The following is a 144,179-nucleotide window of genomic DNA, read 5'->3' on the forward strand; positions in this document are numbered from 1 at the left end:
TATTAGGGGTAGAGGGTATCGATTTTTGATCGTTACTGTGTTTAGGCCTCGATAGTCAATGCAGGGTCTTAGGGTACCATCCTTTTTGGCAACAAAAAAGAACCCTGCTCCTGATTTCCGGATGAATCCTTTTTCTAGATTTTCTGCAACATACTCAGACATGGCCTGGGTCTCTGGGATAGACAGAGGGTAGGTACGACCCCTGGGTAGAGCTGCTCCGGGAACAAGGTCAATGGCACAGTCAAAGGACCTGTGAGGAGGAAGCACCTCAGCTGACTTTTTACAGAACACATCCCGGAAATCGCTATATGCAGCGGGAAGGGCAGAGGATACTGAGGTGGTAGCCACGGGAAGTCTCCCCTTAGGGGCAACCTTGAGTAGGCAGGAAGAGAAACAGGAGGGACCCCAAGCCAGGATCTGCCCAGAAGTCCAGTCAATGTGTGGAGAGTGGAGCTGCAACCAAGGAAGCCCCAATACGATAGGGGTTGAGGCCTTAGGAAGGATAAGAAAGGATATCCACTCCTGGTTGAGTAGCCCTACCGACATCTTAACAGGAGGGGTCTGGAAGCGGATAGGCCCCCCTGGAAGAACAGTGCCATCAATCGCCGAGACCACCAATGGAGTGGTGAGGGGTAAAAGGGTAAGGTTCATGGAAGATGCAGTTCTCCAGTCCATAAAGTTGTCAGCGGCTCCCGAATCCAGATAAGCCAAGGCCGAGTGGGAGGAAACACCAACATGAAGAAACACCAAAAGAAGGAGATGAGAAGATGACTTTTCTGGGTCCACTACTCCACCTTCCAGATGTATTACCCGAGCTTTTCCTGGACGAAATGAGCATGTGTCACGAAAATGACCTTTTCCCCCACAGCAGAGACACAGGCCCAGAGTTCTGCGCCTAGCACGTTCCTCGGGGGATGGCCTGGTCTGGCCCAGCTGTATGGGTTCCTTAGTTGGCAGGAGATGCTCCACAGGATGAAAAGAGGGGAGCTCGGGCTGACTAAGGACCGAGGAGTGCTGGCGTCGCTTTTCTAAGGTCCTTTCCTGAAAACGAATATCTATCTGGTTACACAGGGAGATAACTTCGACCAGATCAGTGGGGATGGTTCTTCCTGCTAATTCGTCCTTCACTCTATCAGAAAGGCCATGCAGAAAGGTTGCGACTAAGGCCTCATTGTTCCAGTTCAGCTCAGCCGTCAGTATGCGGAAACGAAGAGCATACTGTCCCATAGAAGCAGACTCTTGGTGGAGACATAAGAAGGCGCTGGCCGCTGAAGAGACACGACCTGGTTCCTCAAAGATATTCCGGAAGAGTTTCAGGAAATTAGAGAGGCTGGAAACCACTGGGTCTTTCCTCTCCCACATAGGGGCAGCCCAAGCTAAAGCCTCGCCAGACAGGAGAGAAATAATATAGGCTACCTTTGCCCGATCAGACTTGAAGTTTTGGGGTTGGAGTTCGAAATGAATAGTACACTGGCTAAGGAACCCTTTGCAGGCCTTGGAATCCCCAAAGTAACGGGACGGAGCTGGTAAGTGCAAAGGGTTAGCGGCTGCGACTGTAAGCGGAGCTGATACGGCAGCCGATTGCGGTTGTGGAACCGGGGAGCCTAAGGAGGCTTGAAGTTGTTCAAAGCGGGAAGCCAGATCCTGAAGGAATCGCATCACCTGGGTCTGATTAGATTCCTGGGTCTCGAGTCTGTGGACTATGCCCTGCAGCTGATCATCGGCAAGTAGCAGCACATCAGACGGGTCCATGGCCGTGCAAACTATCAGGTCACCTGTATCCAGGTGACAGATGCACCCCGTTGGGGTCAGGAGTGCACCGCTATGATAGTGGACCCTAAGGCTGACTGCTGCAGATGGAACTCGGGGTGGTTCAGGAAGGCAGGTCGCCTGGAGCACCAACACGGATCCCACAGTGAGTTAGAGCATAGATTCCCCAGGGCACGGAGTCTAAGAGCCACTTGGTGTTCACCAGAGCCTTTAGTGGTGAGGATGGACTGGGCTGCAACTGGCTCCAGGTCGCGGCCCCCAGGGTCTCCCAGCTTACGCTCACGGTAGGCTACAGGAGGATGGAGAGGAAACAGCAGCCCAGGACAGCAAGGAATAGTAAGGTGGTAGCCAAATGTCGGGGCGACTAGCAGGCAAGGATAACAGAGAACACGCCAAAAGTCAGGGTCACAGGCAAACAGGGATAGTCGAGAACGCGCCAAAGGTCAGGGTCACAAGCAGACAGGAATAGTCGGGAACATGCCAAGATCGGTAACAGAGACAGAGACAAACTTAGAGCACACGGCAAACAGGAAGCCAAACACACAATATTGCACGGCAAGGCAGGCTTGGAGAATACGGTGTTAAATAGTGGTTCCTGTTGAGGTTAGGGTGGAGCCACACAGAGGGAAGATTACTTAAGCATGCAGGTGTGAGAGTACAAACCTCAAGGCTGATACGCAGACCAGGTAAGAGACAGACGGGTTATGAATGTATTACTGCAAGGTCATGACAAAATGTTGATATCACAATGTATGACCACAAGGATGACACTTTATCAAAGCCTAAATGTAAACCACTGGGTGCTTCTTCTGCTGCTGGTGAGTTGTATAAAGACAAAGATGAGGTGGTGGTGGTGGTGTAGGAGAACCACTGACCGCAAGCATGTACATATTTGATTCCTTTCCCTTGTGACTGTACAACAGACAAAAAAAAAAAAAAAAGAGTAATTTGTTTGTACTGTGATAACATACTGTATGAAATTGTTTCAAATACAGAAAAATCAGTTTGAGTTGTAAAAATATTGGGGTTATGGCCAGTCAAGCCCTAAGTATTTATCTCTGTATCTTCTGCCTACAAAGGGTAATTTGTCTTCATTTTGATTCAGTTTTTGGAAGCAGAACTGTCACCATGCTAGGGAGGGTCAACCTTTTCTGTTATATCTATTATCACATTAGCAGAAAGTTACCAATTTCCCCAAAAATTGCAGTTGTCAGTGTAAAGGGTGGTGAGGGGAAACCTTCACATGGGGACACCTGTTCCACCGAATACTTTTGCAAGGTACTTTCTTGTTATTTCCACAATGCTCACATTACTATCTCTGTGGCAGCTCATAATTGAAATGTCAGTTGTTTATTGATATCTCTGTGTCCAGGTTGGGAAGATTCACCCTGTATTTGGGCTGTTTACCATTATCACCAAAAGTAAGATCAAATCCACAAGAGGAATAGCGGGGACCTTCAGAAATTGGAACACTAATTCTTGCAATCTTGGTGGCTACCTGGAATTTCCCCTCACTTTCTGTGGTGGCTATGGAACTGAAATTGAAGGGGAATCTCTCAAATTGGAGATTGGTGACAAAACTGCTGGCTTATCTTACCCTGATCTTCATGTAAAAGGAGAAATATGTGTTTTGTCTTTTGTTATATCTCAAGTACATTGCAAATCCCACTAGCTAAATGTATGTAGCTTACATGCTGCCATTTTGGCTAACATTTTTTAAATGTCAGTAAAAATGTGTCTCTGTCAGTAATTTGTTTGTGTCGTGTGAGTACTTTTCACTTCTGGAGGTTGACAACCCTAGTCAGGGGGTGCATACATATCAACATATCATCTCCTGTGCTTGGGAATAATTGCTAAATTTCCTTCCATATTAAAATTAACCAATGAGCCTTTGACATTTTAAACCTCTGTGTACGTAAATGCTTATTGTTGAAAACTGCTAATTATTCATCCTCCAGAAAAGAGGAGAGAGACAACCCTGGCTACACAAACTGACTTGGGGCTTACACAAGGCAAGCATCTCTCTATGACTCCCAAAGACAGTGCCAGCAACCAATCACCAAGCACCAGTGTTGCCACTTGGGAGGAAGTGGAGTAAGCCACATGCCCCCATACCTGGAAGTATAAGGTATTAGTGTTCACTTTCTGTAGTGAAAGGAAGGGTGGCAATCAAGGAGAATATGAATATGATCAGGTGGGGAGTGGGCAGTTAAGATAACTATTTACTCTTCTGGGGAAAAACACAGGTTCACATTTGCTTATGAAAACGGAAACCACAATCATTATTAGAATTTTGTTTGTTTGGAGAAAATATGTCCATCCTTTTCCTTTGATTTTTTTTTTATTGCTACACTAAAAAATCTATTTAACCCATTTACTACTAGAACATTGACTGAACATTCAAAAATCATTTTTTTTACGAAAAAACACTTTGGGTTTAGTATGGGCAAATTTCAGAGGCAGGTTTGTAAGGAGAGGAGAACTTTGACAAAAAGGTTACTGGGGGGTTTGTTCAAAAATCTTAATCTGAATATTGAAGTGCCATACTAAATAGTTTAAGTCCGATATGAGGTTTATTTCAAATATTAAATGGGTAAAACTGCTGACTCGGTTGAATTGATGATAGGCAACTCCTATCCTCATATTGATTAGTGGTTCCAAATTAATAATAACTACTGCAGTAGGGAACAGACACAAAAGATACGCTCAGCATCTTTCCAAATTACTGTTCTGCTTTATTATGACGCAATTGAAGGTTTTTATGCACATGATTACGTAGGTATCACATTAATATTACAATTGTACGTTTATGGTAACAAGGGGCGTTACATAGGCAGGCTTATTCTAATCAGGACTCAAAAGAATGTAAACATTTACTGAAAACATTATTAGTGCCATGTGCACAGTGAGGGCAGTGTGCAATACATACAAAATACAATACAATTATATACAGAACTTACAAATTTCCATTACAGTCTACCCTCTTTTGATCAATATTTTGATCACTAACCATACCTGCTATCACCTTTAACCTGGAACCTCCACACGCTTAGGTGGAGGTAGTCCTGGCCAAAGAGGCAAAAAAACTCTATTGTGGAGAAAATAATAGCTGAGCAACTTTTTCATTACCAAATGACTTTTCATTGTGAAAAACAAATGATTGATAAGACATATTTACAGAGTACTGGCTGTACACTCCTGTGGTCAGAATGGCCTTCTAGCTGAATTGTTGGCATGCTGACTTATCAGCATATGTAAACACAGACAATTCTACATGAAATGGAAGACGTACAAAAGACAAATATGACTTCAACATGGCTAAACTATTTTTCAAATATATATATCCCTTACAATTAAAGTAATTGAATCAAAAAGTACCCTAGACTGTGATCACAAGAGGGAAACAAATCAAACAGAGATTTCTTTAATTTAGTCATTTTTGCAGTGTCTGGTGTGGATCCAGGTGACTTTTCCTTCAAGTTTTGCAAAAACTGTACATGAAATAGATGCTGTATTGAGTCTCCAAACATTTCCTTATATATAAATGTCTCTTAAAAATCCATAAGTCACCTGGCTTTAGTTTTAGATCCTTCCAAACTTTTAGGATCTGGAATTGGGGAGAAAACACATAAATGAGTTTGTCAAAAACCTTAAAAGATCAGCAACATTCTCTATGAGATCCGAATGAAGGACTTCAGCTGCTGAGACAAAATATAAGCAAGTGAGTAACACACTCCCAAACCAAATCCCATAGGGAGAGAGTCCAACATTCCCCTTAGGGGCTTCATAAAATATAAGAAAACATTCAGGCAAAAGTTTTCTAGTTTCTTACTCTACTTTGTCCGCTACATTGTAGACAGTAGGGGGTGTAAAAATAAAACCTCAAAACTTCTAGTAAGGACTCTCCTATAAAAATGATTTCCTCTGTTACTCTCTGTACTTTCTGGCACTCTGTACTTACAAACTACTTCTGATAACACTTTTTACTGTGGCCTTTGCAGTAGCATTTGCCACTGGACATCCAAAAAACATGTCCATACAGACAAAATGCATACTCGTAAGATCCTAACTTGGGCATCTGGATATATCTTTTATGTAATCTCTGGGAGGGATGTTCAGCTTTTGGTAACACCTTTGGTAACAGGTAAAACAAGAAGTGGTATGTTATAAAAACAACTGTGGAGAACCCTGGCTCTATCCCATGCTCATTTACTAAGGCAGCCATAACTGCTTGTGACTGATGACACGGTCCATGTGTCAAGCTGAAGGGAAAAGAGTGGCTGGCAGACATAAATGATCACCTTTTCCAAAGTCCTGTTTCATAAGAAGTTGCCCCCCTGTGGACCACTTGTTCTTCTCGTTCTGGGGTCCTTAAAGTTGAATTATTAATCCCAGCTATACTGGGCCAGAACTAGGGTGGAATCTGTGAGTTGCACAGACCCATCAAGTGTCCGGGGCTGTAAATGCAGCATCCTTAGTCACCTGGTCTGCTTCCATGTGTGAAAGTTAATATGGCTACCTCAGCAAGAACCTGGAAGGCTGAAAACAGCCGATCAAATTAACTTAGCATGCTTTATTGGTTTACCTGCCGAAGTAAAAACAAACTTCTGGCCCTTTAAATGGAACCAAAAGCTCTCTATATCTCGACTATCTATACAAATATACACTCTTTTTACAGCTCACAGGCTTTGCTAAAACATGGAGCTCTGTTTCTTGAGCTGGGGAAAAAGGATCCAATGACTTTGAATACAGAGTATCCTTCTGGGTGATAAACTGCATCCTCAAATCTACAAAAAATTAAATATCTGGGTCTTCAGGGAGTGTGTCCCGCACTGGGCTCACAGCAGCTGATTCCTACACCATCAATTTAACACATGTGTCTTTTCCTTTCTTTTGAATAAATGTACGCATTTTTCATTGTTAGATTTGTACATAAACAAACTCATATTTTAAACCTTTCATTAAACAAACATTTAGTTAGCTGTATATTTGCTGCGCAGAATGTCGGACCATTAAAAATTAAATGTTTGACCAAAACAATATCTAACTTTGTCTAATAGCACCTTTGCATAAAAGCTACAGCTCTGATATATTGGGGTGAACCCTTCATTACTGGGTCCAGCTTGCATAAATATATTACAATGTCTTGTTTTCTATCACGCTATTTGTGTAAGAACTCCAGTCTCATGTTTCAAAAGACAACTTTTTCCTGGCAATATTATAATAAATGATAACAATGCCCTGCAGTCATGGAGAGATGCCCATAAATCCAAAATATTCTTTTGCTTATACCACTGTACTTACAAGAAAAAGGGGCACATCATTTCACAATCCACACATTCTGCTTTGGATTTCAAAAATAAAAATAAATAAAAACAAAAGGACCAAGAATCTGTATGATGGACCAGAAAGCATCAAAAACTATAAAACAACTGGCTGCAGGTGACATCTATCCTAACAGGGTGTGTGGACTTGATGTGATGGGTTATGTTATATTTAAATTTTATTTATAACAACTCTCACATCATGGACTGACATCAAGTTATTATCAAGAACCTTGAAATTTCATTTTTGTAGAAAAACTTCTTATGTATCCCATCCATCTTGGCTTTGTTAAATATTATGTCAGCTGTATTCCAAATAACAACCTCATCTTAATCTTTTTTTTCTCTCAATAAGGGCTTATTGAATAAATGTAAAATTACAAAATTGTTATCTTAATCTAAACTAATCTCATTCATTACAAATTTCCCCATTAACCTCGACTTCATTTCCAACCAAAGGTTGTCTAAACCAGTTTCAATATATCTATATTATTAATAAAATTGTTAAACTCATATTAGAAATTAATACTCATTATTACTTAATTTTTTACTTAATTTTCCTTTTTTAAATGCACTGTTTCCACTATCAAAGGATATTCAATTTGTGTAATACACGGTTAAATGTAACCTTCATTTTACCATGTTTGGAAAACAGATTCAAAATAATTGTGATCACATTGTTTACCATTAGATTCGTTAACCCGGCACATTTTTTTATAAATGTTTTGTCTAAAAAACAGAAATTGGCATGATGTCTTTCCAGCTTATCACTGACCACATTCTTTCAGGAAAGCACAAAGGAGGGGGTCACATCTGCGTACATGACACACACAAGCAATAGAACTAAAGGTCCCAGCATTCGCACACACATACACCAATATCTCTCTAAAATTGCTTACATTTTTCCCATTTGTGCACAACACATGCATATCATTCTCTCAATTTCTTTTAACTCTTTAATATTTCCCTGCCTAAATTCTGCTTTCCTTATTTTGTTTAAATAACTTTTATATCTAGCTTCTATGATTCTATGATCAGATGGGGATCCACAGTGCTCATCCCATCTTCCCTCTCTGACAACATATAAAGTATTCTGTTTTACCTCTCATTTCTCTGTTTCTGACTTTAATAGTTGTAGTGCCTGACCCCAAATTCATCCCACAACTTAACATGAAAATGTCCCTTTCTGTCTAGTGTTAATGTCACCCTTCATCCATCCTGCTCACATAGATAGCTGTTTCTCTAGCTGTTTACTCTGCATGATTCTTAGTCCCTGTGGACCTTGGTAACCCAGTTACCCATTGTGGATCCCTGTCCACTCTAACCATTAATCTAGGGGCTCAGTATAGGCGGAACCGCACCTTTGGTTCATATATAGCGCTCCTCTTGCGCTGGGCATTTTTGAAGGTCTCTTACCCTTCATTCCCTTACTTAATTTAATGCCCATAATGACTGGCCAGTCTTCTCTCTTCTCTACTTGTGCCTATACCCTCTTGCCTCTAAACTACTTTATCTAGCAGATTTACTACATATACCTGTGAACAGCACTATTCTTCCCTTTCTTATCTATAACACTCCGATGGACAATAGACAGGGACAACATAACATATAACCACCAATCAATACAGTTCGATTAAGGGGAGTAAAATAGGTACCCTTTGTCCCGAAAATGCCTTACCGATCAAGGAAGTCTGATAACTCAAATGTAAGCAAAAGGCTTACCTCAGCCGGCTGATTATCAGAAATTCCCGGATCGTCTCAAGCTCCTCGTTTCGGATACTCAGGGTCACCTGGAATCCCCTCCTAAGGCAAAGCTCGCCATGCTGACTCGGTTGAATTGATGATAGGCAACTCCTATCCTCATATTGATTAGTGGTTCCAAATTAATAATAACTACTGCAGTAGGGAACAGACACAAAAGATACGCTCAGCATCTTTCCAAATTACTGTTCTGCTTTATTATGACGCAATTGAAGGTTTTTATGCACATGATTACGTAGGTATCACATTAATATTACAATTGTACGTTTATGGTAACAAGGGGCGTTACATAGGCAGGCTTATTCTAATCAGGACTCAAAAGAATGTAAATATTTACTGAAAACATTATTAGTGCCATGTGCACAGTGAGGGCAGTGTGCAATACATACAAAATACAATACAATTATATACAGAACTTACAAATTTCCATTACACAGCCAACACATTTTAGGAGTCCAACATCAGCCCCTTCACCAAAGCTTAGCAAAATATAGGGTTGACAGTCTGGTGACTCAGACATAACTAATGAATTAAGTTGTGTTGCAGCGTGAACAAACACATATGAAGGCCCTATTCACACCTGAGCGTAGCGTTTTCAGGCAGCAAGTTGCATGATTTTACAGCGATTTTGCTGCAATTTTTGCCACGGTTTTCACTGCGTATTTGCAGCGATGTTGACGTGTTTTTGCCGCAATTTTGTACAGGTCAAAAGGTCACCAATGTAAAAAGCAGAAAAACGCCCAAATCTGCCTAAAAAAAGTTCCAGAACTTGTTTTAGCTTCAGGCGTTTTGGAGCTTCTGGCTTCAGGCGTTTTAGAGAGGAGATGTGAACCATCTCCATAGAGAATAATTGATTTTTTTTCCCTTCAGTGTTTTGTAGCTTCAGTCTTCAAGCTACAAAATGCTCAGGTGTGAATGGGGCCTAATCCATCAGTACCTAATTAACCTTGAAAAAACTTCATCTTGGACATGCTTGGCTTGCAGAAGCTGCCTACTTACTAATCAAATGTCCTACAGGGAATACACCAACATAACAATGACATTAATTTGAAAACCATCACCCACTTCCAGCCCCAGGTTTCTCCATCTACCTTTAAAAACAAAAAAATCCACGAGATTTACACAACTTTGACTGAGGATTAACAACATTTGAAATTCATAAGACTTGGGTGAAAGCTATTTGCATCTTGTGTGAAAACATTTATAAACAAATTCCTAAGAGTAGTTATTCATGTCTATTTTTGCTATCAAGTAAACATGATTGCGTATTCAATTCAGGTTTAAATAAGATAATGAAACATTTTGGAAAAAATATACAGCTTAGAAGCCCAGCACTTGAGGCCAATATGGCAAATATCTCCACAGCCACCATGTATTTCCCTTTAGTGCTCAGATAGGCCGGGATCATGGAAATCCAGACACTGCAGAAAACCAGCATGCTAAAGGTGATGTATGTGGCCTCATTAAAACTGTCCGGTAATGTCCTCACCATGAAAGCCAGAACAAAACTCATAGCTGCCAGAAACCCCATATAACCCAACACAGAGTAGAACCCGATAATGGACCCTTCATTACACTGAATAATGATCTTGTCCTGATAAGAGTGAGTGTCCATTTCCTTAAAAGGGTGAGAAGAAGACAACCAACTAATACATATTATTACTTGAATGGATGAACACACTGATACTATAGAATTGGCCAGTTTGCTTCCAAGCCATTTCCTCCAGTAGCTGCCAGGTTTGGTGGCTTTGAAAGCAATATAAACCATGATTGTTTTAGCAAAAAGAGAGGAGACAGCTATGGAGAAGATGACTCCAAATGTCATGACACGCAATATACAGGTTATATCCAGTGGTTGACCAAGGAACAAGAACACACAGAGGAAGCTCAACAAAATGGAGACAAGAAGAACAAAACTCAGATTTCTGTTATTAGCTTTGACGATTGGGGTGTTCAGATAGGAAACAAAAATCCCCTTTATTAAAACAGTCACAATGCAGAGTACAGCAGAAACTGTTAGGAATACTTTAGAAATGCCATCAGTGTAGGAAAGGAATTCAAGGTGTTTTGGAATACACCGATCTTTCTTCTCATTGGGCCATTCTTCCTCTGGACAATTCATACAGTTCTCACTGTCTGCCAAGAGTAATACATATAACACAGATTAATTTTTATTCTAATTAATTAAACAGTCATTTTCGGAAGAGCAATGGGGATGTAATTTCTACATATACAGCACACCCCTGAAGGAGCTACTGAGTGAATAAGCCCCCTGTGACTAATCTGGTGTATGGACTATTCATATTATCAATTTAACCACTCTGCCACACTCCTGACAATGAGTTAGAAGACACCAAATTGAGTTGAATCTATAATTATATTACCACCAACCACTCAGATCAGCTTAACCGCTTGCCGACTGCCTCATGTAGGAGTATGGTGGCACAGTGGCTCTGCTGCACTGGATAAAGTTATTAGATATGTAATCCAGCACTTCCAGGTAGGGGCTGTGTGAGCATGTGACAGCCACGCCGGCTATTCAGTCATTAGTCACAGCACAAGCCGATCAGTGGGTCCCGGGCAATGGATGACTGTTGGCACCTGCTGATCGGTGAATAAGATGACAGGACAGAGCTCTCTGACTGTAAGCAATACAGAGCTCTGTCCTGTCAGTGGGGATATGCCAGTTTTTGTTTCTCTGCAAAGCAGGAAATAAAAACCGTCACATCCTTTAGTAAAAGCATCTCACAGTGAATGTACAAGCTCTGTTAGGCACACATTTAACCCTATGATCGCCCTATATGTTAATCCCTTCCCAGCCAGTGTCATTAGTACAGTGTTGGTGTACATTTTTAGCACTGTATTAGTGTTATGGTTCCCACAAAGTGTCAGTTAGTGTCTGACTGTCCCTCATACTATCACAGTCCTGCTATAAGTTGCTGATCACCACCATTACTAGTATTACAAGTTTTAAAAAAATTGCAGTATATATACTATTATTTTAGACGCTATAATGTACTTGCAAACCGATCAATATATGCTTATTGGGATTTTTTATCAAAAATATGTAGCAGAATACATATTGGTCTAAATTTAAGAAGAAATGTTATTTTTTTCATTTTTTTATTTGATGTGTTTTATGGCAGAAAGTTAAAAATTATGTTATTATATATATATATATATGACAGATTCCCAGAGAATGAGGGAGAAACCAGTTTCGTTTTTGACAGCTTGGTTGGAGCCCTTTTGGTGGTGCACAATTGCAATTGGAGCTCAATGATCCTTGCCTACTTAAAGTCAGTAAATGTAGAAGAGGTAACTGGAGGGGTTTAACTCAAAGAAGAGCTCAAATCAGTCACACATATGTTTGGGGTGGGAGGGGAAATTAGCAGAGGAGTAGTATTGTAGGAAGAAGTGGAGCCTTTGGATGTTAAGACAATAGCTTTGAGAATGATCTGGATGGATACCCAAAGGGTGGTAGGTAGGGCAATAATGAACTGGAGTGTCAGTGTCTGCTATACAGTACAAGGATGGGGGTAAACAACCCTCTTAAAAAACTGTAGGTACAGACAGTGGAAGGGCCCCTCATATACTAACGTGATGACTCCAGAGAACCCACTTGGATCCTTCTGGAACAACTGGGGCAGACTGGTGATCTAGTTTTGTGTCTATGGGACACCGAGGATGGGCTGGCGATCCTGCTCTGTGTTCCTTGAATGCTGGGGATAGACTGGTGGTTCCCGTGTCTCTGGTACAGCTGAGGTTGGACTGGCAACTCTGCTCTGTGTTTCTGGAACAGCTGAGGATAGACTAGTGATTTCACTCAAGTGTCTATGGAATAGGTTGTGCTGGCAGACAGCTGTTAACGGACTCAGCACTCTGTCCCAAAAATACTTCCCTGGTCTGGTGCCAAGTGCCCTGGATCTTCTCAAAAGTTTTCTCTTCCACTCCTCCACAGTTGTGGGGAGCTGTTGTTTTTTCCTCAACTAAGAGCAGTTCCACCTAACGGTGACAGAACTACACATCCCATAATCCACCTGTTCTGCATGGACATTCTGGGACTTTCTGTCCCATGACAGCTTTGTGTAGGTTAGTTAGTTTTTACTTGCAGAGTCTTACATTAACATTTACTGGTGTTTTTCAGTACTGAGTTTGGTTCTCCTTGTTGATTATATAGGGTAAAACAGTTATTTTCCTTGCACCATAACAACCAATAATGCTCTAGGGCAGTAGGTATGGTGTTGTTATTTTCTATGATGTTGGCAGCCAGCCTTCCCGCAAAAATGGCTCCTCCAGACCTGCTCCACTTCCCGCTTTCTACCACACTGCTGGAGGGCTTTGATGTGAAGAGGGGACTGTGTGATTAGGAGGAACTGTGTGCTGGGGAAATGTGTGATGGGGAGCTCTGTGATTTGGGGGGCTTTGTGATGGGTGGACTCTGATGTGATGAGAAGACTAATTGATGGGGGGAATCTGGTATATAATGGGGGTTTTGAAACTTAGGGAAGACTCTGATGTATAGGGGTGCCTCTGACGTGATGGGGGAGATATGATGTGAAGAGGGCTTTTTGATGTGAAATTAATTAATCAAGGTGATTGACTGCAACATCACAGGCTCAGGTTCCCCATTGATAAGCAACATATGCATTTTTTACATATTAGATTGGGGTACCTTGCAATTTTGCATACTTTTAAACAAGGGTGCCATGTCTGCAAAATGTTGAGAAACACTGGGCCAAATGTATTCTCCTGAGGCTGCCCAGTTGTCCACCAACAAGAGGAGAGTCTGCATAGGACCCATAAAGATTAACTGCATATACTTCCCCTTTCTTTAATTTTACATTTTTTAAAGATATTTTTATTGATTATAAAGACAAACTTACATACAGACATAAAGAAAACTGAATAAGGTGGTTATTACAACCAAAGAGTAATAACGCTAACAGGTTGACCCTTGAGTAAGAGTCAGAGGGCTGGCCATCCATCTGCCCCAAATTGTTTGGAATGTTTTAGCTCTCTTGCGGGTCTCAAATGTAAGTTTATATAGTGGTAGAGAGTCATTAATTAGTTTCAACCATGTGGCTCTTGTTGGAGATTGTGATCTCTTCCATGATAATAGTATGGACTTCCTTGCATAAAAGTATAAGATGCAGAGTAGATTCTTAGCATAAGTGGGAATAGACAGGTCACCAAACATGCCTAGAAGGCAGTTCTTGGGATTCAGGATATAGGGCAGGCCCAGTGCGGAGGAAATAAATGAACCAATATCTGTCCAAACATGGGGCAGGCCTAGAAGCAGTGTATGAAGTCAGCAGTTTGGCAACATCCTCTAAAACATTCTGCAGAGGGGGAAAACCCCATTTTATACAAATTGGCAGGTGTAAGGTGAGAATGATGAAAAATTACATAGTTACATAGTTACATAGTTACATAGTAGGTGAGGTTGAAAAAAGACACAAGTCCATCAAGTCCAACCTATGTGTGTGTGATTATGTGTCAGTATTACATTGTATATCCCTGTATGTTGCAGTCATTCAGGTGATTATCTAATAGTTTCTTGAAGCTATCAATGCTCCCCGCTGAGACCACCGCTTGTGGAAGGGAATTCCACATCCTTGCCGCTCTTACAGTAAAGAACCCTCTACGTAGTTTAAGGTCAAACCTCTTTTCTTCTAATTGTAACGAGTCTTATTAAACTCTCTTCTGCGAAAAAGTTTTATCCCTATTGTGGGGTCACCAGTACAGTATTTGTAAATTGAAATCATATCCCCTCTCAAGCGTCTCTTCTCCAGAGAGAATAAGTTCAGTGCTCGCAACCTTTCCTCATAACTAAGATCCTCCAGACCCTTTATTAGCTTTGTTGCCCTTCTTTGTACTCGCTCCATTTCCAGTACATCCTTCCTGAGGACTGGTGCCCAGAACTGGACAGCATACTCCAGGTGCGGCCGGACCAGAGCCTTGTAGAGTGGGAGAATTATCGTTTTATCTCTGGCGTTGATCCCCCTTTTAATGCATGCCAATATTCTGTTTGCTTTGTTAGCAGCAGCTTGGCATTGCATGCCATTGCTGAGCCTATCATCTACTAGGACCCCCAGGTCCTTTTCCATCCTAGATTCCCCCAGAGGTTTTCCCCCGTGTATAGATTGCATTCATATTTTTGCCACCCAAATGCATTATTTTACATTTTTCTACATTGAACCTCATTTGCCATGTAGTCGCCCACCCCATTAATTTGTTCAGGTCTTTTTGCAAGGTTTCCACATCCTGCGGAGAAGTTATTGCTCTGCTTAGCTTAGTATCGTCTGCAAATACAGAGATTGAACTGTTTATCCCATCCTCCAGATTGTTTATGAACAAATTAAATAGGATTGGTCCCAGCACAGAACCCTGGGGAACCCCACTACCCACCCCTGGCCATTCTGAGTACTCCCCATTTATCACCACCCTCTGAACTCGCCCTTGTAGCCAGTTTTCAATACATGTACTCACCCTATGGTCCATGCCAACGGACCTTATTTTGTACAGTAAACGTTTATGGGGAACTGTGTCAAATGCTTTTGCAAAATCCAGATACACCACGTCTACGGGCCTTCCTTTATCTAGATGGCAACTCACCTCCTCATAGAAGGTTAATAGATTGGTTTGGCAAGAACGATTCTTCATGAATCCATGCTGATTACTGCTAATGATACCGTTCTTATTACTAAAATCTTGTATATAGTCCCTTATCATCCCCTCCAAGAGTTTACATACTATGGATGTTAGGCTAACTGGTCTGTAATTCCCAGGGATGTATTTTGGGCCTTTTTTAAATATTGGTGCTACATTGGCTTTTCTCCAATCAGCTGGTACCATTCCAGTCAGTAGACTATCTGTAAAAATTAGGAACAACGGTTTGGCAATCACTTGACTAAGTTCCCTAAGTACCCTCGGATGCAAGCCATCTGGTCCCAGTGATTTATTAATGTTAAGTTTCTCAAGTCTAATTTTAATTCTGTCCTCTGTTAACCATGAAGGTGCTTCCTGTGTTGTGTCATGAGGATAAACACTGCAGTTTTGGTTACTGAATTTTAAGCTGAATAATGCGGTCTCTAGAGGATATATTGTAACTGGGGATTTACCCCTTTCTTTAATTTAGGTAGATATCTTTGAGAAATTCGCTATAACTTTAAGTTACTAGATTATCTTGTTATTAACAGATTAAATTTATCATTATTATAATACCCACATATTTAATGTGGAGTGGAGTGGACTATCTCATCTATCTCCCGTAGCCCCCATCCAGACAGTTGGAATTTTGCACATAGGAGTGGTGTTAATGATTTTATTATACTGGCTGTGGCTTATTACAAGGTTATACATGTAAACTTTTCCATCATATTAAATTAATATTTTTCATCTTCATGTTTTTTTTCTATTAATGAATTGTGTGATTGTACAAATACTGTGCTCTCACGAAGAAGTAGATTCTTGGTTCATAAAACTTGTTGAGAATTTATTGTATTCCCTTCATTGATCCATGCAGTAATATTATATATTGAGGTAAAAAATTATAGTACAGATTATAGCAATGGTCATTGTTTTTGAATAATAGGGTATACATGGAGGCAGGTTTGCCAACCGTTAGTAAATTTACTGAAAGTTTGTAAAAATCTGCGATTTTTTTACAACTGCCAGTAAATATCAGGGGCTGATAATTTCATGCTGTGTTGACTTTTTAAGTGTAAATCAAGCAAATTACTTTGTTAAAGGAAAGAAAGAAGAAAAATTGCAGCTCAAAAGCTCCAGACCTGTTGAAGACACCCACCCCATACGATCTTGCAGGTGCTGGCTCTGCTCAAATTAGGAAGGAAAAATCCTAGACAGCCACACATCACTGAAGGCATCTTTATTGAAAGATTAAAATCCAAAAACAGTCATATTTTATGCATAGAAAACAGGGAAGAACAGCTAACATGTTTCACATCACAACAGATGCTTAGTCATAGCTGTGACCTATGAATACACATATGTTGTGATGTGAACCGTGACTCGGTTAAATTGATGATAGGCAACTCCTATCCTCATATTGATTAGTGGTTCCAAATTAATAATATCTACTGCAGTAGGGAACAGACACAAAAGATACGCTCAGCATCTTTCCAAATTACTGTTCTGCTTTATTATGACGCAATTGAAGGTTTTTATGCACATGATTACGTAGGTATCACATTAATATTACAATTGTACGTTTATGGTAACAAGGGGAGTTACATAGGCAGGCTTATTCTAATCAGGACTCAAAAGAATGTAAACATTTACTGAAAACATTATTAGTGCCGTGTGCACAGTGAGGGCAATGTGCAATACATACAAAATAGAATACAATTATATACAGAACTTACAAATTTCCATTACAGTCTCCCCTCTTTTGATCAATATTTTGATCACTAACCATACCTGCTATCACCTTTAACCTGGAACCTCCACATGCTTAGGTGGAGATAGTCCTGGCCAAAGAGGCAAAAAAACTCCATTGTGGAGAAAATAATAGCTGAGCAACTTTTTCATTACAAAATGACTTTTCATTGTGAAGAACAAATGATTGATAAGACATAATTACAGAGTACTGGCTGTACACTCCTGTGGCCAGAATGGCCTTCTAGCTTAATTGTTGGCATGCTGACTTATCAGCATATGTAAACACAGACAATTCTACATAAAATGGAAGACGTACAAAAGACAAATATGACTTCAACATGGCTAAACTATTTTTCAAATATATATATCCCTTACAATTAAAGTAACTGAATCAAAAACTACCCTAGACTGTGATCACAAGAGGGAAACAAATCAAACACAGAGATTTCTTTAATTAAGTCATTTTTGCAGTGTCTGGTGTGGATCCAGGTGACTTTTCCTTCAAGTTTTGCAAAAACTGTACATGAAATAGATGCTGTATTGAGTCTCCAAACATTTCCTTATATATAAATGTCTCTTAACAATCCAAAAGTCACCTGGCTTTAGTTTTAGATCCTTCCAAACTTTTAGGATCTGGAATTAGGGAGAAAACACATAAATGAGTTTGTAAAAAACCTTAAAAGATCAGCAACATTCTCCGTGAGATCCGAATGGAGGACTTCAGCTGCTGAGACAAAATATAAGCAAGTGAGTAACACACTCCCAAACCAAATCCCATAGGGAGAGAGTCCAATATCCCCCTTAGGGGCTTCATAAAATTTAAGAAAACATTCAGGCAAAAGTTTTCTAGTTTCTTACTCTACTTTGTCCGCTATATTGTAGACAGTAAGGGGTGTAAAAATAAAACCTCAAAACTTCTAGTAAGGACTCTCCTATAAAAAATTATTTCCTCTGTTACTCTCTGTACTCCCTGGCACTCTGTACTTACAAACTACTTCTGATAACACTTTTTACTGTGGCCTTTGCAGTAGCATTTGCCACTGGACATCCAAAAAACATGTCCATACAGACAAAATGCATACTCGTAAGATCCTAACTTGGGCATCTGGATATATCTTTTTATAATCTCTGGGAGGGATGTTCAGCTTTTGGTAACACCTTTGGTAACAGGTAAAACAAGAAGTGGTATGTTATAAAAACAACTGTGGAGAACCCTGGCTCTATCCCATGCTCATTTACTAAGGCAGCCATAACTGCTTGTGACTGATGACACGGTCCATGTGTCAAGCTGAAGGGAAAAGAGTGGCTGGCAGACATAAATGATCACCTTTTCCAAAGTCCTGTTTCATAAGAAGTTGCCCCCTGTGGACCACTTGTTCTTCTCGTTCTGGGGTCCTTAAAGTTGAATTATTAATCCCAGCTATACTGGGCCAGAACTAGGGTGGAATCTGTGAGTTGCACAGACCCATCAAGTGTCCGGGGCTGTAAATGCAGCATCCTTAGAGTCACCTGGTCTACTTCCATGTGTGAAAGTTAATATGGCTACCTCAGCAAGAACCTGGAAGGCTGAAAACAGCCGATCAAATTAACTTGGCATGCTTGGTTGGTTTACCTGCCGAAGTAAAAACAAACTTCTGGCCCTTTAAATGGAACCAAAAGCTCTCTATATCTCGACTATCTATATAAATATACACTCTTTTTATAGCTCACAGGCTTTGCTAAAACATGGAGCTCTGCTTCTTGAGCTGGGGAAAAAGGATCCAATGACTTTGAATACAGAGTATCCTTCTGGGTGATAAACTACATACTCAAATCTACAAAAAATGTAATATTTGGGTCTTCAGGGAGTGTGTCCTGCACTGGACTCACAGCAGCTGATTCCTATGTCATCAATTTAACACATGCGTCTTTTCCTTTCTTTTGAATAAATGTACGCATTTTTCATTGTTAGATTTGTACATAAACAAACTCATATTTTAAACCTTTCATTAGACAAACATTTAGTTAGCTGTATATTTGCTGCACAGAATGTCGGACCATTGACCAAAACAATATCTAACTTTGTCTAATAGCACCTTTGCATAAAAGCTACAGCTCTGATATATCGGGGTGAACCCTTCATTACTGGGTCCAGCTTGCATAAATATATTACAATGTCTTGTTTTCTATCACACTATTTGTGTAAGAACTCCAGTTTCATGTTTCAAAAGACAACTTTTTCCTGGCAATATTATAATAAATGATAACAATACCCTGCGGTCGTGGAGAGATGCCCATAAATCCAAAATATTCTTCTGCTTATACCACAGTACTTACAAGAAAAAGGGGCACATCATTTCACAATCCACACATTCTGCTTTGGATTTCAAAAATAAAAATAAATAAAAACAAAAGGACCAAGAATCTGTATGATGGACCAGAAAGCATCAAAAACTATAAAACAACTGGCTGCAGGCGGCATCTATCCTAACAGGGTGTGTGGACTTGATGTGATGGGTCTGTTATATTTAAATTTTATTTATTATTACTCTTACATCATGGACCGCACATCAAGTTTTCATCAAAAACCTTAAAATTTCATTTTTGTAGAAAAACTTCTAATGTATTCCATCCATCTTGGCTTTGTTAAATATTATGGCAGCTTTATTCCAAATAACAACCTCATCTTAATCTTTTTTTCTCTCAATAAGGGCTTATTGAATAAATGTAAAATTACAAAATTGTTATCTTAATCTAAACTAATCTCATTCATTACAAATTTCCCCATTAACCTTGACTTCATTTCCAACCAAAGGTTGTCTAAACCAGTTTCAATATATCTATATTATTAATAAAATTGTTAAACTCATATTAGAAATTAATACTCATTATTACTTAATTTTACTTAATTTCCCTTTTTTAAATGCACTGTTTCCACTATCAAAGGATATTCAATTTGTGTAATACACGGTTAAATGTAACCTTCATTTTACCATGTTTGGAAAACAGATTCAAAATAATTGTGATCACATTGTTTACCATTAGATTCGTTAACCCGGCACATTTTGTTATAAATGTTTTGTCTAAAAAACTGGAATTGGCATGATGTCCTTCCAGCTTATCACTAACCTCTCATCCCAGCCACATTTCTTTCATGAGAGCACAAAGGAGGGGGTCACATCTGCGTACATGACACACACAAGCAATAGAACTAAAGGTCCCAGCATTCGCACACACATACACCAATATCTCTCTAAAATCGCTTACATTTTTCCCATTTGTACACAACACATGCATATCATTCTCTGAATTTCTTTTAACTCTTTAATATTTCCCTGCCTAAATTCTACTTTCTTTATTTTTGTTCAGATATCTTTTATATCTAGCTTCTATGATCAGATGGGCAGCCAGAGTACTCATCCCATCTTCTCTCTCTGACAACATATAAAGTATTCTGTTTTACCTCTCATTTCTCTGTTTCTGACTCTAATAGTTGTAGTGCCTGACCCCGAATTCATCCCACAACTTAACATGAAAATGTCCCTTTCTGTCTAGTGTTAATGTCACCCTTGATCCATCCTGCTCACATAGATAACTGTTTCTTTAGCTATTTACTCTGCACGATTCTTAGTCCCTGTGGACCTTGGTAACCCAGTTACCCAATGTGGATCCCTGTCCACTCTAACCATTAATCTAGGGGCTCAGTATAGGCAGAACCGCACCTTTGGTTCATATATAGCGCTCCTCTTGCGCTGGGCATTTTTGAGGGTCTCTTACCCTTCATTCCCTTACTTAATTTAATGCCCATAATGACTGGCCAGTCTTCTCTCTCTTCTCTACTTGTGCCTATACTCTCTTGCCTCTAAACTACTTTATCTAGCAGATGTACTACATATACCTGTGAACAGTACTATTCTTCCCTTTCTTATCTATAACACTCCGATGGACAATAGACAGGGACAACATAACATATAACCACCAATCAATACAGTTCGATTAAGGGGAGTAAAATAGGTACCCTTTGTCCCGAAAATGCCTTACCGATCAAGGAAGTCTGATAATTCAAATGTAAGCAAAAGGCTTACCTCAGCCGTCTGATTATCAGAAATTCCCAGATCGTCTCAAGCTCCTCGTTCGGATACTCAGGGTCACCTGGAATCCCCTCCTAAGGCAAAGCTCGCCATGCTGACTCGGTTGAATTGATGATAGGCAACTCCTATCCTCATATTGATTAGTGGTTCCAAATTAATAATATCTACTGCAGTAGGGAACAGACACAAAAGATACGCTCAGCATCTTTCCAAATTACTGTTCTGCTTTATTATGACGCAATTGAAGGTTTTTATGCACATGATTACGTAGGTATCACATTAATATTACAATTGTACGTTTATGGTAACAAGGGGAGTTACATAGGCAGGCTTATTCTAATCAGGACTCAAAAGAATGTAAACATTTACTGAAAACATTATTAGTGCCGTGTGCACAGTGAGGGCAATGTGCAATACATACAAAATAGAATACAATTATATACAGAACTTACAAATTTCCATTACAACCGCGTTAGTGTTCTTCCTTGTTTTCTATGCATAAGATATGACTGTTTTTGGATATTAATCTTTCAATAGAGATGCCTTCAGCGGTGTGCGGCCGTCCAGGATTTTTCCTTCCTTACTTTGTTATAGGTGTTGTCAGTGTTAATATAATATGTTTATACTGTTCAAATATTCACTGTGTTAATTTTCAGTAGGAGTTCTGTAATTTCTCAGGTTGCCAGTAAAAAATGTGCTCCACCAGTACATTTTTTTGTTTTTGTCAGTAACAAATTCTGCGGGAGGTTGGCAACCCTGCATGGAGGTATCATAGAATATAGAACTTTAACATACATCAGTCTTTTTACAGGGTTTTATTATGATCTGATAATACAATTTTAGCAGTGACACTTGTTTGTACCTGTAAAGTCCCATGTGTTTTTATTTTTTTTATTTTTACACAATATACCAAGAATGTTGGTACACTGCACGAGGGAAAGTCTATGGAATCCATGCAAAATTAATTTCTTTGTAATCCCAAAAAATACACTGGGGGGTATTTACTAAAACAGTATCAGGTGAGGCTCTGCAGAGAAATCAATCAGCTTCTAGGTTTTATTGTTTAACCACTTGCCGACCAGCCGCCGTTGTTATGCAGCGGAAGGACAGCTGTCCTGCGCGCATCGCTGTACCTGTATGGCAACTCGCGGAGACGCATAACCAAACAAGAAGACTCGCTGCTCCAGGTGAAGTTTGAAAGCCTGATGATCTGGACAGGTGCCCGCCTCGGCTAACCTCTGCATGTAGTCAATAAAAGAAGAAATGGCCGCACTCTGTACTCGATCAAAATTCTTTTATTCAGAACATCCCAAAGTGTTGACAGAAAGCTAGTAGATGCATTTCACACATTCCAAATGCGCTTAATCATTACACAGAAAGAGCAGCATAGATCTCCTTATAAAGCCCCACCTAGTTGTATAGCAGGTGATACTAATCATTAAATTGCATGCTTCCTGTTATGTGATACACATAGAAACTAAGAAAACAGAAAAACCTACAGCAAAGCACACACAACCTACAGCAAAGCACACACAACCTACAGCAAAGTACACACGTTTGTATGTATCGCATCGCATATAGAGTAGTGTAAAGTAGAACAATCATATATAATGAAAAGATGTTTTTTAAAAATGTATACATATATTAGTGAATAGAGATAACATACTCAAGAACACACAGCATAAAACCATTGTAATCACCATATTGGATTAAAACAAGTCAGTGTAACCCATCATATATCATCCCTTAACAGAAGTATGCATGCACGCATCACACACACACACATATAAATATATATATATATATGTATATGTATATATGTGCAATCGCACATGCACACACCTGTAGAATATCTCCCTCCATCATAAAAACATTAATCAACATATATTACTATATATGGTACATAACTCCAGGGAGATAATTCAAAAATATTCTCCAAACCCCCTAAAGGAACAACGGAGAAAGGGTGGGCAATAGAGGGCAGAGTAAGGAGAGAAAAGACAAAAAAGACAAAGAGACAAAAAAGATAGAGCAGTAAGAGATATGAGGCTATATTAAAATTATCAATGAATATGTATCACTCTACATATAGTCAGTAAAAACCGACATATATCAACCCATATCTCTTTATGCTCATTCAACACCAAACATGGTAAGACACATAAAGAGGACTGGGTGGAGGGAAAGACAAGCGCAGTAAATATAAGGCCAAATTGTCAACCATCAACTCTATATATATATTATATCTATACCTGCAGAGTATGCAAATGCACATTCCTATGTTCCTATGTGTATGTAGTACATGTCTTAGACGGATCCCAAAAAATAAGAATGAAAATATGAAATAATGAAAAAATTATGAAAAATATTTTTTTGAAAAAAAAAATATATGTGAAAAAATATATAACAACAAAAATAAATAAAGCAGGATGAATAAATCATTATATGGTTATTTTTGAGTATTAATGTTAATACTTTGTCGGAGAGAGTGTATTCATCACATAATTAGTCATAATAATGGGTCACATCCCACTCAAAAGTTAACCCATGTGAGATACAAGTCTAGAGCTGGAATATCCAGAACACTTCTCTACGACAAAGTAAATAAAATATGTCACCCACTCTGGGTGGAACCCTGACCTTCTCAATGATTTGTATACGCATGGCTGTAATATTGCCATTATGGCATAAATTAAAATGTTTAGCCACATTTGTTGATAGATTTTTCGTTACGCTATACAGGTGCTCATAAAAATGATCACGTAGACATCTAGTTGTTCTACCAACATACTGAATGTGGCATGAATCGCAAGTTAACAAATAGACAACATAGCTAGTGTTACAATTATAGACACTCAATATTTTATATTCCTTATGTGTCATTGATGAGAAGAACTGGTCACCACCAGTGATATGGCCTCAACATGGACATCCCGTTACACCGCACCTAACGTTTCCCTTAAAATGCAGCCATGTGGCCGACTTAGTAGTCTTTTTATTGAAGAAACTATGGGACAAGGTACGACTCATAATAGGGGCTCTGCGGGACACTATGTTGATTCCCCCCGTAGAATATTGGCACAAGTTTCATCCGCATATAGAACAGGAAGATGTTTAGTGATTATATCTCCAATTTCTCTAAATTCATTGCTATACGGAGTAGATAAAGTCATTCTATCCGGATGACAATCCCTAGTCCGCAATTTCCTCCTGATAAGATCCCCCAGTTCTGGCAATAGTCAGAGCCCTATCAATCATCCACCTTGGATATCCTCTCTCCAAAAAACGTTGGAACAGGGATGCGGCCTCCTGTCCAAAATCCAGTTTATCTCTACAGATTCTTCTCACTCATATAAACTGTGCCACGGGTATACCTTTAATTGTGTGTTTGGGATGTCCTGATTGGGCTACCAAAACAGAATTACCTGACAGAGACTTTCTATATAGAGTTGTGCTGACTCTCATGTTCAGTCCCTTCAGGAGTACATCTAAAAAATGTATTTCATCATTATGAACTTCACCAGTAAAGGTGAGATTATTGTTATTACAATTGAGGTACTCCAAGAAGGGAATGAACATGGATGTCCCATCTTCCATGATGAACAAGAGGTCATCTATGAATATCAGGTAAAACCCAATAGAAGACCTAAAGGGGTTCTCCCCTCCAAAGATGCGGGACCGCTCCCACCAACCCATGTACAGGTTGGCTAATGAGGGCGGACATTTGGCCCCTATCGCTGCCCCGCACCTCTGTAGGTAGAACACACCATCAAATGAAAAATAGTTATGGGACAGTAGATATTCCAAGACTTCCATAATGAATTCTCTTTGTTCAGTTGGTAGATTCGTGAATGTCTCTAAGAAAAAAGACACAGACACAACAGCGAGGTCATGAGGAATTGATGAATATAAACTCACCACGTCATATGTGACCCACGAGTACTCATTTTTCCACTGAAAATCCTCCATGTCCTCAAGATGATTTGTGTCTTTTAAATTTCCAGGGAGTTGCTGAACCAAAGACTGTAATTGCCTATCCAGCCACTGCCATAGTTTCTCATTGAGGGAATTAATGCCTGATATAATAGGACACCCTAGCAAGGGATCTAGTCCCTCATGGGTTTTAGGGAGATGGTAAAATGTAGGAATGATAGGATTTTCTGGTAATATTTTGGTGGTTTCCTTTTGATTAAATATACCTACTTTAACTCCTCTATTGACAAGTCCTGCCAACACTGATCTAAACTGTTTAGTTGGATCCCCTCTAACAGGCACAGTTGTGGGCGGCGTGCTCTCGCCCCCGCTGCTCGCTGCGGCAGCGTGCCCGCGGGTCGGGCAGACCCAAAGTCAGTGTCATTTATACATTGATCAGTGCACTGATCAATGTAATAATGTCACTGGTCCCCAAAAAGTGTCATTTCGGGTCAGATTTGTCCGCCGCAATGTCGCAGTCCCAGTAAAAATTGCAGATCGCTGCCAATACTAGTAAAAACAATAAAATAAAAAAGTCCCTAAATCTATCCCATAGTTTATAGATGCGATAACTTTTGCGCAAACCAATCAATATACGCCTATTGCAATTTTTTTTACCAAAAATATGTAGAAGAATATATATCAGCCTAAGCTAATGAATAAAAAATGTTTATATTTTTTTTGGATATGTATTATAGCAAAAAGTAAAAAGCATTTTTTTTTTTTAATTGTCGCTCTTTGTTTTATAGGGCAAAAAATAAAAATGGCAGAGGTGATCAAATACCACCAAAAGAAAGCTCTATTTGTGGGAAAAAAGGACATAAATTTTGATGGCTACAGCGTCGCACGACCGCGCAGTTGTCAGTTAAAGTGATGCAGTGCCGTATTGCAAAAAAAATGGCCTAGTCATTAAGGGGGCAATTCCTTAAGTGGTTAAGCTTAATGAACAAGCTGAGGTTACAATCTAATTAGTTTATATGTGCAGCTGCACCAGATTATGTTTGAAAAAAGGGGGTAACTAATGCGCAAACCTATACTACACCATAAAATATAAATGAGTAGCTGCCAACATGAAAGGTATTCTCACAAAGAATGACGAACAAAAAAGTATGTGGTGCTGACTCAACTAAATAGAATATAAATGATTAAGGTATGATATATGAATCTATAAGTGCAATATACAAACTATAGAATAGCACTTCCGTGGTTGTGCTAAAACTGAATTATGAATAATATAGTCCAAAATAATCTCCAATATTCGAAACAATGTAAATGATCACATGGCAATAATAACTTTCAACCTGCAAGAATGATGTTTCACAACATCACATACAGCTTAAAGGCATCTCTCAAGCATTTAGTCCCTATGTCCCCAGTTACAGTGCCCAGCCACCCATGCCCTTTTTGACAACATATTAGCCTATTAACCTACAAAATAGGCAGAATGTAGTATCAAGAATGACCCCCCTAGACTTCAGTGAGATCAAATAATAAGTTCAAGTGTATGGAATTCACAGATTCACCCCTGTAAATCAAATGCTGCAAAATGCATTAGAAGCCCTGATTGGCTGAAGCAGTGAAGGCTTTGCCCAATCAGGGCACATAGCACTGTTATAGATATGATTGGACACCTCATGATGACTCTCTCCAATCATGGCTCATTACTCATAGACCCACCCCACACTATAAAAGGTTCCTTCCCAGTGCAGCCATTTGCAGTGTGATATTGAAATGGAGAGAGATAGAACAGGGCTCTGTTCATTGCTATTAGTGAGTTAGTGTGCTATAGTGTGCCATTGTGATTCTATTATGAGTGTAAAGTATCAGTGTAGTGTGAATGTAGTGATAGTGCAGTGTAAGTGTAGTGTGACCATTCATTTTTAATGTAGTGTCAGTTTAGTGCGTCAGTGCAGTTTGACTGCAGTATATTAAATTGTGTTAGTGCACTTTTACTGCAGAATTTTGAAGTGTGTTAGTGCAGTTTTACTGCAGTATATTGAAGTGAGTTAGTGCACATTTACTGCAGAATATTGAAGTGTGTTAGTGCAGTTTTACTGCAGTATTTTGAAGTGCGTTAGTGCACTTTTACTGCAATGTATTGTAGCGCGTCAGTGCGGTTTTACTGAAGTATATTGTAGTGTGTCAGTGGAGTGTGTCTGTGTAGTGAGTACGCAAGTTAAAGTGCACCAAACACCACTTTCAATTGATTAAAGTGCATTCAAGTACACATTTCCCTGTCTCTATTACATTTTGGTAATAAGTCCCTCCCATCATGTCTGGGAGGCCAACAAGGAGAGGCAGATGTTCCCATGGCATTGTGAGGGGGCCAGTAGCATCTGTGTCCACAGGCAAAGTTGGACCTGGTCCATCCTCAGGCAGTTTAGTTTAGTGATGTTGCCCATGCTATCCAGCCACAGCATGCAAAGGAGGTGGTGGACTGGCTTACTAAGCCCTCCTCATCCTCTATCACCCAAGCAGAGACTAATGCGCAATCCACCAAAGCTTCCAGAGTGGCTTATTCGGGCTTCTTGTCCACAGCTAGTCCAGCTATAGCCCCAGCATCATGCATGGACGAGTCAGCTGAGTTATTTGAAACACTTTCTCTTTGATTATGCACTCCATTTCTTGATTCTGATGTTGGTTCTGAGGTTGAGGAAGGCAGGAACATGAGCCTACAGAGAGGGGAAAACACTGGTAAACAACAAATTGGCAGTCATGTTCCCCCAGCCGCAGCATATTGCCAAGTTGGCTCCAGTGATTATGAGGATGAAGGGGATAATGATGATGAAGTCACTGACATGACTTGGGTGCTGGATAGAGGAGAGGAGGAAAGTGAGGGTGTGGCACAACCCCAAAGAAGCAGGATGTCCTCAAGAGCAGCCATCATGGAAGAGTAGAGAGCAGCCACCCTACTTCATCACATTGTGGAGCTGTTATCTCCTGGCCCACTTGCCACAGCTCAGCTGTCTGGGCCTTTTTTAGCACATGTGCAGCCGATCACACTGTTGCAATTTGCAATCTTTGCCTCAAGCAAATCAAGTGTGGCAAAAACACCAGTCATTTGGGTACCACATACTTGACAAGGCATTTAACCTCCCACCACTCAACCGGTTGGCAAGAGCACCTGAAAGTAGACATGCACATTACGTTTCGTTCCAAATTGAAATTCGGATGAATTTTTCATTCTTCTGAAATTCAGATGCATCCGAAATACCGAATTACAATAGTAATGAATTTAAACGAATCCGAAATAACGATTCGATCAAAAAAAAGCGGACAAAATTAGAATCAAATTCAAAAACAAATTTGAATCTAATTCGAAAACAATTCGAAAACAAATTTGCATCTAATTCAAAAACAATTTGAAAACAAATTTGAATGGAATTAAAAAAAAATAGAAATCGATTTTCTAAAAAAGAATACTATAAAATAGAATATACAATAATAAAGCAATAGAATAAAAAGAAAGGAATATTAAAAACTAGAATATAATTTAAAAGAGTATAATAAAATAGAATATGACCGTCTTCCGAAATTCAAATTTCGAATAGAATAAATTTGAATTTGAAAATAGATTAGAAAAGGATGCAAAACAATGGAAACTAAAATAATAGAAAAGAATAGAATAAAAAAAAATAGAACAGAATAGAATAAAACATGAAATATATTATATTTTATTCTATTCTGTTCTAATGTTTTTCACTTCTATTCTTTTCTATTCTATTCTAATCATTTCTATTCGAATTTTAATTCATTCTATACAAAATTCAAATTTCGGACGAAAATTATATATATAACCATTTTTCGAAATTTTGTATAGAATGAAATCGAATTCTAATAGAAAAGATTAGAATAGATTTGTTTCCTAGTCGAATGCGAAACAAAATTCAACCGAATTTGAAAATTTCAATCAAAAACCATTTTCCGTCATTTGAATTTCGTATAGAGTAAAATTGAATTTGTATAGAAGGATTAGAATAGAACAGGAAATAAAAGAACAGAATAGCATAGAAAAACAATAGAAAATAACATAAAAAATATTTTATATATATATATATATATATATATATATATATATATATATATATATATATATATATATATATATATATATATATATATATATATATACAGTGGGGATGGAAAGTATTCAGACCCCCTTAAATTTTTCACTCTTTGTTATATTGCAGCCATTTGCTAAAATCATTTAAGTTCATTTTTTTTCCTCATTAATGTACACACAGCACCCTATATTGGCAGGAAAACACAGAATTGTTGACATTTTTGAAGATTTATTAAAAAAAGAAAAACTGAAATATCACATGGTCCTAAGTATTCAGACCTTTTGCTGTGACACTCATATATTTAACTCAGGTGCTGTCCATTTCTTCTGATCATCCTTGAGATGGTTCTACACCTTCATTTGAGTCCAGCTGTGTTTGATTATACTGATTGGACTTGATTAGGAAAGCCACACACCTGTCTATATAAGACCTTACAGCTCACAGTGCATGTCAGAGCAAATGAGAATCATGAGGTCAAAGGAACTTCCTGAAGAGCTCAGAGACAGAATTGTGGCAAGGCACAGATCTGGCCAAGGTGACAAAAAAATTTCTGCTGCACTTAAGGTTCCTAAAGAGCACAGTGGCCTCCATAATCCTTAAATGGAAGACGCTTGGGACGACCAGAACCCTTCCTAGAGCTGGCCGTCCAGCCAAACTGAGCTATCGGGGGAGAAGAGCCTTGGTGAGAGAGGTAAAGAAGAACCCAAAGATCACTGTGTCTGTGCTCCAGAGATGCAGTCGGGAGATGGGAGAAAATTGTAGAAAGTCAAACATCACTGCAGCCCTCCACCAGTCGGGGCTTTATGGCAGAGTGACCCAACAGAAGCCTCTCCTCAGTGCAAGACACATGAAAGCCTGCATGAAGTTTGCTAAAAAAAACCTGAAGGACTCCAAGATGGTGAGAAATAAGATTCTCTGGTCTGATGAGACCAAGATAGAACTTTTTGGCCTTAATTCTAAGCGGTATGTGAGGAGAAAACTAGGTACTGCTCATCACTTGTCCAATACAGTCCCAACAGTGAAGCACGATGGTGGCAGCATCATGCTATGGGGGTGTTTTTCAGCTGCAGGGACGGGACGACTGGTTGCAATCGAGGGAAAGATGAATGCGGCCAAGTACAGGGATATCCTGGAAGAAAACATTCTCCAGAGTGCTCAGGACCTCAGACTGGGCCGAAGGTTTACCTTCCAACAAGACAATGACCCTAAGCACACAGCTAAAATCACAAAGGAGTGGCTTCACAACAACTCCGTGACTGTTCTTGAATGGCCCAGCCAGAGCCCTGACTTAAACCCAATTGAGCATCTCTGGAGAGACCTAAAAATGGCTGTCCATCAATGTTTACCATCCAACCTGACAGAACTAGAGAGGATCTGCAAGGAGGAATGGCAGAGGATCCCCAAATCCAGGTGTGAAAAACTTGTTGCATCTTTCCCGAAAAGACTCATGGCTGTATTAGTTAAAAGGGGCTTCTACTAAATACTGAGCAAAGGGTCTGAATACTTAGAACCATGTGGTATTTCAGTTTTTCTTAAATAAATAATAAATACATTAATAATAATAATAATAAATTAAATAATTTTCTTAATAAATCTGCAGAAATGTCAACAACTCTGTGTTTTTCTGTCAATATGGGGTGCTGTGTATACATTAATGTGGAAAAAAAAATAACTTAAATGATTTTAGCAAATGGCTGCAATATAACAAAGAGTGAAAAATTTAAGGGGGTCTGAATACTTTCCGTCGTCCCCACTGTATATATATATATATATATATATATATATATATATATATATATATATATATATATATATATATAACCATCTTCTGATATTCAAATTTCGTATAGAATGAATTTGAATAGAAAAGATCAGAATAGAATAGAAAAACAATAGAACAGAATAGAATAAAACATAATATATATATTATATTTTTTTCTGTTCTGTTCTATTGTTTTTCTATTCTATTCTATTCTTTTTCTATTTTATTCTAATCTTTTCTATTCAAATTCAGATTTATTCTATACGAAATTCGAAAGATGGTTTTATATATATATTTCCTGGACCTCCCCATGTCAGCCTACTATGGGTCAGATCCGCACCCTCTGACCCCTCCAGGACCACCTCTTTTCTAGCCCATAAAAGGGCGGCTGTCTGCCCACACCAGTGTTCTTTTTTCGTCCTCGCTCCGAATGCCTTTTAAAGTTTTTTTTTTCTTCTCTGCTCCATCCATCCTGTCGGGTTCAGCCTCTCCCGATTCAGAAGACCCCCCCCCCCCATATAGGCTGTAAATCTCCTGAGGAGGTGGTTTCCTGTGGTGCTGGGATTGTATGGTACAGTATATATGACTGTGTATTACTGGCAAAGGTCACTGGCAGTATAAATGACTGTATATACCTTCGTTAGGCAGGTGCTGACACTCTCTCCTTCCATGTTTTTGTGTGTTCAGGTACTGGTTTGGCTCGCTGGGATTTGTAGTTCACAGCCTCCACATGTACTCCTTTCAGGAAGCTCAGAGTTGAGCAGGTGAGGTCAGAGGTAGCTTCCTCTTTGGGTTACCTAGCAAACACCAGAATGCTCACTGCTGATTTGGGGAAGCCTCTGTCCTCTAGGCTGATCTCAGCCTCCATCTGGTCAATCTGCTACTCTGCTCTGCTCTGGTAAGCCTCCTTCCATGTTTCTCATTACTTTCTGCTGTGTTACTTGTCCGTCAGAGTATTTTTATTATCCTGTACCTTCTAGGACTGGGGAATTTTGCCTGCCTGCCTAGCTGCCTTAAGCACTGAAGATATGGATGGAGAGGTTTATTTTAATTGTATCTATTTATTTATTTTTGTTTTGAAAAAAAAAAAAAAAAATTGTTGTTTATTTATTTTTTAAAAGAGAGCACATCCTCTGTGTTTTACAGAGAGAAGGGCCCACTACGAGATAAATTCCCGCAAAGAGGTTCCAAATCAGCATTCCAGCCTCAAAAGAGTAAAGAAGGGACTAGACCTGACAAATCACAGTGTCACATGCAGCTGGATAGATGCCTGTTGTCACAGCATTCCAGATCTCCCTCGCTCTTACCTCACTTTAGTCGCTCGGACCCAAGAGAGGTCAAGACATCAGACGGCTCAGTACAATGCTGCGAAAGCATGCCAGGTTAAATCCTACATTAAGCATGCAGTCAAGGAAGGGTTAAAGAGTGTTTCAAGGACTCCTGCTCATCCTGCTGTATCTTCATCATCTGCAGATTCAGATCTTGTGTTTTCAGTGTGTTTTAACTCCATCTGAGGCTGAAATGGTCTCAGAATCGCATACCATATATACTCGAGTATAAGTCGAGTTTTTCAGCACATTTTTTTTGTGCTGAAAGTGCCCCCTTCGACTTATGCTGGAGTCAAGCACTTTTCTGCAGCAAAAAATTTCATTTTATGAACCGAGTTTGGGGCACCGTATCTCAAGGCCACTTGGTGCTAGGAACCCCAAGATTGGATATGTTGTGGTACCAGTTCCACTGGGTTTGCACACAAAATTTAGAGTTCCTAGCACCAAGCGTCCACAATCGGCTCGGAAAATATGATTCTCTGCTGCAGAAAAGTGCTTGACATTTTCTGAACCGAATTTTGGGTCCTGTATCTCAGGGCCACTTGGTGATAGGAACCCCAAATTTGGTATGCAAACCCAGTGGAACTGGTACCATAACATATCCAATGCTGGGGTTCCTAGCACCAAGTGGCCCCGAGATACGGGGCCCCAAATAGGTTCCCGAAAATGTAATTCTCTGCTGCAGAAAAGTACTTGACATTTTTTTTTAACCTATTTTTGCTAGAAACCCCAGCTTTAGATATTTTATGGTGCTAGTTCCACTGGGTTTGCACACCAAATTTGGGGTTGCTAGCACTAAGTGGCCCCGAGATACGGGGCCCCAAGGTCGGTCAACTGTGTCCATCTGCAGCAATGTCATTTCGGGACCCTATGGGTTCAGAGACCCCAAATTTTGGCTGCAGCTAGGGGGCATCTAGGAACCCTTAACTACCAAGTTTGAAGTTTGGGGGACCTATGGCTGCAAATGGGCACAGTGAGGCATGTAAATGGGCATAGTGAGGCTGCAAATGTGCATTGTTGACCCTCTTTTCCACTTGGAGTAGCTGTGCATTTCTCACCCTCATCTTATACTCGGGTCAATAAGTTTTTCTAATTTTTTTGTGGTAAATTAGGGCCTCGACTTATACTCGGATCGACTTATACTCGAGTATATACGGTACGTTTGATTTTTGCACTGGTTCCCCCTTTGGTGGAGGCTGTTAAGGAAAGAATCATCGCCTCCAAAGAAACAGCAAAGATACTACCCGTATTTAAAGAAATTGTTACCCTCCTTCCCATTTCATTTCTGAAATTAAAAAAGTAATTGACGAAAGGGGGGGGGGGGGGCCTGAGAAGAAGCTCAATGTGCATAATGGAGTATCGAAGCTGTACCCCTTGGGACACTACGCCTAAGGTGGATGTATTCAGTCTCTTTTAGGGATCCTATGGATCGCAAAATAGATGCAGACCTAAAAAGGTTTTAAAGTTTGGACAGCAGCTTGTAGATCGGCGGTCACACTCACTCCTGTGGCAGTAGCACTTGGGCTGGGTTCGCACCTGTGCATTTTTTGGTGTTTTTTGCGTTTTGCAGATTTGCGTTCTGTGTGCGGTTCTGCGGAATCCGCTGGGAGTGCTTGGGTGTGAATCCAGCCTTAGAGTGTGGGTAGCGGAGCTGGTGGATGGATGTTTGCATGAAAGTCTGGGAAGTGGCAGTTCTTCTCCTTTGCAGACTGATGAAGAGTTGTGGCTGAAATGGCTGTCGACCAGGTCAAGATGACAGCAAGATAATGGCTCATTCCGTCACAGCCCGCAGAGCCTTATGGTTGAAGCATTGGTCAGCCGATAAGGCTTCTCAGCACAGTCTGTGTACGGTTCCATTTGATGGGAAGCTACGCTTCAGGAAGACTTAGAATCAGCAATTCAGCGGGTTTCTGGCGGCAGATCTGGCCTAATCCAGCAGAAGAGAAAAAGACACAGCAGCCCTTTCGGTTTAACAAGAGATCCAAAGAAGGATTCAGAGAGGCCAGGGCTTACAGACAGTTTTTCAGACAGTGGAGGGGAGCTGGTTCAACCTTCCAGAAACCTTCCAAGCCCAGGGCCAACAAAGATCCTGGGGCTGTTTCCACTGCTGCGTCCCCAGAGTTACTCAATTTACACTGCGACTTTGCTGTGTGATTTGTGATGTGATGTAATTCGACCTGTGAAAACCATGTGAGAACAAATCGCACAGATGTCGGAACAAAGTAGTGCAAAAACCTTTTTTTGGAGTCGATGCGACTTAAGTCGCACCAATTAGAACGGGGACTATTGAAATACATGGGTTTTGACTTGTCATGTGACTTCGCATGTGTCAGGTCGCACAACAACTCGCAGTAGTGGAGACAGAGCCTAAGGCTTCAAATAAGTCCTTCTGAAGCTGTCTCCGCTTAACCCTCTCAAGTAGGAACAAGACTAGCCCAATTCAGGGTGGGTTTGGGCGAACAAATTACATGATGCCTGGATTGTAGCCGTCATTCGATCACATTATCGTCCCGAGTTCAGAACAAGGCCCCCTCAGACCTTGTTCATAGAAACTGGACTTCCTATGGATTTGGAAAGGAGGCAATGTTTGCAAGGATATATAGGGGAGCTGTTGGAAGCAAGGGTCATCCTTCTGGTTCCCCCTCTGTTTTTTGTCCCAGAGGCTTCAGGGGGTTTCGGACCAGTTTTTGACCTCAAAGTCCTGAATTCTTACAAGAAGGTTCCACCATTCAAAATTGAGTCATTGGAAACGATCGTTTCGGTTGTGGAGTCAGGAGACTGGATGGTTTCCATCGATCTGGTGGATGCGTATCTTCATGTCTCCATAGACGCATCTCACCATCGCTTTCTCAGGCCTTCCGTGGAAGGCTCTCATTTTCATTTTTAATCTCTCCCATTTGGTCTCTGCACGACTCCGAGAATGTTTTTAAAGCTACTGTCTGCTGCCGTTGCGACTCTCAGGGTCAAGGGAGTGCAAATATTTCATTATCTAGATGACATGCTACTTCTGGGTCCGTCAAATGAGCTCCTGCTAGTTCATGTGAATTCACCTGCAAAACACTAACTCGTTTCGGTTGGTTGATCAACTTTCGGAAGAGCCAGATGCATCTGACCCAAATGTTGGAGTATTAAGGAGTACAATTCAACACGGATCGGGGTCGTGTTTCTCTTCCTCAGAGGAAGGTCCAGAGGATCCAGTCTCAGACAAAGCAGTGATGGTCAGGCCTTCTGGTGAAGATGCTGAAGGAATCCATGCAGTATCTGGGGGTTTTATCAGCAACAGTTCCAGTAGTCCCGTGGGTCAGGTGGCGCAGAAGGAGGTTTCAATGCAACTTTCTTCTTCAGTGGGATCATCTGCCAATTCTGCTGTTTTTCTGTCAATATGGGGTGCTGTGTGTACATTAATGAGGAAAAAAAATAACTTAAATGGTTTTAGCAAATGGCTGCAATATAACAAAGAGTGAAAATTTTAAGTTGGTCTGAATACTTTCCGTCCCCACTGTGTGTGTTTAATATATATATATATATATATATATATATATATATATATATATATATATATATATATATATATATACATACACACACACCCTGTTTCCCTGAAAATAAGACCTAGCGTGATTGTCGGTGCTGGCTGCAATATAAACCCTTCCCCCCAAATAAGCCCTAGTTAAAGTCCTTGTAGGTCTTATTTTCAGGGTAGGGCTTATTTTCAGGGAAACAGGGTAGGGCTTATTTGGGGGGGTAGGGCTTATATTGCAGCCATCACTGACAATCACGCTAGATCTTATTTTCGGGGAAACAGGGTATATAGATACGTTGATATATAGATGTGTATATATATATATTCTTTTCTGTTCTGTTCTATTGTTTTTCTTTGCTACTTACTGCTTACTGCAGTGGAAAAAAAATACAGTTACTGCCACCCTTGAGTTATTTTGAGGGGACAGCAAATTTACACTGTTATATAAGCTGTACACTCACTACTTTACATTGTAGCAAACTGTCATTTCTTCAGTGTTGTCACATGAAAAGATAAAATATTTACAAAAATGTGAGGGGTGTACTCACTTTTGTGAGATATATTTGCAGGGGGCACTTTTGAAAATGGGGCTTTTTCTCAAAGTGTGGCTATTTCTATAAGTGGGAGCACTTCTGACTCTGCACTCATCATCTGAATGTCTCATCTGAATATGTCTTCTATCATTCCACAGGTACGTGTTGCTGAAACATCTCCAGGGCCGGACTGGAAAAACCAGCCCTGGAAAAATGTCATACCAGACCCATAGCATTATCATACCAGCCCAACAACATAACATCATTATTTTCTTGTTCATGAAAGGGAAAACCATGAAACCATGCACATTTGAAGAGTGTATTATATATAGAGAAGACAGATATGAAATCACATAGGGCTTTATATATATATATATATATATATATATATATATATACACTTACTTACATACATAGTAGGTGAGGTTGAAAAAAGACACAAGTCCATCAAGTCCAACCTATGTGTGTGATTATGTGTCAGTATTACATTACATATCCCTGTATGTTGCGGTCATTCAGGTGATTATCTAATAGTTTCTTGAAGCTATCAATGCTCCCCGCTGAGACCACCGCCTGTGGAAGGGAATTCCACATCCTTAATGAATGGGAACTAGTGCGCAAAACCACAATGTGGGCAAGAAAATCTTGAACCTGACGGTAAACCACCCGATGGAGAGCCGCCAACATAGACAGGTCCACTCAGTTCCCCAAAATACAATTAAATAAAAGATATGTGGCGCTATTCCATCAATCAGTAGTACCACTCGAAATATAAAATGTAATGGGCCGATCAAACCCCACCTTCTACAGTAAATATCCGGAGAAAGTACCCAATAAATATTAGCATACCAAGTGAATAAAAAATGGTGGAGATACAATTCTAAGGTATGGGAAAATTTAAAATCTATCAATATACTATCAAGTGCTTAATCAACAATACCAGTTTCCCCTCGTTAAGTAAAAACAAAATATTTTTCTATGTGGATCTGTGAAAAATTAAAACTAACTTCTCAAATAAGATGCTCAAAACCAAAGTGCATGTGATAATGATGAATCAGTGCCTTACAAACAAATCAATACCTCATACATATTCACTGTAAATGAAATAAATAAATATATGGATATAAATATGACCCTTAATCGTGAGTTTGCATTCACAAATATTAAAGTGACAAAATAGTGCAAAGATGTTCAGCATAAAATGTGCAATAATTGATACATGGCCAAATGCAAATTTCAATCGTGCCATAAAATTATAATAAATAAGTAATAAAAATAATAAATTAATAGGGCAGCCAATCCCACCACAGGGATGCTGTCCCAAACAGTGACAATAGTGTAGTAAAGTCCAAAAAAGTGCAGTAGTGGTAGGTGTTTTCCACAGCAAAGTCTTTACACACAGTGCTAAACCAATGTGCAGTGATTTTTTCTTTTTTCTATGCACGTTTTAGTGCATCTCCCAAGTGTTTCCCCCAGCCTCTCACCTCCAGAAGCGGCCCCCAATGGGCCAAGTAGAGCGGATGGATAATAACTAGGAAAGGGTGTGTTCCCTGCAGCATGTCTTTAAGCATCAAATGAGTCTGTCTCTCATCCCCAGCTTCCAGCGCTTTCAGCGGTCCCAGCAATTTAATCAAGAACAGAGGAGAGGTCTCATGGTGTAGTATTTAAAACATTTATTTGAAAAAAACGTAATAACTTACATTAAAATAAGCAGCAAATGGTAGATGTAAGCAAAGCTTCCGGGTTCGGCCGCCCCCGTGAAGCGTCGGCACCTGACTCCTCCTACCCTGACGCGTTGCGTCACAGCACGTGACTTTATCAAAGGGATCCCTTCCTCAATTATAAAGTAGCGTTGAGGAAGGGCTTGCTCCCCCAAAACACGTCCCTTGATCCCCCCTGATGGCAGATAGCACATGTTGACATTCGTAAATTGGTGTGCATCTTCCAAATTTGGCTTTTCCAGGGGTGATTTCCCCCCATCTGAACGCTATATCAAACCCAGTTCCTAAATACTGATGTCTGATATAGCCTTCAGGTTTTACCTAATGTGAACTTTGTAAGTTCAAGTTTTTTGGCTTTCTTGTTGGTTTTACACAGGCCTGTTTTATCTGAAATGGACATTTCGATTTTTGATAATGCTACTGCAAACATTGTTATACAACAAACATGTTGGTTTGTTTTAAAAACCTTTGGGAAATGCACATGTGATTGTGCAGGTATAAAAAAGTGCCTTACATAAGAATGTGTGGATTATTGTATCAACACTACAACACTTTTGGGGTGATGTAATTGCTGTTTTCTGCAAAAATGGGGGTTATTTCCTAAGGGCAAATACACTTTGCACTACAAGTGCAGGTTCAGTGCAGTTGCAAGTGCACTTGTAGTTAAATGTGTTTTTGCATTTAGGAAGTACCAGCCAACACTGTTTTTTATAAGGTTACCCAATCACGACATTTTCTGCACTCAACACATTTCTGTCAGGGTCAGCTAAAACAAACACAAGCAGTAAATGTCCACAAAGAATTTCTTTTGGTTGTTTTTTATTTGAAAAAGGTGTCACAGATTGTCTGGCATATTGATAGCCCCCCTACCCGCAAAGAACTCCAGGTAGCGTAACCGGACATCACGGGCATTCAGGGAGGGCAAAGCCAGGACGGCCACTTTCAAGCGCCGTCAGTGTTGATGGATTAGGGATTCCGGCCTCAGGCCCAACTGAGCCAGCATAGTTGGCTGAATGTTTTCTTAAAAAATTATGGAGAACACAGCAGGCAAGTATTATATGGTTCAATTTATACTCCGCCATATGGATGGGTGTCAGAAATAATCAGAACCGGCTGGCCAGGATTCCAAATGTGTTCTCCACCACTCTTCGGGCTCTGGCCAGCCGGTAATTAAAAACCCTCTGTTCCGGGGTGAGGGTCCTCATCGGGAATGGCCGCATCAGGTGGTCCCCCAGCGCAAATGCTTCTTCAGCAACGAACACAAATGGGAGACCTTCAACATTGTCCTCTGGAGGTGGCAAGTCCAAGCTGCCATTCTGGAGACGCCTGTAGAACTCCGTCTGGGTGATCACTCCACCATCGGACATCCGGCCATTCTTCCCCACGTCCACATACAAGAACTCGTAATTAGCCGACACCACCGCCAACATCACTATACTATTAAACCCCTTGTAATTATAATAGTACGACCCCGAGTTGGGTGGTGGGATGATGTGGACGTGTTTCCCATCAATTGCCCCTCCGCAGTTAGGAAAGTCCCACCGCTGGGCAAAGTGGGAGGCCACAGTCTGCCATTCCTGTGGCGTTGAAGGAAACTGTTGAGGAAAAAACAATAAACATTACTATTTTTTTCACAGAAACATGGCAAGCAGATTAGACACAAACATTATGGGGCAACCTCCAGATAGCATCTACTAAGGGGAATTTAACAACAACAAAGTATAAGGTACACCTATCATATTCCCCCCTCCCCCCCTCTCATGGGCCATTTCTAACATTATAGGGGGGGGACTCTTGGACAGGTAACCCTCTTCACTTCATTGAGAGATGAATGACTAAATACAGGGTATTACTTGGAACAGCCCCTCCTTAGTTACACTATTGGCAGACCACTGGACAGGTAAGAAGTGTCATAATGCAAAGATATAAATACACACTGTACACATTTGAGGACATTTGAACATTCTGCTATTACCTATCAAGATAATAATAGGATACAAAAACTTTAAACAGTACCATTGGAAAGTATACAGGCAGGCCCTTGCACTACATGCTTTGGGGAATTCATCCATAAATGTGACCAGTAAAGAGATGGGTATAGTGTGTATGGGTTTGGCAAAGTCAGCAGATAGATGATTGAGGATAGAGAATTGTGATCAGCTGACTTAGCAGTTTGGGGGAGGGAGGGTTACAAAAAATTTGGGGACACCACAAAAAAAAGCCTCTGGCACTCTGCCTGAATTTAAATCAAAAATAACATTTCCAAACATTTTAGGGGGTGTTTGGGGTAAAGCACTACTATGGAGCTGATAAAATACATTGTTAAGTGACTACATGAGGTGAATATAGGCCAGGAAAGACCATGCTGGAGAGGTTATTGAAGGGCAAATATGTATGAAGGACATAAAATAATAATTACCTAAAAATCCAGCATGCATGAGAACAAAGGGGACATTCACAGCATATTACAATCATGGTAATTAAGGAATGAGGGAAGAAATACAATATATTATCAAACATTCAATACAATAAAATGTGATATAAAAGGATAAAAATCTTACCTTCATATACTCCTTCTGCAGGACCTGAATGATGGCAGAACAGGTCTTTGGGATAATGATCCCCAGAGCCTGGGGGGAGATGCCTGTCGAGAACTTGAGGTCCTGCAGGCTTCTCCCTGTGGCCAAATACCGCAAGGTAGCGACCAACCTCTGCTCCAGAGTGATGGCTTGCCTCATGCAGGTATCCTGCCTGCTAATATAGGGGGTCAGCGAAGCCAACAAACGGTGAAATACGGGGTCCGTCATCCTGAGAAAGTTCCTGAAATCATCAGGATTATTCTCACGGATCTCACGGAGCAAAGGCATATGACAGAACTGGTCACGCTGAAGCAACCAATTCTTGGTCCATGAACTCCTCCCCACCCTGTTCATGGACTGGACTTGTGTCAAGGTCAGGACCCCAACACCAAGCCCCCGCACAGCACGAACTCTACGAGGAGTACGCATACGAAACATGGCTAGAAAACGGTCGGCTGCTCAGAACGAAGTAACAGAACGCACTGAAGAACAGCAAGGCCTGTGTAGAGCGACCTGAAAAACAGCAACGAGCGGGCAAGATCGCACAGAAAACTCTGATACGAACTGACTGCACGCACTGAAGAGCAGCTACAAACCCACAAGCACAAACTGAACGGCAGAAAATGATCTGAAAGCCACGAGTCTGAAAAAGCGCGAATCGTATCTCACCAAACTTTTACTAACACGAGATTAGCAAGAGGAGCCCAAAGGGTGCCGTGCTTGGTTCTGAACCGGCCTTTTCTAGTCTCGTCGTACATGGTGTACGTCACCGCGTTCTTAGCGATCGGAAATTCCGACAACTTTGTGCGACCGTGTGTAGGCAAAACAAGTTTGAGCCAACATCCGTCGGAAAAAATCCTAGGATTTTGTTGTCGGACTGTCCGAACAAAGTCCGACCGTGTGTACGGGGCATAACAGTAAAGAACCCTCTACGTAGTTTAAGGTTAAACCTCTTTTCTTCTAATTGTAATGAGTGGCCACGAGTCTTATTAAAATCTCTTCTGCGAAAAAGTTTTATCCCTATTGTGGGGTCACCAGTACAGTATTTGTAAATTGAAATCATATCCCCTCTCAAGCGTCTCTTCTCCAGAGAGAATAAGTTCAGTGCTCGCAACCTTTCCTCATAACTAAGATCCTCCAGACCCTTTATTAGCTTTGTTGCCCTTCTTTGTACTCGCTCCATTTCCAGTACGTCCCTCCTGAGGACTGGTGCCCAGAACTGGACAGCATACTCCAGGTGCGGCCGGACCAGAGTCTTGTAGAGCGGGAGAATTATCGTTTTATCTCTGCATTTGATCCCTCTTTTAATGCATGCCAATATTCTGTTTGCTTTATTAGCAGCAGCTTGGCATTGCATCATCTACTAGGACCCCCAGGTCCTTTTCCATCCTAGATTCCCCCAGAGGTTCTCCCCCCAGTGTATAGATTGCATTCATATTTTTGCCACCCAAATGCATTATTTTACATTTTTCTACATTGAACCTCATTTGCCATGTAGTCGCCCACGCCATTAATTTGTTCAGGTCTTTTTGCAAGATTTCCACATCCTGCGGAGAAGTTATTGCCCTGCTTAGCTTAGTATTGTCTGCAAATACAGAGATTGAACTGTTTATCCCATCCTCCAGGTCGTTTATGATACATACATACATACATACATACATACATACATACATACATATAAAAAAGGAAATTCCAGTTAAAAGTGGTCAATCATCAAGGGAACTCTGGGAACTTGAGTGGACGGGGGATTCTAATGACCAGAGACCACCTTCTGCAAAAAGAATACACTTAGGCTGCTTTCACACTGAGTCACTTTACAGGTGCTATAGCACTAAAAATAGTGCCTGTATAGTGCCTGTAAAGAGCCTCTCCTCTCACTCCAATGTGAAAGCTCGAGTGCTTTCATACTGAAGCTGTGCGCTGATAGAACGGTAAAAAACGTCCTGCAAGCCGCATCTTTGCAGCGCTGTATACACCGCTCCTAAAGCGCCCCTGCCCATTGAAATCAATGGGCAGCGCTGCTAAACTGCCAGCAAAGCGGCGCTTTGCGGGCGATTTTAACCCTTTTTCAGCTGCTAGCAGGGGTTAAAAGTACGCTGCTAGCGACCGAAAAAAGACCGTTGATGCCCCCAATGCCTTGGTGTGAAAGCAGCCTAAGGTAAGGAGGTGGGTTACTGATATAAGGGGGAAACCTTTATATCAGTGTCCCTTTACATTATTGTATTCACTCCCCCCTTACATCAGTGACCCTCCTCAGACTTACCTGGCAGTGCTGACACTGACCTCCTCTCAGGTACACCTTGCAGGGATCAGTCATCTCAAGCTTGGTGGCTCTGGTTTTATCCCATAGTCTCCTTTCCACAGTCCACACACATCTGACCTCTACAATGACCCCCATCCCAGCGACACTCCCACTCTTAACTTCTCTCCAGACTCCCTCACAGACTGCAGACATGATATAAGACAAGAGATTGTCAGAGGTTGCGGACATGATTCAAGAGATGGTCAGAGACTGTGCGACCATGATTCAAGAGATGGTCAAAGACTGCAGACATGATACAAGAGATAGTCAGAGATTGTGTAGACATGATATAAGAGATGGTCAGATACTGCAGACATGATACAAGAGATCAATGCAGTCTCACCAGTGCCCATCAAATGCAGCCTACCATTGTGCCCATAATTGCAGCCTCACTGTGCCCATAATTGCAGCCTCACTGTGCACATAATTGCAGCCTGACTGTGCCCATAATTGCAGCCTGACTGTGCCCATAATTGCAGCTTGACTGTGCCCATAATCACAGCCTCACTATCCCCATAATCACAGCCTCACTGTGCCAATAATCGCAGCCTCACTGTGCCCATAATCGCAGCCAGACCAGGCCCATAATCGAAGCCTCATTTTGCCCATAATTGCAGCCTGACTGTGCCCATAATCGCAGCCTGACTCAGTCTCACTGTGCACAAAATCGCAGCCTGACTCAGCCTGACTGTGCCCATAATCGCAGCCTGACTGTGCCCATAATCGCAGCCTGACTGTGCTCATAATGGCAGCCTGACTGTGCCCATAATGGCAGCCTGACTGTGCCCATAATGGCAGCCTGACTGTGCCCATAATGGCAGCCTGACTGTGCCCATAATGACAGCCTGACTGCGCATAATTGCAGCCTGACTGTGCCCATAATCGAAGCCTGACTCAGCCTTACTGTGCCTATAATCGAAGCCTGACTCAGCCTTACTGTGCCCATAATCACAGCCTGACTCAGCCTCATTGTGCCCATAATCACAGCCTCACTGTGCCTATAAATGCAGACTCATCATTGCCCTGGATCACACACACAGCGGGCACCTCCCACTGTGTGGCATGGTCGGAGCTGGGTCTGTGTGTTGTCAGAGGTGCTGTTAAAAGGTCCTGCCCCCCTAGACCGGCTCATGTGATAGGTGGAACACAGATGCAATCTACTATCACACAAGCCAGTCTAGGGGGGCTGGACCTTGTAACAGCGCCGCCAACAACACAGACCCAGCTCCGACCGTGACAGCGCTCCCGCAGCCTGCAGCCAGAGATCAAAACAGCCCCAGGGCTGGCAGCTTACCGGGAAATTTCCTGGTATCCCGGTAGGCCACATCTCCACCCAAAAACTGAAACACTGCTATTTGCTTTTGCTTATGTCTATTTAATAATGCTGGTACGTGTTGCTGAAAAATCTCCAGCCTGACTGTGCCCATAATTGCAGCCCCACTGTGCCCATAATCACAGCCTCATTGTGCCCATAATGGCAGCCTGACTGTGCGCATAATGGCAGCCTGACTGTGCGCATAATGGCAGCCTGACTGTGCGCATAATGGCAGCCTGACTGTGCCCATAATGGCAGCCTGACTGTGCCTATAATCACAGCCTCACTGTGCCTATAATCACAGCCTCACTGTGCCCATAATCACAGCCAGAGTCTGCCCATAATCAAAGCCTCACTTTGCCCATAATTGCAGCCTCACTTTGCCCATAATTGCAGCCTGACTGTGCCCATAATTGCAGCCTGACTGTGCCCATAATTGCAGCCTGACTGTGCCCATAATCGAAGCCTGACTCAGCCTCACTGTGCCCATAATCGAAGCCTGACTCAGCCTCACTGTGCCCATAATGGCAGCCTGACTCAGCCTCACTGTGCCCATAATGGCAGCCTGACTCAGCCTCACTGTGCCCACAATCACAGCCTCACTGTGCCTATAAATGCAGACTCATCATTGCCCTGGATCACACAAACAGCGGGCACCTCCCGCTGTGTGTCATGGTCAGAGCTGTGTCTGTGTGTTGTCGGAGGCGCTGTTAAAAGGCCCTGCCCCCCTAGACCAGCTCATGTGATAGGTGGAACACAAATGCAATCTACTATCACACAAGCCGGTCTAGGGGGGTGGGACCTTGTAACAGCACCGCCAACAACACACAGACCCAGCTCTGACCGTGACAGCGCTCCTGCAGCCTGCAGCCAGAGATCAAAGTGGCCCCAGGGCGGGCAGCGTACCGGGAAATTTCCCGGTATCCCGGTAGGCCAGTTTGGCCCTGATCATCTCCGCCCAAAAACTGAAACACAGCTATCTGCTTTTGCTTATGTCTATTTAATAATGCTGGTACGTGTTGCTGAAACATCTCCACCCAAAAACTGAAACACTGCTATCTGCTTTTGCTTATGTCTATTTAATAATGCTGGTATGTTATTTTTGCTTAACCATCTGTAGACCTGTCCACATGACAATGCTTTATTATCTCCCTTGTCTTACCAAACATTATGGCCCTTTAACTTTAGTGCCCTCTTGCTAGTCTGTTTCTGAAGTAAAAATTTTGCCCTGTTAACCAGCCAACCTTTATTACCTACCGATAATTGAAATGCACCCATCCCCATCCCTATCAGTATAAATATAAGCATCTTTTGGGAGAAGCATTTGCAGTGGGCACATTTGCAAATGGGGCTCTTTCTCAAAGTGGGGCTATTTCTATAAGTGGGATCACTTCTGACTCTGCACTTCAGCGAATGGACAAAGCAAATGAACACAAGAAAATACTTTGAAAAACACCACACAAACATCAGGTGACCTTGTTTACACCTTTTGCTGATTCTCCTTGTAACATGCACTCTTGACCACTCCTTTTGACAGCTCTGTCCTCTATCCTTAAAATATCTCTCCTTCACCCTTCTTCTCCCCCCCCACAGCATATATATATATCACCATCACTTCTGTCCTCCTTATTACTGAACCTAACAAATCCTGCTAATTCTAAATCCACTCACACAAAAAATATCCAGGACCCTGGGCCATGTCCCTTCATATAATCCCACTCTCATATTACCCCCTTCACCCTCCTGCTTCTTCTAACCTCTGGAGATATATGCCCAAACTCCGGGCCTCCATCATTTAACTGTACCCCATGCACCATCACCCTGCACCCTCTGGCAGCAGCCGCAATCAACACAATTTAGTTCCCATTTCTATTATTTCCAAGACCAGACTCCCTTTCTCTTGTGCCCTTTGGAATTCCCGCTCTGTCTGTAACAAACTCACCTCTCTCCATGACCTCTTCATTGCTAACTCATTACCGAAACCTGGCTTCATGAATCCGACACTGCTTTTTTTGCTGCCCTATCCCATGGTGGTCTTCTCTGGACTCACTCCCCCAGATCCAGTGGACGTAAGGGAGGAGGTGTCGGAATCCTTCTAGCCCCACATAGCACCTTTCAGGTACTTCAATCACCTCCCTCTCTGTCACTCTCTCCTCTTTCGAAGCACACTGTATGCGCCTCTTCACTCCAGTTTCTCTAAGGATAGCTGTGATCTACAGGCCCCCTGGACCAGTATCAACCTTGATGACTTCTCTGCCTGGCTACCCTACTTTCTTTCTTCTGAAATCCCCACAATCATTCTGGGTGACTTCAACATCCCCATTAATACTAACACTCCTGCCACTTCCAAACTTCTCAGCCTAACCTCCTCCTTTGACCTGAAGCAGTGGATACTTGTTCCTACTCACTCTGAAGGCAATATCCTTGACCTCGTTTTCTCTCACCTTTGCACTCCATGCAACCTCTCTAACTATCCACTCTCTCTCTCTGATCACTACTTTTATTAATTTTACTCTCTCCCTCTCCTCCACCTCCTCTCCCTCCAACCACCTAAAAGTTACCCGCAGAAACCTACGTCATCTCAAGCCTTCTCTTCTCTACTCTGCTACCGACAACCTCTACGACAAAATCTCACCCCTATCCTGCACCAACCTAGCCACTTCTGTCTATGATGCTTCACTTCTAGCCTCACTGACCTCACTGCCCCCCCCTTACTACACAAAGAATCAGGCCCGACCCCTTCAACCTTGGAAAACAGATGATACTAGAAGTCTGAAAAAACAGTCGTACTCATGAGCGCCTGTGGCGTAAGACTAAGTCTCAGAAAGATTTCAACCAATATAAATCCGCCCTCCAAAAATACAATTCCAGCCTCCTCACTGCTAAGCAGACCTATTTTCTCACTCTCATTAGTAATTTAGCATCCCATCCCCGTCAACACTTCTCTACCTTCAACTCTCTACTTCGTCCTCCACTGCCTCCACCGGCCAACTCACTCACTGCCCAGGAGATCACCAATAACTTCAAAACAGAAGATTGATACAATTCACATGGATCTCTCGTGAATTGTATCAATCATCTGGATCCTGTTCCCTCACACATGCTGCATTCACCCCCTAGCTCTATGTTATACTCTCTAACCCACAATTTTAATCTCTCCTTCTCTTCTGGCATCTTCCCCAACTCTCTAAAACATGCACTTGTCAGACCCATACTTAAAAAGCCCTCACTGGACCCATCCAATCTTAACAACCTATGCCCCATCTCCTTGCTCCCCTTCTTATCCAAACTCCTTGAACGTCTTGTCTACAACCGAATGAGCGTCCACCTTGCTGATAATAGCCTTCTTGATCCCCTTCAGTCTGTATTTCGTCTTCAACACTCCACAGAAATTGCTCCCCTAAAACTAACAAATGAGCTACTAATGGCCAAAACCAATCAACACTATTCTGTACTCCTACTCCTGCCTTTGATACGGTTGACCACCCCCTGCTCCTCAAAAAACTCCATGCCTTTGGTCTCCGTGACTGTACTCTTCCTACTTATCCAACCGCACCTTTAGCATTTCTTACAACTCTACTTCCTCCTCTCCTCTTCCTTTTTCTGTTGGGGTCCCCCAAGGTTCCGTTCTTGGACCTCTCCTATTTTCAATCTACACCTTCTCCCTGGGTCAGCTTCAATACCACCTCTACGCTGATGACACCCAAATCTATATCTCTACCCCTCAGCTCACTCCCTTTGTCTTCTCACGTATAACTAATTTACTATCAGATATATCAGTCTGAATGTCACACCACTTCCTCAAACTCAATCTATCCCAAACTGAACTTAGAATTTTTCCTCCCCCATATGCCCCTTTCCCTTCCCCTGATCTCTCTGTCAAAATCGATGGCACAACTATAAGCCCATCCCCGCATGCCAAGGTTCTAGGTGTAGTCCTGGACTCTGAACTCTCCTTTAAGCATGTAGTAAGTAGTGAAGATAGGATGGGGCTTTAATGAAGCCATGGCCTGGTAAGGCCATGTATTTCCATCCCAGGAGACTTTAAATGAAACCATGGCCTGGTCATGTGTTTCCATCCCCATTCAATTCCAAAAGAGGGGAGCAAAGGGGAAAGGGGGATATTGGGACTTTATATGAAGCACGTGGTAGCAAAGGAATGAATTGGTGAATAAATAGGAATTTTATTGATTACATTTATAATAACATAAAATGCTGGTATCAATAGTAAGCAAGGTAATTGCAAAACAAGGTAATTGCAAAACATGGTAATGTGCAAACATGATAATAACATTAGTGTCACAAAGTAGAATCACAATAAAAATCCAGGGTTCACCAAGACATGATTAGATAAAAACGTAAGCAAATTGATGCCTGCAAGACCAAGGGCCTCTTACACCTGTTGGGATAGTAGATAATAACTTTAAAAACTGGGTATGTTGATAGGAACACGGCATTCGGTAACGCGTTCGTGGCCTTTGAACCACTCATCAGGAGCAAAGCATGTGATAAATCTATGATAGAGAAATTGTATGTAAATAATCAAAAATAAATTTGAATTAATGAAGGGCATGAACAGGGGTGGGGTAAAGCATCATGTCCAATCACTGTCCAAATCTTACTGCCTCAACCTCCGCAACATCTCCAAAATATGCCCCTTTCTACCCAATGACACAACAAAGCTCTTAATTCACTCACTGGTCATCTCTAGCCTCGATTACTGCAGCTCCCTTCTCATTGGCTTAATTCTACATAGTCTATCACCTCTTTAATCCATCATGAATGCTGCTGCCAGACTCATCCACCTAACCAATCGCTCTGTATCTGCTACCCCCTCTTTGTCAATCCCTCCACTGGCTTCCGCTCATCCAACAAATTAAATTCAAAATACTAACAACTACTTACAAAGCCATCCACAATTTAGCCCCCAGCTACATCACTAGTCTAGTCCTATAAATACCAACCTACTCGTTCTCTTCGTTCCTCTCAAGACCTTCTGCTCTCTAGCTCCCTCGTCACCTCCTCCCATGCTTGCCTCCAGGACTTTTCCAAAGTCTCTCCAATCCTATGGAATGACTTACCTCAATCTGTCCCATTATCTTCTACTCTATTAGCTTTTAGATGATCCCTGAAAACCCGACTCTTCAGAGAAGCCTACCCTACCCACACCTTACAACTGTATTTTCATTTTCTCCATCAGCTCACCCCCCCGCAGTTATTACCTTTTGTTTCACTTGACCCTCCCTTCTAGATTGTAAGCTCTAAAGAGATTTGTATTGTAAGTGTACTGTCTGCCCTCATGTTGTAAAGCGCTGCGCAAACTGTTGGCGCTATATAAATCCTGTATATATACACATATACAGTATAATATATATATATATATATATATATATAAACAGGATATACATGTTCAGTCTAATATATATATTTTATATATATATATATATGTATATAGTGGGGACAGAAAATTTTTCACTCTTTGTTATATTGCAGCCATTTGCTAAAATCATTTAACTTCATTTTTTTCCTCATTAATGTACACACAGCACCCCATATTGACAGAAAAACAGAGAATTGTTGACATTTTTGCAGAATTATTAAAAAAGAAAAACTGAAATATCACATGGTCCTAAATATTCAGACCCTTTGCTGTGAAACTCATATATTTAACTCAGGTGCTGTCCATTTCTTCTGATCGTCCTTGAGATGGTTCTACGCTTTCATTTGAGTCCAGCTGTGTTTGATTATACTGATTGGACTTGATTAGGAAAGCCACACACCTGTCTATATAAGACCTTACAGCTCACAGTGCATGTCAGAGCAAATGAGAATCATGAGGTCAAAGGAACTGCCTGAGGAGCTCAGAGAATTGTGGCAAGGCACAGATATGGCTAAAGTTAAAAAAAAATTGTGCTGCACTTAAGGTTCCTAAGAGCACAGTGGCTTCCATAATCCTTAAATGAAAGATGTTTGGTACAACCAGAACCCTTCGTAGAGCTGGCCATCCGGCAAACTGAGCTATCGGGGGAGATAAGCCTTGGTGAGAGAGGTAAAGAAGAACCCAAAGATCACTGTGGCTGAGCTCCAGAGATGCAGTCGGGAGATGGGAGAAAGTTGTAGAAAGTCAAACATCACTGCAGCCCTCCACCAGTTGGGGCTTTATGGCAGAGTGGCCCGATGGAAGCCTCTCCTCCGTGCAAGACACATGAAAGCCCGCATGGAGATTGCTAAAAAACACCTGAAGGACTCCAAGATGGTGAGAAATAAGATTCTCTGGTCTGATGAGACCAAGATAGAACTTTTTGGCCTTAATTCTAAGCGGTATGTGTGGAGAAAACCAGGTACTGCTCATCACCTGTCCAATAAAGTCCCAATAGTGAAGCATGGCAGCATCATCCTGTGGGGGTGTTTTTCAGCTGCAGGGACAGGACGACTGGTTGCAATCGAGGGAAAGATGAATGTAGCCAAGTACAGGGATATCCTGGAAGAAAACATTCTCCAGAGTGCGCAGGACCTCAGACTGGGCCGAAGGTTTACATTCCAACAAGACATTGACCCTAAGCACACAGCTAAAGTAACGAAGGAGTGGCTTCACAACAACTCTGTGACTGTTCTTGAATGGCCCAGCCAGAGCCCTGACTTAAACCCAATTGAGCATCTCTGGAGAGACCTAAAAATGGCTGTCCACCAACGTTTACACTCCAGCCTGACAGAACTGGAGAGGATCTGCAAGGAGGAATGGCAGAGGATCCCCAAATCCAGGTGTGAAAAACTTGTTGCATCTTTCCCAAAAAGACTCATGGCTGTATTAGATCAAAAGGGGCTTCTACTAAATACTGAGCAAAGGGTCTGAATACTTAGGACCATGTGATATTTCAGTTTTTTTCTTTTTTAATAAATCTGCAAAAATGTCAACAATTCCGTGTTTTTCTATCAATATGGGGTGCTGTGTGCACATTAATGAGGAAAAAAAATAACTTAAACGATTTTAGCAAATGGCTGCAATATAACAAAGAGTGAAAAATTTAAGGGGGTCTGAATACTTTCCATCTCCACTGTGTGTATGTATGTATGTATGTATGTATATGTATGTGTATATATATATATATATATATATATATATATATATATATATATATATATATATATATATATATATATATATATATATATATATGTTACAGCTTTTGCACATCTGTGAATTTCATGTTAAAGTTAAAAACAATTAAAATAAAAAACAGTATATGCGTATATATACTGTATATACAGTATGTATATAAAAATATAAGGTATACCAGTCATATTGGATATCTGCCCTTCTGAACATGGGGCACAGTCATAGCAGCAAGAGTGGATTGAAGATCCTGGCTTTTTTCTGTATCCGGGCAAACAAGAGTCCACACACCGAGACTCCAGCTTCTAAAAGGAAGTGAAAATAATTTAATTTACTTGTGTGAAATAACATTGGAGATGAAATAAGAGTGTGTTGAAAACTGTTACTGTATCTCCTTATCTGTGACTTCCATTGCATATTATTTCTATTTTTCAGTAGGGATCTCTTTTTTGATGATGTTCGTGGCGTGTTACCTGTGGTTGCCTTACATCTGAGTATCTACTCACCGTCCAGTGTTCCAGCACCTTCCTCTTTGAGGAGACCACCACTAATCCCATGTTTATGGACTCTAGTCCCACACTATACCACATTTTTCACATTAGACATTTTTGTCCATATTTTTCTGTATATCTTTTACTGTGTTCATTTAACAACAATTATTTTTTCATACTTATTTTGCACATATATACATATGTTTTATTCATGTTCCTAGTCCATACTGGGGACTTTTGTGCTGCACTTTATTATTTGTATATTAGTATTTGACTTGGTTTGTTTGTGTGTCAGCTGCTGTTTATTTAACCTGTATTCATATTTTTCACATATTGTTTCACTTGTTTTGAGGGCCAGCGCAGCACTTTCTTTATCACTGCAATAATAAACTATGAAAAATGTTTTTTTATTTTGTTTTTTTTTTTCAAAAATTTTTTTTTTTTGTTTAGCAAAAAATAAAAAAAACAGTGGTGATTAAATACCACCAAAAGAAAGCTCTAGCGGTATGAAAAAAAGATAACATCTTCATATCGGTGCAGTGTAGCATGACCACGCAATTGTCATTCAAAATGTGACAGCGCTGAAAGCTGAAAAATGGCCTGGGCAGGAAGGGGATAAAAGTGTCTAGTAGGCAAGTGGTTAATTTCTGTGTTATTTATATTTATATGTGAAGGGCAGATAAGGCTAATATAATATTTGAAGCAATAAAGTTCATGGGTAACATTATGAAATGTCATTGAATGACTATTGTTACACATCTGGTGAGAAATCTGTTCATTCGGCGGCCAATGTCACGAAAAGTGAGAGCCACATGTTCTCCTCCTCACCGTATTATTGCCTTGATTCCATGTTATTTTGTTGGGGTCAATGTGAAGTTGGTCTTCTTCTTTACCCCATGGTGTGTACAAACCAACATCAGTATCACTTGTTCTAAAGCGGCGCAAAGACATCTTCCAATTTACTATTCGGTAGTGGAAAGGAATTTCACCATTTTCATCAAATAAGGTCATTCTGTCTGTCGTCTTATATGGATTTTTTATTTGTTTCACATATTTATGCAGCTGGAGGACAGAAAAACCTCAAACAAGTTAAAACTGAAGTTTAAGCAATTTATATGTTGATTTCCCTTGTTTCTCCATCTACCTTTATCAACAAAATATGCAGTGTGTGTATATATGTATGTATGTGTGTGTGTGTGTGTGTGTGTATGTGTGTGTGTGTGTGTGTGTGTGTGTGTGTGTGTGTGTGTGTGTGTGTGTGTGTGTGTGTGTATATATATATATATATATATATATATATATATATATATATATATATATATATATATATATATATATATATATATATATAATTATTTATTTATTTATTTTTTCTATAAACCTTTTCTGTTTCTATTACGTATTAGACATGTGCAATTCGTTTAGTTCCAAATTTGTTTTTTAACAAATTTAGAGAACCTCATTATTTTGGAAATATCAGAATTTCCGAATTTCTGAATTTCCGAATTTTTCAAGATATTCGGAAATTCGGAAATTTGAAATTCCAGAAATTCAGAATTTCGGAAATTCGGAAATTTGAAATTCGAAATTCGAAAATTCGAAATTTTGGAAGTTCGGAGTTTTGGAAATGCGATAATTTGAATTTTCAAATTTTGCAAATTTGGAATTCAAAAATCCAGAAATTTGAAAATTTGCATATCTAAAAATAAGAATGAAAATCCAAAGATTCAAAAGAACAAAAATCTGAAAAAAAGATCAAAAATCCAAAAATTTAAAAAAAACAGAAAACTAATAATAACATATAATATATAATGAACTATTACTAACTATTAAATTATAGGTATTGGAATTTCCTTTTAAATTTGGCTGTTCCGAATTTATAATGAATGCCATATCTGCCATATGGAACGTAACTAATTAATAATAATAATAAATAACAATAATAATAATATTAAATACTTATTATTATTTATTATTATTTAGTTTTGTTCCATTTGTTTAGATGCGGCATTCTTTATGTCGGGAGAATTCATAACATCGGATAAATTTGTATTCGTTACATTCACTAACAGCCAAATTTGAAAGAAAATTCCAATACCTATAATTTAATAGTTAGTTGTTATTAGTTAGTTATCATCTTGATTTTTTGGATTTTCGTTCTTTCTAATTTTTGGATTTTCCTTTTCTTATTTTTGGATTTTTGAATTTTCTGATTTTTCGAATTTTCGAATTTACGAATTTTTGAACTTCTGAATTGTCAAATTTTCAGATTTTCAAATTTTCTAATTTTTCAAATTTACGAATTTACAAATTCCAAATTTTAGAATTTCTGAATTTTCAAATGTCTGAATTTTCGAATTTTACAAATTCTGAATTTTCGAATTTACAAATTCTGAACATTCAAATTTATGAATTTCCCTGTTCTGAATTTTCTGAATTCTCAAATTCACAAATTACAAATTTTAGAATTTACGAATTATGAATTTTCGAATTTATAAATTTTAGAATTTCTGAATTGTCAAATTTATAAATTGCAAATTTTCTAATTTACGAATTATGAATTTTTGAATATACGAATTTTTGAATTTCTGGAAAAGACAAAAAACTAATGAAACAAAAATGAACACATTTTTCAGCAGTGCACATGTCTATTATGTAACTTATTTTAGATTCATTGACATCATCACTGGGTCTCTGTGGCTTTCTATGCAATGAAGGCAGATCATGGCTGGTGGGAGGGACTGGCAGACTGGTACATCTTCCTAAAAACATCACAGCACCCTACCTCAGGTCTCTTCTCAAGTGCCCTCAGTCAGTCCCGATGAAAGCAGTGGTCTGGATCTTGGGAGGAGATATGCAAATATCAGAATGTCCTGATGAGTGGATATCAGTCTGGAGGAGTGGGCATTCCTAGGCAGGCTGTATTTGTATGTTGGCAACACCCATATGTGATACTGAGACTCCATTGTTTAAATATGTTTTATGTTTATATTGCAGCTTACCAAATCTTAGGTGTGATGATCTGGTGATCCTGCCAGTAAGCCTGTTGTTTTGAATAGGCTCTCCCGCGGAATGTATCAGTTTACAGAGATGAGGCAAACCATTGAACACTGGTAGGGGGTGCTTACAATGACCAGCTTTTTATATTTATGTATATCCTTTATCCCAAAAGGAAAAAAAAAACAAAAAACAGTTTGCTGTAACTGATTATTATGCATTAGCTGGAGAGGAAGGATTTTTCCCCTTAATGACCAGGCCATTTTTCGTGATACGGCACTGCGTCGCTTTAACTGACAATTGCGATCCATGCTATAAAAATGCACTGATTACTGTATAAATATCACTGGCAGGGAAGGGGTTAACACTAGGGGGCGATCAAGGAGTTAAATGTGTTCCCTGGGAGGTGTTTCTAACTGTGAGGGGACTGACTAGAGGAGGAGCCAAATCGTTGTTTTTACTCAGTAGGAACACATGATCTGTTTCTCGTCCCTTGTCAGAACAGGGATCTGTGTGTTTACAAACACAAATCCCCGTTCTTTCTCTCGTGCCTGTAATCCCGGGTGGCCGGCGGCGATCGTGCCCGAGGGCCACGTGCATCGGGTCCCCCTTTGTGCAGCACGTGCCTGCTATGGCTCCTAAAAGAGCCACCGTCAGGATTGCCAACCTCCCGCAGCATTTTTTACTGGTAAAACAGGGAAAATTTACTGGCGGAGCACAATTTTTTACTGGCAACCTGAGAAATTACAGAACTCCAATTGAAAGCTATCACAGTGAATATTTGAACAGTATAAACATGATATGGGAACACTGACAATACCTATAACAAAGTTATTTGCTTGATTTACACTTAAAAAGTCAACACAGCATGAAATTATCAGCCCCTGATATTTACTGGCAGTTGTAAAAAAAAATCACTGCTTTTTACAAATGGTCAGTAAATTTACTGGCAGTTGGCAACCCTGGCCGCCGTACATATACGGCGATTTGCGCAGGAAGCCAACCTGCCGCCATATATGTATGGGAGTCGGTCGGGAAGGGGTTAATACCGCTTTAACTGCTTCCAGAGCTCCCACCACATATTTACAGCGACAGGGCGGCCCAGGCAGCGCAAAACAACGTACATGTATGTTGTCTCTTCTTCCGGGTCTGGGGATGCGCGACCCCGCTCCCGCTGTGATTGGACACGGTGGGAGCCAATCAGCGGGGTCCAGCGGACGCGATGTCTGCCGGGACCCGCCAATCATTGACAGGAGAGGCAGAATGGCAGTCTACACAATGTACACAAGGCAGACCGCCGTTCTGTCAGAGAGCAAGATGGAGATCTTGTGTTTCTGCTAAGCAGAAACCTGGATCTCTGTTTTCCTCCAGTCAAGCCATCCCCCACACAGTTAGTAATCTCTCCCCCTAGGAGCACACGTAACCCTTTGATTGCCCCTGATGTTAACCCCTTCCCTGCCAGTGTCATTAACCACTTGCCGACCGCCTAACGCAGATATACTGCGGCAGAATGGCACGGGCAGGCAAAATCACGTATCTGATACGTGATTTGCCTCCTGCGGGCGGGGGGTGCATAGCGCCCCCCCGGTGCCCGAGGCAGTCGGCATCATTAGGGGAGTGATCCATGCTGAGGGGGAGGCCACTCATTCGTGGCCACCCCCTCGCAATCGCTCCCAACGAATGAAAATCTTCATCTCTCCTCGTATCCGCCTTTTTGTTCCGGCGTCGAGGAGAGAAGGCATCAAGTAAGTACACCAACACTACACATTACAGTAGTACACTCCAGGCACACATTTCACCCCCCAATCACCCCCATCACCCCCCTGCACCCCCTGTCACAGTGACACCAATAGCAGTTTTTTTTTTTTTTTTTTTTTACTGAATAAAAAAGGTTTTAACCCCCCGATTGCCCCCTAGTTAACCCTTTCACCAGTGATCACCATATAACTGTTACAGGTGACGCTGGTTAGTTCGTTTATTTTTTATAGTGTCAGGGCACCCGCCGTTTATTACCTAATAAAGGTTTTACCCCCTTATCGCCAGGCGGGTGACACAAGTTAGGTTTTAGGGTCAGATAGGGTCTGTGTTGCCCCAGGCAGCGTCAGGTTAGTGCCAGTACTGCTAACACCCACGCACGCAGCATGCACCTCCCTTAGTGGTATAGTATCTGAACGGATCAATATCTGATCAGATCTATACTAGCGTCCCCTGCAGTTTAGGGTTCCCAAAAACGCAGTGTTAGCGGGATCAGCCCAGATACCTGCTAGCACCTGCATTTCGCCCGGCCCAGCCCACCCAAGTGCAGTATCGATTGATCACTATCATTTACAAAACACTAAACACACATAATTGCAGCATTCGCAGAGTCAGGCCTGATCCCTGCGATCGCTAACAGTTTTTTTGGTATTGTTTTGATACTGTCGCTAACAGTCAGGAGCTTTTTACCTGTGAGTCTCACTACTGTACCACTAAATTTAGAGTTCAAAATGGCAAATCGAAGGTACACTAGTGAAGAGGCCTACACATTTCTGAGCATGACAGATAGTGAAGAGGAAGTCATTCATCAGTCAGATTCAGGCTCAGAATATGATCCTGTATAGGACAGCGGCTCCATGACAGATATCTCTGATGACGGAGTTGTGGTCCCTGCCAAGGTCAGGCATACCAGACCCCGAACTTCTTCTTCTGTCGTTGATGTGCAAGAACCGCAGGTCCCTCATATGGAGCAGAACAGTACTAGCACCACTATTCCTTCGGGTGAACTGGCAAGCACCAGCGGCCTAGTACACCCCGGTCATAGTCAATCCAGCACTGCAGTAACATGTGGTGACGTGGCGAGACCCATAAGTGCAGTTCAAGCTGGTGAGGTGGTAAGCACAAGTAGTGTCCCGCTGCCACCAAGAAGACGAACACAGGCCCGTCGTGCCCATAGTGCCCTTCCTGCTGCATTTGCCAATCCTAATTGGGAACCCACCACTTCTGCAGCACCCATACTTCCCCCATTCACTGGCCAACCCGGCATTCATGTGGAAACAGTTAATTTTAAGTCACTTGATTTTTATTCGCTGAAGATCTCTATAGATCTATTGTGGATCAAAGCAATTTGTATGCTGTTCAACCCATCGCCACTATTCCCCAGTCCTCCCTTGCCAGAGATTGGAGACCAATTACGGTCTCCGAATTTAAGCTCTTTCTGGGCCTTTCCCTCCTCATGGGCATAACTAAAAAGAGTGAGTTGCAGTCATATTGGTCCACTGACCCATTTCACCATATGCCCTTGTTCTCTGCCTCCATGACCAGGGCACGAAACGAGCAGATCTTGCTGTTCATGCACTTCAATGACAATGAACTCTGTCATCCTCGTGGAGACCCTGGATACGGTCGGCTCTACAAAATTCGGCCCCTCGTAAACCACTTCACCCAACGTTTTGCAGATTTGTTTACTCCCCATCAAGTTGTCTGCATTGATGAGTCCCTGATTACATTTTCTGGCCGCTTGTCACCGTGGAGAGGTCACAATTCAGGTAGGAGGGGCAATAGACATCCATCTTCAACTAACCCACACTATTCTGGCCCATACACACATCCCCGCGCTAGACAATCAGATATGGATCATTGGGGATATTATGATCGATCACAGCGGAATCCCCCCAGAGATCCATATAGCGATGACCCCCCATATTGCCCACAAGCCCCTTGGGGGTATGACATACCCGTTAGGAACCAATATGGCCCATTACAGTGATATTTGGTAAACACAGAGGAGACAGGACAATATTCCAATACTGAACACAGACCATTGGGGAATTCAGACACGTATTCAGGATATTCCCCCAGGGGCGGCCCCCCTGCGAAATAAGACAGACAATTTTTTAGGAAGGGCCCAAAACAGAAAAGGAAGACTAAGAGAGGATGCCGAGGAGGGAAGCGCAGCTACCCCCAAAAAAAGGAGGAGATAAAATGTGAGGGTGTCTTCAATCTCAGTGGGGAAGAATTAACTAGATCTGAGAAATTAACATTAAATCAAGGTTTAAAATATGCCCCCAAGAAGTCATTAAATAAATTCCAGATGTATTTGGACATACAAAAATACACCAGAAAACTAAACATAAAACGGTATTTTCTCTCTAACCCCATTATGAGAAATTATACTTCAAAAGATGGACCCCAAGTAAGAGGAACAGGACTAAGTAATGCATCCCTGTTCAACCCTCCTGGTAAACCAGCTCCCAGTCTTAGCTGACGTTTGCGCAAACCAATTAATAAACGCTTATTGAGATTTTTTTTTTTTTACCAAAAATATGTAGAAGAATACGATCGGCCTAAACTGAGGAAAAAAATGTTTTTTTATATATTTTTGGGGGATATTTATTATAGCAAAATGTAAAAAATTATGCGTTTTTTTCAAAATTGTCGCACTTATTTTGTTTATAGCGTAAAAAATAAAAATCGTAGAGGCGATCAAATACCACCAAAAGAAAGCTCTATTTGTGGGTAGAAAAAGGACGTCAATTTTGTTTGGGAGCCATGTCGCACAACCGCGCAATTGTCAATTAAAGCGACGCAGTGCCGAATCACAAATAACGCTCTGGTCAGGAAGGGGGTAAAATCTTCCGGGGCTGAAGCGGTTAAAAGTGTGGTGGGTGACGTCTGGCCATAGCCTCCTCTCCCAGTCGATGCCTGTTTAGGAGAAACGTACGTTGGATGGAGCCAGTGGACCTAACATCACCACACTCTCAACTGATCGGCTTCGTTCGGCGTCGGCTGTGTTTTCTAATTTCTACGGTGTTTTACCCTGCCAATGCTTTGATGTCAGTTGTTCATTCATGGATTAAAGCATTTTAAACTACTGCACAATGAAGCGCCTCTTTTTCTTTTAAAATATACTATTTCCTGCTACGAGTGGTCTTGCTGGAGCAGCTAATGGAGGAGAGCGTTCCTGATTGCCGCCTCTGAAAATTTCAACTACCAGGCGTGGAGGGAAGTCTGTCTCTACTCAAAGACCAGCTGTTCAGAGTTTGTTCAGGCTCGTATGATCTCTGTGGTGGGGATCCATTAAATCTGGTAAGCAGCCCCCTTTTCCTATTTCTGCACTGTCTTAGAAGATACATAGAAGATTTACTGAAGATTTAAAGAGGAATCACACCTCCGGTTTATGATACCATCATTTTCCATATGAACTATAATTTTTTCATTTCTTTATATTCGCATTATTATTTGAGTAGCGCACTGAACTTTTTTCTTTACGCTTGTCATTCAAACAGTACCTTCCCAGCAAGCATGCCAGATACAGGGTCAAGATGTATAAGCTCTGTGACAGGGCCACAGGCTATACAAGTTTTATGGTTTACGAGGGAAAGGTAGCCACGTAGAGCCAACAAACTGCCCTGACTACATAGGAAGCGCTGGCAAGATTATGTGGGATTTGTTGTCACCCTTATTCAGGAAAGGGGTACCACTTGTATGTGGACAAGTGTTACACGAGCGTGCCACTTTTTAGTCACTTGTTTGATCAGCAGATTGGAGCATGTGGCACCGTATGACCTAATCGCTGGGGCTTTCCCCAGCGGCTTGTAGATTCCCGTCTTAGGCTGGGGGAGAGAGCCTGCTTGAAGTGTAATAACTTGCTCGCTATGAAGTGGAGGGATAATAAGAATGTTTTCGTTCTTACCTCCCTTCATGCAGACACGACGGTCCAAATTACTACGGCGACTGGTGTTGTGGAGAAACCCCACTGTGTCCACAAATATAATCAAAATATGGGAGGGGGTGGACCTCAACGACCAGTTGTTGGCACCGTACCTAATTGCACATAAGGCCAGACGCTGGTACAAGAAAGTGTCTGTTTATTTATTTCAATTGGCTTTGCTGAACGCTCATGTGCTATACAGAGCTTCAGGACAGACTGGATCCTTCCTTAAATTCCAGGAAGAGATCATCAGAGCCCTTCTGTTTCCAGACGGTGCTCCACCTCACCATCCCCAACCAAATGCAGTAAGCCGGCTGCATGAGAGGCATTTTCTTTATGTTTTCCCGAGTACCCCTAACCCAACCAACCCCCCAAAAAAGATGTCATGTCTGCAGCAAGCGCAGATATAGGCGTGACACCCGCTATTATTGTCCCTCCTGTCCTGACAATCCTGGTCTTTGCATTGGTGAATGTTTTGAACGCTACCATACACTAGTTGAGTATTAGCGTAGGGTACAGCACTGCACAGACTAGGCACACTTTCACAGGGTCTCCCAAGATGGCATCGCATTTTGAGAGACCCGAACCTGGAACCGGTTACAGTTACAAAAGTTACAGTTACAAAAAAAGTGTAAAAAAAAAAAAAGTAAAAAAAAAAAAAACACAAAAAAATATATAAAATAAAAAAAAACAAAAATAGTTGTCGTTTTATTTTTCTCTCTATTCTCTCTCTATTGTTCTGCTCTTTTTTTACTGTATTCTATTCTGCAATGTTTTATTGTTATGTTTTATCATGTTTGCTTTATAGGTATGCAATTTTTTTATACTTTACTGTTTACTGTGTTTTATTGTAAACCTTTTTTTTTTGTTTTCAGGTACGCCATTCAGCTGCAGGGGACAGAGCGGATTTATCTTGACAGCAACAGCGTTTGCTTCCACGATACATAAAGCCATGACTCCAGCGCTGTCGAAGGTGATTTCACCACCACAGTTAAAAAAAAGAGCATATATGCCGAAGCATGGGGGCAGCAGGGGTGGAGGAGCGATTTGCTCCTACCTTTTGGGGTGGATGCCCCCATGCTTCGGCATATATAAACGGTGCATGTATGCCCATCATTAGAAGTGGGTGGATGAAGGGAGGTATTCTAATGGTGGGCATACCCACCGATCAATCTCTTTTTTTCGTTCAGCCCAAAGGCTGCATGAAAAAAAAAGTTTACAATATATGCCCAACAAGGACCAGCAAAGTACTGGTATGTTGCTGGACTTTGAGTGGTTATACCAGAAAGATGCCTGCAGGTTTAGGTATCATCTTGGTATCATTCTTTTTAGCCAGCGGTCGGCTTTCATGTAAAAGCAATCCTAGCAGCTAATTAGCCTCTAGGCTGCTTTTACAAGCAGTAGGAGGAAATGCCCCCCACCGTCTTCCATGTTTTTCTCTGGCTCTTCTGTCCCAACAGGGAACCTGAGAATGCAGCCGATGATTCGGCCAGCTGATCATAGAGCAGATCAGAGACCAGAATGGCTCCAATCATCTCTATGGCCTAATAAACCGGAAGCTATGAGCATTTTATGACTTAGATTTCGCCGGATGTAAACAGCGCCATTGGGAAAGCATTTTATCACACAGATCTTGGTGTGGTCAGATGCTTTGAGGGCAGGGGAGGATATTTATATTCCCTGAGATAACAATAAAAATGATTAAAAAGAAAAATGAAAGAACAGTTTAAAAATAAGGGTGTATGTACACACATACAAAAATGTGATCTCTAGGCAAACAAGTCCCAATAGGTTATAAACCACAAAAGAGTCTGTTACAGAGGTCACTAGGAAAGGAGGGGTGGCGTGTAAACCACAATGGATGGGGGGTGAACTTCAAGTTGAGAACTTCTTAATGAGAACAATCAGGAAACCCTGAGTATGTTTGTCTGACAGCAGGTATCACTGAAGAGAAATGATGAATGAATGGGTACTCTTACCGGAACCAGTGGATCTGTGTGTCAGCGACACCAGATCAAACAGGCATAGACAGAAATGACTTGCGATGTCCTGGAATGGTCCGAAAGAGGCTGGAACAGGTGTGGACAGGAATAGTTGGTGGTATCCTGGGATGGTCTGCAAGACAGCTGGGACAGGTACAGATGTCATTGAAAGTCAACTCTTCATGAATGGAATCCCCACAGGGGTATCAGCCCTTGGGCCAATAATGTCCAGATGAGATGGGATGAGCATATTAGTGATGAAAGAATAAAAAGAAAAAATGCTCCAGATGGTGCAGGTAAAAAAAAAACGGATATTTATTTGCATAAAACCAGCATGTAACAAAATAATATTGTGATCACAGTAAAAAAACAATGTAGAGAGTCATACAGCAAAGCCCTACGTGTTTCGTCTGACTAGGACTTCTACAGGGGCATCAAATAACTCACCCACATTGCTACCTATATATAAAATACTAACAAATCATAAAACCATAAATGACCAACCAGAGAGCACCTCATCTGATTGGTTATGATGAGCTCCTCCATGGGAAGGAACCAATCTAAAATTGGGCTGACCACGGGTGAGCCAATCACTAAGGAGACTATTATGGGTAAGAACCCAACTAAACATGCTATGGGCCGGGAAAAGCCCGTAAAATTCAACCTAGGAGAGCGTCCAATAACATCGGCAAACCGATGTATCAGGATGAGGTACGCGAACCAATCAAAAACTACTAATGGAATAACAACAGAAGGTTGGTTGTCACTGCAAAACTAAAAAGGGGCATTGGAAATCAAAAGAGGAAAGGCTGTCACGACCGGGTGCAGGTCCACCTCTGAAATGAGGCTTTGAATCATGTCCCGTGACGTAGACGCCTCTCACCCCGACATGATCAGCGTTCGCCTCCTGGCGAGGCTAGGAATGCAAGTCACATGTTGTCATGACATCGGGTATTGTAAAGACCAGCGTCATGGCATATCCAGCGCTCACCTCGGAGCGCGATTGGAGACGTAGGTCACATGTACAAAACAACACCGGGTATTCAAAACACCGGCGTCTAAACGTATCACGTCACTAGAGATGAACACAAAATGGTGTCATCAACAAAGTACAATCCATGTAAGCAAAGGAACCAATGATGATAAAGGATAGAGCAATAAATGTGAACAGGTAAATCTTAGCCTCATTACTAGTAAGGGCTGCACTGCGATAATATCGTGGCTGCTGTGATTTCCGCAACGCCCAGACTGGGGGGGACCCAGTATGGTGTGTAAGAAAAACACACTAGTAAGGGCTGCACTGCGACAAAAATCACAGAATACTATCATGGCTGCTGTGATTTAAATAGGAAAAAAAAAAGGGGCTGATAAAAACACAAAAACTATTTAGGCCTTATTAATAAATTAATTAATGCCCCACTCAACATTGAGACCGAAAGGTGAATAGGTCTTGAGCTGGAAGATCCAGTAAGTTTCGAGACGGGATATCCCACGGGTACGAGATTCCCCCCCTCCAATGGGGGATGAACTTGTCAATAACGACAAATCTAGTACCCGTGGGGTCTCGATCATGATGTTCAAGATAATGATGGGGGGACAGTGTGATTGGTTTTCCCATTTCTGATATTGGTCAGATGTTCATTAACCCATACTGTGAAGCTTTGGGTAGTGCGTCCAATGTACTGTTTATTGCAAGGACAGGTAAGTAGATAAACTACAAACTTGGTGGCACAAGTGGTAAAATGTACCATGGGATAAGTGCATAGATTGACCGTGGACTGAAACGTCTTGCTCTTATGTCAGCCACAAACGTTGTGCAGGCAGACGTTGCACTTACGACATGGATAATATCCCTTGCACTGTTAGAAAAAAGAGTATGTTTGGGGGGGTCTATCACATTGGGAGCAATCTGTCCTTAGATGGAACGAATCCTTCTAAATATCACACCAACACTGTCAGGAATGACAGGACCCAAAAACGTGTCACATTGGAGAATACTCCAATGTTTTCGTATGATTTGTTTGATTTGTCTAGATTGTAGAGAGTAGTTAGTAACAAAACACCATCTAAACTTATCATCATTAACATTTTTAGGGGTGGATCTCAATAGAGAATACCTATCTATTTTGGAAACCCTTTCAATTTCCAGATCCAAAATATCGGGTTTGTAACCCTTTTCAACAAACCTATTTTTTAGAATAGTGAACTGATTATAGAAGTCAACTAACCGAGTACAATTTCTCCTCAGTCTAAGAAATTGGCTATGAGGGACAGACTTGAGCCATTGAGGATGGTGACAACTATCTATGGGAATGTAAGAGTTCCGGTCAGTAGGTTTGAAGTGGGTCTTGAACTCAAAATGGCTGTCCACAACGTTGATCTCAAGGTCCAAGATTTGGATAGAGGTAAGGCTGGTCTCATAGCTCAGACATATGCCTCTATTATTAAAATTAAGGAAAGACATAAATTTGTCAAGGGATTCACGATCACCATGCCATAGGAGGAGGATGTCGTTTATATATCTAGCCCAAAGGACCAATTCTGGTCTCTTAGGCATAGACGACATCCTCCTCCCACTTGGCCATGAATAGGTTGGCCAGACTGGGGGCAAACTTTGCCCCCATAGCCACTCCCTTGGTTTGTAAATAGAATTTATCTTGAAATTTAAAGTAGTTGTGCCGAGTGGCAAATCTGAGGAGATCCATAATAAAATTACGTTGGATTAAAGAGAGGGTGGTGTTATGGCCTAAATAATACTCCACTGCATCAAAACCCAAATCATGTGGGATGCAGGTGTACAGAGAGGCCACGTCAGCTGTTACTAAGAACGTGCCCTGTCTGTACACATGGGACTCCAATAACCGGATGGTGGCACCAGTGTCTTTCAAATAAGAAGGCAATGAGCAAACCACTGGTTGGAGATGAAAGTCCACAAATTTCCCTATCCGTGATGTCTCCGAGTCTATCCCACTGACGAGGAGACATCCAGGGGGATTGACTGGGTTCTTATGCACCTTCAGGAGGTAATATATGGTAGGTAGCCGAGGTGCAAGAGGTACCCAGGGAGTAACCCTCATTAACAAGTTGTGTGAGAGACCGCTTATAATTGGCAAGGGGGTCAAAGTGAATGAGACTATAGGTGCTGGAATCACCAAGAATCTCACTCATCTTAGCAATATAATCGTCCTTGTTTAAGATGACTATTGCTCCACCCTTGTCGGTGGGGCGTATTATCAAATTTTTCTGTTCACATAATGATTTTAGTTCTTTTTTTAAGTTTGGGGTCCAAAAAGGTCTTCTTATTGGGCAACCTTTCTAGATCACGTAATACTAAACTATGAAAGACCTTGATGGCCGGCGCCATAGTGCCAGGGGGGTTGAACAGAGACGGGTTAGAAAGACCCGTATGTGTATGACCGTCATTGTTGACAGGAGTGGGATGGATGGAAAAGAAATGGCGCTGAATGCTAAGTTTACGTATGTATTTTTGTATGTCTATGAAGGTGGAGAATTTATTGAGTGCTTTGGGAGGGATATATTTCAGACCCTTGTTCAGGACTAACTTTTCTTCATCAGACAAAAACACAGAACTTAGATTGAAGATGCCAGAACTTGCTAGGTTCTTTATCTTTTTGCTTTGGATCCTCCACCCCCCTCTGGTACCTCTCTTCTTTCGGGACTTTCCCGGTATTCTTGTGTGGTCACCGGAAAACCCGACTGGTAAGAGGGCCCTGGTAGATTTTGGTTATAATGATAGGGGGACCTGGATAACAGGTCTTCTTCCCTTTCATTACATCTATAAGGGTCGTGATAGGATTCTCTCGATTCCCTAGTTTGTAGGGGTAAAATAGGATTATGCGTACGAATAGGAGTTTGTGTCATGTACTCATATTCTGGAAGATTTTCCCGAAATTCATCATGATAATTGTACCATCCAGATGGAGGTCCCCTTGCTCCATCATTGTGGCATGGATTTCTAGGTTGTCCTCGGGATGAACTTCTATTAAAATTTCTGTTGTTGTTACCTCTACTCCTAGTGGGAGGATGGTAATTGTGATGGGAGGTCAAGGGTGGTTGATGTGGCACATGTCTAGAACCCTGAGACCTAATACCATTTTTAGGACCCTGAGGGGTATTGCGAGGTCCAATGGGCCCATCTCTGACATTGGGCTCATAGACCAACTTCCTCTCGATGGTACTTGGGGCTGAATTGATAGTATCCATTTCTGTGGACACATCCTCAGATGGTATTGGTAGACCAATCTTTTTTTGCCAACCGAAAACAAGATTGGTTTTATAATCGACTATATCTCGATTATATTTCTTTTATTCTTTGTTTTTTTTGGTCCTTTTCTTCTTTCTCCAGGTGATTCCTCAAGCTGGTAGAAAGAGAGACATATTCAGAGGTAGCTTTAAAAGGACTTAATTTCTCCTTGAGATCCTTGATCTCTTTATCAATGAGAGACAATTTGAGTTGTTTTCTGTCTATCAGGAGACCAAGGAGCTTGATCCCTACCTCATTGAAGTACCGGAACCACGACTCGGTGTCAGAGTCACCTTGTTAAGGAAAAACATCCCAGCGGAGGCCTCTAGGAACCATTTGTTCTTTAATATATTGTTCCAAAAAGGCTCTATCCCACCAATATCAGAAACGGGGAAAACCAATCACACCGTCCCCCATCATTATCTTAAACATCAGGATCGAGACCCCACGGGTACTAGATTTGTCGTTATTGACAAGTTCATCCCCATTGGAGGGGTGAACCTCGTACCCGTGGGATATCCCGTCTCGAGACTTACTGGATCTTCCAGATCAAGATCTATTCACCTTTTGGTCTCAACGTTGAGTGGGACATTAATTAATTTATTAATAAGGCCTAAATAGTTTTTGTGTTTTTATCAGCCCCTTTTTTTTCCTATGGAAATCACAGCAGCCATGATGGTATTCTGTGATTTTTGTCGCAGTGCAGTCCTTACTAGTGTGTTTTTCCTACACACCATACTGGGGCCCCCAGTCTGGGCGTTGTGGAAATCACAGCAGCCACAATATTATCGCAGTGCAGCCCTTACTAGTAATGAGGCTAAGATATATCTGTTCACATTTATTTATATATCCTTTGTTTGGTTTTTATTACCAGACAAGTCATTATTGATTCCTTTGCTTACATGGATTGTACTTTGTTGCTGACACCATTTTGTGTTCATTTCAAGTGACGTGATATGCTAAGACGCCGGTGTTTTGAATACCCGGCATCGTTTTGTACATGTGACCTACGTCTCCAATCGCGCTTCGGGGTGAGCGCTGGATATGCCACGATACCGGTCTTTACAATACCCAATGTCATGACAACACGTGACTTGCGTTCCTAGCCTCGCCATGAGGCGAACACTGATCATGTCGGAGTGAGAGGCGTCTACGTCAGGGGACTTGATTCCAAGCCTCATTTTGGAGGTGGACCTGCACCCGGTCGTGACAGCCTTTCCTCTTTTGATTTCCAATGCCCCTTTTTAGTTTTTATGCAGGGTTGGTGACAACCAACTTCCTGTTGTTATTCCATTAGTAGTTTTTGATTGGTTCTCGTACCTCATCCTGATATATCGGTTCGCCAATGTTAATTGGACGCTCTCCCAGGTTGAATTTTGCAGGCTTTTCCCGGCCCATAGCATGTTTAGTTGGGTTCTTACCCATAATAGTCTCCTTAGTGATTGGCTCACCCGTGGTCAGCCCAATTTTAGATTGGTTCCTTCCCACAGTGGAGCTCATCATAACCAATCAGATGAGGCGCTCTCTGATTGGTCATTTATGGTTTTATGATTTGTTAGTATTTTATATATAGGTAGCAATGTGGGTGAGTTATTTGATGCCCCTGTAGAAGTCCTAGTCAGACTAAGTGCGTAGGGCTTTGCTGTATGGCTCTCTACATTGCTTTTTTACTGTGATCACAATTTTATTGTGTTACATGCTGGTTTTATGCAAATAAATATCCGTTTTTTTTTTTTTTTTTTACCTGCACCATCTGGAGCATTTTTCTTTTAATTCTTTCATCACGAATATGCTTATCCCATCCATCTGGACATTATTGGCCCAAGGGCTGATTCCCCTGTGGGGATTCTATTCATGAAGAGTTGACTCTCAATGACATCTGTACCTATCCCAGCCGTCTTGCGGACCATCCCAGGATACCACCAACTGTTCCTGTCCACACCTGTTCCAGCCTCTTTCGGACCATTCCAGGACATCACAAGTCATTTCTGTCTATGCCTGTTTGATCTGGTGTTGCTGACACACAGATCCACTGGTTCCGGTAAGAGTACCCATTCATTCAACATTTCTCTTCAGTGATACCTGCTGTCAGACAAACATACCCGGGGTTTCCTGATTATTCTTATGAAGATGTTCTCAACTTGATGTTCTCCCCCCATCCATTGTGGTTTACACGCCACCCCTCCTTTCCTAGTGACCTCTGTAACAGACTCTTTTGTGGTTTATCACCTATTGGGACTTGTTTGCCTAGAGATCACATTTTTGTATATGTGTATATACACCCTTTTTTTGGTATGCTTTGATGCTCTACACGGCTTTGCACTACAGCTACATTTTCACCTGCATTCTTGTCATGAATTTTAGTCATATTCATATGTAGCTGCTTTATCATCATTACTTTTCACATCTTTTTAAAATAGCGCAATATTTTTTTGGATTATATAGAGTTTAAAAATAAGATAAAAAATCAAAAAAAAAAAAAAAAAAATGTGCTGGTTTGTAAGCGCATGGTGTATGGAATGTCACTAAGGAAGGGGATATGAAGATTGAAACACACAATCAATGGGAATTATGCTAATCACCTAGGGTTTTTTTTTTTTTATAGATGTTATAATTAATATGGCCGTTAGTGGCCTCTTACACAATAGGGGGTAACACATGAAGGTATTTTAGGATTGATTGGATCACTTTAAATAAATCACTTAATAGAAGTGAGAAACTAGGTCATGATTGGCCAATAAATATAATTATGGGATAATTAACAATAACCACAGGGTATGTACGGGTGTGGTGGGTTTTATTTTTTTTTTTTTTTTTTTTAGAAGTGAGGAACAATTATGGAATAACAATAATAAACATGGGGAATGTATGGACGGGGCCGGGGGTTTTCCCTTTTTTTTTTTTTAGGCTTGTTTAATGTGTTTGTAGGTGGTGGGGGTGTCAATGTGGAATTGAATACACAGACCGATACGCACAAATATTGGGAATCTCATCAATCACAGGATATATTTGGTTGTCGAACATATGTCGGGGGAGGTAGGGGATTGAGACAGGCAGCGTTTTTTTCATTCCCCCTTTTTTTTTTTTTTTTTTGGGAGGGCATAGGGTTAGTTGTAAGAGAACGATGTTACCAATTGGTCTCTTATTAATGTTTAATATGTTAATCCTGCGTAATTATTGTAAAATATGAAATTAAGGATGTTTAATTATGAATTGTGAAAAGTATAACAGAAAATAAAAAAATTTTGATTATTAAAAAAAAAAAAAAAAAAAAAAAGCACCCCTGTCCCCTCTGCTCTAGTGCAAAGGCGAACGCAAGTTTGGTCTGGCGTCAAATGTAAACAGCAATTGCACCATCCATGTGAGGTATCACTGTGAAGGTCAGATCAAGGGCAGTAATTTTAGCAGTAGACCTCCTCTGTAAATCTAAAGTGGTAACCTGTAAAGGCTTTTAAAAATGTATTTAGTTTGTCGCCACTGCACGTTTGTGCTCAATTTTAAAGCATGTCATGTTTGGTATCCATGTACTTGGCCTAAGATCATCTTTTTTATTTCATCAAACATTTGGGCAATATAGTGTGTTTTTAGTGCATTAAAATTTTAAAAAATGTGTTTTATCCCAAAAAAATGCGTTTGAAAAAACGCTGTGTGAAAAAAAAAAATGAAACACCCACCATGTAGGGCCTTTGCTTTAAATAGATATATAATGTTTGGGGTTTCAAAGTAATTTTCTTGCAAAAAAATATAATTTTTAATTTTTTCACTTTGTAAATAAAAAGTGTCAGAAAGGGCTTTGTCTTCAAGTGGTTAGAAGAGTGGGTGATGTGTGACATAAGCTTCTAAATGTTGTGCATAAAATGCCAGGACAGTTCAAAACCCCCCCAATGACCCCATTTTGGAAAGTAGACACCCAAAGCTATTTGTTGAGAGGCATGTCGATTCCATGGAATATTTTATATTGTGACACAAGTTGTGGGAAAAAGACACATTTTTTTTTTTTTGCACAAAGTTGTCACTAAATGATATATTGCTCAAACATGCCATGGGAATATGTGAAATTACACCCCAAAATACATTCTGTTGCTTCTCCTGAGTACAGGGATACCACATGTGTGAGACTTTTTGGGAGCCTAGCCGCGTACGGGACCCCGAAAACCAAGCACTGCCTTCAGGCTCTCTATTGCCGCATACACACGACCGGACTTTACGGCATACTTGGTTCGGCGGACCGGAGTCCGTCGTACAATTAGATCGTGTGTGGGCTCCAGCGGACTTTTTTCCCCAAAAGTTTGACGGACCTAGAAATGAAACATGTTTCAAATCTTTTCGACAGACTCGAGTCCTGTCGAAAAGTCAGCTCGTCTGTATGCTAGTCCGACGGACAAAAACCGACGCTAGAGCAGCTATTGGCTACTGGCTATGAACTTCCTTGTTTTAGTCCGGTTGTACCTCATCACATATGAATCCATCGGACTTTGGTTGATCGTGTGTAGGCAAGTCCGTTCATTTGGAAAGTCTGTCGTAAAGTCCGTCAAAGTCTGCAGGACAAAGTCTGCCGTAAAGTCCGCTCGTGTGTACGCGGCATAAGGGTGTAAATTTTTGATTTCACTCTTCACTACCTATCACAGTTTCGGAGGCCATGTAATGCCCAGATGGCACAACCCCCCCCCCCAAATGACCCCATTTTGGAAAGGAGACACCCCAAGCTATTTGCTGAGAGGTATAGTGAGTATTTTGAAGACCTCACTTTTTGTCACAAAGTTTTGAGAATTGAAAAAAATAAAAATACATTTTTCTTGTCTTTCTTCATTTTCAAAAACAAATGAGAGCTGCAAAATACTCACCATGCCTCTCAGCAAATAGCTTCGGGTATTTACTTTCCAAAATGGGGTCATTTGGGGGGGGTGGGGGTTGTGCTATCTTGGCATTTTATGGCCCTTAGAAATCCTGAAGGCTGTGATTGGTTTTCGGGGCTCCGTATGCAGCTAGGCTCCCAAAAAGTCCCACACATGTGGTATCCCAGTACTCAGGAGAAGCAGAAGAATGTATTTTGGGGTGTAATTCCACATATGCCCATGGCATGTTTGAGCAATATATCATTTAGTGACAACTTTGTGCAAAATATAAAATATTCCATGGACTCAACATGCCTCTCAGCAAATATCTTGGGGTGCCTACTTTCCAAAATGGGGTCATTTGGAAGGGTTTTGTGCCATCTTGGCATTTTATGGCCTTCAAAATTGTGATAGGTAGTGAGGAGTGAAATAAAAAATTTACGCCCTTAGAAATCCTGAGGGCGGTTCTTGGTTTTCGGGGCCCCGTACGCGGCTAGGCTCCCAAAAAGTCCCACACATGTGGTATCCCCATACTCAGGAGAAGCAGCTAAATGTATTTTGGGGTGCAATTTCACATATAACCATGGCATGTGTTAGCAATATATCATTTAGTGACAACTTTTTGTAATTTTTTTTTGTTATCATTATTCAATCACATACTGCCCTGCCATTTTAGCACCTCGAGAAATGACATAGGCAGTCATAAACTAAAAGCTGTGTAAATTCCAGAAAATTTACCCTAGGTTTGTAGACGCTATAACTTTTGTGCAAACCAATAAATATACGCTTATTAAAATTAATTTTTTTTTTTTACCAAAGACATGTGGCTGAATACATTTTGGCCTAAATGTATGACTAAAATTGAGTTTATTGTTTTTTTTTTAATAACAAAAAGTAGAAAATATCATTTTTTTTCAAAATTTTTGGTCTTTTTCCGTTTATAGCGCAAAAAATAAAAACCGCAGAGGTGATCAAGTACCATCAAAAGAAAGCTCTATTTGTGGAAAAAAAAAGGATGCAAATTTCTATGGGTACAGCATTGCATGACTGTGCAATTAGCAGTTAAAGCGACGCAGTGCCAAATTGTAAAAAGTACTCCGGTCAGGAAGGCGGTAAATCCTTCCGGGGCTGAAGTGGTTAATACAGTGAGAGTGCATTTTTTTAGTACTGTTCACTGTATTGGTGTTACTGGTTCCCAAAAAGTGTCACTTAGTGTCTGATCTGTCCGCTGCAATATCGCAGTCCCACTAAAAATCACTGATCACCGCCATTACTAGTAAAAATAAAAAAAGCCAAAAATATATCACATAGTTTGTAGACATGATAACTTTTGCGCAAACCAATTAATATACGCTTATTGGGTTTTTTTTTTTAACGAAAATATATAGCAGAATATATATTGGCCTATATTAATGAAGATTTTTGATTTTTTTTTTTTATTGGTTATGTTTTATAGCAGAAAGGAAAAAAGTTTTTTTTTTTTTTTCAAAATTGTTGGTATTTTTTCGTTTATAACACAAAAATAAAAACCGCAGAGGTGATCAAATACCACCAAAAAAAGCTCTATTTGTGGGAAAAAAAGAACATAAATTTTGTTTGGGTCAAGCGTTGCATGAACACGCAATTGTCAGTTAAAGTGACGCATAACAGTTTTTGTACAGGATTCCTTTGGCTCCCACTGTTGTCAGTCACAGCCAGTGAGCCAATGAGTAGAGAGTGTGGGGGGCGGCAGGGGTGGGGCAAGCCACGGCTCTATGTGTCTTATGGGTGCATAGTGCGGGGGCTCAGTAGCGAGCACACACCAGTGCTCCCATAGTTATCGGCTTGCTATTCAGGGTGCTGGTCAAAGGGGAGGAGCCAAGAGCACTGGTGGGGGACCCAAGAAGAAGAGGATGCAGGCTGCTCTGTGTAAAACCATTACATAGAGCAAGTAAGTATAACACGTCTTTTTTTATTTTTTGTTGTTTTTTTTTAATGAACCTTTAATATTACTTTGCAAATGATCACAGATATTTATTACATATGTAGGGATTTACTGTAAATACTTTGCACTTATTGATAAATAAAGCAAACCGTGCAAACAAACGTCAACATTTTACTGCAGCTGCATTAAACGTCAGCAACCCTATACATCATGCATCAAACAATTGCAGCGCTGTATGGATAAAATACAAAAATCATTCAGTATACTAAAAATGAATTCCAAATTTCCACCAATGCTTTCATAGTAGTGAACGTGTGCAACGAATTCAAGTGAAGAATTAGAGAAGCACGTATCTCTGGTGAAGTGCTAATAATGAATGTGGAGCACGGAGCAGTGTGTAGATTATACTTTGAAGACATCACAAAGATTACTTTATTTATTAAATTAAACTTCATCATTTATTGTAGTGTAGCGCTGACAACTTTTGTTTTTATCCATATGTGTGTTATGCAGTACATAAGTTGTTATAGTGCCATCTTGTGGACAATTGAAAATGTACAAGACTTTTACGTTTCATGATTAAGTGAAGTGACATGGAAGTGATTGATTGTTTAATTCGGAACTTTAGCTGTGACCCACCCACAATGCTCCTGGACAAGAGGAGAACTGAACTGCATTGTGGGAGGATATAAAGGGGTAAGGAGCGGCCATCTTAGGTCTCTTGTTTCTGGGACGCGTGGCCTGCCAGCAGAACTCAGTGGGTGTGTGTGTCCCACAGGGTTGTGGCCTACTTTGTGAAGGAGCGGAGCAGCCACAAGGATCCTGCCGTCGTATCACAAAGTGTTGGAGCAGCAGAAGTGATCGTTCCGGAGACTCCTGGTCGTTAGTGAACGGAACAGTGTGACGGCGTGGTGGTGCCTCCATACGGACTTAGAACTGCTGAAACGGAGACATCCATCTGCCTGGATCCCGTGTGGTGAGAAGGTTAACACCCGGAAGTATGTTTAATACTACACACACACACTTAGAACTGTTACAGAGTGTTGCTGGGACTGATAGTCCCACAGAACAAGTTAAGTTGGAAAACAGTACATCTGCATAGACTTCAGTATTCAAGAGCGGATGCTAGATGTTTGTCTTCTTCATATAAGAACACTTAGTCAGTCTGCCGGATTATAATTGCCTTAGTGTATTACCTTACACTGCGCAACACCCAAGAGGAACCCCTTGTGGATTACAATTACAAGTTCTTAGCTAGCGAAGACTGAAGACGTCAAGACTATCTTTTTCATTGCAGAGCCCTGCATTTAGTTACAAAGAATAGTGACTTTACGGTTTAGAGTAGGGGGAGCTCCCTGGTATAAATATATATAACTAGGTATATTTGTGTACGTTACCAATTGTCATAACCATTTCCTATACTGTTGCACTACATTGATGTGATAGTATAGTCATTGTAATAATTCTTGATATAAATATATTATTTACTCAAAGAAAGAAGTTATTCTTGGTTATTATTGAAGTTTGTGTGCAGTGTTGTTATTTCTCCTGCAGGTGGAGCTATCAGCACCCAGGTAGAGGTAAATATAATTATAAGTGTATATTGTGGGTTAAAGTTGATACTCTTATGCCCCATACACACGGTCGGATTTTCCGACGGAAAATGTGTGATAGGACCTTGTTGTCAGAAATTCCGACCGTGTGTGTGGGCTCCATCACACATTTTCCATCGGAATTTCCGACACACAAAGTTTGAGAGCAGGATATAAAATTTTCCGACAACAAAATCCGTTGTCGGAAATTCCGATCGTGTGTACACAAATCTGACGCACAAAGTGCCACGCATGCTCAGAATAAATAAAGTGATAAAGGCTATTGGCCACTGCCCCATTTATAGTCCTGACGTACGTGTTTTACGTCACTGCGTTTAGAACGATCGGATTTTCCGACAACTTTGTGTGACCGTGTGTATGCAAGACAAGTTTGAGCCAACATCCGTCGGAAAAAATCCATGGATTTTGTTGTTGGAATGTCCGAACAAAGTCCGACCGTGTGTACAGGGCAATATTGTTACAACACTGCACTACAGTTTTGTCAAGGGAATTGAACAATTTAAGAAGGGTGAAGAGCATAGAGGACAGGCCCGCTTAAATCAGCAGCTCCACCGAGAGTTATTGCTACAGTAGTATGATATAATTATTTATTCATTCACTTGAATTTGTTGCACAAGTTCACTAGTATGAAAGCACTGGTGGAGATTTGGAATACATTTTTAGTGTACTGAATTTTAATGTTTTCTATTTTATATATCTAGGGATTTGCTGCCTTCTACTATTAGCTACTAATATCACACTGTTATATGTAATTATATATTAGCTTTTCCCAATAAGGAGAAAATGATGAGAGAGCGGGAAAGTCTCAGCCACGTGTCCTGTCCATGCTGCTAAATCCAGACCAGATAGGATTAAGAGGCAAGTGCTCCTATGTTTGATAGTTTAAAATTATTGTCCAAAGCTTCTGAGTATATACGCTATATTACCAAAAGTATTGGGACACCTGCCATTACACACACCCCAGTCCGTAGGGTTCAATATTGTGTTGGACCACCCTTTGCAACTATAACAGCTTCAACTCTTCTGGGAAGGCTGTCCACAAGGTTTGGGAGTGTGTCTATGGGAATGTTTGACCATTCTTCCAGAAGCGCATTTGTGAGGTCAGGCACTGATGTGGGAGAAAAGGCCTGCCTTGCAATCTCCGCTCTAATTCATCCCAAAAGTGTTCTATCATGTTGGGGTCAAGACTATGTGCAGGCCAGTCAAGTTCCTCCACCCCGAATTGCTCATCCATGTCTTTATGGACCTTGTTTTGTGCACTGTTCCAAAATATTTGGAGGAGGGAGGATTATAGTGTGGGGTTGTTTTTCAGGGGTTGGGCTTGGCCCCTTAGTTCCAGTGAAGGGAAACCTTAAGGTGTCAGCATACCAAGACATTTTGGACATTTTGCTCCCAACTTTGTGGGAACAGTTTGGGCATGGCCCCTTCCTGTTCCAACATGACTGTGCACCAGTGCACAAATTGAGGACCATAAAGACATGAATTTGCTAGTTTGGAGTGGAGGAACTTGACTGGCCTGACCTCATCGCTTGATTTAGATGGACCTCAGGTAAGTATTAGAGGGGCTGAGTTGGGCTGCTGCACACAGAAGACTTTTTATCCTAATGCATAGAATGCATTAAGATAAAAAACCTTCTGCCTTTTCAACCACTTTATGACTCAATAATTAGCATAGGCTAGTGTCAGGTTCGGCAAGCCAACAGCCACTTCTGGTTGTAAAAGGTTTGGTTGCATGATAGATTAAAATCCACTAGGGTGCAGAGTAGATAGGCTGACTCTGAGTTCCAGTGCCATACAATGGTTTCTGCTGATGAAAAGCTCAATTCTAGGCTGGTTGTACAATGGCTGGAGGGTCTCCTCATCACATCAGATCTTATATTCAGGTCTCAGACACAAAGATGGACACCACATTGGGTTCATCCTCAGAGGCCCCATGAAACTGGACTTTGCTGCAACATTCATCTGGAGATATCTCTATTAATAACTATATATACCTGGGTATATGTTCACAGAGGTCCTGTCCTGGGTGGAGGCACTGCTAACTATATTATGAAACCCACTCTTCCACTTAGTGAAGGTTCTGGTTTTCTTATTTATCTACAGGTTTAGCACAATATTCTGTTTGGGGAGGGCCATTTGTCATAATGTGCTCATTTGCACACACAGATTCTAATGGTTAAAGTAATACTAAATTCTTGTTTCTTTTTACTGAAAAATAACATGCTATATATACTTACTATATACTATACTTGTTATACTTACCTCCTCTTTGCAGTGATTTTGCACAGAGCAGCCCGGATCCTCCTCTTCTCGGGTCCCTCACAGGCGTTCCTGGCTCCTCCCTCCTGTTAAGTGCCCCCACAGCAAGCAGGTTGCTATGGGGGCACCCGAGCTAAGCCGCTGCTTTGTGTGTCTATTCAGACACGGAGCCACGATGTGGCCCTGCCCCCTCTCTCCTTTGATTGGCTCACTGATTTTGATTGACAGCAGCAGGAGCCAATAGTCCCTGCTGTGTGTCTCTGCCAATCAGGAGGCAGAGTCCCCCATATCCGAGTCTCTCGTGCAACATCGCTGGATGGAGATGGGGCTCAGGTAAGTATTAGGGGGGCTGGGTGGGGGGCTGCACACAGAAGGTTGTTTTATCCTAATGCACAGAATGCATTAAGAGAAAAAAAACCTTCTGCCTTTACAACCACTTTAAAAAGACTCACAGGCCACTATATTAGGTACACCTGGCTAGTACCGGGTTGGACCCACTTTTGCCTTCAGAATTGCCTTCATTCTTTGTAGCATAGATTCAACAAGGTGTTGGAAACATTCCTCAGAGATTTTGGTCCATATTGACATAATAGCATCATGCAGTTGTTGCAGATTTATCGGCTGCACATTCATGATGCAAATCTCCCATTCCTCCAAATCTCAAAGGTGCTCCATTGTATTGAGATTTGGTGACTGTGGAGGCCATTGGAGTACAGTGACCTCATTGTCATGTTCAAGAAACCAGTTTGAGATGATTTGAGCTTTGTGATATTGTGCATTATCCTGCTGGAAGTAGCCATTAGAAGACAGTAATCATAAAGGGATGGACATGGTCAGATACAATACTCAGATAGGCCGTGATGTTTAAATGATTCTCAATTGGTACCAAGTGTGCCTAGAAAATATCCCCCACACCATTACACCACCACCACCAGCCTGAACCGTTGATATAAGACAGGATGGATCCATGCTTTCATGTCGTTTACAACAAATTTTGACCCTACCATCTGAATGTCGCAGCTGAAATCGAGACTTATCAGACCAGGCAACATTTTTCCTATCTTCCATTGTCCAATTTTTGGGAAGCCTGTGGGAATTGTAGCCTCATTTTCCTGTTCTTAGCTGACAGGAGTGGCACCCGGTGTGGTCTTCTACTGCTGTAGTCCATCTGCTTCAAGGTTTGATGTGTTGTGCATTCAGAGATGGTATTCCGCAGTCATTGGTTGTAATGAGAGGTTATTTGAGTCACTGTTGCCTTTCTATAATCTCCAACCAGTCTGTCTATTCTCCTCTGACATCAACACAGAATTTTCCTCCACACAACTGCTGCTTACTGGATATTTTCTCTTTTTTGGGCCATTCTCTGTAAACCCAAGAGATGGTTGTGCATGAAACTCCTAGTAGATCAGCAGTTTTTGAAATACTCAGACCAGCCTGTCTGGCACCAATAACCACATCACATTCAAACTCACTTAAATCCCCTTTCTTCCCCATTCTGATGATCGGTTTGAACTTCAGCAAGTCATCTTCACCATGTCTAAATGCCTAAATGAATTGAGTTGCTGCCATGTGATTGGCTGATTGGTAATTTGTGTTACCAAGCAATTGAACAGGTGTACCTAATAAAGTGGCCGTGGGTGTATAATTGGCAAAGTATTAGCATATAAAGTTTCATTTCATATTACCCTGATTTATACAGAAATTAAGGATAGGGTTGAAGCACAGTTACACTGGTTACCTTGGTAGTCATGTATGTACTGTACAAAGATAAGGTTTAATGACTGTTCCATAAAAGAGTCTAAAACATTGATTTCTAAATAAAATATTAAAATATAGAAAAAAACTTACTATGCCTTGAAAAAGTTTTCATAAATCTTGAAATTTTCCACATTTTGTCATGTTATAACCAAAAACATAAATTAATTTTATTGGGATGTTATGTGATAGACCAACACATAGTGGCACATAATTGTGAAGTGGATGGAAAATGATAAAATGTTTTGCATTTAGCCCAAAAAGTTAAATTTTGGTCTCATCTGACCAGAGCACCTTCTTCCACATGTTTGCTGTGTCCCCCACATGGCTTCTCGCAAACTGCAAACTGGACTTCTTATGGATTTCTTTCAACAATGGCTTTCTTCTTGCCACTCTTCCATAAAGGCCAGATTTGTGGAGTGCACGACTAATAGTTGTCCTGTGGACAGATTCTCCCACCTGAGCTACCATGGGCCTCTTGGCTGCTTTTCTGATTAACGCTCTCCTTGCCCAGCCTTTCAGTTTAGGTGGACCGCCACGTCTTGGTAGGTTTGCAGTTGTGCCATACTCTTTCCATTTTCGGATGATGGATTGAACAGTGATCCGTGAGATGTTCAAAGCTTGGAATTTTTTTTTTTTATAACCTAACCCTGCTTTAAACTTCTCCACAACTTTATTCCTGACCTGTCTGGTGTGTTCCTTGGCCTTCATGATGCTATTTGTTCACTAAGGTTCTCTAACAAACCTCTGAGGTCTTCACAGAACATCGGTATTTATACTGAGATTCTATTACTAATTAGGTGACTTCTGAAGGCAATTGGTTCCACTAGATTTTAGTTAGGGGTATCGGAGTAAAGGGGGCTGAATACAAATGCACACCACACTTTTTACATGTTTGTAAAAAAAAAAAATTGCAAACCATTTATGATTTTCCTTCCTCTTCACAATTACATGCCACTTTGTATTGGTCTATCACATAAAATCCCAATACAATAAATTTAAATTTAAGTTTTTGGTTGTAACATGATAAATTATGTGGTAAATTTCAAGGGATATGAATACTTTTTCAAGGCACGGTATGATATGTGTGAATACATGAGCAGATCTATCTACCTCAAAAGTTCTGATAAAGAAGTATAATTCTATGTATTTTGCTAATGATTAAATAACATTACAGTGCTCAAAAAGTAATGTTTTGAAGAAAGATGTTAGAACACATGGTAGGTTCTTCTATAGATTCTTAGAACGCGTTTTGTTTGTAACATGCAGACAGTTAATCTTCTTGTTCTGCAATAAGGGATTTGAAAAATGAAAGGTCTCTTATAGTGAGCAATGGGGTTGGTTTACTAAAATTGGAGAGAGCAAAATCTGGCAGCTCTGCATAGAAACCCACCAGCTTCCAAATTTTTTTTGTCAAAGCTTAATTGAAGAAGCTGTACTTAGAAACTGGCTACCATGCACAGCTGCACCAGATTTTACACTCTCCAGTTTTAGTAAATCAACCCCAAATGTGTAAAATGTTCTTAGAAGAGCTTTTATGTGGATCATGGAGCAAGTTAATCTTGTTCTACAATAAGGGATTTGGAAATCTAGAGGTCTGTCAAGCTGATAAGATAACAGGAATGCAAGTCTCTAATAGTGAACAATGTGTTGCTTGTGCAAATTCTTAAGCGTATGCTTTAATGTGTAAAATGTTTATGTTTGAGAGGGCCCTACATGTCCGCCAGCCAGAACAGGACCGTAAAAGCCTCTATGTTAGACCACGTTCTGCAAACTGATGTCATCTGGGATCCTCTAATCTTTTACACTCTAAACAGCATGGATGGACGAATCTACAATGACAGCTACTATAATCGACTGAATTCAATAACCAGCAGTATAGATTCATTGTAGAGAGATCTATGCATGTACAATTGGCCATTCACCTTTTTTGATGTTTCAGTAGATGTTTGTCAAGGTGCTGACAGGGTCACTCACAGCTCAAAGTTAAGCCTATTCCTGCTCTGGTGTATGGCCAACTTAATTCTTCTACTAAAAAGATACAGTTTTTTTTGTTGGGGCCCTCAGTGAAGCTACTATTCAGACAGTGGCCAAAGTGGGATCTGCACTTAGTAAAATATGATGAAAATTACACATTTTCCTTGTTCAGACATGAGATTGCAAAGTCTGTCAGAGGGAAGTCTCAGAAACAATTCCCTTTGCAGCCCTCAGATGTGGTCAGATGCTAAACGTTGCAAACGTATATTTCCTTCGACCATGTCCCCTCGACCATGTCCCTTCCCCGCATGCTAGGTGTAATCCTGGACTCTGATCTCTCCTTTCGATTCCACAGCCAATCACTGTCCAAATCTTGCTACCTTAATCTCCATAATATCTCCAAAATGCACTCATTCTTGCCAATGACACCACCAACATACAAATTCACTCTCTTAGTATCCCTCACCTCGACTATAACACCTTCCCCCTCATTGGCCTACAGCTACACAGGTTATCCCAGCTATAGTGCTGCTGCTAGATGTATGCACCTAACCATCAGCTCATTTGCCAAGTTCTCCACTGGCTTGCGCTCATCTAACAACTTAGATTCTAACTACTCACAAGAGCCGTGCCTTGAGGAGCTACATCAACAACCTCATCTCAAACTATCATTCAAACCATTCTCTCCGCTCCCGCAAGACCTTCTGCTCTCCAGCTCCCTCAACATCTTCTCCTATGCTCTCCTCCAAGACTACTTCAGAGACTCTTTCATCCTTTGAAACATTCTAATGCAATCTGTCTGGCTATCTCCTGCTCTGTCCGCCTTCAAGCAATCCCTGAAAACTCATCTGTTCAGGGAAGCCTATCCTGCCACCACCTAAAAACTATACTTTTATTTTCTCATTAGCTCATTCAATACAGTTATTACCTTTTGTATCACTTGCAGCTCCTTTTAGATTGTGAGCTCCCATGAGCAAGGCCCTCCTAACCCTCTTGCATTGAATTATATTGTAACTGTACTGTTTCCCTTTATTTTGCAAAGCACTGTGCAAACAGTTGGCGCTTTATAAATCCTGTAGAATAATTATAACAAACCCAAAACCTCTGGTCAAAGTACCTTCTTACATTTCTATACAAAAAAAAATCTAAAAAATAATTTACAGGCTATTGCACTATACTATTTTACCTGCTTAAATCTGTTAATATTAAAACTGTGATTAAACTTCTTGAAAAAATGTATAGCTTCAGCCATAGCTTCTACTGCTATATACATTCGTAGAGATTCTTTGCAAAGCATACTTCCTTTAATTTGTGGAAAAAAACCTCTTATGATACTATGACTAAAAATAGAAACATTTTGGAAATAAATATTTTTCCCATTTTGAGTTGATGTTATATTGTAAAAATTAATGATCAGATCATCCATCAGCTGTCCAGTTTGTGAATGTCTTGACAATAGATTGTCATCAAACGGACTTTCATCAATAATAATTTGCGGATCAAACAACTGTAAAAACAAACTTGTTATAAAACCTGCAAAAACGGTTATCAATTTGATTTCACCTGAAGTCCAGCCTGGGGGAAGGATAAGCATATGGTTTATATTGAACTGTAAGTATTTTCTAAGGTATCCCTGAGCATTGCTTGTGAAGGAACCACAAAGTATTAAAACTTTACAACGCACTTTACTAAGTGTGTCTGTCCACTGATTCATTGTAGCGGAATCCACAGTCATTCTTTTTTCAAAAGCCACACAAATCTCCTGGGAGGCCAAATTAGTCTTCAGAATTTGCGCTTCATTCTCTCCAGTATCATTGTCTGAAAAAAGTATTCCAACCCAATTCCAGCCAAAATGTTTCACTAGTTTGGCAATTGCTAAATAATAGACATAATCATTCTGAACGGTCCTGAATACATGCGGGTAAAGGAGTCTGTCACTTAATGAGTAATCGGTGGCTCCATAGCTGATCTGAAAGGAGGAGGATTAACTATTAACAGGGCTGGCACCAGCATAAGGCTGCTTAGACAGCCGCTTTAGAGCATCAGAATGGGGTGTGGTGCTGGTGGAGCTTTGATGGTCGCAATGGTGACACTGCCTATGCTCTAGGGGACCGTGAGGCCTTCTTTTCACATTAGGTTTTACACTTTAGCATTCACTGGAACAGATCCCGGTATTGTCCTCCTGCAGCCTCTGAAAGACTACTTCTCTGCCTTTCCCTCCCGTCGGCATTCTGTGGCTGCTGGAGGAAAATACAGGGGATCTGTTCCAGTATATGCTGCCCCTCCCACTCCTCCTATCCAGGTTCTACTTCCTTCTGCTGCCCGGGCCACTTACTGTATGTGCTCCCCTGGTACCCCCTCCCACAGCGCTGCTGGCTTTACCTCTTCTTCCACAAGCTGCGGCGCAGGATTGCTTCAGGATGTAGAACAGGGAAGGGGCTGGCTCATAATTTACTGGCCCCTACCATTTCTGAATGAAAACAGTGAGTGATCGGTACTGATCACTTACTGTGTTCATTTATAACTGTGTTTACTATGCTTTGGTTTTTGAATGAACAGGGAGGATGTGCTCTTCCTGTTAAGCTAAGACTGCAGTGATGGAGATTGAGGACTGTGTGCTCAATCTAATTTCTCTGTCTCAAAAATGAGACATCAGGGGTCTGTTTAGACTCCTAATATTTTGCCAAAGCTCCTTAAAGGGCTGATAAAAAATTGTAGAAAATAATAATAAAAAAATAACAAAGGTAAAAACAACTGATACTGTTCACTGCCCTATTGACACCATCCACTGTTCTACTGACCCCGTTCTCTGCCCTACTGACAAAGTCCACAGCCATACTGACACTGTCCATTTCTCTACTGAGTGACACCTTCCACTACCCTACTGACACCATCCACTGTGGGATGAGGAGAGGACATGGGGTATGCATTGTGGAGAAGAGGGGTGGGGGGGAGGATGGTGGGGGTGGCAAAATTGCTATTGCCAGTGAAGACAACAATCCTTGCACCGGCCCTGACTATTAACTATAATGTTACTATATTTCAAAGTTACATTCATATTCAGTTGGCACTAAAATTATAATTAGAGACTGCACTGTACAAATATTTAAAAATACAACTGATCTTCTAGATTAAATCAGCTAAATACATTTCAGGTGCATTAAAACAAAACATTTATTTCTATATACTGTAGAATGCGGCCAGAGCCTGAGTAGAGAAGCCGGCCCCTTCTAGCACGCTGTAGAGAAGGATCCTTGCTCTCTGTGTTGAAACAATGATCTACCTGCAGAGGTACGATACTCCCACGGTTAAGTCAGATCTGTGGCTCTCCAGCAAGGGTCATAAGTATTATACAATATAGCTTGGGCTTATCAGTGGACATGTTGGACCTCTGCAGAGATACCACTGTTTTCACACAGAGAACAGTGACCTTTCTCTGCAGCAGGCTGGCAAGGTACAGGTGTCCCTACTCAGGCTAAATTATACATACCCAGAAAAACTATGCAAATCAGGAGACCAGACCTGGCTTTACTTGTGATCTGCTTGCTTTGGATCACTGATTCTGGCTAGCCAGAAAAAAACTGTTTACCCACATTTTCAAAAAGAAGTCAGCAAAAGATAAACTACGTTTCTCTCAGTATATATACATAAAGATGTAATTTATATTTATAATTACAAACTCTAGCACAGCTTTGTATTCATTTATTCATTTTGCTTAAAGCCTAGTTGAAACCTACTTTATATTTCTGGTGTTCCCCGCTGACAGCTGAATGTAAAAAAACAATGCCAGTAATAAAAAAATAAAAAAACAGAGCAGGGGTCCCCCCCATTCCATACCAGGCAATTCAGGTGTGGTATGGATTTTAAAGGGAACCCCACACTAAAATGAAAAAAAAAAAAAAACAGCGGGGGTCCCCTCAAAATCCATGCCAAACCCTTATCCAAGTATACAGCTTGGCAGACCAGGAAAGGGGAGGGGGTGGGCGAGCGTCCTCCCTCCTGTACCATACCAGGCCACATTCACTCAACATGGGGGGTCTTTTGGGGTAGGGGGCTCCCCTCCAAAGCACCTAGTCTCCATGTTGATGAGGACAAGGGGCTTTTCCCCACAGCCCTGGCCCAGTAGTTGTGGGGGTGTGGGGGGAACTTATCGGGATCTGGTAACCCCATTAACAAGAGGGCCCCCAGATCCAGCCCCCTTATGTGAATGAGTATGGGTTACATACAGAACACACAGTTTTTGACAAGTCCTTTATTTAAAAAAAACACCATGTCCCCCAGTGTAGATCCATCATCAGTCACAATGAACGCCGGTCGCCGACCCCCCCAAAAATGTCCTCACGCAATGATGGCTCCCATCATCTGACAGCTCTGCCGCCTCCCACCGCTAATAAACTAAAGGGCAGGGGCACCCGGTGATGTCACTGTATAGCCCCCCTTATGACATCATTTTTTACTATATACCCATGGGGGGACAGGATCTGGGGGCCCCCTTGTTGAAGGGGGCTTCAAGATTCTAATAAGCCCTCTGCCTGCAGACCCCCACAACCACCGGCCAGGATTTTGGGCAAGAGGCCCTTTGTACCCATCAACATGAGGACAAGGTGATTTAGTGATGTCACCGCATGGCCCTGCCCCCTGGTGATGTCATCGACTAGGGCATGCTGGGCAGATGACAACACATGGGGCGGAGTTATTCAGTGATATTATTGGGTGGCCCTGCCTTTTAATTTTTTTTTAGCGGCAGAGCTGTCAGTCTTTGGAAGCCTTTGTCGGCTGCAGGCTTTTTTTTTTCAGGTCAGCAGCAAGCATTCATCATGATTGACATTGGATCTACTCCTGGGCACAGTTTTTTAATAAAGGGCTTGTCAAAAACTGCCTCCTGTGTTTATTTACACAACACTTTTTTTGGTGAATGAGTAGGGGTACTATTTTCATTCACATAGGGGGACCAGGATCTGTGGTCCCCTTTGTTAAAGGGGGCTTCCAGATTCTGATAAGCCCCCCGCCCAGATCCCCACAATCACTGGCCAGGGTTTTGGGGAAGAGGCCCTTGTCCCCATCAACATGGGGACAAGGTGCTTTGGTGATATCACAGTATAGCCCTGCATCCTTGTGACATCATCAACTTGGGCATGCTGGGCCAATGACATCACAAGGGTGTGGTCACCTGGTGAAATAATCGGGTGGCCCCACCTTTAAATCTATTTAGCGGCGAGAAGTGGTGAAGCTGTCATTTGGCTGGACCCTTCATTGGGTTTAGACCTTTTTTTTTTTTTTTTTGGGGTTAACTGGCATTCATTATGATTAACTTTGGATCTACTCCGAGGTACAATTTTTTTTTTTTTTTAATAACGCATTTGTCAAAAGTTGCCTCCTGTCTTTATTTACAACACTTTTTTTTTGGTGAACGAGTTGGGGTGCTATGTACCCCATATCATCCACATGGAGGGGGCTGGATCTTCCAGATTCCAATAAGCCCCTTGTCCACAGATCGCAACAACCACTAACCAGAGTTGTGGGAAGGGGGCCTTGTCCCCATTGTCGCCATTTTTTAAAATTGTTAAAACAGCCTGCTTTAGCGTTTTTTGGTCCAGTGTTTTTCCAGCATTTATTTTAGCTCCTGGTGTGCATGAAGCCTAATGATGGAAAATGAGACAAAATCCTTAGTGATTGTGCTAGGTGTGTCTTCATTTGTTTGACTGACTTTGCATTTACAAAAACTTTAAGAGTTAGAGTTTTTATACACTTTAACTTTCACAGACTGTCGTGTTTTTGTAAAATGTATATTTTTTTCTCTGTTGACATAGAATATTATTACAAATATACAAGTACTTTTCACTCACCTGTGTGTATCTGTACAGTCCAAGGATTTGAGCGATTGGGATTGTAGTGGATGAATAGTGATCTCCAATAACACCAGCCAGCTTGCCTTGTCCTTTACAGGAATAATTAGGAAATGTCCCATTTGGTCCAGATAAGATCTGCAGAACACTCTGTGCACCCTTCCTGGGTTCCAGCCATGAATCAAATAGATGGAAGCCTAGAGTGATATTGGGTAAGATATCTGGATCCTGGTTAATATTATCAGTTGCGTAAAGGAAAGCTAGGAGGTTCTTGTAATACAATAAAGACGAGCTACAAAAAAGATTTTTTTCCAAAACAGTACATTAACAATTTATGTTAAATGTATTAAAAATATTCATACATGTGATAAGCTTTAAATACAGAGGGAAAAAATGCTGGCTAATGCTTTCTGGGGAATGAATAAAAGAGCAGAAACAATGTTGAGTTATTGCTAAGTTTTACAAGGCAGGTCTGTAAATTAAAGTCTCACCACTCAATGTTTAAACCAATCATGTGGCCTTTAAAGATCCAGAACATCTACTTGTGGACTGTTTTGGTATATTCTGCATAGGTCTGGCAGGTAGTGATCAGCCAAACTGCCAATGTTCAGTTCAGCAGGGGTTCGGTGAACTGCATTGAAACCAGTTAAATTGAAAATGCTAATTTTCTGCTCTAATAGGCAAGAGGGTGTAAAAAAAGGGAGTGGGCGAGTACTGCCTTCGAGAACATTGCAAGGCGAGGCGCAATCCTGGGAGGTTGTCATATGACGTCCTCCCAGAACAACAGTGCTCCCATCTGACAATCATTTTACAATAGGCTGGGCGGGAAGGTGTTAAAGTGAACCCATTTGAGTCTCGCATGGATTTTAAGAGGGTACTTCACATAAAAATAAAAAACAAAAAAAAGAATGAGGTTCCCCATGATATACTGTACATACCAGACCCTTTCATTCTGGTACAGTTTTAGGGGGCCTCCACGCAAAAAAAGTGAGTTCCCCCTAAAACCCCCTCGAAATCTGGAAGCCCCCTTTAACAAGGAGTCCCACCCCCCCTCAGGTGAATGAGTATGGGGTACATTGTACCTCTACTCATTCACCTAAAAAAAGTGCAAAAATAAATAAAAACAGTGGACAGTGGACAAGATCTCCCCACCCCAAATCACCCCCCCATGTTGAGGGCATGTGGCCTGGTATGGTTCAGAAGGGGGGCTGCTTGCTCATCCCCCTTTCCTGAGCTGCCGGGCTGCATGCTCAGATAAGGGTCTGGATTGGGGGGGGAACCCCACGCCATTTTTTTTTCATTTTGGCATGGGGTTCTCCTTAAAATCCATACCAGACCCGAAGGTCCTCATATGGATTGGGGGGACCTCCACGCCATTTTTTTAAATGTTTTTGTATTGCCAGCATTGTTATGTTTACATTTCAGCTGTCAGTGGGAAAGCCCGCTGACAGCTGATGAGTCATTGTTTTTTTCAGGGTGGTGGAGGGGGGCTGGCTTCCCAGCCCGCTGCTTAACAACCAGCTATTCTTCACACAGAATTTGAATTGATCGTTCATTTTCTGACCAATCCGAATGCTAATAATTTTGGAATTTGTTAGAAAACGAATAAACAAAACAGAATTACTATTTCATTTGGAGCTTCGGATACATCTGAATCTCAAAATGACCAAAAATTTGCCTGAATTTGGATTCAGACCGAAACTAAATTCACATGAGAAGGGACAGTGGATAAACAATGTAATTTCCCAAGTATGTGTGTATGATATTTATTCTCTAACAATTTTCATAGCCCTATATATTCTGCTTCCTAAGAAGACATCTTCTAATTTCTTTAAGTTGTCACCCTCAGCTGGTGCCATTTCCTGGGGGACTGAGTTTTCACATTTTTACTGCTCCTTTATTCTAACTTCAGCTCATGGCCACATGTCCTCTTAACTTTAGAGTAAACAATTTCTCACAGTTATTGGAGCCACCCTTGACATATTTGTACGTTGTAATCTTATCCCCGCTTAAATGCTTCTTCTTCAGAGAGAACTGTAATTTATGTAATAGATTCTCATAGATGAGATCTTCCACCCATCTTATTATTTGTTTTGCCCTAAGCTGAAGTCTTTTTAATTAAGCAATGTCTTTCCTGAGGATTGGTGATCAAAACTGAACTGCATATTGTCTTCTTGGAGAGAGTTATTTGACAGATAGAAATAATCTTATCTGTGTGTTATACAGATATACAGTATCTCACAAAAGTGAGTACACCTCTCACATTTTTGTAAATATTTTATTAGATCTTTTCATGTGACAACACTGAAGAAATAACACTTTACTACAATGTAAAGTAGTGAGTGTACAGCGTATATAACAGTATAAATTTGCTGTCCCCTCAAAATAACTCAACACACAGCCGTTATTGTCTAAACTGCTGGCAACAAAAGTGAGTACACCCCAAAGTGAAAATGTCCCAATTGGGCCCTAAGTGTCAATATTTTGTGTGGCAACCATTATTTTCCAGCACTGCCTTAACCCTCTTGGGCATGGAATTCACCAGAGCTTTACAGGTTGCCACTGGAGTCCTCTTCCACTCCTCCATGATGATATCACAGAGCTGGTGGATGTTAGAGACCTTGCGCTCCTCCACCTTCTATTTGAGGGTGCCCCACAGATGCTCATTAGGGTTTAGGTCTGGTGACATGCTTGGCCAGTCCATCACCTTTACCCTCATCTTCTTTAGCAATACAGTGGTCATCTTTGAGGTGTGTTTGGGGGTCATTATCATGCGCCCCAGTCTCCGAAGGGAGGGTTCATGCTCTGCTTCAGTATGTCATAGTACATGTTGGCATTCATGGTTTCCTCAATTAACTGTAGCTCCCCAGTGCTGGTAGCACTCATGCAGCCCCAGACCATGGCACTCCTACCACCATGCTTGACTGTAGGCAAGACACACTTGTCTTTGGACCTGGTTGCCGCCACACACGCTTGACACAATCTGAACCAAATAAGTTTATCTCATCAGACCACAGGACGTGGTTCCAGTAATCCATGTCCTTAGTCTGCTTGTCTTGCTTGTGGGCTTGTGGGCTTTCTTGTGCATCATCTTTAGAAGAGGCTTCCTTCTGGGACAACATCCATGCAGACCAATTTGATACAGTGTACGGCGTATGGTCTGAGCACTGACAGGCCGACCCCCCACACCTTCAACCTCTGCAGCAATGCTGGCAGCACTCATATGTCTATTTCCCAAACAAAACCTCTGAATATGACGCTGAGCACGTGCACTCAACTTGGTCTACCATAGCAAGGCAGTTTTTGACAATTCCTTTATTAAAAAATATAAAAAACAATTTCCCGCGATGTAGATCCATCGTCAATCACAACGCCCACCACCCAGGGTTGTGGGGAAGAGTTGCATTGTACATACTCTGGAGCAGATATTTGCCAGTTAGCCTTCATCACGCACGGAGCAGTACCCCATACTCATTCACATAGGGTGCTGGGATCTGGGGGAGCAGACACCAACAACTACAGCCCAGAGTTGTCAGGAAGAGGCCCTTGTCTCCATAAGCATATGGACCCCCTGCCCCAAAGCACCCCCCCATGTTGAGGGCATGTGGCCTGGTATGGTTCAGGAGGGGGGCACTCACTCATCCTCCCCCTTTCCTGCCAGGCTGAGTGCTTGGATAAGTATCTGGTATGGATTTTGGTGGGTGGGGATTATGTTCCCCTTAAAACTCATACCAGATCCAAAGGGTCTGGTATGCAAAGGTGGGGAGGGCACCGTTGTTTTTTTTATTAGTATTTTTTTTTTGTATTTTTTTAAATTGTATATTGTTGTATAGAGTCAATTTAAATGTCTTTTTTTTTTTTTACAAATGTCAGTTTTGCTGCAGCAGGTTCTATACACAGTACAGATGTGCCACTTTACAGGCAGACTAAGGGGACCCCCCAGGCACTAAATTTTAAGGAATTTTCCACTTTTATTGATTTACTTTAAGCATCTGTAAAATCACTGCTGCTTTAAAAATATATATATTTTTACACTTACGCATTGATACATGTCCCCCAGGACAGTACCCAGGCCTTCATACCCTTTTTATGGTCAATACCTTGCATATAATCCTTCAAAATGGCTACGTTTGATTTTACATGTTCGGGTCCCATAGACTTTAATAGAGTTTGCGGGTCTGAACTTTATCAGACTGCTGGTTGGAAGCTAAACAGTGGGGACCTTGAGTGGAGAGTGAAAAAGTCTTGCTTTTTGACTGCTGGTGATTGCTGGGTTGCATTTTTAGGTTCTTTTTGGGGGTTTTCCTTGTAGCTTTTTAACACCTTTTTCTGACACTTTTTAAACAGCTTTTTTTTCTTTTTTTTTCTTTGCTTCCTTCAGCCTGCTAATTAAGTGGAGTGGTTAATTGGTCACAGGTGCTTGAGGCCTATATAACCTTGTGTAGAGCACATCTGTAATTGCCAGACTGCTGGTTGGAAGCTAAATAGTGGGGACCTTGAGTGGAGAGTGTGAACAAGTCTTGCTTTTAGACTGCTGGTGATTGCTGGGTTGCATTTTTAGGTTCTTTTATGGGCTTTTCCTTGTAGCTTTTTAACACCTTTTTCTGACACTTTTTAAACAGCTTTTTTTTTTTCTTTGCTTCCTTCAGCTTACTAATTAAGGGGAGTGGTTAATTGGTCACAGGTGCTTGAGGCCTATATAACCTTGTGCAGAACTCATTGTAAGCCTGCTCATCTTTGAGTCTGCTGGAACTCTGTCCAAGTGGAAATGGTCTAAGTGGTGAGTTAAAAACCAGAGTTTAAAACAGGAGTTTATAACAGGGGTCATAGTTCCTGTGTAGTGTAGAGTACCAGAGTGTTGTCTGAGTAGTGTGTGGATCGCTACTACTTGTGTATTGTGTACTGCGAGTGCACGTAGGTCTGCGAGTACCTGTGTATTGTCTTGTTGAGTACCTGTGTATTGTCTTGTTGAGTATTAGTGTCAGGAAGCTATTTGTTAGGTAATTTGGACAGGGTATAATCCCCAATCCTCATTAAATTTAATAGGTACGATGCCCGGCGGGTGTGGAGAGGTGACTCGTTGTACATCTTGCGGCATGTATGCGTTCCTTGATCATCCAATCTTGGGTGAATACTGCTGTGCAAAATGTAAGTGCATTGTTTCCCTGGAAGCCCAGGTTCTGAATCTGGGGAAGCAACTGTAAGCACTGAGAAGTCCTTCCATACTAAAGGAGAGCCAGGAACGTACACAGCAGGTGCTGGTTGGGGCCAGCACAGAGGCGGGTGGAGACAAAGAGGTGCAGGCATTAGCAAATAGTAGATAGGTGACAGTCAGGAAGGGTAGAGGGGGAAGTGCCAGGGAGGCCGATCCAGGGCTGGAGCATCCCAATAAGTACACTCCATTGAGTGACATTGGTGAAACCAGTCAGGGACAAGCACTGCTGGAGCTGAGGGACTCTTCTAGCTGCAGGGGGAAGAACTCCTCCAGTGAGAGTGGGTGGGAAGTTAAAGGAAAGGAAAGACAGATTCTGGTGGTAGGCCAATCTGTAACAAAGGCCTGAAGCGCTGAACAGTATGTTGTCTACCGACGCTCGGGTTCGGCACATCACGGATCTGATGGACAGATTACTAGGAGGAGCTGGGGAAGACCCGGCTGTCATGGTATACGTTGGCACCAATGAAAAAGTTAGAGGCAGATGGGGTATCCTAAAGAACGATTTTAGGGACTTAGGAGCTAAATCGAGGAAAAGGACCTCCAAGGTAGTATTCTCAGGAATACTACCGATACATCGAGCCACACCAGAAAGGCAGAGGGAGATTAGCGAAGTAAACAAGTTGAGGGGTTCGGGTTCCTGGAGGACTGGGCCGACTTCTCAGTCGATAACCGGTGCTATAGAAGGGACGGACTGCACCTAAATTAGGAGGGTGCAGATCAGCTGGGAATGAAGGTGGCCAAAAAGTTAGAGGGGTTTTTAAACTAGGCGATGGGGGGAAGGGTCCAGAGATCATCAGTGCGGAACTTATTCCAGAGGGTAGTATTGGGGGCATTTGTCACGTACCTGATGGCGAGCCTGACGTGTAGAGGAAGGCCTGCCGTACAACTCCGGCTCTAGTGCCGCTGATAGTTTGACAGCTGGCACTGGAGCACGGTGGAGTAAGAGTGCCTAGGGAAAGTCCTAAAGTCTGTGTAGGTAGTTGACAGGAACACACGGGTGGGCAGCTGGACTAGACTTGAAGCATACAGGAACACAGCTGGATCACCAGCAGGTCTCGGCAGCAGAGAGACAGATCAGATGTCACAGCTGGCAGGAATATAGTCAGGTCACAAGCAGACGTGGCAACGGCTGACGGTAGACGGCAGACGTACAACAGCAGGCAGGAGAGTAGTCGGGCCACAGGCAGGTTTGGCAGTAGGCAGGTAGATCAGGTGCAAACAGCAGGCAGAAGAGTAGTCGGGTAGAAGGCCGGAATGGTAATCAGGAGTCAACACAGGTAGCAAGAATTTGGGTACACACTGTAGACCAAGCAGCAACCAGCCAGTACTGAGTCTGTGTTTAAATAGGCCGTCTGGCACCAGTTCCGATGACAGGCGTGCGCGCGCACGTGAACGCGCGATCTTGCTCGCGCATACGCATTTACTGATGCGCCTGTGGCTGTTCTGCGAGTACCCTGTTGGCGCCTGCGCACAGGTGTGCACCTGAGAGCATCAGCTGTACTCTGCGAACGACTTCCCTGACAGCATTAGTGGTTGGTTGACCAAAATACATAAACCCAAGGTAAGTATAGTAGCAAGTCCTAGTTGCAATCTCAGAACACCCAATAAGAGGATAATATGCGACCGGTCTAAACTACATGGCATGTTCACCAATGCCAGGAGCCTGGCGGACAAGATGGGTGGACTAGAGATTCTGTTGTACGAGGAGGACTTGGATTTTGTGGAAATCTCAGAGACCTGGTACAACAGCTCTCATGATTGTCTGGCAAACATTCAAGGGTATACCCTTTATCGCAAGGATAGAGAAGGTAATAAGGGGGAGGGTTATGCCTATATATCAAGAATAATGTACAAGTGAATGTGAGAGATGACATCACTAAGGGAGCTAGGGAGGAGGTGGAATCCTTATGGCTAGAGCTCCAAAGGGATGAAGCTAAGGGGAAAATAATACTGGGAGTATGCTATAGGCCCCCTAACCTGAGGGAGGAAGGGGAAACAGATCTCCTATCACAATTTGGATTAGCAGCAAGGATGGGAAGTGTTATCATAATGGGGGATTTTAACTATCCAGACATAGACTGGGCGGAGGGAACCGCACATTCATCTAAGGCTCGCCAGTTCCTAAACGTCTTGCAGGACAATTTTGTGGGTTAGATGGTAGACGCACCAACTAGAAATAAAGCATTACTGGATCTTCTGATAACCAACAATACAGACCTGATCACGGATGTGGAAATAGGGGGCAATTTAGTTAACAGCGATCACAGGTCAATTGGCTTCAGTATAAATCACACAAATAGGAAACATAAGGGCAATACAAAGACACTGAATTTCAAAAGTGCCAACTTCCCTAAACTACGAGCCTTGCTAGAAGGCATAAATTGGGATAGAATCTTAGGAACAAAGAACACGGAGGAGAGATGGGTTTGCTTTAAGAGCATAATAAATAAGGGCATTAGCCAATGCATCCCATTGGTTAATAAATTTAAAAGAGCAAACTCAGTCTTCACGAGGGAATCGGGGGGCTTCAATAACCAAAACTGCAGTGTTTATCCTCATGACACATCACAGGAAGCACCTCCATGGTTAACAGAGGACAGAATTAAAATTAGACTTGGGAAACTTAACATTAATAAATCACCGGGACCAGATGGCTTGCACCCGAGGGTACTTAGGGAACTCAGTCAAGTAATTGCCAGACCATTGTTCCTAATTTTTACTGATAGTCTACTGACTGGAATGGTACCAGCTGATTGGAGAAAAGCCAATGTAGCACCAATATTTAAAAAGGACCCAAAATACATTCCTGGGAATTGCAGACCAGTTAGCCTAACATCAATAGTATGTAAACTCCTGGAGGGTTAGATAAGGGACTATACACAAGATTTTAGTAATGAGAGCGGTATCATTAGCAGTAATCAGCATGGATTCATGAAGAATCATTCTTGCCAAACCAATCTATTAACCTTCTATGAGGAGGTGAGTTCCCATCTAGATAAAGGAAGGCCTGTAGACGTGGTGTATCTGGATTTTGCTAAAGCATTTGGCAGAGTTCCCTATAAACGTTTACTATACAAAATAAGGTCCATTGGAATGGACCATAGGGTGAGTACATGGATTGAAAACTGGCTACAAGAAACTATTAGATAAGCACCCGAACGACCACAACATACAGGGATATACAATGTAATACTGACACATAATCACACACATGGGTTGGACTTGATGGACTTGTGTCTTTTTTCAACCTCACCTACTATATCTCTGTTTGGGAGTTCTGATGCTAATCGAACAGATGGATGTTCGGCCCATCACTACTAAGGAAGCAGCTGGCAACACTGCAAAGCATCATTAGCCTGAAAGCGAGTTTGGACCATACCCATCAATTGGGTGGTGATAAGGAGGTGACGACTCCAGAGCAGAATAATTGGGTAACAGTTAGATGGGGTAGAGGGAAAAGTATAAGGGAGGCCAGTTCTGAGCTGACACATCCCAATAAATACACCCGGTTGCGTGATATTGGGGACATCCATCATGGTGTGGCAGTGCTGGAGCAGAGTGAATCCCCTAGCTGCCGGGGAACAACTCCTCCAGTGAGGATGGGGACAAGGATAAAGTAAAGTATAGACAGATTCTGATGGTAGGGGATTCAATTATTAGAAGGACAGACAGGGCAATCTGTCAAAAAGATCACCAAAAGTATGTTGTTTACCGGGCAACTGGGTTCAGCACATTAAGGATCAGATGGACAGACTGATGGGTGGGGCTGGGGAGGACGCAGCAGTCATGGTACATATTGGTATCAATGACAAAGTTAGAGGAAGAGGGAGTGTCCTAAAAAAATTCAGGGATTTAGGAGCTATGCAGAAGAAATGGACCTCCATGGTGGTATTCTCAGAAATACTTCCTGTACCTTGAGCCACACCAGAGAGGCAGCAGGAGATTAGGGAACTTAACAATTGGCTGAGGAACTGGTGCAGGAAAGAGGGATTTGGTTTCCTGAAGAACTGGGCTGCCTTTTCGGTCGGTTACTGGCTCTACAGTAGGGACAGACTGCACCTAAATGGGTAGGGTGCAGTTCTGCTGGGAGGGAAGATGGCCAAAAATGTAGGCTCTTAAACTAGGAGATGGGGGGAGGGATCAGAGGAAGAGATAGCCAGCAGTGAGCAAAGGACAGAGGATGCTACTGGGGGCATTAGTACTAAGGAGGAAAAAATATGTGTTCGTACAAAACTAAAAGACATGTACACAAATGCTAGAAGTCTAGCTAATAAAATGGAAAAACTGTAGCTGCTGATACACGAGGAGTATTTCAACTTTGTGGATATATTAAAAACTTGGTTTGACAGCTCACATGACTGGCATGCCAATGTCCAGGGGTTCTCCTTGTATCGGAGAGACAGGGAAGGTAGAAGAGGGGGAGGGGTGTGTCTGTATATCAAAAATGATTTAATAGTGAATGTGAAGGATGGCATAGCTAATGGGGCAAGGCAGGGAGTGGAATCCTTGTTGCTGGAGCTTCAAAGGGAAGTAGTAAATGGGAAACTAACAGTGGGCATATGCTACAGGCCCCCTAACTTAGAGGATGAGGAGAAGTCTGATCTATTACAGTTAGAAATGGCAACAAGGCAGGGCAATTTTATCTTAATGGGGGATTTCCATTACTTGGGCAGAAAGAACTGCTAACTCATTTAACCACTTCAATACAGGGCACTTATACACCTTCCAGCCCTGACCAATTTTCAGCTTTCAGTGTTGTCGCAGTTTGAAAAATCATACAACACTGTACCCAAACTAAATTTTTATCATTTTGTTCCCACAAATAGAGCTTTCTTTTGGTGGTATTTGATCACCTCTGTGTTTTTTATTTTTTGCTAAACAAATAAAAAAAGACCAAAAATTAAAAAAAAAAAATAAAAGTTTTGCTTTTGTTTCTGTTAAAAAATGGTGAAAAAAACCCCAGAAGGGTAAAAGCTGCGCTTGGAAATAAAAAAAAATAATAAGCCAATCAGTAATGAAAAAAACAAAGAGCTGCCAGCACCCAAGAGTCCAGTATCAAGCTCCAAAAACACAATATAAATAGTGTAAAACCCTGGTCTGTGTATCAGCCTCAAGGGAGGCTGTGGAGGCTTTTTGTCTTTATGGTCATTGGGAAAGCACAAAGCTATCGATTGAGTGGCAATCCTATCACGAGGTGGTGATGTGGTAATGTGAGACCCTTGGAATCGTCTTCGTAATCAATGTTTGGATTACACATGCTTTGCTGACTCAGTACTGTGGTATCTGATTCCATACAGTCCGCAAGCCTTGGACAGGAAGTATGTTACTGGCAGGTGAAAACAAAGAAAAATAAGCCTGGAAAAAATGCAACCACTATATCCAAGGACTGGGATCCATATACTGTGCTCTTTATACTAGGTTATGAGTCATTTGTTGTTCATCTGGAATACTGGCAAGCCCAGAGCGTCAGCCCTGCCATACGTTTTAGCTTTGCATTCTGTTTTATATTTACGGAAACGACCCATTGCTAAAGCTGTTGTTCCTGTATTGCGTTCTTTGGTTTTTGGGAGACCATATTCCCTATGCTGGGCGAGACTGCCGTAATAGCAGTCATCGCCATCCGGTAAGCAGAATCTACAACTCACTTCAGGGTGCACAACTGTATTGACGTTTTTCCCTGCATCTTTCTCAGATGGGTGTTTTTTATTGGTCTATCTATGGATTGAACATTCCTGCACGGACTCTCTTTTTTCTGATCCTTTTTTTGTGTCACATGTATATATATTTTAGCGATTTATGCTGATTTAATTGCATGATTTATTGTTCACTTTAATATGTATTAATCATTTCCATAGGACTCTGCTCCAGTTTTCTGATCCTAGATTTTTCACATAAGGTTTAGCGCTGCACTTTGTTTATATTCTGTTAAAAAATGTTGTAAATAAGTAAGTTTTCTCTTTCACTGATGGGCACTGATAAGGTGGCACTGACAGGCACTGATATGCGGCACTGATGGGCACTGGTAGGCGGCACTGATGGGTGGCACTGATATGCAGCACTGATGGGCATTGATAGGCAGCACTGATGGGCATTCATGGGTGGCACTGGGTGACACTGGTGGGCACTGATAGACGACACTGATGGGCACTGAAAGGCTGCAAAGATGGGTTATTATGGGTGGCACTGATGGGCACTGATAGGCGGCACTGATGGGCACTGATAGGCGGCACTGATGGGCACTGATGGGCACTGATATGTTGCACTGATGGGCACTGATACGCGGCACTGATGGGTGGCACTGATATGTAGCACTGATGGGCATTGATAGGCATCACTGATGGGCACTCATGGGTGGCACTGGTTGACACTGGTGGGCACTGATAGATGACACTGATGGGCACTGAAGGGCTGCAAAGATGTGTTCTTTTGGGTGGCACTGATGGGCACTGACAGGCGGCACTGATGGGCACTGATGGGCACTGATAGGCGGCACTGCTGGGCACTGCTGAGCACTGATACGTGGCACTGATACACGGCACTGATAGGCATCCCTGGTGGCACTGGCAGTGGTAGGCATTGTGAGTGGGCACTGATTGGCAGCTGCCTGGGCATTGATTGGCAGCTACCTGGGCACAGATTAGTATTTCCCTGGTGGTCTAGGGGCCATACCTGGTGGTCCAGTGTGGATGGGTTCCCTGGTGGTCCTGAGCGGCTTCCCTGGTGGTCCTGGGCGGCTTCCCTGGTTGCTCTAAACAAACAGCACAGACCCCCCCTGTCAGGAGAGCAGCCGATCGGCTCTCCTCTACTCACGTCTGTCAGATGCGAGTGAGGAAAAGCCGATCACCGGCTCTTCCTATTTACAACATGATCAGCCATGATTGGACACGGCTGATCATGTGGTAAAGAGTCTCCGTCAGAGACTCTTTACCTAGATCGGTGTTGCGGGGTGTCAGACTGACACCCTGCAACAACGATCGCTGCGATGCGCGCCCCCGGGGGCGCACAGACGCTCAATATCCTGCGGACGTCATATGACGCCCAGTCAGGATATTGAAACCACTTTGCCGCCATCATTCTGCTATATGGCGGGCGGAAAGTGGTTAAAGCTTGCCATTTCATTTCAAATGTCTTATAGGACAACTCCATGGGTCAATTGGTGGATGCTTTGACTAGAAATAATGCTTTGCTAGATCTACTTATTACAAATAACACAGATCTGCTTGCAGATTTACGTGGAATTATGTTTAAACTTAGGAAACAACGAACATAGGGTAATTAGATTCAACACACCTCATAGTAAAAGGAGGCTACAGGGCCGTGCAAGAACATTAAATTCCAAAAGAGCCAACTTCTCTAAGCTACTCTCCATACCACACAACATTAAATGAGATCAAATTTTTAAAACATTGAACACTGAGGTAAAATGGGAGTGTTTTAAGAACATATTAAATAAGGGTATCAGCCAGTGCATTCTAATGGCCAACAAATATAAAAGAGCTAAGGGTAAACCTGGGTGTCTAAACTTTAATGTAAAAAGGTTTATAAAGTGACAAAATGGCTTTTAAAAATACAGTATAAGGCCAAGGGGTCATTGTCCGCACCGCTTTCCAACATTGCAAGGATTGCAACAAGAAGTGTAAAAGCGCAATCAGGTCAGCTAAAATAGACTAAAGCACAAAGACAGAGGAACACACCTCATAGATTGGAGGGGGGTGTCCTTCACTGGGTGCTCTGGATTAAATGGCCTCCAGCCATTAAATACGCAGCTCCAAGAAAGATGTAGCTGACAACTCCAGAATCCCATGAAAATCTTTATTTGCTACATGAAGGTCAAAATTAAAAACAGCTGATGCGTTTCGACATACAGCCTTGTTCACAGCAGGCTATATGCCGAAACGCCTCAACTATTTTTAATCTTGACCTTCATGTAGTAAATAAAGAATTTCATGGGATTCTGGAGTTGCCGGATACATCTTTCTTGGAGCATCTAATATAGACTACAAAAGGGACATAGTAGAGGACCGTGAAAATAATTCAAAATTTGTTTTTAATATATTACCGTATATACTCGAGTATAAGTCGATCCGAGTATAAGTCAAGGCCCTAATTTACCACAAAAAAATGGGAAAAACTAATTGACCCGAGTATAAGACGAGGGTGAGAAATGCACAGCTACTCTAATGCCCCGTACACACGGTCGGACTTTGTTCGGACATTCCGACAACAAAATCCTAGGATTTTTTCTGACGGATGTTGGCTCAAACTTGTCTTCCATACACACGGTCACACAAAGTTGTCGGAAAATCAGATCGTTCTAAACGCGGTGACGTAAAGCACATACGTCGGGACTATAAACGGGGCAGTGGCCAATAGCTTTCATCTCTTTATTTATTCTGAGCATGCATGGCACTTTGTCCGTCGGATTTGTGTACACACGATCGGAATTTCCAACAACGGATTTTGTTGTCGGAAAATTTTATAGCCTGCTCTCAAACTTTGTGTGTCAGAAAATCCGATGGAAAATGTGTGATGGAGCCTACACACGGTTGGAATTTCTGACAACAAGGTCCTATCACACATTTTCCGTCGAAAAATCCAACCGTGTGTACGGGGCATAAGTGGAAAAGAGGGTCAACAATGTCCATTTGCAGCCTTACTATGCCCATTTGCATGCCTCACTGTGCCCATTTGCAGCCATAGGTCCCCTGAACTTCAAACTTGGTAGTTAAGGGTTCCTAGATGCCCCCTAGCTGCAGCCAAAATTTGGGGTCTCTGAACCCAAAGGGTCCTGAAATGACATTGCTGCAGATGGGCACAGTTGACCGACTTTGGGGCCCCGTATCTCGGGGCCACTTAGTGCTAGTAACCCCAAATTTGGTGTGCAAACCCAGTGGAACTAGCACCATAAAATATCCAAAGCTGGGGTTTCTAGCAAAAATAGGTTCAGAAAATGTCAAGCACATTTCTGCAGCAGAGAATGACATTTTCCGAACCTATTTTGGGGCCCCGTATCTTGGGGTCACTTGGTGCTAGGAACCCCAGCTTTGGATATGTTATGGTACCAGTTCCATTGGGTTTGCACACTAAATTTGAGGTTCCTAGCACCAAGTGGCCCTGAGATATGGGGCCCCAAATTCGGTTCAGAAAATGTCAAGCACTTTCCTGCAGCAGAGAATCACATTTTCCGAGCCGATTGTGGGGCCCCGTATCTTGGGGCCACTTGGTGCTAGGAACTCCAAATTTTGTGTGCAAACCCAGTGGAACTGGTACAACATATCCAAATTTGGGGTTCCTAGCACCAAGTGGCCCTGAGATACGGTGCCCCAATGTCGGTTCAGAAAATGAATTTTTTTGCTGCAGAAAAGTGCTTGACTCCAGTATAAGTCGAAGGGGGCACTTTCAGCACAAAAAAATGTGCTGAAAAACGCGACTTATACTCAGGTATATACGGTAATAGTAAGAAAGCGATGCTAGAGCATAAGATGATCGGGGAAATTGGTTACAAATGACAAAGAGAAGGCACCTGTACTAAATGCATTCTTCTCCTCAGTTTTAACAAAAGAAAAGGATGGGGTATAGTAATAAAGGCTGGATCATTGGAATGTATCACAGAATGTACCCTTGTGGCTAACAGAAACCAGCATCCAAAAAAGACTTAAAAACAGAATGCAAATAAATCACAAAGACCAGATGGTTTACACAGAAGGGTCCTCAAAAAGCATAGCCAGGTAGTTATTTCTAATTTTTATGGATAGCTTAAGGCCTAGAATGATACCAGCTGGTGTAAGGCCAATATGGTACCAATATTAAAAAAAAGAGCAAAGCTACAGTATATGCACTACCTGGAAAGTACAGGCCAGTCAGTCTAACATCGATAGTACTGTATGTAAACCATTGGAGGGGATGATAAGGGACTATATCCAACAATTTTCACATGAAAATATTATCATTAGTAGTCATCAGCATGGATTTATAAAAGATCTTCTTGCCAGACCAATCTGCTAGCATTCTACGAGGAAGTGAGCTGTCTTTTAAAAAAAGGAAGGCCTGTGGATGTGGGGTACAGTATCTGGATTTTGCAAAAGCATTTGAAACTCCCCATAAATGCTTAATTCACAACTTGTTGGCTTAGACCATAGTGTATGAACCTGGATAGAAAACTGGTTACAGGGTGTGTCCAAAGGGTGATGATAAATAGTGTGTACTAGTCTAGTGTGGTAAATGGGGTACCCCAAGTCTCTGTCTTGGGACCAATTCCGTTTAAAGTATTGAAAAATGACATAGAACATGATATAAATAGCTCAGTCTCAGTGTTTTCTGATTATGTGAAGATAAGAAGGGCAATAACTTCACATCAGGATGTAGAAACCTTACAAGAAGACCTAGAAAAAATAATAGGGTGGGCAGCTGCATGACAAATGAGGATTTATGTAGAGAAATATTAAAGTAATGCATTTGAAGGTCATAAAATATGAATGCAAGTTACTCACTAGGGGGAGAACCATTGGGGAATCCAGGATGGAAAAAGATCTGGGGGTCCTAGTAGATCACAGGCTCATAAATGTCATGCAATGCCAAGCTGCAGCAAGCAAGGTCAGCAGAATATTAGCATGCATTATAGAGCTATTTTCTCCAGAGATAAAACTAAAATTCTATCACTTTACAAGACTCTGGTTTAGCCACATCTTGAGTATGCAGTCCAGTTCTGGTCATCAGTCCTCAGGAAAGATGTGCTGCAACTGGAGAGAGTCCAGAGGCTTTATTCAACCTTACAAACTATGAAAATATAACAAAAACAAATTCTTCAGGGAATAACTAAAGTAACATGCTTGGATCATTCATAATATTGCCTTGTGGTAACACAAGCCAATGCACGTTAGCTGTGTTTGTGTAATGCAGTGCCAGAAATGCAGTGTGTTCTGAGGCATTGGGCACCCCATGCATTAAGATAAAAAGCCTTCTGTGTGCAGCAGCCCCCCTCAGCCCCCCCAATACTTACTTGAGGTTCCTCTAGATCCAGTGAAGTTGCAGGAGTGTCTACGCTGCCAGGGACTCCACTCCTCATTGGCTGAGACAACATTGGCTCCCTCTGCTGTCAAAGTCAGTCAGCCAATGAGGAGAAAAAGGGGGCCGGGCCATGACTCCATGTCTGAATGGACACAGGGAGCTGTGGCTCAGCTCAGGTGCTCCCATAGCAAGCTGCTTGCAGTGGGGGCACTCAACAGGAGGGAGGGGCCAGGAGCACCAAAGAGGGACCTGAGAAGAGGAGGATTGGGGCTGCTCTGTGCAAATCCACTACACAGGGCAGGTAAGTATAATATGTTTGTTTTTTTTGTTTTTTTAAACGAGTCTTTACAATCACTTTAATGTTCTGCCTAAACACAAGGCACATAACACACCACACCACAAAGTTGTGAATGGGCTAGGTAATGTTTTTTTCTAACCTGATGTATGCCGAATGTCATGGGATTGAAGGTAGAGAAACAGCTTACAGCTGCATCTGTGAGTTTGCTTCAAAATTTAACTCTGGGCGTTAGGTTTTAATGTAAATGTAAAGACACCTTGTCACTTCTACAAGTGGTGGAAATGAAGACTAGGGTTGGGCCGAACACCCCCTGGTTCAGTTCAGCACCAGAAAATCTGGAACAGGCAAAAAGTTCTAGCGAACATGAGAACCCTATTAAAGTCTATGGCACACGAGCATGAAAAATCAAAAGTCCTAATTTTAAAGACTCATATGCAAGTTATTGCTATAAAAAGTGTATGGGGACCCCGGTATTGCCCTAGGGAACATGTATCAATGCAAAAAAAAAGTTTTTAAAACGATCGTTTTTTAACCACTTGCCGACCACCCACCATCAAATGATGGAGGGACGGTGCAGCTCTCGTTCTGGGTGGATGTCATATCACAAGGCACCTGAATGGCCACTCCCGCACGCCTGCGGGGATGTGCAGCGCGGTGATAGCACCCACGCCATGTTGCTAGGACAGGGCGTGACCCCGATCTATGTAAAGAGCTGCTGACCCGGCTCTTTAACCATGTGATCGGCTGTGTCCAATCACAGCCGGCCACATGTAAACACGGAAGTGCAGATAATTTGCTCTTATCACTGACAGAGTGTGTGGGGAGGAGAGCCAATCAGTGGCATCTCCTCGCAGGGGACAGCAAGACAGGTAATCAGTGCAATGATTACCTATCATGGCTGCTCCGTAGGCGTTCAAGGGGCTACGCAAGCAACTCCCAGACTCCTTGGGTTTCTGGGGACTGAAAACCATCCCTTGAAGATTGCTGTATGTTATCCTCTACATCCATGCTGACATTATCCTCCTCCTCTTCTTCCTTTGTGTTTAGCAGCTCTGCAGGAATGGTATCTGGATAAAGGGGGCCTTGAGAGGAAAGGAACTCCTCCTCTTCCTCCCACCGTTCTGTCTCAAGAACCCGGTTACGTAACGGGTGACCCCGTCCCCTCTGACACCATGGAAAAAACCATAGGGAAGTCCCCGTGAAGTCCCCGTGCATCAGAGGGGGCGAGGTCACCACACTCAGTTATATTTGAACTGTCAGAAGAGTCACACAGCGGGAACCTCCCATGGATGCGGATCGTCCGAAGAACGAAGTGGGGAAGAAGAAGCCAGAGGAAGATGCGGACGAGAAGACCGAAGGAAGAAGCAGAGGATCGGAGGAAGAAGATGAAGAAGCGGGGGAAGAACAAGATGGAGGAAGAAAACCAAATGAAGACCAGAAGAAGATGGAAGAAGAAGCGGGGAAAGAAGAAGACATTCATAAAGGAATTGTCAAAAACTGTCTCTTGCCTTTTTTAATATTTTTGACACTTTTTTTGTGAAATGGTAGGGGTACATTTATACCACATTACCATTTCACATGGGGGGGCCGGGATCTGGGGATCCCCTTGTTAAAGGGGGCTTTCAGATTCTGATAAGCCCCCCGCCTGCATACCCCCACAACCACCAGGCAAGGGTTGTGGGGATGAGGCCCTTGGTACGGTTTAGGAGGGGGGGAGCTTTCTCATCCCCACCTTTTTTCCTGCGGCCTGCCAGGTTGCGTGCTCGGATAAGTGTCTGGTATGGATTTATAAGGGGGACCCCCACGCCATATTTTAAAAAATTTTGGTGCGGGGTTCCCCTTAATATCCATACCAGACCTGAAGGGCCTGGTATGGAATTTGGGGGGACCCCCACGCATATATATATATATATTTTTTTAATTTTGGATCGGGGTTCCCCTTAATATTCATACCAGACCCAAAGGGCCTAGTAATGCACTGTGGGGGAAGCCCAGGCCATTTTTTTCAATGACTTTTATGAGTATTGCAGAGACCCGACAATTCATTATAGCTGCCGGCACTACCGCTAATACTTTTAAATGACTTTTTTTCCTTTAGAAATGTCATTTTGCTCTCGGACTGTTGTAAACACGGGAAACATGCGCCAGTTTTCATGCATACTATAGACACCCCCCAGGTACAAAATGTAAAGGAATATTTCACTTTTATTGTTTCACTTTAAGCATTATTAAAATCACTGCTCCCGAAAAAACTGCCGTTTTTAAAACTTTTTTTTGCATTGATACATGTCCCCTGGGGCAGGACCCAGGTCCCCAAAAACTTGCATATTAACCCCTAAAATTAGCACTTTTGATTTTTCACGTTTGTGTCCCATAGCCTTTAATGGCGTTCGCTTGTTTGAACAAATTTTTTGCCTGTTTGCAAGTTCTGCTGCGAACCGAACAGGGGGATGTTCGGCCCATCCCTACTCAACATTGTGCCGCTCATACAGGATGGTATGCTGTTCAACCACTCCCTGTATGTAGACACAGGCCAATAGATAACAGGCTATAATATAATACAGTACTCCGCTCTGCCTAAAATGTTAGCAGCTAACACAACAAACAGAAATTTTGCTCAAATCCAAAAAGGTGCATACGTGTAGCGCTAAAGTGCTAAACTAAGTTAACACAGCCCTAACATGAACATGAATAATTTAAATAAATCAATAAACAAACCACAGTGGACTAATTTACATAAATGTAAATAACACGTGTGACATAGCGCATATAGCAATATGGTCGATGGAAAGTAGGAACACCAATGTGATGAAGCCACCACCAGAATAGATGTAGGCTTACCAGAAAGTTTGAACTCAAAAGAATGTACATTCTATGAGTCAAACAGGCTTATATTGTCAGCCGACAATGGAGGTGAAACCTTGGGGATCCTCAGTGATTGGAGCCTGGAGTTTCTTAAACATTCATAGAAAAATTGTCTCCATACAGGTGGTTACATGTCAGGAGATGATGGCCCGTAGGGAATGGAAAAAGAGGCCACATAGCGTAATTTCCATAAACAATAGAAATTTATTAAAAAGTAGAACACTTACATTTGAGAAGTGGTTTAAAAGTGCTTTGTATAAAATAATGGCGGCAGTGGAGTCCTCCCGACACGTTTTGTCTCATTAGACTTCGTCTGGGGTGCTCATCCACTGCAGCCTGACTCCTTAATAAAGAAAATATGACCCCAATATTGAGAATCCAGTGCGTGCACTATCTGCATTCATTTAGACACATACTTCCGGGTCATCCAAGATGGTGAACCTGCGTGCATTCCACGCCTCGGTATCATGGCTGAGGTTGCGTTTCAGCGCCATAATGTTAATCTCATGTACGTTCCAATACAATAAACGTGATAACGAATACAATATAGCATTGGAAATGTGCAAAATAAATATGGAGCACTTAACAGAGACTGAAACGAATTCCGCTCGCTTTATATCCCGGCTGGTTAGACGCACGCCGTCACACGTCATCCAAAATGGCATGCGTTCCACGTCTCAACGTTGTGGCCAAACGTGCGTTCCAAAGGTCAATGGGGCTATTGAATATGACGCTCGCATGTACCCATGTACGAGCGTCACAACAGATGGACAGACTTTTCTGGCCTGCCTCAGAAGATCTTGTAAGCCTGGGTACCTCTTCAAGAAACACTGTACCACCAAATTCAGGACGTGTGCCAAGCATGGAACATGTGTCAATTGTCCCTGTCGGAGGGCGGAGAGAGGGTTGATGCCATTGTCGCATACATCCATTCCTGGTTTAAGCTGCCATGGTGTCAACCACCTCTGAGCCTGCCACTGCAGAGCTGACAGAATCACTGCTCCAGTGTGGCTCCTGTCCCCTAGACAGACCAACTCAAGCACTGCATGGCATCTTTTAGGCTAACTGCTTGCGTAGCCCCTTGAATGCTTAGGGAGCACTGTTGGTTCAGAGGACAATTCTGCAGAAGAGGCCATAGAGGAAGAAGAAGAGGAGGGGGTGGAGCAGACAGATGTGGCAGAATCACCACTAGCTTTTTGGAGGCGTGGTGGCAGAACAAGCTCCAACACTGAACCCTGCCATGCATCCTTCCCAGCTGCCAGCAGAGTTACCCAGTGTGCCATGAAGGAAATGTAACGTCCCTGACCATGCCTGCTGGACCATGAGTCAGCAGTAATGTGAACCTTGCTGCTGACCACCCTGTCCAAAGAAGCCAAAACATTGCCTTTCACATGACAGTACAGAGCTGTAATGGCCTTATGTGAAAAGAATTGTATTTTTGGAACCTGCCACTGTGGTATAGCACATTCTGTAAATTCATGAAAGGGGCAGAGCCTACCATATGAGAAGGCAGCAGTTGTAGTGCTAGCAATTTGGCCAAGCTGGCATTTACTGTAGATGCTGAGCATGTGGATGACTGGGACAGTATTTTTTTTTACAGTTTAGCAACTGGGATAGCGAAATTTGCCTGGTGAAATCAACAGGTGGTGTACTGCTAGCAGATTGGGTACAAGTACTTGTGGCACCCATTGCTATACCATCATTCCTCTCAGTGCAGGTTTTTGAGAAAACTTGAGGTATAGTAGGTGTAAAGATCCCAGATGAGGAGCAAAGAGAAGTCTGCATTTTTTTTATGATGTGGGCCTTTCAGGTGCTGTTGCCAACAGACTGCATGGCAGGTCATCATATGTCTTGTCAAGCATGTGGTGCCCAAGTGGATGGTGTTCTGGCCACGCTTGATCCACTTCAGACATAGATTGCAAACAGAAACGCTGTGGTCTAATTTGCATGTGTTGAAAAAAGCCCAAACTAAAGAACTTTTGGAAGTCAGTGGGGAGTCAGCAGCGCCCTGCACCTGTGGAGCTCTATGGTGTGATGCAATAGGGTGGCTGCCCTTAAGCCAGCCTCTGGAGGACATCCTGCCTCGTTGGAGTTGTGCCTCCTCCTCCTCACTTTCATCCTCTGTTCTCTCACACATCCACGTATAGTCAGTGACCTCATCTTCCCCTCCCTCCTCATCATTGGAGCAAACTTGGAAGTATGCTGCAGCTGGGTGAACATGACTGCTAGTTTCTTGTCCTTCTGTGGCACCCCCTCTCTCTATGCTCACGTTACTCCCTGCCTCAAGCTGGGAACTAATATCGGAGCATTCAAATTGCTGTGCATACTCCAGCAGCTTATGATCCAATAATTCAAATAATAACAACTCCTCCGTGCATGATGGTGGGCCTATGGAAGGAGTAGCTGTGGACAAGGAGCCGGTGGAATCGGCCGATTTGGCAGCTGCGGTGGAAGGCAAACTACTATGAGCCTGGGTGACAGAGGATGAGGAGAATGAGGATGGCTTAGTTATCCACTCCACCAACTCTTCTGCATGCTGTGGCTTAATAACACAACCAGCAGCAGAGAAAAAGGACAAGCATGCCCTGCCTGCGGAAGAATCACCATGTCTGCGACCACCACTTTTTTTCTGTGGACACAGAGGCCGTTTTCCCTCTTTTAGTGGCTCGAGAGTGTCTGCCTCTCCTTTCGGAAAGGATGAGGATTTTTGGGGGGGATTTATTTTTTGCTTGGTGCACTATAAACCATTTTATTATAGTTTTTTAATAAAGAAAATAAGGATGCAGCAATTGTGGAGAATTATTATTTCACTGCTGCTGCTACTGCTGCTGCAAAAAAAAAAAACTAAAATAAAATAAATGTAAACAAATTAAGAAAGGCAAAAAAACAAACAAACGGTGGTGAGTTTTTTTTTTTTGCTCCTGCTGGAAAAAAAAATCAAAAAGCCCCCCCAAAAAAAATAAAAAATAGGGAACCACTGCTGACGCAGAAAGAAAAACACCTGCGATGCAGAAGAGGGGATAGCAATTATGCCCTAAATAACCCCTAAAAATCAAAAGTATACCATTACTGTGTTGACACAGAAATAATAAGTAATACGTTTGTAGAATTCACCTCCGTAACATCTTTAAAATATGCCCCTTTTTAACAAATGAAACCACCAAGCTCCTCATTCACTCCCTCGTTATCTTTCGCCTTGACTGTTGCAACAGCCTTCTCATTGGCCTGCCTCTCCATAGGCTATCCGCTCTTCAGTCTCTCATGAATGCTGCTGCCAGACTTATCCACCTTACCAACTGCTCAGTGTCTGCCAACCCTCTCCTCCAATCCCTACACTGGCTCCCAATCACCCAGCGAATTAAATTCAAAATAGTAACCACAACATACAAAGCCATTCATAACTCTGCCCCGAGCTACATCACCAATCTTGTCTCCAAAAATCACCCAAATCGTCCTCTCCGCTCATCTCAAGACCTCCTACTCTCAAGCTCTCTCGTCTCCTCCTCCCATGCTCATCTCCAGGATTTCTCCAGAGCCTCTCCCATCCTCTTGAACTCGCTACCTCCACCGGTCTGGCTATCCCCTACTCTTGCTACCTTCAGGTGATCCCTGAAAACTCATCTCTTCAGGAAAGCCTATCACGTCTCCGACTAATCTTCTACCATTTCCACCAGCTCATTCCCCACAGTTACAACCTTTTGTACCACCTGCCCCACCCTATTAGATTGTAAGCTCTTCTGAGCAGGGCCCTCTTAATCCACTTGTATTTTATTGTATTATAACTGTATTGTCTCCTTTTTATATTGTAAAGCACTGCGTAAACTGTTGGCGCTATATAAATCCTGTATAATAATAATAACAATAAAAATAATGTGACACAGAAGGGGAGTACTAATAATGCAACAGAAGAACCTGATATAGCAAAAAAAATGATTAATGAAAAAAAATGGGGATCAGTGGTGACACACCGACACTTCAGTAGCACCACAACACTGTGTTATTCACACCACACTACACTATATTAAATACTCTGCACTGCACTATATACTCTGCACTGCACTGTAGTATATACTCTGCATTGCACTATATACTCTGCACTGCGTTATATACACTACACTGACTGCACTGTATTATATATTCTACATTTCCTACATGCTAAATCCAGTAACTAACCTGCCTAATCTCTCTCCACTACAACACACTACATACGTCCGCCATGTAGGCAGCCTTATATAGTGTGGGGTGTGGACTTAGCCCCTGAGCCATGATGGCTTTAATAGCACATTACGCTGTGATTGGACAAAGCATACAGTTCAGGTGCATGCTTTGGCTAATCAGCATCTGTCAATGCACTGTGATCTCGTAGTGCATTATGGGGAGCTCCACAGCGGGCGAACGTCCCGCAAGTGCCCCATATGTTTCTTTGTTCTACTAACAGACAGCTGATGTTCAAGTCGAACTTACGCTCGACTTGAACATCAAGCCCATCACTAGTGAAGACCCAGCATGTGACTCCTCATTGAGGTTCCTAGGCTCTCCCACTCCTACCAGGAGCACAAGACCACAACAACTATCAGGGTGACTAGCGGTGTGAACAGAGGAGAGATAACATACCTGATCTCTCCTCCATACAGAGAACCTGGAAGCACTTCTGGGTTTGTGACTGTCAAATAACAGCTGCTAATGGCAAGTGTAGGAGCTGATCAGGGACTTTATGTCCTTTATCAGCTCTGGGAAAATAATAGACCCCTGATGTCTCCATAAAGAGAACCTGTCACTGCAGAATATTATCACATTGGGGGCTTAACAGATCTTAACCACTTAAAGACCAGCCTCGTTTTGGATTTTAGGTGTTTACATGTTTAAAACAGGTTTTTTTGCTAGAAAATTACTTAGAACCCCCAAACATTATATATTGTTTTTTTCTAACACCCTAGAGAATAAAATGGCAGTCATTGCAATACTTTTTTTTGCACTGTATTTGCGCAGCGGTCTTATAAGCGCACTTTTGTTGAAAAAATTCACTTTTTTTAATAAAAAAATAAGACAACAGTAAAGTTAGCCCAATTTTTTTATATTGTGAAATATAATGTTATGCCAAGTAAATTGATACCCAACATGTAACGCTTCAAAATTGCGCCCGCTCGTGGAATGGCGTCAAACTTTTATCCTTAAAAATCTCCATAGGCGACGTTTAAAAATTTCTACAAGTTGCATGTTTTGTGTTACAGAGGAGGTCTAGGGCTAGAATTATTGCTCTCGCTCTACCGGTCATGGCGACACCTCACATGTGTGGTTTGACTACCGTTTTCATATGCGGGCGCTACTCACGTATGCGTTCGCTTCTGCGTGCAAGCTCGTTGGGACAGGGCGCTTTTAAAAAAAAATTTTTTTTCTTATTTAGTTTACTTTATTTTATTTATTTTTTCACTTTTCACTGTTTAAAAAAAATGGATCACTTTGATTCCTATTACAAGGAAAGTAAACATCCCATGTAATAGAAAAAAGTATGACAGGTCCTCTTAAATATGAGATCTGGGGTCAAAAAGTCCTCAGATCTCATATTTAGACTTTAATGCAAAAAAAAAAAAAAAGTCGTTTAAAAAAATGACACAAAAAAAATTGTGCCTTTAAGATAACTGGGAGGATCTCCATACTGAGGAAGTGACAGGTCCCGATCGCCTCCGCCATTACCGACGGCTCCAGTAAGCGGCGGAGGGCGTGGGAGAGCGGCGGGAGGGGGGGTGCCACCTCTCCTGCCGCCGATAATGGTGATCTTGCAGCGAACCTGCCACAGAGACCACCATTATCGTGTACAGAATTGCCGGCCCTAAAGATGGATACCTCGGTTGTGGCAGTAGCTGCTGCCGTTACCGAGATATCCATCTTCAAAGTAATGACGTATATATACAATGGCTGGTCGGTAAGTGAAGAAAAATGCAAAGTGAAAAAATAAATAAGTAAAGCAAAAAGTAACAAATGACCGTTGATGCCCTTACACACATATGTAAAAATACGTATAGCTAGCATTGGAAGACATCACCAGTGTAACACATTTTGGAGGAGAGAAATAGTTTTACTTCCAATATTTATGGTTAACTCTAAAATTATGAGCTGGAAGGGCTTTTGAAAACGTCACTTAAGGATGTTTGTTTTGTGGGTGCAGGCATTTTTTTAAGATTTACATGTTTGGTATCTATTTACTAGACACAATCTCACCTTTTATATTTAAAAATATATACTATACATTATATTACTATCTTTGTGTGCACCAAAAGAAATGTAAGTGTATTTTGTAGTGAAAATATTGGTTTGATACACATTTGCACAGATATGGCGCAACATAAATATTTACAATTATCATTTTTTTTTTTATTCTGCAGGTTCTCTGCTTTCAGAAATATACTGTATAATGTTTGGGGAGCTTAAAGTAATTTTCAGGCCTAAAATGTGCATTTTACCAGGAGTGCGATAACTGAAACTGCTCTGGCAGAGAAAGTATTCAAATCAAACTCCAAGCAAATAATGAAATACACAAGAAGAAAGGCATACATGAGAGTTGTTTTAACTGCCAAAGGATTTGTATGTCTGTCCATCCAGTTCTGTTATTTACACAGCTCTGCCACACAGCTCTGTCTAACAGTACAGGAGACCTGGTTTTTCTCTGCTGCAGTTCAGAATCAGACACACTTGCAGGTCTTATCCCTCCCCCAGACTGTGTCTGATACCAAGTAAATTGTCATCACTTACACATGTAATGATGTACTATTCAGTACAGAGCTGCATTCATTTGTGTCTTTTATATCTGTCTGGGGTTCAGATTTAAGACCTTTAAACATACATAAGTCATAAACCACATGAAAACAATCTGAGTGGCCAATCCACAGCAGGACTTTAGTATATGAACCCTTCATTGTGCCCTGTGCTGGAGTTTGTAAAAAAAAGGGAAATAACAGCACAGATTGTATGTGTGATGCTATAAAGAATGGTAACAGAACAATTGGGATTAAAGCTTAAGTGCACATCACACTTTCCCCAAAAATATCCCCCTGAGATTTTATGTCCCATCTAGAACATTTATTTTATTTTTTGCACACATTTTAAAATCTGCATTTTTGGTTATAAAATTACCTAAATCCCCAGAACATAATATATTTTCTGAAGGCAGAGGCCTAGTAGAGCAAAAGTCAGAGTATTCTGACAGTGAAGAGTCCCGCTTCCAGAATACAATGTCTCAAAAGGGAGGATCCCTCCATCTACCTGGATGAATGAAAAAAAAAATCATCCAAGGACAGCTGTAAAGTGATCACTGTTACAACTAGGGAGGCACTGATACCACTTTTTTTACTTGTACGAGTACCAATACTTTTTTTTTAGTACTTGCGGATACCAATTACCGATACCTACCACAACTGTTTTTTTTTTCACTTCAGCTGTCAGCAATGGTACAAAGCATTGAAAAGTTATTTACAAATTAAATAAATAGATTTTTTTTTGTGCTTTTTCAATGTGAAATGTGTAAATATATGTTAATATATATATATATATATGTGAAAATATTCACTAACAAAGCAAACAAAAAAAGTTTTAATTGTTTATCGTTTAAAAAAAATAGACGTAAAAAAAAAAAGCAGGAAAATAATAATTAAATGGAGGAGAATAGGGAGTTAATCAAGACTCATTAGAGTAAATTTAGGGTTAATAAGGGGTTAAACAGAGGAACATTTGTTCATCCCTTTGGTTTGCAGATGAAGAAACAGAAAGATACAAAAAGAAACAATGTTACTCTTTATTTTAGTGTTTCAGCTGCTTTTTTTTTCTTTTTTTAGACACCTCCAGTTACCGGACTTCTTATTGGTTTCATGTATCGGTGCATTTGCACGAGTACTGATACTTGTGCAAATACTCAGTATCGGCACCAATACCGATACTAGTATCAATGCAACCCTAGTTACAATAAATAAAAAATGACAGATCCACACAAACAGAGCGGATGGAGGAATCCCCACACTTTTCAGCTTTAAAGAAAAGACTCTTCCAGCAACTTCTCCAACACACTGACACTGTTATAGTTTGTCACTGTCACCCACCCCCTATCACTGGCGCCCACCCCTGACACTTTCAGCTTGGCTTGCATGTAAATGAAGAGACATTTTATATCCAATATATACATTCTTATAATATTTCCATCACATGTATTTTTTACAATTATTTTGTAAAATCCAGTTTGTTGTTCTTTGTCGCCCTGATCACTTTTTCTCTCCATAGCAAGTAAGTTACATACCTGTATGTCTTTTCTTCAGGTGAATATTGATCTTTTTTAGACCTCACAGTGAACACTCCTCCAATGATCAAATCTCCATCCTGAAAATATTGGAATTCATCAAATACATCAGTAAAATGAAGGGTACAGGCTGGACTCTGCATTCCTGATCTCCAGAGTGTCATACATTGCAGGATCACATAGAACTGGAAGATGTAGATATATGATATGACCATAGCTCCGATCACTGGGTTCTTCTTTAATTAAAGCCTATAATTCTCCATTGTGACACAGACCTCTGCAGCATGGGTATCACAATGACGATACAATGAGATGGCTTCTCTTTCTCTTTTTATACAGTTCAGTACCATACATCTCTCTTTGTTCTCATTATACTGACATCATCTTCTATCTAATTTTAGTTGTTTGTGCAGGTAGTTTATTTGTGAGAGGTTACGTTTAGTCCTCTATTATTCATATTATTTTAACAACTCTAAACCAAGACACATCATTTCTTTAAAATAAACTCCTACTCAGCAAGAATCAATACTAAATATTATCATACAATTGAAATACACAGGTAGTACCAAATATTTTTTTTTTTATAATGATTTCTGCTCACATTAACAATGCACATAACTATTCTATATTGTTCTGACCCTGTAAAGTAAGCAAGACCTATAAAAGAAGACTGTCTTTACTTACCTTTTTTTTGGCCCTTACCTGCAAACATGTTTCTCCATGTCTTCTGTATTTACGCTCATGAAACAGTAATGACTTTGCATTTTTCTTTTCCTACAGTAATTGTTCTACTTGGGCTTCCTCTGGAATGGTGGCAGTAGATCCACCAGAGTTTTCCCCTTGTATCAAAAAGGGGTGAAATGTCTCCCTTGAAACGTCCCACTATATTTCCTGCTGTTGTCAGCATTCCAACACTTCTCCTCCTAACCTTCATGACTCAATACTTATCCTCCTAACCTTCAACACTCCAACACTTCTAATCCTAACCTTCATCACCCAACACTTATCCTCCTAACCTTCAGCGCCCAAACACTCTTCATTTTCATATTACACCTTTACCTCCTGCTGCCTTAGGGCATTCTACATGCCATGGACATGGAATGGCCTTTTGTGCAAAATAATGGCAATGGCTTGAACTTTGGGTCAAAATAATGATGGTTGGGTACCTGCCATTGTGTAGGACAGGACACAGAAAAAGGGAGGAGGAGGAGGAGAACGCGTGCACAGTGCACTAGCAATCCAAAAAATTACTGATATGTATCCTTGTGCAAGAAGAAAACAAATAATTAGTAGTCCCAAGTACTGGTTTTAATGTGTCCTAAAAAGAGAAATCCAAGTATAGCAGCTTGGACCAATGTACCAATGCACATACCATACTCATGGGATCCCTCTACAAGCTGAAGCACAGAACCCAAATGATAGTAGAGATCACTGTAGTAGCAGTTTCTTGTACTGTGATCTCCACTCATTTCTAGTTCTTATGCTTTATGGCTTACCAGCTGCATGCTGAACATAGGCAGTCAGCCACACAGCAAGGATCTCATTCAGAGAATGCTTTGCATTGCATTTGCATTCACAAAGCATTCTCTAATTGGATGAGGTGGGCAGGTGGGGCAGTGATATCACAAACTCCTGTGTTTACAATGCAATCAGGGCAGCCACTTGGTACAAGACCCAGAAGCTAGTGGAAATCACTGTAGTAGGGTTGTCTACTAAAGTGATTTCCAGATTGTAGAGGGATTCCACTGGTATGGTATATGCATAGTTAGATTGGTCCAAGCTATGTAAAAAAATGCCATACCTTGAAGTCTTCTTTAAGGAAAAAAAAGATGAGTGCTTTAGTACGTAAGGTGGTGCAATGTGGCCTCCTGGCTGTAGATGGCATTGTGTCATGGCCACTGTACAGGAGGGAGGAATGGAGAACTTTGTCCCTCTGGAGCTTCCGTCAGTGTCATCAGGGGAGCAGCTGTCAGATTGGACACTGGAACCATGGGTAACCTCCGTGGCCATCTTTAGTGACACAAAATGACACACATTTTGTGAAGTGGGCATTGCAGGGATAGAGATCCTTCCGGTTAGAGACAGTGTGGTAGAGATTAGTGTTGGGCGAGTGGTTCAGTCCAAGGATGAGTTCGGGCCGAACATTGGGAAACACCCAAATTTCCACAGTGCTTTCTGCGCCCTGATTGGGCAAAGCTTTGCCCATTCAGGGTGTTGTAAAATCTGGTTGTTAATGAGCAGGGACGGGAAGTCATCAGCTGTCAACGGGCTTCCCAGCTGAATAATAAAAAAAAATTTGCAAGGAAAAAAAATTGCTCAAATCTACCATCAGGATGGGAGGAGAAGATTAAAGCCCAATTAGCCAGATGGGAGAAGATGTTCTCCAAAGATGACTTTGATGTGGGCTGAGCCAGGACTGCCCAACATCGAATTTGGCTAACTGAAGACAAGCCTTTTCATGAAAGGACCAGGTGGATTGCTTTGTGTGATCTGGAGGACCTTAGAGAACCGCTGACGAGCTCAAGAAGTCTGGGGTCATTAAGGAGTCCAGGAGCCCTTATGTATCCCTGATTGTGGTAGTGGGAAAGAAGAATGGGTCACCCCGGACGTGTATTGACTACCAAATCTTCAACCGAAGGACTATCCCAGACCAGTACACAACCCCCCGCATAGAAGAGGCCCTGCAATGTATGTCTGGGGCCAAGTGGTTCAGTATGCTGTATCTAAAGAGCGGATACTAAGGACAAAAAAAACATCAGCCCTCTAGGATTTTTCGAATTTGACCGAAATCATCGTGTTTGGCAGAACATTGGAGGAGCATGAAGCTCAGTTGGACAAAGTTTTTCAACAGTTACACACAGAGGGACTGAAGCTGTCGCTAGAAAAATGGCAGTTCTACCAGACCTCAGTTACGTATCTTGGGCATGTAGTTGCAGCAGAGGGGATAGCTACTGAACGTCAGAAGTTGGAAGCCGTTCCTTCTTGGCCTCGCCCGAACACCGTCACTGAATTGAGGTAGTTTATGGGGTTCTGCTCCTATTATAGGAGATTTGTGAAGAGCTTCCCACAGACTCCTAGACTGTTGAACGAACTCTTACAGAAACAGATGGAAGGGAACCCGCAGAAAACCCAGAAGGGAGGCAATCCATCCAGGAACAATGGACGGTGAAGTGTGAAAGGGCATTTAAACGACTGAAGGGGAGCCTTGTGGAAGCACCAGTGTTGGCCTATGCCTACCCATCCAAGCCTTATGAGTTACATGTGGATGCTAGCAGAGATGGCCTTGGGAGTGCTGTATCAAGAGTCGGAGGGAAGACTCCGTCCGGTAGCTTGTGAGTCGCAGTCTTACCCCCCTGGGAAGAACTATCCTGTACACAAATTTTAGTTCTTGGCCCTCAAGTGGGCAGTGGTAGATAAGCTACATGACTATCTGTATGGGGCCACGTTTGTGGTGAAGATTAGGGATGAACCAAACACCCCCTGGTTCGGTTCGCACCAGAACCTGCGAACGGACCGAAAATTTGCACAAACGTTAGAACCCCATTGACGTCTATGGGACTCGAACGTTCAAAATCAAAAGTGCTAATTTTAAAGGCTAATTTGCATGGTATTGTCCTAAAAAGGGATCTGGGGACCGGAGTCCTGCCCCAGGAGACATGTATCAATGCAAAAAAAGTTTTAAAAGCAGCCGTTTTTTCGGGAGCAGTGATTTTAATGATGCTTTAAGTAAAAAAAAGTGAAATATTCCTTTAAATATTGTACCTGGGGGGTGTCCATAGTATGCCTGTAAAGTGACACATGTTTCCCGTGCTTAGAACAGTCCCTGCACAAAATGACATTTTTAAAGGAATAAAAGTCATTTAAAACTGCTTATGCCTTTAATGTAATGTCGGGTCCCGGTAATATGGATGAAAATCAGTGAGACAAACGGCATGGGTATCCTCCAGTCCATTACCAGGCTCTTTGGGTCTTGTATGGATATTAAGGGGAACCCCGCACCCAAATTTAAAAAAGGAAAGGCGTGGAGCCATCAGGCCCTATATACTCTGAACAGCAGTATACAGGCGGTGCAAACAAGACAGGGACTGTAAGTTTGTTGTTAAAGCTGGGGTTCACCCACACCGCCAAAAAAAAAAATATTAAAAGCCAGCAGCTACAAATACTGCAGCTGCTGACTTTTAATACATGGCCACTTACCTGTCCCAGGGTCCAGCGATGTCGGCAGGGGATGCCGAGAACCCGCTCGGTTCTCGGCAGCTGCCGCTGCCATCCTGGGTGAGGGAATCAGGAAGTGAAGTGTTGCGGCTTCACTTCCCGGTTCCCTACTGCGCATGCGCGAGTCACGCTGCACGTCCCAAGTGGTCCCCGCTCTCTCCTGAGAGCTGTGTGTTCCCAGAAGACAGTGCGGTGGGGACGGGAAGAGGCATAGACTCCCATGGGAGTCTATGCCGGAAGTGGGTGCAAATACCTGTCTTAGACAGGTATCTGCACCCCCCTCCCCCCTGAAAGGTGCCAAATGTGACACCGGAGGGGGGGAGGGTTCCGAAAAGCGGAAGTTCCATTTTTGTGTGGAACTCCGCTTTAAGTAGAATCTGTTTGTAATTTTGAACTGGTACATTTTTAACATGTTTAGCCAAAAAATCTATTTTAAGCTTTTTGGAAAACATAGGGAAGGGTTATCACCCATGTGACATTTGTTTTGCTGTCTGTGCTCCTCTTCAGAAGATTTGATCTTTGTTGATGGTGGTGGTGCTGGTGCCACAACACTGTAAATCCTCACAGTTACTCTTGGTGGGCGCTGGAACGGGCCCTGATATGAAATATTAGATCAAGAATTGTAATTACATGCACCTGTTGAACAGGGGCAGAAAAATTGGGCCTTTGGTGGTGGTGCTGGTGCCACAACACTGTAATGCCCCGTACACGGTCGGATTTTCCGACAGAAAATGAGTGATAGGACCTTGTTGTCAGAAATTCCAATAGTGTGTAGGCTCCATCACACATTTTCCATCGGATTTTCCGACACACAAAGTTTGAGAGCAGGCTATAAAATTTTCCGACAACAAAATCCGTTGTCGGAATTTCCGATCGTGTGTACACAAATCCGACACACAAAGTGTCACGCATGCTCAGAATAAACAAAGAGATGAAAGCTATTGGCTACTGCCCCGTTTATAGTCCCGACGTACGTGTTTTACGTCACCGCGTTTAGAATGATTGGATTTTTCGACAACTTTGTGTGACCGTGTGTATGCAAGACAAGTTTGAGCCAACATCCATTGTAAAAAATCCTAGGATTTTGTTGTCGGAATGTTCGATCAATGTCCGACCATGTGTACGGGGCATAAGTCCTCACAGTTACTCTTGGTGGGTGCTGGAACGGGCCCTGCTGTGAAATATTAGATCAAGAATTGTAATTACGTGTCCCTGTTGAACAGGGGCTGAAAAATTGGGCCTTAGGCACTGGTGCTGGTGCCACAACACTGCAACCCCTCACAGATACTCTAGTTGGAGCGCAGGGACGAGCCCTGCTGCAAAGTATTGCATCAAAAATTGAAATTACACGCACCTGATACTCTAGTTGGAGCGCAGGAAACAAAAGTATTCTTACAAGCTATCAGCATGATCATTGAGGAGGAAGAGGATAGTCACTCAGCATCAGCATAGGCAGTCTTGAAGGGATCTGATATTTCAAAAAAATTTATTTGGTTACATCAGCATAAGGTGCTTGGTATCTGGTGGTGATCCAAGACTGATTCATTTTTATGAAGGTCAGTTGATCGACCGAGTCGGTGGACAGGCGCACCCTGTGATCGGTTACAAAGCCTCCAGCAGCACTGAATGTGCGTTCCAAAAGAACGCTGGATGCAGGACAGGCCAGTAGGGATGAGCCGAACACCCCCGGTTCAGTTCGCACCAGAACTTGCGAACAGACCAAAACTTTGCACGAACATTAGAACCCCATTGAAGTCTATGGACTCAAACAAAATCAAAAGTGCTCATTTTAAAGGCTAATTTGCATGGCAATGTCCTAAAAAGGGTTTGGGGACCCGGGTCCTGCCCCAGGGCACATGTATCAATGCAAAAAAAAGTTTTAAAAACGGCCGTGACCCCGTCCCCCTCTGACATCACGGGGAATACAACAGGGAAGTCCCCGTCAAGTCCCCATGCGTCAGAGGGGGCGGGTTCACTGGATGGCCCCGCCCTCTGTTATTTAAGAACAGTCAGAAGACGAGAAGCGCCACACAGCGGGAGCCTCCCATCCAATCATGGATGCGGAGCGGCCCGAAAAGAAGATGAAGAGAAGAAGATGAAAAGAAGAAGATGCTGCGGAGGGAGATGCCGGATAAGAACACCGGAGAAAGAAGCATAATTACATATATTTTTTAAAGCAAATGCCCTACAGATTAAAATGGTGGGTGTTTCATTTTTTTTTTCACCCAGTATTTGCGCAGCGATTTTTCAAACGCATTTTTTGGGGAAAAAGCACACTTTCTTAAATTTTAATGCACTAAAACACACTATATTGCCCAAATGTTTGATGAAATAAAAAAGATGATCTTAGGCCGTGTACATGGATACCAAACATGACATGCTTTAAAATTGCGCACAAACGTGCAGTGGCAACAAAATAAATACATTTTTAAAAGCCTTTAAAAGCCTTTACAGGTTACCACTTTATATTTACAGAGGAGGTCTACTGCTAAAATTACTGCCCTCGATCTGATGTTCGCGGTGACACCTCACATGCATGTATTGTGCAATTGCTGTTTACATTTGACGCCAGACCGATGCTTGCGTTTGCCTTTGCGCGAGAGCAGGGGGGACAGGGGTGCTTTTTTTTTTTTTTCTTTTTTTTTCTTTATTATTTTTTTGCTTTTTTATCTTATTTTTAAACTGTTCCTTAAATTTTTTTTTTTTAAATCATTTTTATTGTTATCTCAGGGAATGTAAATATCCCCTATGATAGCAATAGGTAGTGACAGGTACTCTTTTTAGAAAAAATTGGGGTCTATTAGACCCTAGATCTCTCCTCTGCCCTCAAAGCATCTGACCACACCAAGATCGGTGTGATAAAATGCTTTCCCAATTTCCCAATGGCGCTGTTTACATCCGGCGAAATCTAAGTCATGAAATGCTCGTAGCTTCCGGTTTCTTAGGCCATAGAGATGTATGGATCCACTCTGGTCTCTGATCAGCTCTATGGTCAGCTGGCTGAATCACCGGCTGCATTCTCAGGTTCCCTGTTGAGACAGGAGAGCCAGAGAAAAACACGGAAGACGGTGGGGGCATTCCCTCCCACTGCTTGTAAAAGCAGTCTAGAGGCTAATTAGCCGCTAGGATTGCTTTTACATGAAAGCTGACCACTGGCTGAAAAGAATGATACCAAGATGATACCTAAACCTGCAGGTATCATTCTGGTATAACCACTCAAAGTCGTGAATGGCGTACCTGAAGACAAAAAAATGGTTAACAATAAAACACAGTAAACGGTAAAGTATAAAAAATTGCAGACCTGAAAAGCAAACATGATAAAACATAATAACAATAAAACATTGCAGAATAGAGTACAGTAAAAAAGAGCAGAACAATAGAGAGAGAACAATAAAACAACAACTTTTTTTTTTTTATATATATTTTTTTTTTTTTTTTTACACTTTTTTTTGTAACTAACTTTTATAACTGTAACCGGTTCCAGGTTCAGGTCTCTCAAAATGCGATGGCATCTTGGGAGACCCTGTGAAAGTGTGCCTAGTCTGTGCAATGCTGTACCCTACGCTAATACTCAACTAGTGTATGGTAGCGTTCAAAACATTCACCAATGCAAAGACCAGGATTGTCAGGACAGGAGGGACAATAATAGCGGGTGTCACGCCTATATCCACGCTTGCTGCAGACACAACATCTTTTTTGGGGGGGATCGTTGGGTAGGGGTACTCGGGAGGACATAAAGAAAATGCCTCTCATGCAGCCGACTGCATTTGGTTGGGGATGTGAATGGGGGAAGTACGGGTGCTGCAGAAGTGGTGGGTTCCCAATTAGGATTGGCAAATGCAGCAGGAAGGGCATGATGGGCACGACGGGCCTGTGCTGGTTTGACTACGACCGGGGTGTACTAGGCTGCTGGTGCTTGCCAGTTCACCAAAACTCTACCAAAAAAACTGTTAGCGATTGCAGGAATCAGGCCTGACTCTGCGAACGCTGCAGTTAAGCGTTTAGAGTTTTGTAAGTGACAGTGATCGATCGATACTGCACTTGGGTGGGCTGGGCTGGTCCGGGCGGAGGGGCAAAACGCAGGCGCTAGCAGGTATCTGGGCTGATCCCACTAACACTGCGTTTTTGGGAACCCTAAACTGCTGGGGACGCTAGTATAGATCTGATCGGATCAGATATTGATCCGTTCAGATACTATACCACTAAGGGAATGCTGCGTGCGTGGGTGTTAGCGGTACTGGCTACTGAATTTTTTCACAGAGAAAAAAAAAATTAAAAAAAAATTTAATTAATTAAGAAAATTGGTGCATCCAGAAATTAATAAAGATTAGGATAAACACATTATAATAGGAAAATTAACTCATAAATAGCAAAGAAAACAAGGAAATTTAATAGGTAGGGTTAAAGTAAAATTTCATTTCGTGAACGAGTTAATGATGGTAGGAATAGATTCCCTGCATACCTGAGATAGTAAAGGGTGTCTCTGTAGTAATCCGTTTCAGGCATTTTGGTGTTGTAAATCAAAGGTCTGGCCTTATTGGAGCTCATACTTTTTTATTTATACAGAGCCATTTATTCACCTTATTTTTCCTACCTATCTCGTTAGAGGCATTCATTGCAGCCAATCTAGGATTGGTGAACATATACAAAAGCATTATTAATAAAGATGACGATCGCCCGTTATCTCTACATTTTTTGAAAATGCATGGAGGAGAACCGAGTGGCCTTAAATGCAAAGGTATCTATAGACTTAATCTACCAGCACGTAGGGGAGATTTTGATAGGGTCCTCTATCAAAAAGAAAAAAATGTGGATATTCACTTTAAATAGCATGCATCGGCGAGGCTTGAATCACAAATGTAATCTATCTGTTTTCTTTGAACAATAACATATAAAGAACCTTCTCTCTACCTTAGTCTATCATTTACCTATGGGGGGCCCAGGTCCTACTATATATCCCAATATACAAAACTGCCTCTTTTCATAAAAATGTAGAGATAACGGGCGATCGTCATCTTTATTAATGATGCTTTTGTATATGTTCACCAATCCTAGATTGGCTGCAATGAATGCCTCTAATGAGATAGGTAGGAAAATGCCTGATTACTACAGAGACACCCTTTACTATCTCAGGGATGCAGGGAATCTATTCCTACCATCATTAACTCGTTCACGAAACAAAATTTTACTTTAACCCTACCTATTAAATTTCCTTGTTTTCTTTGCTATTTATGAGTTAATTTTCCTATTATAATGTGTTTATCCTAATCTTTAATTAATTTCTGGATGCACCAATTTTCTTAATGAATTATTTATTTATTTTTTTCTCTGTGAAAAAATTCACTTAATTGATTTGTTATTTTTATTTTTGTTTTTCTTCCTTTCTCTGCTTTGAAGTTTATGAGTCAATTTCTGGTACTGGTGTGTATTTTTGCTTCATGCTATATATGTCTAGTTACCGATCGCCCCTGTATGAGAATGTGTCACTGCACGGGTGATGAATGATACCCTGATTGAACCACAGCGCACATAGAATGTCTCCATATGAAATCGATCAACTTCTGATTAACTGAAGATTTAAACGAGGATTCTAAACTACTGCGCATGCTCCTGAAGAAGCTTGTAACAAAGCGAAACATGTAAGCATGATGTTATCATGGTATCCGTGATGAGGACACCGAAACCTTCATTCATCAACTTAATCCCCCCCTCTATTTTTCCTCGGACCGCCACCACGCACTGGAGACCAGCTACTGATGTAACCACCACGGGCGACATCGCAATGGTACATCTCCTGCAGTGATCCCTTGTATTACTGGAGTATCCTTCCTCCTCTTCCCCCCAGACACGGACGACTGCATGAACTCCTGACGGAGGAAACTACCTTGTGATCCTGCATCTGGACCTCCCCGCAGCAGCCGTGACGGTGACAGATTGACTACGGACACCATGACTAGATGCCTGAGGCTGCGATCAGCTGTATACATGAAGATATGGTGAGCTGTATCATGTTCCTACTATTGTTATAAGGAAATATCATCAGCATACTCTGCAAAGCATCTATGTGAAATCCCATTTCGATACAATCTTTCATTAGTCTGTGATCTCCAGCTATAGCGTGTATTTGTTAAATACAAAGAGTTTTTGAAACACAGTATCCTCAGCGGATAAGTACCGAGGAACTTTCACACAGCACAAGCACTTTGTACGTTCAATCTTTTTTTTCCCCTCCCGGGGACATCTGCCATGAACACTTGTAAATTTCAAGGAAGATAATGCCTTCCATCCAGATATAACCATCACTATTTTCCAGTGTTCAGGACTATCATTACTCTTTTCAACCGATCTGAGGATCGATCCTGGTGTGCCTGTGTTTGTGTGTCTGTGAGGGATATGAAAGGTGAGATTAAGGAATGGTGGCCACCGGTGTCCTATTAAGACTTTAAGTCTTTTTTAATATGTGTTGGAGATAGTTGTATTTTTTCACTAAGTTTTTGTAATAGTCTTTCTAAATGGATAATCAATAAATGATCAATAGTTTTTCCACTGGTCTGTCTTCCTTGAAGAATTGCTTTGTGGTCTTTACAATTTTTTATGAAGATATGCTCTATTCAGAGGACAACCACCTCTAGAGGTCTCCAATATAATAATTTGGACACCCTAGACCGACGGTGGAACCGGATGATTCTCTAACGGGTGAGGCCGCTATATTGGCTGTATCTGTTCACCCGAGGACACCGGAATCTATTGAGGATGAGCTCAGTTCCTTTTTATTTTTCATTACATTAAATGGCGTTCCTGTGTCAGGGCATAGCATCTCTCTCATGTTCACATCATGAGACACATCTCTTCTTTCTCTCCTCACAGCCACTCCTGTCTGCAGCCACCGCTCAGCCTCTGTCCCTTCCTGGCCTGAGCATCGGCGGTTGTCAGGCAAGAGATGAGCTCCGAGCATTCACACAGGAGTGGTTGAAGGAGGGAGACAACAGCTAAATGCCTCACATTCCTAAGGCTGCATTCACACCTCAGCGTTTTCAGCTCATAAAATGCTCATAAAATGCTCATCTCAAAAGTTCCAAAATGCCCAATAAGCAAAATCCCATTAATTTAAATGGCTTATTTGAATGGCTGTTCACATTTGAGCATTCTGTCACCTGAAGCAAAACGCCTGAAGCTCAAAGTACAGGGCAGCTCCCTGTATTTGTCTATGAACAGGGGGGAGGAAGTTGTGGTCATTGAAGCCATCGATTTTATCTGCAAGACACAGGACAAACTCTAATGTCAGGCGAAACTCTCCTAATCTTGTTACAATTTAGAAGCAGTATAGGCCCAAGTTTAGATCTTACCTTCGTTATCACGATCGGTGCCTCCGATACTCCTTCCTCCGCTTACAGATCGTACGTACTACGCATGCGTGTTACGCTTTATAGACACTGCGCATGCGTGAAACTCCGCCCGCCCCTGACGTTCTTTCTAATCTATTCCCCGCCCCTTCTTGTTCGTCGCAGTGGGGGAAGAGCACATGGCGGAGACACAGCAGGTGTCTGATAATTACACCAACGAGAAGGAGGAGGAGGAAAGCCCGGAGCCTGAAACGTCCCGATCCAGAAGGAGACGATTTAAGGCCTCAAATATGTCCTTTGGGGAGATGTTGGAGATGGTCGACATCCTGAAGAGGGCCAACTATGACGGGAAGTATGGACCTTACCCCAACCCCAATGTCCGAAAGGCCAAGATCATTGCGAAAGTGGTCAAGAGTCTGCACTGGAATTTCGGGGTACAGCTCAGGAAGAGGTGGTCGGACCTCAAATTAAGGGATCACGAGCAGTACAGAAGGATCAGGAGAGTGCTGCAAGAAAGTGAGTAGTTCTCCTGTGTTCCTATTCTTTATGTTTAGTACGTTCGTGCTGCTCCATGTGCTTTTCTTTACTGTTGTCCAGTTTATAATGACAACTTTTATGTTCATGGGCACATTATTCGTTCGTATGAAACATTGTTCGTTCGGCCTAGAAAACACCATTGTTTTGGCCATATGCATTTGCAAACATTTTTTATGGCCTACCTGTGTGAAAATAATTTGGTTGTGTAGATGGGTTTGTAACTAGAATGAAATGCAAACTAGATTCTGTGTAAGGAGAGGATACTCAGCAGCTGTTTACACATCTGGACGCTGGAGCACTAGTGTGGGACCCCAGAACACCTTTTTTATTAGGGGGTCCCACACAGGTGCTCCAGTGTATACTATAGGGGTGTTTCCATCTGTGAAGCTTGTACTAAACAGGTAAGTATTCAAGCTTGACAAAGGACAATAAAATTTCAACATCTTGAAACTCTGCCAAAACAAACAATTGTACCCCACTTCCAAGCAATGTTTCATATTTATAGTTCTGCCATCAAATATCTGTGTGCTAAGTATACCTATTTTTTTTTTTTTACATAGGGGATAAAAGACTCGGAGGACACCCCTCATCTGAGGAGACCACAGACCCCCCACCTCTGGAAGAAGGGGAAATCCCACAAACACAACAGGAGGAGGAGGAGGAGGAAGGAGACTTGGTGGAAATAGTAAGACTAGTAAGAGATGGATGCGGGAATATTTATAATACATGCTGTGTTTTTGTTTCTATCTTTTTAGGGGATCGTGATGTTGTGGATCCAGATCATTTCACCTCTGAAAGTGCACAGATCCTGATCGGGGAGATCTTGGGGTGTAATAGGGACTTGGAAAACATCCAGAAAAACATCAATGATGTTCAAAAAAAAAATGAAGAACATCATTGATGTTTCAGGGAGAGTTTAAATCAATCCAAATCCCTTTGTTTTTGGGATCTAAAAATTTATACCATTTTTTGACATATTTGTGAAAAGCCAAATTTTGAAGATGCACACAGTGTGTCAACATGTGCTATCTGCCATCATGGGAGATCAATGTAGGCATGGTGGGGGTGCAACCCCTTCCTCAATAATAAAGTAGCTGAGAGGAAAGGGTTGCACAAAACACCTCTCTTGATCCCCCGTGATGGCAGGTAGCACATGTTGACATTCGGCAATTTGTGTGCATCTTCAAAATTTGGCTTTTCCTGGGGTGACTTCACCCCATCTGAACGCAATATCAAAAACAGTTTGTAAATACTCATGTCTGATATTGCCTTCAAGTTCTACCAAATGTGAACTTTGTAAGTTCAAGATTTGTGTCTTTCTTGTTGGTTTTAAACATGCCTGTTTTATCTTTAATGAACATTTGTACTTTTTCTAATGTGACCCCAAAAATTGTTATACAAAAAACATGTTGGTTTGTTTTAAAAACCATTTACAAATGCACATGTGATTGTGCTGGTATTAAAAAGATTAATAATCAAGAATGTGTGAATTATTGTTTCAACGCTCCAAAAATTTTGTTGTGCTCTAATTGGTGTTTTCAGTGACAATGGGGGTTATTTCCTAAGGGAAAAGCCACTTTGCACTACAAGTGCAGTTTCAAGTGCACTTGTAGTGCAAAGTGTCTTTGCCTTTAGTAAATAACACCCAACAATGCTTTGTAATGTTACACAATCACGCAATTTTCAGGACTCACCACATTTCTGTCAGGGTCAGCTAAAAGAAACACAAGCGGTAAATGTCACCAAAGATTTTTGTAGTTAAAATGTTTTGTTTATTTGAAAAAGGTTTCAGACGTTGTCTGCCATATTGATGGCCCCCCTACCCGCAAAGTAGTCAAGGTATCTTAGACGGACCTCACGGGCACTCAGGGGGGTAAGCCAGGACGGCCACTTTCAAGCGCCGTCAGGGTTGGTTCATTTGGAATTCCGGCCTCAGGCCCAACTGAGCCAGCATAGTTGGCAGAATGTTGCCGTAAAAAGTTGTGTAGAACACAGCACGCCAGAATAATATGATTCAGTTTATACTCCGCCATGTGTATGGGTGTAAGAAATAGTCGGAACCTGCTGGCCATGATTCCAAACATGTTCTCCACCACTCTTCTGGCTCTGGCCAGCCGGTAATTAAAAACCCTCTGGTCTGGGGTGAGGGTCCTCATTTGGAATGGCCGCATAAGATGGTCCCCCAGCGCAAACGCTTCATCTGCAACAAAGACGAATGGGAGTCCAATTTCACATTGTCTTCTGGAAGTGGCAAGTCCAAGCTGACATTCTGGAGACGCCTGTAGAACTCCATCTGGGCAATGACTCCACCATCGGACATCCAGCCATTCTTCCCCACGTTCACATACAGGAACTCGTAAGTAGCCGACACCACCGCCAACATCACAATACTATTGAACCCCTTATAGTTGAAATAGTATGACCCCGAGTTGGGTGGTGGGACGATGTGGACGTGTTTCCCATTAATTGCCCCTCCACAGTTAGGAAAGTCCCACCGCTGGGCAAAGTGGGAGGCCACAGTCTGCCATTCCTGTGGGTTGGAAGGAAACTGTGTAGTCAAACAAGAAAAAAAATATAGTCATTTTGCACATAAACAGGGAAAGCAGATTAGACACAAACATTCTTGGCCAACATCAAGATAACATTTGAGGGAGTTTTTAAAGACCAAAGTATAAGGTACACCTATCAGATCCCCCCCCCCATGGGCCATTTATAACATTATAGGGGGGGGGGCTCTTGGACAGGTAACCCTCTCCACTTCATTGAGAGATGAATGCCTAAATAATGTGTGTTACTTTGGCCAGCCCCTCCTTAGTTACACTATTGACAGCCCACTGGACAGGTAAGAAGTGTCATAATACAAAGAGATAAATACACACTGTACACATTTGAGCACATTTGGAAATTCTGCTATTACCTATCAAGATAATAATAGGATACAAAAACTTGAAACAGTACCATTTGAAAGTATACAGGCAGGCCCTTGCACTACATGCTTTGGGGAATTCATCCATAAATCTGACCACAAAAGAGGTGGCTATAGTGTGTATGGGTTTGGCAAAGTCAGCAGATAGATGATTGAGGATAGATAGAGAATTGGGATCAGCTGACTTAGCAGTTGGGGGGAGGGAGGGTTCCAAATGATTTGGGGACCCCCCCAAAAAAAGCCTCTGGCACTTTGCATGAAGTTTAAGCACCAATCATATTTGAAAACATTTTTTGGGGTATTTAGGGTAAAGCACTACTATGGAGCTGATAAAATACATTAAGTATTTATACATTAAGTAAATACAATACATTAAGTGACTACATGAGGTGAATATAGGGCCAGGAGAGCATGCTGGGGAGGTAAGTGAAGGCAAATATGTATGAAGGACAAAAAAAAATTAGATAAAAATCCAGCATGCATGAGGACAAAGGGGACATTCACAGCATATTACAATCATGGTAATTAGGGAATGAGGAAAGAAATACAATATATTATCAAACATTAAATACAATAAAATGTGATATTAAAGGATAATCTTACCTTAATATACTCCTTCTGCAGGACCTGGATGATGGCAGAACAGGTCTCTGGGATAATGATCCCCAGAGCCTGGGGGGAGATGCCTGTCGAGAACTTGAGGTCCTGCAGACTTCTCCCCATCGTCAAGTACCGCAGGGTGGCGACGAGCCTCTGCTTCGGAGTGATGACTTGCCTCATGCAGGTATCCTGCCTGCTAATATAAGGGGTCAGCAAAGCCAACAAACGGTGAAAAACGTGGTCCGTCATCCGGAGAAAGTTCCTGAAATCATCAGGATTATTCTCACGAATCTCACAGAGCAAAGACAGAACTGGTCACGCTGGAGCAACCAATTCTTGGTCCATGAACTCCTCCCCACCCTGTTCATGGACTGGACTTGTGTCAAGGTAAGGACCCCAACACCAAGCCCCTCGCACAGCACGAACTCTACGAGGAGTACGTATACGCAACATGGCTAGAAAACGGTCGGCTGCTCAGAACGAAGTAACAGAACGCACTGAAGAACAGCAAGGCCTGTGAAGAGCGACCTGAAAAACAGTAACGAACGAACAAGAACACAATGACAGAGTCACGAGTAACTCGCTGCAGAAGAGCAGATACAAACCCACAAGCACAAACTGAACAGCAGAAAACAATCTGAAAACCACGAGTCTGAAAAAGTGCGAATCGTCTCTCACCAAACTTTTACTAACATGATTTCTCTGGTAGTCCCGGGATGCCAGAGGGTGGGGCGTGGTCTGCACATGGCCAGGTGAGGGAGTGAGAGAAACAAGCTCCCAGCCCCAGCCTGCTCCGTATGAGGCTGATTAACTGACCGACATGCTAGCAGTGTTTCAGGATTAGTCTGGTGGGACCTCAAGGCTATCTCTTGGTGAGACTACAGCGGTATGAACTCGGGGAGACAGAGGGAGACGAGAACTGCACGCAAAGCAGCCCAGCTGGTCCGGCTTCCCAGAGAGGGGGAGTTGCAGCCAGAGATCCACCGCTACTTCCCCATGGTACAGGGTGCGGAACTTGAACCCGGAAGTAAGAGAGGGAAGGCAAACATGCTGCTGCAGCCTAGGGAGACTACACCTATGCAGCCAGCCCAAGGACAGATGGCGGTGAGAACTAGCGTGGAAGCGCTACAGACTATCCCACAGAGCCCCAGAACGTTGGCTACACCTATGATCCCCCTACCTGGGGAGAAGGAAGCAGCGGGATTGAAAATGGAGGACCTAAAGACACTTATACAGGCTCTCCCCACACGGGCAGACATAGAAACCCTTATTGGAAAAGTGGAGGATGCACACCGTAAGGAGCTGGAGCTGGTCCGGGGTGAACTACAAATACTAGTGGAGCGTGTGACGGATGGGGAGAGTGCATATCAAAGCTTGGAACAGTGAGTGAGCATACTGGAGAGAGATAGTTACACCCAAAAAGAGACCTCAGTGGCGCTACAGCTACAGTTGGAGGACCTCGAAGATCGGTGTAGACGCAACAATGTGCGCCTGCGAGGAATCCCAGAGGCATTAGACCAGGAAAACCTACAGGACATGGTAAAATCTATTTTTGAAAAAATACTAAAAGACGCTATGCCTTTAAATTTGGAACTTGATAGAGTTCATAAAGCATTAGGCCCAAAGTCCAAGGACATTAATCGCCCCCGTGACGTGGTGTGTCGTTTGCATTATTTCGCACATAGGGAGGCCATTTTGCGGAAAGCCTGGGAGCAATAGACTTTAAGGGGGGCCAGGTGAAAATTCTACCAGACCTATCTAGAGCTACATTGCAGCGCAGAACCCTACTACGCCCATTATTAGAGCAGGTACGAGACTGGGGTGGGACATATCGGTGGAGGTTCCCAATTTCAGTGCTGATAAAAAAGGGCACTCTATCTTTCTGGTTGCGTTCCAGAGCAGACTTATCAGACCTTTTTTCGCTTCTGGGTGTTGATCCATTTGAGGTTCCAGACTGGTTGCCGTTGGTCCCAAGAGTGCCCAGAAAATAGGGAGAACATAGTATCATAAACAGGAAAGTGAAACTGTGAATATAACGGAGGGGAGATTCGGAGGAGAAGCTAGAAGAATGAAACCAGGGGGCTGTTTTTTTTATTTTTGCACTAGACCCCCTGTGGGTTTTTTTTCACTAGACCCCCTGTTGTTTTTTTTTGTTTTGTCTGCTTTGGGGGGGTACTGGGTGGTCCCATCTCTCTCACCATTCCCTTTTCTGCCCATTGGGGGACCTCCCTCCCCCTTCTTGATGACGAAGGGGGAGGGAGTCATTCAGATCCTTGGGTTTTTTTTGTTTTTGTTTTTTTTCTATTTTATATATAAGGATACACATAAGTATATGCCAATTCCTTCTTTTCTCCAGCAGATGTATTGGATTGAACTTTGGGACTTATAAGTCGGGCTGGAAATGTTTATGTTTTGAATTTTTATTACTTTATTATTCTAATGTATTGATGACAAGACAGGTGATATGGTGGATATATAGAGGATCTGGGATGTGCTGGAGGGGGGGGGTAAAGGGGTAAGGGGTAAGAGGGATTGCACGAGATAGCACATAAGGATCACCACACCTTCCCTGGGAGGGAAGAGGAAGGGGATATATAGATCCTCATTTTATTAATACATAAGTATATGCCACTCCCTTCTTTTTTTCCTCTAACAGGGGTACTGAACTGAATATTTGGATTCATGTTATAAGCCTAAATGGAAATGTTTTTTGTTGTTTGAATTCTTATCCAACTTCTCTTTTGTTGACGATAAGAAAGGTGTTATGATGGTTGAATAGAGGATCTGGGGTGCACTGGAGGGAAGGGGGGGAGTAGAGGGGGTAGGGAGTAGAGGGGACTGCACGAGACAGCACAAGGAAAACTACACCTAATATATGAAAAAGGAAGGCCATACAACACAGCCCTCCCCGTATCTTTATCCATGCAGGTTTTAGCTACACACATATGCACGGAGTATTGCGCCCTTTTTTTTTTTCACTAGACCCCCTGTGAGGGTTTTTTCACTTTTTTTTTTTCTTCTTTTTCTTTTTTTGCATTTGACCCCCTGTGGGTTTTTTCGCTAGACCCCCTGTGGGTCCTTTTTTTTGTGCATGACCCCCTGTGTGTTTTTTCTCACTTTTTTCTCTTTTCTTTTTTTTGCACTAGACCCCCTGTGGGTTTTTTCACTAGACCCCCTGTGGGTCTTTTTTTGTGCATGATCCCCTGTGTTTTTTTCTCACTTTTTTTTTCTTTCTTTTTTTGTTCACTAGACCCCCTGTGGGTTTTTTCACTAGATCCCTTGTAGGCCTTTTTTTTTTTTACACTAGACCCCTTGTGGGTCTTTTTACTAGACCCCCTGTGGGTTGTTTTTTTTGTACTTGACTCCTGCGTGTTTTTTTTTTTCCTTTTTTTTTTCTCATTTTTTTTTTCTTGCACTAGATCCCCTGTGGGGTTGTTTTATTTTTCAGTTTTGGTGTTTGAAGATTAGATAAAAGGGAATTAGTAACACAGACTTGGTAGAGCCGACACTGTTTAACACTAAGACACAAAGGAACACAACACATATGTACAAGAGAACAATAATAAAGATAATCACTAAAGGAGAGGTTTTTAATTCATAGTCACCTACTTAATTTATAGATTTATAAATAGACACAAAGGGGAGGTTGCATGGAATTGGCAGAGGGAAGGCTAAAAGAGCAGAAGCTAGCAAATAATGGAGTAGGATAACAGAAGGGCCTGAGAAGTGACATTAGAGAGTAGCAGGAATGTGTTAGGGAGAGGGACAGGCTGAAGGGGTATAGGAAGGGGGGGTGGGGGGTGTGGGGGGGTGCTGTGCCTTTTTTTTTTTTTTTGTTTAGGGGGGAGGGTTATTATGTAGTTGACATATTTCTCTGTGGAAGTAGACAGGGTGGGGTAGGGAGATAGGGAAAGGGGAGACGAGGGTGGGGGACACTATAGGGCACTATACCCCATGACATATTGCAGCGATGGAAGGGAAAGCTTCTTCTCCCCGGACTCTCTTCCTTTGAGGGCGGTATGTTGATATAAGTTTTACTTTCATAAAGATCATATGAAATAGAGTAATGGGCAAGAAATTGATAATATAGAACGGTTGAGAATATAAATGTACAGGTATTGATTTAGAGATATAAACACATATTGAGGCGATGATATAAGTAGCAGGAGCGGGAGGGAGGGCCGGGAGCTCCCCTCCCGGGTTCATGCACAATCAATCCCCCATAGTAGGTTAGTACTCACTTAGGGTAGGGGGAGTTGAGTGCGTTAAGAAAGATACTCTTTTATCCCTTCATCTGTCGGAGGGAGATACGGGGGGGGGGGAGAGTAAACCCCACGTAACACATTAGGGTTATTAGAACCCTTTTTGTTCTTTTTTTCTTATTGTTCCTTTTTCTTTCTCCTTTTTTTTTTTTTTCTTTTCTGTTGCTTTTTGGTGGGGGGGATGGAGGCTTTAAAGGTCACTTCTCTAAATGCGAAAGGGCTTAATGTACCGGAGAAAAGGAAGATTTTAATGCAAGATTTGAAACACTCACACACGGATGTGGCGTAATTCAGGAAACCCATTTCAGAGAGGGTAAGGTACCAATTCTTAAGAACAACTTCTACCCCTATGCATATCATGCATTTAATAGGGCAGCTAAATCAAGAGGGGTCTCTATATTGGTTTCAAGACGAATTTCCTGGACATTAATAGACAAAAAAACAGATATAGAGGGCAGATTTCTGTTCCTCAAAGGGATGATGGGTGGCATAAAAGTGACTTTGCCACGATATATGCCCCCAATAATAATCAAGATCAATTTATCTGCGCTACTATTAATAAGCTCATGAAATTTACTGACGGTAAACTTATCTTGGGGGGTGATTTTAATCTTCCCCTAGACCCGAAGATGGATACATCAGGAGGAAGCTCCTCGGTAGCTACAGGTCTACGCAAACGAGTCTTACAAATATTGCATAATCACCAATAGGGATGAGCTTCGTGTTCGAGTCGAACCCATGTTCGAGTCGAACCCATGTTCGACTCGAACATCGGCTGTTCGATCGTTCGCCGAATTGCGAACGATATGGGCCGTTCGCGCCAAATTCGTGTGGCGCGTCACGGCCCATAATTCACTGCGGCATCGCAGTGCATTGCTTGCTGATGATTGGCCAAGCATGCACTATGACCCGCATGCTTGGCCAATCACAGCGCCGCCTTAACAGAGAGCCATAATTGGCCAAAGCCAAGGAGGCTTTGGCCAATTATGGCTCAGGGGATTTAGTACACGCCCCACACTATATAAGGCTGCCTGCACGGCGGCCCTGTGCAGTGTGTTCCGGTGTGCTTAGAGAGAGAGAGAGAGAGACAGTGTCATTTCATTTTAGTTAGCTAGATTAGGCAGGACAGTCAGTCAGTTAGCTGCACTTAAAGTGTATTGTGTATATATATGCATCCCAGGTGTTGCATATATATATATATATATATACACTGTATTCAGTTTAGCTAGATCCGTTCCTGTTATCTTCTAGACTATTTACATTTAGTGCAGTGCGTCCTGCTCACAGTGTTCAGCTAGATCCGTTCCTGTTATATTCCTACTGACAGGCAGGCTTGTCTTGTTACAGTATTTTGAAGAAAATTACTGGTGTTCTTTTGATCCTATTAGTGCCACAGTCAGGCAGCTAGACTATTTACATTTAGTGCAGTGCGTCCTGCTCACAGTGTTCAGCTAGATCCGTTCCTGTTATATTCCTACTGACAGGCAGGCTTGTCTTGTTACAGTATTTTGAAGAAAATTACTGGTGTTCTTTTGATCCTATTAGTACCACAGTCAGGCAGCTAGAATATTTACAGTTAGTGCAGTGCGTCCTGCCCACAGTGTTCTGCTAAACCTACAAGTAAGTGGGGTGCGTCCACCTCACAGTGTTCAGCTAAACCTACAAGCTAGTGTGGTGCGTCCTGCTCACAGTGTTCAGCTAGATCCGTTTCTGTTATCTTCTTACTGACAGGCAGGCTTGTCTTGTTACAGTAAATACAGCTACCTGAAGAAAATTGCTGGTGTTCTTTTGATCCTATTAGTACCACAGTCAGGCAGCTAGACTATTTACAGTTAGTGCAGTGCGTCCTGCTCACAGTGTTCTGCTAAACCTACAAGTTAGTGGGGTGCGTGCTGCTCACAGTGTTCAGCAAAACCTACAAGTTAGTGGGGTGCGTCCACCTCACAGTGTTTAGCTAAACCTACAAGCTAGTGGGGTGCGTCCTGCTCACAGTGTTCAGCTAGATCCGTTCCTGTTATCTTCTTACTGACAGGCAGGCTTGTCTTGTTACAGTATTTTAAATAAAATTGCTGGTGTTCTTTTGATCCTATTAGTACCACAGTCAGGCAGCTAGACTATTTACAGTTAGTGCAGTGCGTCCTGCTCACAGTGTTCTGCTAAACCTACAAGTTAGTGGGGTTGCATCCTGCTCACAGTGTTCAGCTAAACCTACAAGTTAGTGGGGTGCGTCCACCTCACAGTGTTCAGCTAAACCTACAAGCTAGTGTAGTGCGTCCTGCTCACAGTGTTCAGCTAGATCCGTTTCTGTTATCTTCTTACTGACAGGCAGGCTTGTCTTGTTACAGTAAATACAGCTACCTGAAGAAAATTGCTGGTGTTCTTTTGATCCTATTAGTACCACAGTCAGGCAGCTAGACTATTTACAGTTAGTGCAGTGCGTCCTGCTCACAGTGTTCTGCTAAACCTACAAGTTAGTGGGGTGCGTGCTGCTCACAGTGTTCAGCAAAACCTACAAGTTAGTGGGGTGCGTCCACCTCACAGTGTTCAGCTAAACCTACAAGCTAGTGGGGTGCGTCCTGCTCACAGTGTTCAGCTAGATCCGTTCCTGTTATCTTCTTACTGACAGGCAGGCTTGTCTTGTTACAGTATTTTAAATAAAATTGCTGGTGTTCTTTTGATCCTATTAGTACCACAGTCAGGCAGCTAGACTATTTACAGTTAGTGCAGTGCGTCCTGCTCACAGTGTTCTGCTAAACCTACAAGTTAGTGGGGTGCGTCCACCTCACAGTGTTCAGCTAAAGCTACCTGTAGAAGGTTGGTGGTGTTCTCATACTACAGGCAGGCAGTTGATTTTGCTAGCTGCAGTATCAGTACATCAGTAAGGCCAAGAAGGAGAGGCAGACAATCACAAGCCAATAAGAGAGGGCAAGCAGGCTCTGTGTCTAGTGCTGGTCGTGGAGACGGTGCATCTTCATCAGCACGTGGCCATGGGACACGCTTGGCCTTTTTTTCGGCTGCTGGCCATGTTGAGCCGCAACATGCGGAAGACTTGGTCGAGTGGATGACCAAGCCGTCCTCATCCTCCTCATCCTCTCTCACCCATGCCCAGGGTACTTTGTCTGGCAAAGCAGCGGCCTCTTCCCTCGGCTCAATGTCATCAGTGACTCCTTCCCTAGCCCCACCATGTCCTCCTGAGGAGTCCCTCGAACTGTTTGACCACAGTGTTGGGTACATGCTCCAGGAGGATGCCCAGCGTTTGGAAGGCTCTGATGATGATACTGAGCTTGATGAAGGCAGTAACACGAGCACGGACAGAGGGGGTGCCCAAGAAGGACAGCAATCTGGCAGTCATGCTCCCCCTGCTGCAGCATACTGCCAGGTTTGCTCCAGTGATGAGGAGGGAGGGGATGATGAGGTCACTGACTCAACGTGGGTGCCTGATAGGAGAGAAGAGGAGGAGGAGGAGGAGGAGGAGGCGGCGGCACATCACCAACGAGGCAGGATGCCCTCCAGGGGCCAGCCTAAGGGCAGCACATTGACTGCATCACACCCCAAAGCTCCACATGTGCAGGGCGCTGCAGTCTCTGCGCGTTATTCAAAAAGTTCTTTGGTGTGGGCCTTTTTTGAGACGAGTGCATCAGATCGCACCGCTGCTATTTGCAACATATGTCTCAAGCGTATCTCGCGTGGCCAAAACATCTCCCCCTTGGGTACCACATGCTTGACCAGACATATGTTGACCTGCCATGCAGTTCGTTGGCAAGCGCATCTAAAAGACCCACACCAAAGAACAAAGAGGACCTCTGCTTGCTCCTCATCAGCTGAGATTTCCAACCCCACTAGACCTTCAGTCCTCTCTGAGACCTGCACTGAGAGGAATGAAGGTGTAGAATTAGGTGTGTCACAGCCACGTACTTGTGGGCAATCTGATTTTGGTACACCGACGTCAGATTGTACCAGGCAAATTTCTCTGCCCCAGCTGCTGCACCGCCGAAAGAAGTTTGCTCCCAGCCATCCACATGCCCAGCGGTTGAATGCTAGCTTGGCAAAATTGCTAGCACTTCAACTGCTGCCTTTTCAGTTGGTAGACTCTGCCCCCTTCCGTGAGTTTGTGGAATGTGCAGTTCCTCAGTGGCAGGTACCCAAACGCCACTTTTTCTCACGGAAGGCGATTCCGGCTATCTACCAGCATGTGGAAGGCAATGTCCATGCCTCGCTGGACAGGGCGGTCAGCGGTAAGGTGCATATTACCGCTGACTCATGGTCCAGCAGGCATGGACAGGGACGTTACCTAAGTTTCACGGCGCATTGGGTGACTCTGCTGGCAGCTGGGAAGGATGCAGGACAAGGTGCAGTAGTGTTGGAGGTTGTTCCGCCACCACGCCTCCAAAATGCTAATGATTGTGACACACCTCTCTCCTCCACCCCCTCCTCTTCTTCTTCCTCCATGGCCTCTTCCTCGGAATAAGCGGTGCTCCGTAGTCGTTCAAGGGGCTACGCAAGTACGCAGGCCAAAAGATGCCATGCGGTGCTTGAGCTGGTGTGCTTGGGGGACAGGAGCCACAGTGGGGCAGAGGTTCTGTCAGCTCTGCAGGGGCAGGTTCAGAGGTGGTTGACGCCACGCCAACTTAAGGCAGGAATGGTGGTTTGCGACAATGGAACCAACCTCCTCTCTGCCCTCCGACAGGGACAAATGACCCATGTGCCCTGTTTGGCTCACGTCCTTAACTTGGTGGTGCAGCGGTTCTTGGGCAGGTACCCGGGCTTACAGGATGTCCTGAGGCAGGCCAGGAAAGTCTGTGTGCATTTCCGCCGGTCATATAATGCCAGTGCTCGGCTGACGGACCTCCAAAAGGAGTTTAACCTGCCCAAGAACCGCCTAATCTGTGACATGCCCACCAGGTGGAACTCAACGTTGGCCATGCTGCAGCGGCTGCACACGCAGCAGAGGGCCATCAATGAGTACCTGTGCGACTATGGCACCAGGACAGGGTCAGGGGAGCTTGGTTTTTTTTCCCCACGCCAGTGGGCCATGATCAGGGATGCATGCACTGTCCTGTCACCATTTGAGGAGGCCACGAGGATGGTGAGCAGTGACAGTGCATGCATCAGTGACACTGTCCCCCTTGTCCACCTGTTGGAGCACACGCTGCGTGGAATAATGGACAGGGCACTTGAGGCAGAACAGAGGCAGGAAGAGGAGGACTTCCTTAGCTCTCAAGGCCCCCTTTATCCAGACAGTGTTCCTGCGTGCCCGCCGATCACACAGGAAGAGGACGAGGAGGAAGAGGAGGAGGAGGAGGAGGAGGAAGATTGTGTCAGTATGGAGGTGGAGCCTGGCACTCAGCATCAGCAGCAGTCTTTAAGGGATCAGTCCCAAGAAACATATGGACTTGTACGTGGCTGGGAGGAGGTGGCTGCGGACCATGTCGTCCTTAGTGACCCAGAGGACTCCGGACCGAATACCTCAGCAAATCTACGCTGCATGGCCTCCCTGATCCTGCAAAGCCTGCGTAAGGATCCTCGTATTCATGGGGAGGTTACAAACTCCTGTTTCTGGACAACGTGTTGCTGAGGCTTCGGTCAGTCAAAGAAGGAGCAGTGGAGAAGGTGGCCGTCTGACCGATGCGTTCAGACAATTTTTTGGTCCGCAGCCCCAAGGTATGATTGGTTCCAGCAACCATCGCCAGCGTCTGTTTTACATGGTGCAGGAATACCTAGGGGCAAGATCAGACTTGGACACCTTTCCCACCGAAAATCCTCTGGGTTACTGGGTCTTGAGGATGGATCACTGGCCAGAGCTTGCACAGTATGCAATTGAGCTACTGGCCTGTCCTGCATCCAGCGTTCTTTCGGAACGCACATTCAGTGCTGCTGGAGGCGTGGTAACCGATCACAGGGTGCGTCTGTCCACTGACTCGGTCGATCGACTGACCTTCATAAAAATGAATGAGTCTTGGATCACCACCAGCTACCAAGCACCTGATGCTGATGTAACCGAATAATTTTTTTTGAAATCTCAGATCCCTTCAAAGACTGCCTATGCTGATGCTGAGTGACTATTCCTGAGTAATTATCCTCTTCCTCCTCAATCATCACGCTGATAGCTTGTAAGAGCATTTTTGGTTCTGGGCGCCACCACCAGTGCCTAAGGCACAATTTTTCAGCCCCTGTTTAACAGGGGCGTGTAATTACAATTTTTGATGCAATACTTTGCAGCAGGGCTCGTTCCTGCATTCCAACTAGAGTGTCTGTGAGGGGTTGCAGTGTTGTGGCACCAGCACCAGTGCCTAAGGCCTAATTTTTCAGCTCCTGTTCAACAGGGGCATGTAATTACAATTCTTGATCTAATATTTCACAGCAGAGCCCTGTGAGGGCTTACAGTGTTGTGGCCACAGCAACACCTAAGGCCCAAATTTCTGCTGAGTATATAGGGCAGGACCCTACTTTCAAACAACTAACTTACAAACGACTCCTACTTGCAAACGGAAGGAGACAACAGGAAGTGAGAATAAATCTACCCCTAGGAAGGGAAATTCTCTCCTGTAAGAGTTAATATGGGAAAAACATTTCTCCTTTCCACTGATGCTTTCCAATCCATTGGGACAAAAAGTGAGGTGAAATCTTCTGAAGAGGAGGAAAGACAGCAAAACAAATGTCACAGGGGTGATAACCCTTCCCTATGTTTTCCAAAAAGCTTAAAAAAGATTTTTTGGCTGGAGCTAAACACGTTAAAAATGTACCCGTTCAAAATTACAAAGAGATTCTACTTAACAACAAACCTACAGCCTGTATACTGCTGTTCAGAGTATATAGGGCCTGGTGGCCCCACACCTTTCCTTATTTTAATTTGGGTGCGGGGTTCCCCTTAATAACCATACAAGACCCAAAGGGCCTGGTAATGGACTGGGGGGTACCCATGCCGTTTGTCTCACTGATTTTCATCCATATTGCCAGGACCCGACATTACATTAAACCCGCAAGCAGTTTTAAATGAGATTTTTTCCTTTAAAAATGACATTTGGTGCAGGGACTGTTCTAAACACGGGAAACACACGTCACTTTACAGGCATACTATAGACACCCCTCAGGTACGATATTTAAAGGAATATTTCACTTTTTTTTTTTACTTTAAGCATCATTAAAATCACTGTTCCCGAAAAAACGGCCGTTTTTAAAAGTTTTTTTTGCATTGATACATGTCCCCTGGGGTAGGACCCGGGTCCCCAAACCCTTTTTAGGACAATACCATGCAAATTAGCCTTTAAAATGAGCACTTTTGATTTCGAACGTTCGAGTCCCATAGACGTCAATGGGGTTCTAACGTTCGTGCGAACTTTCGGTCCGTTCGCAGGTTCTGGTGCGAACCGAACCGGGGGGTGTTCGGCTCATCCCTAATCACCAACTTACTGACGCATGGAGAGCGTATCACCCCGACAAAAGAGACTACACCTTCTATTCAGTGCCACATAAAGCATATTCTAGAACTGACTTATTTTTCACTCCACAGAGTATGTTAACAGCGGTTAAAGAGGTGGCTATAGGGAGTATCACATGGTCAGACCATGCCCCGGTCTCACTGACATTAACTATGAATGAGTATTCCTCTGACAAGAGGAGACAGTGGCGATTAAATGAGAGTTTGATGGAAGATAAGATGATGGTTGAGGACGTTATTAAGGAATTGCAGTATTATTTTCAATATAAAACTGTAGAGGAGACAGATGCAGGGATAATCTGGGAAGCGCACAAAACGGTAATAAGAGGGGTACTCATTAAGCATGGGTCCAGAATAAAAAAGGAAAGGGAGGCCCAATTGACCCAATTACTGACAGATATACAGATGTTAGAGTCCCAACATAAACAGAACACGAGGTGCACGGAGGAGACAGAACTCCTTAAATTGCGTAGACAAGTGACAGAGTTACTCCAACATAGAGCTAAAGCAGCACTTCAGAGATGCCGGAAATATTATTATGAAACAGGAGACAAATGCGGCTGTTCGCTGGCTAGAGCTTTACAGGAACAGAGGACTCAATCCTATGTCCCCCACTTAGTGGACCCCGAAGGTAGAAAAGTACGCCTTCCCTCCCAGATTGTCTCAACCTTTTGTAGATTTTACCAATCTTTATATAATTTGCCTACCAGATCACAACCTCAAAATATCATGGAGGAATATATTTCCTCTTCAGGTATTTCTCAATTGACAGAGCAGATTCGAGTTGGACGTTGCTTTTACCTTAGAGGAATTGCAAGGGGCCATCAAGACATCCAAACCAGGGAAAGCTCCGGGTCCGGATGGCTTTACACATAAATACTACCAGACATTTTTCCCTCAGTTGGGTAAGCAGATGGTACAAACATTTAATGCAATGGGACACGGGACAGGATTTACTCCAGAAACCCTGAAAGCACATATCACCGTTATTCCGAAGGAGGATAAGGACCCATCAATATGTGGCAGCTATCGCCCCATTTCATTATTGAATGTAGATCTTAAGTTATTTACAAAAATATTAGCCACGCGTATACAACCACATTTGTCTGCATTAGTACACCCAGACCAGGTAGGCTTCATTCCAACGCGGGAGGCCTGTGATAATACCATTAAAACTCTGAATCTAGTCCACGTAGCCGGTGACTCTAAAACATCCACTGTGTTCCTGGGAACGGATGCCGAAAAGGCATTCGACCGGGTCAATTGGTCTTTTATGTTCTCAGTCCTACGATATGTGGGTGTAGGGGAGAGGATGGTAGGGTGGATCTCGAGCATATACACAAGGCCGGAGGCACAAATAAAAGCAAATGGAGTTCTATCTGAATCTTTTTCTATCTCTAATGGCACCCGCCAAGGGTGCCCTTTATCACCACTCCTTTTTGCTATCACCTTAGAGCCATTTCTTTGTAAGGTCAGGCAAAACCCGGATATTAGGGGGTTAATAACTGGAGATTTACATCATAAAGTATCCGCATATGCAGATGATCTTTTATTCTTCCTTACTAATCCTGTTATATCTATGCCGAACCTACTAAGAGAATTGGACCAATATGGTGCACTGTCCAATTTAAAAATTAATATGTCCAAGTCAGAGGCAATGGGTGTATCTATGACTACGACTCAAATTAACGCTTTAAAAATGAATTTTAAGTTTAGATGGACCTATACGGGCATCAAATACCTGGGCACATTGATTCCACCTAAATTGGACCAAACCTTTGAATTGAATTTCCCACCTCTACTGAGTAGAGTGAAAGTCTTATGCCCCATACACACGGTCGGACTTTGTTCGGACATTCCGACAACAAAATCCTAGGATTTTTTCCAACGGATGTTGGCTCAAACTTGTCTTGCATACACACGGTCACACAAAGTTGTCGTAAAATCCGATCGTTCTAAACGCGGTGACGTAAAACACGTACGTCGGGACTATAAACGGGGCAGTGGCCAATAGCTTTC

The 144,179-nt window shown here is 42.3% G+C and overlaps 1 protein-coding gene across 1 annotated transcript; it reads right to left on the reverse strand.

Moving 5' to 3' along the window:
• Window positions 1-10,080: 10,080 nt before the first annotated feature.
• Window positions 10,081-115,054, reverse strand: LOC141141394 (vomeronasal type-2 receptor 26-like). The gene is made up of 6 exons (XM_073629073.1): window positions 114,840-115,054; window positions 87,171-87,462; window positions 82,511-83,293; window positions 52,858-53,091; window positions 51,720-51,843; window positions 10,081-10,991 (listed from the first exon to the last, which is right to left on the reverse strand). Exons 1-6 carry the CDS (start codon window positions 115,052-115,054, stop codon window positions 10,081-10,083), a joined length of 2,559 nt encoding a protein of 852 aa, XP_073485174.1.
• Between the last annotated feature and the right edge of the window lie 29,125 nt (window positions 115,055-144,179).

The sequence above is a fragment of the Aquarana catesbeiana genome, linkage group LG01 (assembly GCF_042186555.1).
Source record: "Aquarana catesbeiana isolate 2022-GZ linkage group LG01, ASM4218655v1, whole genome shotgun sequence".
NCBI classification, from domain to species: Eukaryota; Metazoa; Chordata; class Amphibia; order Anura; family Ranidae; genus Aquarana; species Aquarana catesbeiana.

Coding starts and splice junctions, on each gene's coding strand:
- LOC141141394 (XM_073629073.1), bottom strand. CDS start 115,054: ATGGTCATATCATATATCTACATCTTCCAGTTCTATGTGATCCTGCAA. Junction 51,844..52,857: donor GGAATCAAGGCAATAATACG/GTGAGGAGGAGA, acceptor ACTTCCTTTTAG/AAGCTGGAGTCTCGGTGTGT. Junction 10,992..51,719: donor GCAGATATCCAATATGACTG/GTATACCTTATA, acceptor TACTCTTGGCAG/ACAGTGAGAACTGTATGAAT.